The 144,179-nt window shown below is 42.5% G+C and overlaps 1 protein-coding gene across 1 annotated transcript; it reads right to left on the reverse strand.

The window, feature by feature from the left end:
* Positions 1–55,040: 55,040 nt before the first annotated feature.
* SYT4 (synaptotagmin 4) lies at positions 55,041–107,169 on the reverse strand. The gene is made up of 4 exons (XM_030191902.1): positions 107,136–107,169; positions 74,777–75,588; positions 71,954–72,074; positions 55,041–55,348 (listed from the first exon to the last, which is right to left on the reverse strand). Exons 1-4 carry the CDS (start codon positions 107,167–107,169, stop codon positions 55,041–55,043), a joined length of 1,275 nt encoding a protein of 424 aa, XP_030047762.1.
* Positions 107,170–144,179: the final 37,010 nt, after the last annotated feature.

Below are 144,179 nucleotides of genomic sequence, written 5' to 3' on the forward strand. Positions count from 1 at the left end.
GCCGGTCCATAGACACTGTGAGAAACTGGAAACCGGAAGACCAATGAAAGCAGAGTTATAAGTAGAACATTTGCCTTTAATCCTGCTTAAATTGTTTAAATTTTGTGACATTTATTCGGGGAATGTGAAAAGTGAAATGTAATACGCAGTACATTAATATCTTAAACAGCAAGTTGTATATATTATAAAAACTTGTAGAGTCATTAAGCAGACACTATAAAGGAGTGAATGGGTATGAAAGAGAGAAGAGAGAAGTGTGTATAATTAGATTTTAAAAATACACATGGAGCAGTTTTGAAGCACATGTGTTTATAAGATTTTTTGTATTTAAATAGTCTGGAGCAATTTTTGTGATTTAAAAAAACGAATGCTCCGGCAGTATTTTGGAGTCCCTACTTGTATAATATAAGCTTCCACTGTACACAGAATAAGCAAATGTTCTCCTTACCAGAGATTTGTTCCGTACCCTCGTCCACTGGCTCGGCCTCTCCCTCTGGATTACAGCAGTGGAATTTATGCGAGTTGCCAGGCCTCTTTGTTCAAAAAAGTTCCAACAGCTCAGAACACTGCGGCGAGACTCATCCTTAGAAAAAGACGCTTCGCTCACGCTGAACCCTTGTGTTTTAAACTCCATTGGCTGCCTGTACAAGAGTGCATTGCTTTTAAGCTCTGCTCCCTAACACATAAAATCATCTATGAGGCTGCCCCGGATTACATGCTCCCCTTGATCGACCTTCCGCCTAGAAATGCCAACCCTGCTGCTCGGTCCTATCTCCACCTCCACTTCCCGAATTGTAAGGGGTGTCAAGTACAAGAAGATCTTCGCCTCATCCTTCCGCTACTGGAGGTCCTAAACACTGGCTCGCTCTACCTTCCACCTTAAAGCTCAAGTGGACCTACTGTCTTCAAGATGTTGTTAAAGAACTATTTCTTTGCCAAGACTTACTCCCCAAATTACGCAGTTGATTGATTCACCCCCTTGTCCCTTACCCCGTCTAGCTCCCACTGTTAGATTTTTCTCCCCCTATTTGCTTCTTGTTTATTTTCCTAAGCTTTTAACCTTGTTACTTTTACTTAACTTCTGTAAGCCACATTGCGCCTGCATGAGTGGGAAAATGTGGGATATAAGCAACCCATAAATAAATAAATAAAATTAATCTATAATGCAGTGTTCATCTTATATGACAACCATCAAACGTAATAATTAAATGGCATTACCTCCATATAAAAGATCACAAGACTGGTTGTATAGAACTTATTTCCATGAGTCCTGATTCAATTTATTCTGGACATGCTAGATTTGAAATAAAATAATTTGCTTTCACTCCAAACTATAGCTACATGATGCAAGGTTCCACATTAGGAGTCACCGCCTAAGAAAAGGATCTAGGTGTCATCGCTGATGATACATTGAAACCCTCTGCACAGTATGCAATGGTGGGTAAGAAAGCAAATAGAATGTTAGGGATTATTAGGAAAGGAATGGAAACAAAAATGAGAATGTCAAAGTGCCTCTGTATTGCTCCATGTGCGACTTACACCTCAAATACTGTTGTACGATTCTGGTTACTGCATCTAAAAAAAAACATATAGTGGAATTAGAAAAGTATAGAGAAGGGCGACAAAAATGGTAAAGTGGATGGGATGACTTCCCTATGAGTAAAGGCCAAAGTGGCTTGAGCTCTTCAGCTTGAAGACGATACGATTGAGGGGAGATTTGATAGAGGCGTATAAAATACTGAGTGGAGTGGAATGGGTAGACCTGAATTGCTTGTTTACTCTTTCTAAAAATATTAGGACTAGGGGCACGCAATGTTGATTTCTTGTATGCCATGCATGTTGAAAGCTCAGTAGATTAGACATTTTATTTATTATTTTATTTTGATTTCTTTTGATATACCGCACATCGCCAAGTGGCATCATAGCAGTTTACAATAAAAGCTCAGAGGAGTAAAGGAATCAGAGAAATATGTGCAGAAGATTTAAAAAAGAGTAGCAGAGGGATCAGGGATCAGAGGGTAGTGGTCAGGGAAGAAATTAGAAATCAAGAAGGAAAACTTGATTAAAGAGCCAGGATTTGATGAGCTTCTTGAAGGTGGGGGTATAAGGATTCAGTTTTAATATGAGGTGGTAAGGAATTCCAAAGCGTTGGACCAATGTAGGAAAAAGCAGAGGCGCGCGTGCTTTCAGTATGTATAATAGAAGGTGGGGGAACATGAAGAATTGAGACAATCATATGTGTATCCGTACAGTACTACATAGGCCTACTCATTAGCAGTGATAAGTATTAATAGCCTTAGTAGTAGAATTTGTGTTTCATATGACAGAAATTGATGCAATGCAATGAAAGGGAAAGGAAAATGGGACTTGATATACCACTTTTCTGAGGTTTTTGCAACTACATTCAAAGCGGTTTACATATATTCAGGTACTTATTTTTGTACTAGGGGCAATGGAGGGTTAAGTGACTTGCCCAGAGTCACAAGGAGCTGCAGTGGGGCAAAACTCAGTTCCCAGGATCAAGTCCACTGCACTAACCCCTAGGTTACTCCTCCAACTCCATAAGGGTGCATAAGTATTTCAGGTCCTAGAAAGGGTTACACTTTTTAGTTAAAGCAGTACATGCTAATCTCCCCACACAGAGAAGAAGATGAAGAACACAGCTGTTGTAGATCTCTAATTAAGGGAATAGAAAGAAGTTGCTGAGTGTTTGGGAGACAAGACTGGGATAAATCTCTGCGGTTATAGCAACAGACCAATAAGAGGAAAGAAAACTGGCAGAGTGGTTTTAAAGATTTATTCAGGGAATTTAAAAAGCTACAAAAAGCAGAGCTCTTTAGACTCAAACACTAGTTTCCAAAAAGTGTTGTAATAATACTTAAGAAACTAATATTGGACTCAGCAAGCTTCAGGGAAATATTTCTGCATCTTAATTTAAGTGACTTGGAATATATTAAAATATGTTTAAAAGAGGAACAAAAACCAAATACAGTCGGCTGAGGTAAGGAGAAAACAGATGGGAGGAAATTGAGTACTGTAAAAGAGGAACTTGGTAAGAATCTCCCTCCACCCCACCCCACCCCACCGCACCGCACCGCACCGCACCACATTGTCACTACTGTAACTGGCATTGTGGTATTCTGACCTTTTTGATGTCATCATGAGATGACCTGAAAGGTGGCAAATTTTCTTTGTGTGTGGGGGGAGGGGGGAGGAGGATACAGTGGGAGCAATTGGGAGAGCAGGGGCTTTCATTGAGGTCTGCTAACATGTGCTACTGCATTAGACGTCATTAGTAATTTGGCCATCTTGCATAAAAATGAATGCTATAGGAAAATAATAGCATTAGCACACTGCATTTTGGGGCCCTTTTACAAAGAGAAATATCCAGAGTACCTGAATATGACTCAACTTGAGCTACTACTGAAAAAGGTGTGAGCAAAATCTAAATAAATAAATAAAGGTGTGTTAGGCTCGACATGCATGCAGCGCATGCCCAAATGAGACTACTGCCAGGCTACCATGCCCCCTGGTGGTAATTTCAGACTTGGCATACGCCCATATTGCCCGTCTGCTTTATTTATTTATTTCCTCCCACACATGTAATTTCCGGTGATAATCAGCAGTTGGCGTGCGCCGACCGGTCACCGCACCTGTAGTGCGTGAGCCCTTACTGCTAGATCAATGGGTGCGAAAATGGCTCAGGCCGGTTTTAGACACGTGCTGGATTCAGTTTTATCACAGGCTCTTTTCCCGTCCCATTAAAAAAAGCACTTTTCTGCAGATGGGGTAAAAACTGGCCCGGTGCACGCCTAATACATGCGCCTACATAGCCGCACTCCACTTTTTACCACGGCTTACTAAAAGGACCCCTTTGTTAGCTAGCTGGTTGTTCTTTTGGAGTCAGTCAATAATGGAGTTTTGGGATTGATTCTTAATAGTACAAATAGGAATGGATGTGTGTGTGTGGGGGGGGGGGGGATTTTATCAATGCATATTATTACATTGTGAGGTTTTATTGTATTTTGTTTTCCCCTAGAGAGAGTTGGGGTGCAGGCTGGGGGTTAAGGTCAATACTATGTTTATGAGCCCAATATTCAGTTTGAATATTCAATCCTGGGGAATGTGGGACACCCAGCATGGACGTGCAGCAAAATGAAAAATTGCTGCACGTCCATTTTGGGTCTGAGACCTTACCGCCAGCCATTGACCTAGCGGTAAAGACTCATTCGGTAACCAGGCAGTAATGACCTATGAGCGCGAAATGCCACTGGCGGGCATTCATTACTCGCACCCGAAAATAAAAAATATTTTCAGACACGCATATCGGGACGCAGCGCCAAAAATGAAATTACTGCAACAGCCACACAGCAGTCAGGTGGCAACTCCATTTTGGCGCGCAGGCGTGCATAGATGTCTACGCGGCTTAGTAAAAGGAAACCTTAGTTTCTCCACTTGGAGAAACTCAGATTATGGCTGAGTACTTCCATGACAAGGTTCACAAGATTACCTTGAGCGCTCAACCATCACTTCCACCTCTCTTCCCCAAGTCCATTCTGTCAACCCTCCTTCAACCCCTGCCTTCTTTTCTTCCCTTTCTGAAAATCACTGGAGGAAACTGCATATTTTCTTTCCTCCTCCAAACTGACTACCTGTTCCCATGATCTATTCCCACCATCTACTCAGCACTATCTCTCCTACTCTGTCATATCCACAATCTTTCATTTTCTACTGCAACTGTTCCTGATGCCTTCAAACATGCTGTAGTTACACAACACCTCAAAAAACCCCCTTCATTAGACCCTAGCTGCCCTTCCAACTATCACTCCATCTCTCTCCTCCCTTTCTTAAGGGAGCTACTAGAACGTGCTGTTCACCATCATTGTCTTGACTTTCTTTCATTTCAAGCTATTCTTGATCTAGTTCAGTTTGGCTTTTGCCCTTTACATTCAACAGAAACAAGTCTCCAATGACCTGTTTCTGACCAAAATCAAAGGTCTGTATTCTGTACACATCCTTGATCTATCTGCGGCTCCTAGCTGGCTAAACTGCTTGTTCAGGACTAACTGGTCATTTTCAGCGGCACAACAAATTAGTGCCACTGGAAATGTCTGCTTAGTACCTATCTCAAAACTGACTGTTTTGAGGGGGTTCTGGGGGGGGGGGTGGGGGGGGGGGGGGGGGGGGGGGGGGGGGGGGGGGGAGTCAGCACCTGGTAGGTTCAGAGCTGATATTCAGCACTAAGTAGTCAAGCTAACCATATAAACAGGACTGGAGTGGAGGACTGGCCTAGCGGTTAAAGCATTGTTTCTTAAAATCCAGAGGTGGCTGGTTCAAATCCTGCTTCTGCTCGTTGTGATCTTGGGCAAGTCACTCCATTGGCTCAGGTACAAATTTAGATTGTGAGCCCTCCTGGGACAGAGAAATATCCAGTGTACCTTGAGTTACTACTGAAAAAGGTGTGAGCAAAATATAAATAAATAATAAAAATCAGTCCTACCTTTATACAGTGTCCAATTAAGATCTGACTATTGTACTTATTGGCTATGCTTTAGCCGCCTTTGCAAACCCATAAATTGAGTGCCGAAGCCCAGACATGGTCCAGCAGTGGATTTCTGGGCATAATGCTAGTGGCAAAACGCTGAGCACCACCAGCTGAATATCAACCCCCATTATTTTCTTGAAAAAGATATTTCCCTGTACATATGTGTGTGGTCCCACAAGATTTTATATTACAGCATTAAAAAAAAATTATTTCTTTCTTTCTTTCTTTCTTAAGTAAAGGTATTAAAGTCTACAAAGAATCAGCCAGATGCTATTCAGCATTTTTGTAACCGCTGACCACCATGGACTGATTTAGACAGTGGCGTACCAAGGGGGGCGGGGGGGGGGGGCGGTCCGCCCCAGGTGCACGCCACTGGTGGGGGTGCCGCGCGCCTGTCGGCTCTCCCAGAGGGAGCATGAAAACGAAGAGCCGGCAGGCACGGCACCCCCCCCTCAGCGGCGTGCACCCGGAGGGGGTTCTTTCGCCGGGGGATCGGGGGTTCTTTCGCCGGGGGGGCATCGCGCTGTTCCGGGAGGCGCTGCACCCGGGGGCAAGGCGCATCAACGATCTGCCCCGGGTGTCAGCCCCCCTAGGAACGCCACTGGACTTAGACCTATATTCAATGCTGCTCCACATCTGGACATCAGCATTGAATATCTTGGTCCTTGGTGGACTTGAAGAAGTTATGTGGGTGCCAGCTGATATTCAATGCTGGTACCTTCAAACTGAATTGTGCAAAGATAGAACTGCACAAGGAGCTGTTTTATCTGCCCAGTCACCAGTATAGAATCTCACCAAAGCCTGCATATCTTCTGGGTCCCATAAAGAAGGTTTTATGACAGGAGACGGCATGATGTGGAAAAGTTGAATCCACCTCTCTGCACAGTTGCCAAATTGTGTGACCCCAAACATTCGCAGATACTATTGAAAACAATAGCAACCTTGTGAGGTTTATGACAGCCTATGTGTGGAATTTTTTTTATTTCACAACTTTTTTTATTTATTTGAAACCTGAGGTTTTTCTAAACCTCTGGGGGGGGGGGGGGAGGGGAGTCCCATAACTGGGCTCTGAGGTTCATGCAGAACTGGAACCTTTCTTAAAGCTGCCCCCTACAAAAATTGAGCCTCCTACAGCTCCAAAAACATGTTTGCCACTCTGGAGCGCTCATATCTGTGGACTGCAGCTCATACCCCAGAATTAAAAAAAAACAAACCCAAAACCTCAGGTTACGTGTGGGAAGCTTTAAAATTAAAACAAACAAACAAAAAACCACACTACCACAGGCAGTCATAAACCTCACAAGTTTGCTATTTCTTATATTTGTGACCTCAAATGTTTGAGGGGGGGGGGGGGTCACACAATGTGGCAGCAAGCTCTGCCCACTGACTTTAGCCCACAGAATGGGCCAGAAAGGCTAATGCCATCTCCTGTCATAAATCCTCCTTGGGTCCCATGGACTGCCCTGGCACTAAGCGTTCAGTACCATGGTTCAGCAGCTTGGTTAATGCCTAGTTAAATGCCACCAAATATCTCTTTCTGAGCTGTGATCAAGCGTATGCTTAAACCCCTTTGCATATCTACCCCCCTCCCCAAGGTTTGGGGAGTGGAGGACTAGCCTAGTGGTTGGTGCAGTGGGCTTTGATCCTGCCACCTGGGTTCAATTCCCACTGCAGCTCCTTGTGACCTTGGGCAAGTCACCTCATCCTCTAGTGCCCCAGGTAGAAAAAAAAACTTAAGATTATATGCCCCATTGGGACAGAGAAAGCACCTGCATATAATGTGTACAGCACTGCATACATCTAGTAGCACTATAGAAATGTTTAGTAGCAATTTTCTCCAGTGCATACACCCTTTACAACAATGTTTCCCAAGTCCAGCCCTGGAGTATCCACTTGCCAGTCAGGTTTTCAGAATATACTACTACTACTTATCATTTCTATAGCGCTACAAGGCATACGCAGCGCTGCACTCCATACACAAAAAAGACAGTCCCTGCTCAAAGAGCTTACAATCTAGATAAGAAAGGCAGACAGACCGAACAATTAAGGGTAAGGGAATAAAGAGGTGAGGATAAAAGGACAGGGCAAGTGAGCACTGGTTAGGAGTCAAAAGCAGTGGTAAAGAGGTGGGCTTTAAGTTTGGACTTGAAAATGGCCAAAGAGGGGGCTAGACGTACAGGCTCGGGAAGTTTATTCCAGGCGTGAGGTGCAGCAAGATAAAAGGAATGGAGTCTGGAATTAGCAGTAGAGGAGAAGGGAACAGATAAGAGAGATTTATCAACAGAACGGAGTACCCGAGAGGGGACGTAGGGAGAGACGAGTGGAGAGGTACTGGGGAGCGGCAGAGTGAATGCACGTATAGGTCAATAAGAGAAGTTTGAATTGAATGCAGAAACGGATAGGGAGCCAGTGAAGTGACTTAAGGAGAGGGCTAATGTGAGCATAGCGATTTTGGCGGAAAATGAGACCTGCAGCAGAATACTTATGTACTTGATTTGCTTAGACTGCCTCTATTATATGCAAATCTCTTCAATGCATGTTCATTGTGGATATCCTGAAAATCTGACTGGGAAGAGATACTCCAGGACCAGATCTGGGAAACACTGCTGTACAACACTGCATCATATTAGACCTTAAGACCTCATCCACAGCCAAGTGGAAGCATTAGTATGGGGTCATTTTAGTAACCTGAGGCAAAAAATGGCCTTAGTGAGCACTTAGACCATTAGGCCATTTTGTATTCTTTATATTAATGGTCATGCGGCCATTAAAAAATGTGAGCACATACTGCCACCCATTTTATAGGTGGTAAAGGCTCACGTATTTTAGCTGCAGTAACTGATTGGCGCAGGAATGCCCCCTCAAAAAAAAATTAAAATATATTTTAGCACACAGTTGGCGCACATGAATTTGGCAGTTAATGCTCGTCTTCGGAGCACAGCACAGGAGGCATGGGAATGTGTAGATGTCTTTGAGCGAGAGCAGACGAGGGGGTCATGATTCAGCTACAGATCGTTTGATTGGGAGACAAGATAAGCAGTCGGTAGCTTCATCATAGCAGCATATTGTAAAGCAGTAAACATTAATATATTTCCTGTGATCTCAACTGTTTTTGATACAGGAGTTTATCCATTCTTAACCCTCAGGACATTTCAAGTCCTTTTTTGATACTGTGGACATTTAACAGTGTGGAGTTTTTTTTAGGGGGCTAGATGATGCTGTGCCGGGCCCACGCCTTATAGTCCGATCATCTTGGGCTGGCTGGGTGACGCTACTGAATCCCCTTTTTTTCTCACCACTTCATATGTTGAATGATTTATATGTACTTGTGGGTGACAATTGATTCCTGTATCCTACACCACGCACAGATAGTGTGAAACTGTGATTTTGGAGTTTCAAACCAGTTAATGCAGGGTGCCTGAGCATGTTCTGCGGTATTCCATTGTAAGCTGTGTTAGGCATGCGTTAACACCTAATACAGCGTAATAAAAGGGCCCCTTATATGTTTCTGTTTTTCCTCTTCACTAGATTCTTTATTGATGAAGACTGATCTATCAATAGGAAAACAAAAATCTATGAGGAGCTGCTTATGCTTCGTTTAAGCTAATAAACTCAAAGCAATGTAGGTGTCTTTTTTTTAATGTGAAGCAGATGAACTGAAGTGGGAGGCAGTAACTCATACCAGGCATTTACAGCTGAAAAATAATAATGTTAGTTGTAATCAGAACAACAGGATTTCGAGACAGTTTCTACAATGTAAGGTGTGCAGGGGAGTGGTAAAATAAAGTGGAAAGATGTAGATCTTGATTAAACTACAGTACTGAGCACTTGGACTTTAGTAAGTAGACTAAATGGAGATATTGATCTGAACAGAGAACTGAGAATTAGGTTTAACATGCTTGTAATAGGTTTTGCTAAATTTACAAATGCCTTCATTTCTGACTCAGAGGCAAACCGTAGTGCATGCAGTTTAGCATCAGAGTAATATACAGTATATTGTGGTGTGCAGTCCAGGGGCTGCCAGTCATCCAGCAGGAAATGCAGGGGATGATTTAAGAGAATGGTAGAAGCAGTGCCGTAGCGAGGGCAGCTGACACCCGGGGCGAGGCGCCGCTGTGCACCCCCCCGGGTGCAGCATGGCACCCCCCCCCTTCGGCGCGCACCCTCCCCCCCTGGAGCACATTCTTACTTGAATTAGGAAGCGAGGGGCGGGAGAGAGGGCCGATCCGCCCCCGAGTGCACGTCGCTGGGAGCTGCGTCGGCTTCGCTGGTTTCCTGCTCTCTCTGCCCCGGAACATGAAGTAACCTGTTCAGGGACAGAGGGAGCAGGGAACCAGCGGAGCCGACACCCCCCCAGCGGCGTGCACCCGGGGCGGACTGCCCCACCGCCCTCCCTTTCCTACGCCTGATTGGTTTCTCATGAGAGAGAGCAGCCTTGCTTGCACGAAGGTACTGGATGTGGACTGTCTCTCTCCATTGAACGTGCCGTTCACAGCCGTTGCATTGATTTTCTCGCCTCTCATACCATCCTCGATCCGCTTCAATCTGGCTTTCGCCCACTTCACTCGACAGAAACGGCATTATCCAAAGTCTGTAATGACCTGTTCCTCGCCAAATCCAAAGGTCATTACTTCATCCTCATTCTCCTCGACCTATCCGCCGCTTTTGACACTGTCAATCACAATTTACTTCTTGACACACTGTCTTCTTTTGGGTTCCAGGGCTCTGTCCTCTCCTGGTTCTCTTCTTATCTCTCCCATCGTATCTTCAGAGTACACTCTCATGGTTCTTCCTCCACCCCTATCCCGCTCTCTGTTGGAGTCCCTCAGGGTTCTGTCCTTGGACCCCTTCTTTTCTCTATCTACACCTCTTCCCTAGGCTCCCTGATCTCGTCTCATGGCTTCCAGTATCATCTCTATGCTGACGACACCCAGCTTTATCTCTCCACACCTGACATCACTGCGGAAACCCAGGCCAAAGTATCGGCCTGCTTATCCGACATTGCTGCCTGGATGTCCAACCGCCACCTGAAACTGAACATGGCCAAGACCGAACTTCTTGTCTTCCCACCCAAACCCACTTCCCCTCTACCTCCACTCTCTATTTCGGTTGATAACACCCTCATCGTCCCCGTCTCATCTGCCCGCAACCTCGGTGTCATCTTTGACTCCTCCCTCTCCTTCTCTGCGCATATCCAGCAGATAGCCAAGACCTGTCACTTCTTCCTCTATAACATTAGCAAAATCCGCCCTTTTCTCTCTGAGCACACTACCCGAACTCTCATCCACTTTTTCATTACCTCTCGCCTTGACTACTGCAACCTACTCCTCACTGGTCTCCCACTTAGCCACCTATCCCCCCTTCAATCCGTTCAGAACTCTGCTGCACGTCTTATCTTCCGCCTGAACCAATACACTCATACCACCCCCTCCTCAAGTCACTTCATTGGCTTCCGATCAGGTACCGCATTCAATTCAAGCTTCTGCTACTAACCTACAAATGTACTCAATCTGCAGCCCCTCCTTACCTCTCAACCCTCATCTCCCCTTACGTTCCTACCCGTAACCTCTGCTCTCAAGACACTGTATAATACCCTTCTCCACCACCGCTAACTCCAGGCTCCGCCCTTTCTGCCTCGCCTCACCCCACACGTGGAACAAACTCCCTGAGCCCATATGCCAGGCCCCCTCCCTGCCCATCTTCAAATCTCTGCTTAAAACCCACCTCTTCAACGTCGCCTTCGGCAACTAACCTCTACACCTCTACCCAGGAAATCTAATCTGCTCAACTTGACATTTCGTTCTTTAGATTGTAATCTCCTTTGAGCAGGGACCGTCCTTCTTTGTTTATTTTGTACAGCGCTGCATAACCCTAGTAGCGCTCTAGAAATGTTAAGTAGTAGTAGTAGTAGTAAGTAGGAAGTACAATCACTTATATACGCTCATTATCATAACAGGTCATACATAGGCAATCTGACAACAATCCCATCTATTGGATATTCTAATATAATGGTTAGCGCTGATTGGTTATGGTAATGAGTTGGTTAGTATTTACTGGAAAAGCTTAATAATAGACTAGCTGTTCCTGGAAGACTAACAGCGGCATAATCAAAAGAGAAGGACGCCCATCTTCTGACTCAAATTCCCCTTTATATCACTTTTACAAGATTTGATTGCATATTCTGCAGAATTCCTAGGTTACAGACTGAGCCTAATTTCTAGAAGTACCTAGATTGTCTGTATTTACTCCTGCTATGAAATATGTTCAGAAACTTTTTTTTAGATTCACTTAGGAAAGGTATAGATCTGTCCTGTATATATTTACTCTTTGAGTAGATACTACAGGACATCTTTCGAAAATATGGTCAAGCAGACCATCGTATTTCAAACAGTGCATGTCAAGAATGTTTCAAGACATACAGAATTTTATTTAGAGCTAGTATCCACATCCAGAAATGTGTGGTTTGCCAAAAGGCTACCATTTCCTTGTGAGGTTCTAGAGGAACCAAGGATGAAAGAAGCGGATAGGGGGAAGAAGAGAGAATCGAGTTATGGAGAACTGAGAAAGATATGATGAAGGAGAGTAACTGAAACAATCAGTTTGGTTATAAGGTACGCAGATTAGGCCATAGAAAGAGGGAAAAGAAGCAGAAAAGGATAGCGGGAGGGAAGGGACAAAAAGATACAGGGGGGCAATAGCACAAGAACAAGGAACACAACACGGGGGAGGAGAGTTTGATTTCACACAAGGCCCTACGCATATTTTGAATTTGACCTTGGATTTACCACAATGGAGCAAGGTAAGAAATGTGACACAAAAAATACTATCTAACTTGTATAGTCAAAAATGTAAAAAAAAACATACCTTACTGAGGGGCCCTTTTATAAAAGGGTTGATTTGTGGCAACCTGGAGCTACCACTGGCCCAACACAGCCTCTGGCAGTAATTCTAGCTCAAGTGCGCACCATTCATCAGAAAATATATATATATTTTTTTTATTGTGGCACTAACCTGGCGGTAATTAGTCAGTGGTGCATACTGCCCAATTACCGCCAGGTTACTGTGGGAGGCCTTACCACCACCTCAATGGGTGGCAGTAAGTACTCCCCGCTGCATTACCGCACGGCCATTTTATTTTTAGGGGCATTTTACTCACTATGGTAAAAAGGGCCCTGGAGCATGGGAAAAATGGCCTGCACCACTACCCCAGGGCCCTTTTTACCACAGCTTGGTAAAAGGACCCCTGAATATTTCCTACAGTACATATAGCTAGAGCAAAAACATAATTGACAGTGGCCAAGTGAATGGGCCTTTCCTTTTTATTGACTCCTGAACTTGAAAAATACCTACAGTTAGGTTGAATATCTATTTTGGTCCCTTTACGTCTAGCCTCCCACCTGTGTACAAGTTAATATCAAATTAGCCAAATTGTGATATATGAGCTCAGCTTGCTGTAATGGATGCTGTAGATTATAGACTTGAACAGATGTTATGCCAAGCAGCAGCATTTTAAATATGAATCTTTCTAGCTTCAGATCCCAAAAGCCTTGTACATGACACACTATCAATGAGTGCAAATAGAAGCAAGTGAAGAGACATGCTGTAATCTCTAATATATGTCTCATATGACAAACTGTTCCTGTCAGGTCTGAAAAATGAAGGAGGTCCACAAAAGGAAATGAGTAAGAAAGGTTGTTGTGGAGTTTTATTCCAGTAAATTCACAAAATTCTGTCTTTCATACTTTCTTACAAGAGTATTTCTACCCTTTTCTCAAATATTTCTAAAGGTACATCAGTAGTGCCATACTGGGACAGACCGAAGATCCATCAAGGCAAGCATCCTGTTTCGAACATTGGCTAATCCAGGTCACAAGTACCTGCTTATCCTAGAAATAAGCAGTGAATTTTCCCAAGTCCATTTAATAATGGTTAACGTCTGTGGAAGGTTCTCAAATATGGTCTATTTATATGATAATGACTGATTTTATAGCATTGTAAATAAATTGGTAAAGGTTCTTATATTGGTCCCTTGCATTCATGGTTGAGTAACTTGCTACACGTTCTATGCAAAATCTTGTATTTTCTTACCAGGCAAGTGACCAAACATTCTCCTTAAAATTTTCAATCATCTCATCTCCAGACTAACTGATACCTTCCTCAGGGTCAGGATCTTCAAGGGGTTAGTTTTGTGATAGGAATGAACCTTTTTCCTTAGCAGAGTATATTGTATATGATCTCAATCTCTCAGATGTACTGTTAATACTCATCTCAGCACTGTCAGATGCAATTGGGTGAATATTCTAAAGTAGATATGCGGTTGATATTCAAAAGGGTTTAACTAGGCAGGGATGAGCTATTTGCAACATATGATGTATCAATGAAATATTGTAATGATATGAGTTTAATTGTCAGTGTAGAGGATTATTGATTGTGCTGGATCATATATATATATATATATATATATATATATATATATATATATATATATATATATATATATATATATATATATACAGCTTTAAAGACTTATTGAGACAGAAGCAGATTGACTAGCCTGGCTTTCATTTCCGCCCCCCCCCCCCTTCCTCCCTCTGGAACAAAATGCTATTCAAAAACAAATACAGGGACTGCTTCAAAAGGTTTTAAACTTCCTCTCCCCCTGCCACCTGAAGGACTGATAACCAAAGCTTGGCTGGGTGGGTACTTGAAGGCTCATCAAGACATCTCCGAAGAAGAAGAGATCAAAAACACCAAAAGACAGAAAGGCTGGAGAGGTGTGAATCCAGCTATTGAAGACAATAGGACTCAGAGGAAATCATAAGCAAGAGGCCATTTGCTTGCTAAACCATTTACTAGCTACCTCAGACAACAGACGCCAGCACATCTGCAGAATAAAGACTTGTAACATGTGATCATGTTACAACTACATTACCCAATGCACCTTAGAACAATAATGCTTTGCAATTTACCAAGGAGTCAGTGCATCTAGACCACAATCCTTTGCTGCACTTCTCTTCCATCACTGACTGCTGTGAGGATCTGCCTCTGTCACATGGCCCTTCACTCAGCTGGACCACAGCATGCTTTGTAACAAAAGGACTTGTAAGTTAACTTTGATTTAGACCTGTTACCTTGTGTTAAAGCACTAATTCTTCTGTTCTAAGATCCTTAAGACTACCTCTTGTTTGCAACATTGACTACATTAACCGTATTATAAATAAACCCCTTTTGAAGCTAAATATATGGTCTTTTCCTGTTCTTTGCACATGTTCTTAAACCTGGCAATGAAGGTTAATGTAATCCAATAAATATAACATTTAATTCCTTTGTATTCTTGCAATTGTAAATCGTATTATCTTATAGGTAATTGGTGGAGAATTAATCAAAATATATATAAACACAGCGCATGTTCTTAAAAACTAAAAATATTATCACATGCTCTGAGTAATTCCCCCTGTTCTTAAATATAATATTAGAACTGTAACATTTTTGGTAACATTTTAATGGATATTAAGAACTGTGAATATTTCTTGTAACAATATGAGCATAGTGACACTGGCGGAATATAAGTTGTGCAGCAGAAATTTGAACAGATTGAAGAGAAGAGAGATGGCTTAGTGGAAGACCTTTCAGAAGCAAGTTGCAGTAGTCTAAGTATGAGGTGATAAGAGGGTGGGTAAGGGTTTTGGTAGTGTACTCAGAAAGGAAGGGACAAATTTTGTTGATATTAAAGAGAAAGAAATAATGGTTTTAGCAGTCTCTTAGATATGTGCAGAGAAAGAGAGAGAGAGGAGTCAAGGAGTACCCCAAGGTTGCTAGCTGATGAGACAGGGAGGATGAGACTGTTATCCACAGAGATAGAGAATTGGGGAAGAGGAGAGGTGGGTTTAGGGGGAAAAAGAGGAAGCACAGTTTCAGATGGTGGTGAGACATCCAGACAGCAATGTCAGACAGGCAGGCTGAGACTTAGGCCTGGATTCCTGCTGAAATTTCTGGTATGGAGAGATAGATCTGGGAGTTACCACAGTGAAAACCATGGGGAGAGATCAGAGCACCAAGGGAATAAGCATAGATGGAGAAAAGAATAGGTCCCAAGACAGAGCCCTGGTACCCCAACTGATAGTGGGCTAGAAGTGGAGGAGGATACACCAGAACATATAGTAAAAGTGTGAGGGGGAGAGATAAGAAGAAAACCAATAAAGAACAGAGCTCCAAAATCCAAGTAAGTACAACATATCAAGGAGTAGGTGGTGATCAACAGGGTCAAAAGCTGTTTCTGGCATGTTAAATCACTTTGAATGTCAACCCAAACATTTTTTACTTTTAGAGAAATAGTAAAAAAAAAGCACTCACACCTCTCAGCCCCCAAGCAGAAATCTTTACTTTTGGAAGAAGACCCAGCAGAAGCATTGCTGGAAGGATTAACACGTTTTGGCCAACTAAAATGCTTTTGAGAGGTAAGAGACAAAGAGGCCAAGGTGCGAAAACTGAGAATTGTTTTTGTAGAAGGCCAGTACAGGTGAATGAACAGGCAAAAATCCATGGACATATTCATACATACTAAAATTTCATTGTTTTGTGTGTTTCTCTGATGTTTCTGTACTAACTTTGAGGCCATTTTACTAAACTATGTTACGAAAAGGACTTAGCATATCCTTTTTGTAGCACTAAGCCAGGGGCGTGCTGGTAAAATTTTAACAACGGGCTCTCTCTCCGGACATAGCCGGCCCTGAAATTTGGGGGGAGGGGGGAATACATGCCTCTCTCTCCCCTCCCTTGTGCGGGCACACTAGGCATATCAGCCAATAAATGGACTGCCACCATTCTCTGCTGCTTGTTTCTGGCTCTGAGCAGCATGATAGAACCTTCTTGCGCTTGCATGAAAAGTCCCAGCCTGATGCTCAGAGTCAGAAACAAGGAGCAGGGAGCAGCAGCAGTCTATATACTTGGTTGGTGGGGCCAGCATCACTGCCAGCAAAGTAAAAGAGAATTCAGGAGGGGGCCCAAGCCTACATTTTGGGCAGGCCCGTGCCAAGGGTCTATGCTGCCCCCCCGCAGATGAAATGTTGGCGCCCCCCCCGCAGAAGAACAGTTGGCGCGCGCCCCTCTCCCCCCCTTCCCCCCGTGAAGATGATCGCTGCGCGCCCTGGGGGCCTTTAAATCTTTTACTTGCAGTCGCAGCAGCGTCTGTGAAAATGAAGCGCTGCCGACATCTCCCTTCCCTTGCACTCGTTGGTTCCCTCAGTGTCCCGCCTTCTTCTGACGTCAGAAGAAGGCGGGACACTGAGGGAACCAAGAGCGCGAAGGGAAGGGAGACGTCGGCAGCGCTCCATTTTCACAGACGCTGCTGCGACTGCAAGTAAAAGATTTAAAGGCCTCGGCGTCGCGGGGCAAGGGTAAGCACTGCGGCGGCACCCTCCAGAGGTGGGTGCCCTCCTGCGGTGCTTACCCCGCTTACCGCATCGGCACGGGCCTGATTTTGGGAGTCAGTTGTTAGAATAGCCATGGGGAGGCCTACTTTAACAACCAGCTCCCAAAATTCTTAAAAACTTAGCAAACGGCTCTCGCGAGCCCGTGAGAGCCCGCTCCAGCACACCACTGCACTAAGCCCATTTCCTGTGCACTAAGCCCATTTCCAGCACATCCCTAAAAAAAAGGGCTTTTTTCTATTTTTATTTTGTAATGTTTAGGTTGTGTGCTAATGTCATTAGCACATGGCAACTGAAAATAATTAAAACAAGAGCACTTACCATCTTCTATTTAGGAGGCACCAAGTGCTCCTTTGTTAATCACATGTGAACCACTTACTGAGCAGTAATGTGAGCGTGCTAGCTAGAGAACCCTTTCATGCCCAATCCTTGCCCATTCTCCACCTATGACACACCCCCTCCAAAGAATAAATACAACAAAATAAATAGCACACAATTGGAATGTGCAAACAGGAAAACTACTGCAAAATGTTTTAGTGTGCCCTATGGCAAAGCTTTTTCGACATGCTAAGCCTGCGTAAGGCTGTAGCACCCAACGCGGGCTTACCACTTGCTAAAACGGAAGTACCTCTGGACTACCTCAGCAGCCCGGCGGTAGTTCCCACCACCAGCGTGTGCCATTTCCGGCTCTACAAAAATATTTGTTAATGGCAACATTAGCACATGAATAGTAACTAGGCACATATACAACTTAAATAGTGACGAGAGACATATTTTATTTATTTATTTATGTATTTATTTATTTATTTGTTACATTTGTATCCCACATTATCCCTCCTCTTTGCAGGCTCAATGTGCCTTACAATTCGTCATGGATACTGAAATAGAAGAGAGTATACATTTGGTTTTACAGAGTGTTTTGGGTTACATGAAGATGAAATACATGATAGTGTAAGAGCAAAAGGCATTATACGATAATGCTGGATGTATTAAGGGTTGTACAGTTACATGTACATGTTACATATACAACTTAAATAATGAAAAAATTAGTAAAAATCATAAAATTGGATTGATGAGGATTGCGGTACTGCCTCTAGAAGTATGCTTGGCTCATGAAAATCATTCAGCCAATATGGAGGCAGGCACGCTGATCTGACGGATCCTATTATAGCTCTCTGATCACTTGGACCTCTGTGAGTATATTGAGAACAAACATTAACACATGGCCATTAATTTGGAAAATTGGCTATTTTGTGTGGCTATGCTAAAAATGGCTTTAGTGTATGGGAAAGACTCGCGTAATGCGCTCTAAGGAGCCTATAGTCTGCTGTCTATGAAATGTATGCAAAATCATAAAGGGGTCCTTTTACTAAGGTGCGCTAATGCCCTCCTGCGGGAGGTTGTGGAGATGAAAACAGTAACAGAATTCAAACATGCGTGGGCTAAACATAAAGGAATCCTGTTCAGAAGGAATGGATCCTCAGATGCTTAGCCGAGATTGGGTGGCAGACCAGGTGGGGGGAGGCAGGGCTGGTGGTTGGGAGGCAGGGCTAGTGCTCAGCAAGACTTCTACGGTCTGCACCCTGAAAATGGCAGATACAAATCAGGGTAAGGTATACACAAAAAGTAGCACATATGAGTTTATCTTGTTGGGCAGACTGGATGGACCGTGCAGGTCTTTTTCTGCCATCATTTACTATGTTACTTACGTTACTAAGGTGCGCTAATGGATGTAGTATGCACTAACAAATTGGTGTGCACTAAGTATACAATGAACTGCGCAGCATTTAGCAAGCACTAAGGGGTCCGTTTACTAAGCTGCGGTAAAAGGGGGGCCTGGGCTACCATCAACGCATGTTTTTGAGGTGTGCTGAGGCCACCTTTTACCGCAGCAGGTAAAAAGTTGTCATTTTTTCTGGAAAAGAAATGGCCTTCGGTAAGCGAACCACTTGCAGCATGGCCATTTCAGGGAGGAGCACTTACTGCCACCCTTTGAGGGTGCGGTGCTGGCTGATTACCGCTGGGTAAGCACCGGCGGTAATGCCAGAAATAGTGCGCTCTGGGGGTGGGAACTAGCGCCAGGCTCCTGTGGTACCCCGGTGGTAGTTCTGGCAAGCCTGTTGCCGCTTGCCAACCCTTCAGTAAAGGGGCCCCTAAATTTGTTAGCACAGTTTAGAATATGGTAGATTTAAAACAAATAGGAGAAAGTTTTTCTTTACTCAACGTGTAGTTAGACTCTGGTACTCGCTGCCGGAGAATGTAGTGACAGCAGCTGGCATTACGGAATTTAAAGGGGGTTTGGACAGATTCCTGAGGGAATAGTCCATTGAACATTATTAATTGTTTTTTTGTTTTTTGGGGGGGGGAGGGGGGTTGCCGGGTTCTTGAAGCCTGGATTGGCCGCTGTCAGAGACAGGATGCTGGGCTTGATGGACCCTTGGTCTTTTCCCAGTATGGCGGTGCTTATGTACTTATGCTTATGTACTTACGTTTAGTAAAAGGACCCCAAAGTGAGTTGCTGAAATGCAAAATATATTCAAAGTGTTTATTGATTATGATTTCTGGAAAACTAGTACGTGAAAATGCTCTTTTATGCTAATTTTTACAACAATGAGGTGTAGTTATATTTTTAAGCCATCCCAGGAGCAAAGGTCTAGCAAATAGTTTGTTATCCAGCTCACGAGAAACAAACTTTTCCACAGGTCCTGCTAGCTTGTGAAAAATCTTGCAGAGTAATAATATCTACCTCTAGAACTGCTTTATTCAAACTAATTCCTGAACTATTTTAGGAAAACAAGCTTCATTTACTAAGATGTGTTAATGAATTAAAGTGCATTGATGCATATTAATGTGCATTCATTCTCAGGCATCAGGTAGCTAAATTGCGTTTTAACATAATTTTACAAACCAAACTAAGAAAAAAGAGCACAGATGACAAATTATGTGAAAACTGTTCTACACTGCCAGGATCCCTATGAGAAAAGAATTTGAATAATAAAACATCCCATCACAGGTTACATTTTCTGAAAAGAAAAAAAATAAGGGGCCTGATATTCAGCAGGTGATGATCTATAATTTGAATTATTCTTTCCAATGTGCATCATCTTGCGTTTGTCCACATTAAATGTCATCTGCCATTTGGATGCCCAGTCTTCCAATTTCCTAAGGTCTTCCTCAAATATTTCATAGTCCATACATGTTTTCACAACCTTGAATAGTTTTGTGTCATCTGCAAATTTAATCACCTAACTCGTTGGTCTGATTTCCATATCATTTATAAATATGTTAAATAGCACTGGTCCCTGCAGCACTCCACTGTTCACCCTCCTCCATTGAGAGAAATGACAATTTAACCCTATCCTGTTTTCTGTCCAATTACCAATTCCTTATCCACACCAGAACCTTGCTGCTATCCCATGATGCTTTAATTTTCTCAGGAGTCTCTCATTCCATTAGCAGTTGAAAAATCTGAAGGTCCTTGTATATTGTATAGCTGGGTCACCCATCCAGGACCCAGCCAGGCTTGACCCTGCTTAGCTGCCTCTTCCTCCACACGACTGTTGCCTTCATGCCACAGCAATCTGGCTCCGCTGAGCCTTGGCTCCAGGCCCTGTGAACTTCCAGGACTTCCTCCTCCCTCCGTTCCTTTCACAGAGGCACATTCAAAGCTCAATGTTTATAAGTAAGAGCTTTTATTTTCTTGCTTCAAATCAACAAAATACCCTTCACTCCAGGTTGTTTAGGCTAGCAGCCCAGAGCACAATTCAGGCTCAACACAGTCATTTTCAGGCTCAAAAACAGTCCATATAACTTCAAACTCAGGTTCAAAAACAGTCCATATAACTTCACTTTAGCTCAGATTACTTCACTTAGGGAACAGTACATTATCAGAGGGAAAAACCCAATAGCTTGGTAGGTTGCAGCCCAGACCTTTTTAGTATGCAACAGTCTACACAGTCTTTCTTGCACCTTCTTACAGCATGGTTACACAGCTTTATTCCCACCTGGTTCAGGCTGGGGTTTCAATTATGCCCAGCTCTCTTTCTCACCCACAGGCTGCACCTGTTTCCTCTTTAGTAGAGATTTCCCCCAGTGCCTCAACCTCTCTCCTCCGGTCTTCCACCAGTCTCTCCAAGGTACAGCTAGCCACCCTTTTACAGCAGCGTTTTGGGTTTGAGCCAGGGCTCCAATTTCCATCTGTTCCCCCCTAGCCCTTCAGTAATCTCCATTTTATCCTCCTCTCCAACTTCCCCTGCCCCCAATCTCTCCAGCCGGCCCTCATCACCTTCCTCAGAGACCATTTCCCAATCTTCTATCTTCTCCCCTAACTCTTGCACAGCCAGGTGGGGAAGAGAAGGATTCTGGGACTGGTAGTTCCTCCCCTTCTTCCTTAACCCAGCCAACCTCTCTGCCTCCGCTAGCCCAGCTTTCTGGATGTGGGTGTTGTGCACATGAAATCTGCCCTGTTGGGATTCCCCGGCTCCCTGTACCCCCTTTCTTCGTGCCTTCCTGGATCCCCTTTCACCTGCACTCTCACAATTGCCACTCATTCAGTTGTATGTAGTGAATTATTTATTACTATGAAGTGATGCTGTTGTTTATTGCTTTGGAATTTGTGAATGCCTAAGTTAAAATATCATTATTCCACTGAGCTGCATTTTGAGAAGACTGTCATATGAGATTTTCACAAGGTAAAAACACTTGTAGTGGCAGTTGATCCTTTGAGAAGGAAACTTTTGTTATTCTGTTTTCAGATCTGTATTGCAGACAAACTCCCTACAACAAAATTCCTGTAATTAAAAGGCTAATAATTCAGAACAGTGGGCTTAATTCTGTCATTTTCAAAAGGAATACAACATATTTTCTGATCTTTATTTACTGACTTTGCATTTCTCTACAGCCTCATAGAATTTACAAGTACTAAATCATTATTTAAAGCAATAAAATTTACCCTAAAATTCCCTCAAATATTTCATACTTAAAGGGACCCTTATACTAAAGTTTGGTAAGTTTTTTTTTCATTTATTTCTGGATTCTATAAAGGGCGCACAAATTTGGGGGCCCAAAATTGTGCACCATCCTGAGATCTGTGTGCAAATAAATTAATGATCCTTTAACAATCAATAAGTGGCTGTAAATTATTAATGTTAATTGGCTCTAATTTGGATTTGCTTCCAGATCTGACTTCATGGGATTCTATAAAGATCCACACCCAAATCCTCCCACATGCAATCCAAAAGGGGGTGTGGCTATGTCAGGGGAATGGGCAGGTCAGGGGCATTCTAAAGAATTAAAGAGGTACAGGGACAAAATAGACCCATAAGGAACAGCATGGGGAAGCTACCAGCATTCCAAGGAGTAAGGGCTCAAAGCAACTCTCTATGAGCTTGCACTGCAAATATGATTTATATACCTAATAGCTGTAGATGGGGCCAGCAGCAAGTAATGACCAATGAAGTCAAATGTCCCCTATCTGACCCTTGAGGCAGGTCATTACTAACTCAGGAGGCTGTGATCCAAGTTACCACCCATCTAGTGATCACCATTGCTCATAATACCCAACAATCACTCTTCCCAAAATACTCCTGGCTCGAGTAACTACCACAACCTTTCAGAACTGTGCCAATACCCCACCACCAAGAACAACAATGGGCGGGAAGGTGAGAGGCACTACTCATATGGTAATTACAGATGATTTCCCATCCTCACCTTCATTACTCCTTATAATACTCCCTCCTCTCTCCCATGATTCCCTAGGTTCAGACCGATCCCTATTCACATAAGTACATAAGTATTGCTATACTGGGTCAGACTGAAGTTTCATCAAATCCAGCATCCTGTTTCCAACAGAGACCAATCCAGGTTACAAGTACCTGGCAAGAACCCAAAACAGTACAATACATTGTATGCTGCTTATCCTAGAAATAAGCAGTGAATTTTCCCCCAAGTCCATTTTAATAATGGCTTATCGACTTTTCTTTTAAGAAGCTAGCCAAACCTTTTTTAAACCCCGCTAAGCTAACTGCTTTTACTTCATTCTCTTGCTACCATTTCTAATTCCACTATATCTTTTTTGAGATGCAGTGACCAGAATTGCACACAATATTTGAGCAGCGGTCGCACCATGAAGCAATACAAAGACATCATAGCGTCCTCATTAACATTTAAAACATAACAGCACAAACTTTCCATATCCTTAAAGTCTTCAAGCCCTTCCCTTACCTCTCTTTTTTTCCCTTCCCTTCCTTCCTTCCCAGTCCCCTCCCAGGCCCTTATTCTGATCCAGGTTATTTTCCCCTGCCTGGGACAAAGACCATCAAACTATCTACTTAAACATAAATACATAATAAAAATAACCCAAAAATAAAGAATAAATACTTTGAAGCAATTGTATTTTCTAAAGCTGAGATATAAGTGTACTATATCAAATCAAATCAAATCTTAAATCTATACAATAGTGCAGCACGTGTATTGACTAGGATTTGCTGCAATAAACACATTATCTCGTTTTCTTTTCTTCACCTTTACTCCCAGTAGCCTCAAACATTAAATTTAAACTTCTTATCCTGGTTCACAAAGTTTTGAATAATGAGGCTCCTGAGTATATGCCTACATCATTAAAACTTCCATTCCCATTCATATACTAAGATTTGAAGGTCAGTGTTGCTTAAATTTCCCATTCTTCCAACAACCTCTTGTACCTTCTCTGTAGCTGAACTCACATTATGGAACTCTTTGCTATTAGAATTGAGGCTAGTGATCACATCATGACATTCAAGCCTATTTATTTCTTCAGGCCTATCCATCTTTTTATGAACTGCATTATAGTTTACAGTTATAGTTTATTGTGACTTACTAAGCCGCTTCAGCTGCAAGGGCAGAGCAGAGTGGTGTACAAGCTGAAAACACTTATTAGAAAGGAAAATGAACTCCAATTGATAACAGGAAAGATATACATTCTCATAAAGCGGGAAAAGCACACAGGGTAAAATTAAAGTTAAAAAAAAACCTATACACTCTAGTACTTCCTGTCAACTTGTCTCCCCAAAGGCTTGCCTGAAAAGCCAGGCCTTCAAGTTCAAGTTAAGACTCTTGATAGGTCGCTGCAGAGGGAAAAAGGAAGTTTATTCCAAAAATGAGGGCTGAGGAAAAAGAAAGCACAATGTCTGGTTGTTTCTAGATGTACGAGCTTAGGGCCTGGTAGAACCAGGCAATAACCATTCAAGGACCGAAGAACCCTAGGAGGAGTGTAGGGAATAGTGAGATAAGAGAGGTAGTCAGGAATGCCCACTCTGAAAGTCTTGAAGGTTAATAGAGCAATTTTGTAGGTGATCTGGAATTTGACTGGTAGCCAGTGATGATGTTTCAATGAAGGGGTTGTGTGATCCTTGCAGTGAGTGTGACAAAGCAATCTTATGGCTGTGTTTTAAAGGGTTTTCAGGTTTTTTTTTTAAAGTGGAGCATGGAATACCTGCATAGATAATATTATAGTAGTCAAGACAGGATGTGGAAAATGAGAGAATGAGTGCGTGAAAGCTGGCATGGTCAAAACGATGTTGAATGGTCTTTAACTGACGAAAGGTAAAAAATGGAGAGTTTGGACAAATATGAGATGTGAGTTAGGAATGAAAGTGAGGATTTATCCCAAGATAACGAAATTGACGTTCCAAAGAGAATGACAGGGGATGATGTAGGGGATAAAGAACCAGAAAACCAGCAAGCGATAGTTTTATCAGTATTGGGCACAAGTTGATGCTCGAATAACCGTTTTGTGACTGCCTGAGAAGGGGCAATTGTTTTAACTGTTATCCATTTTATAGGTAAGGTAGGTGATATTTATTTTATAACTAATAGTGGTACTGTTTTTAAAGATTTGACTCTGGAGATTTGGATTTTATAAAGGCCACCCAAATTTGGGTGCAGATCCCAGATCTGTATGCAAACTAATTAGTTAATGAGCTGTGAACAATCAGTTATTGATGTTTATTGGCACTAATTTGGACAAGTTTCAGGTGTATTGATTGCCTTGATATACTGCCCAAAAAACATACAATCAGAGCGGTTCACAATATAAGTCTATAATTGTCAATAAGAAACAGAAGAATAGGAAAAAGGTAAATACAGAACAGAGAAAAAAAAAAGAAATACATAGAAAATCCTGAACAAAATGAGGAGAGGATGTCACCTGTTGGCAACAATGGAACCAGCAGTTAGCGAAGTATGGCTGGGGCCGAAGGCTGCAACAAACAGATAGCCTTAAGTTGAGCCTTAAAAATAGACAAGGAAGTTTCCAGCCAATGGGCTAAGGGGCAGCATTCCAAAGTAGCAGGCCTATTACACTAAATATTCGCTTACACACGGAGAAGAGACAAATACTACAGAGTGAAAGGACTTGGAGTAAACTATCCTGAGAGGAGCGAAATGCCCAAAGGGGCAGTAAGGTGTCAGGTATTGATTTAGGTAGGATGGTTGGCCTGAATGGTAGATCTTATGAAGTAAAAGGAGTAATTTGTAGGAGATTTGAAAGGAGACAGGTAACCAATGCTCTTCGTGAAGGAAAGGAGTAACATGATCATATCATGTAGCACCAAAGAGAAAGCATATGGCTGTATTCTGGTTTAGCTGTAATTGCTGGATGTTCTTCTGTGGTAGTCCTTGGAGCAGAATGTTTCAGTAGTTAAGCCCAGAAAGCACTAGAGATTGAAGAAGGACCCGGAGGGCCATTGTGGTAAATAATCGACAAACAGAGTAAAGAATCTTTAGCTCTAAAAATCAGTGGCAGATAACCTTAGAGTTATAGTGGTGGAAGGCCAAGCCAACATATAGAATGACACCTAAGATTCTAGCTGTCAAAACCATGGAGAGAGAATTGCCAGCTATGGTGATGGGACAGGCTAAAGAATAGGATCTGGAATGTGAAAACAGAAAACCTGTATTTTTCTCGTAATTAAGTGTGTTTGTGTGTATGAAGCCAGAGAGCTATCTGGTCCAGTTTGGCATTAAGAGGCCCTGTTACTAAGGCATGCCTGCAAAAAAGGCCTTTTTTACTTGGCCAAAAATGGACATGTGGCAAAATAAAAATCAGCGTGCGTCCATTTTGGGCCTGAGATCTTACCGCCACCCATTGACTTAGCGGTAAGGTCTCAAGCAATAACCGGGCAATAATCATCAGTGTGCATAAACTGCCAATTACTGCCCAGTTAGCGCCACCCGATAAAAAATAGAAATTACTTTCTGTCGCACGTTTTGGACGCACGTCAAAATTAGAATTACCACTTGGGGCATGCAGTAGCCGGGCGGTAGTTCTAATTTGACGCACATTGTATGCACACACAGTATTGATACAGGCAAGGATCTGGATATCATCCTCATAGGCAAAGACTTCCAGACTCAGGGTTTCTATAAAACTCAATAGAGAAACGAGAAATATTTTAAAGAGCACTGGAGCCAAAACTGTGGCACTATGTAGTGTGAGGTATAGTGTTGAGAACAGGAATCACACTGGTAGGCCTGGTTGGATCTATGATGCAAAAATGACTGGAACCGGTGTAAAGCATGGTCTCGAAGGCTTATGGCATGTAGACAGTCTATAAGAAGAGCATTGGTCAACTGTTTTGAAAACCATGGTGAGATTCAGGGAGGTCAAAAGCACATTTTTGTTTCTGTCATAGTGTTGGAGTATGCATGTTATCAAGCCCAGGAGAGCTGTGTCAGAAATTTGTGATTTCCTAACCCCAGTCCGATGAGGATGAAGAATAAAGCAAATCTCCAAAGTGTTGTTCAAGGTGAAGACGCACTACTTGTTCTGTTAGTTTCAACACAAAAGGGAGTTGATAAATGAGATGATAATTGGTAACTAAGGCAGGGCTTAAAGCCTTGTTCTTCTATTTAGGAATGATGTGAGCATGCCACTAGATCTCGGGAACAACATCTAAAGTGTAAAGAAGCTGTAACCATCAAAGGAAGAAAGGAGAAGAACGTTGGGCCAAACCGCTTTATAAATGTAGTAGCCACGGGATCATGAGGAGCAATGGTGAGATATACACTGGCTAAGATCTCAGTTAACTGAGAAAGAGACAGGGGTGGGAAAACAGAAAGGATGGAGTCAGTCAGTCAGGGTGGCAGCTATCAACAAAGATCAAAATTATAAAATCAAACCACCTGTTAATATAAACCTTGTAAAATATGGTAAAACTAGCCAAAATCAAAATAAAATGCAATGATCGATTAAAAAACATCTCAAATAATCACGCCTTGAATAAATTTTGTAAAGACTGTAGAGTTACTCTGAATTGAGCTTCAGAGTTAAGGTATATCATAAGGCTGGCCTGATATAAGAGAATGCTCTGTATTTGGTCACCACCATTCTTATTCTTTCTGAAATTTGCAGTAAAATCTGATGCGATGAGTACAGAGAGCACTGGGTTATATAATACTGTAACTCTGAAATGGGGAGTTAAGTGAGACAAGTATCTAGGAGTGTCCTAGTGGTTAGGGTGGTGGACTTTGGTCCTGGGGAACTGAGGAACTGAGTTCATTTCCCACTTCAGGCACAGGCAGCTCCTTGTGACTCTGGCCAAGTCACTTAACCCTCTGTTGCCCCATGTAAGCCGCATTGAGCCTGCCATGAGTGGGAAAGCGCAGGGTACAAATGTAACAAAAATAAAATAGATACTATTGGAGATTCTACATGGAATGTTGCTATTCCACTAGCAACATTCCATGTAGAAGGCTGCGCAGGCTTCTGTTTCTGTGAGTCTGACGTCCTGCACGTACGTCAGACTCACAGAAGCAGAAGCCTGCGCGGCCACATTGGTGATCTGCAAGGGCCGACTTCTACATGGAATGTTGCTAGTGGAATAGCAACATTCCATGTAGAATCTCAAATAGTAGCAACAGTGGAGGAGTGGCCTAGTGGTTAGGGTGGTGGACTTTGGTCCTGGGGAACTGAGGAACTAAGTTTGATTCCCACTTCAGGCACAGGCAGCTCCTTGTGACTCTGGGCAAGTCACTTAACCCTCCATTGCCCCATGTAAGGCACATTGAGCCTGCCATGAGTGGGAAAGTGCGGGGTACAAATGTAACAAAAATGAAAATAATGGAGAGGAAGGGATGGTAGATGGCATAGATGGGCAAACTGAATAGGTCGCATGATCTTTAACTGCTCGTCATTTTTCTCTGCTTCTGTGTTTCTATTAGGACTTTCCCCGAGAGCTAAGTCCATTTCGAATGTGACACTATTTAAGGAATGTTTCAATTATTTTCTTTTCAGGTCATCCGCTGTTGTTTGCATTAGAGAGCACGATCTGAAAAAAGTCAATACAGGAGCACATACTGGCTCTTACTTAGGAAGTGCTAAGTGCTCCCCTCATTAAATCTGCATTATCCAGTTAGTGTGCACTAACGTAAATGCACTAGCTGGATAATGCTTTCATGTCCATTCCCTGCTCATGACATGGCCCCTCCAGAAAAACTAGGAAAAAATGCACGATTAGTGCACACTGACAGGCAGATTACCTCAAAATGCTTTAATGGATGTTTTGTATTTTTTGGGGATCCTGCCAGGTATTTGTGACCTGGATTGGCCACTGTTGGAAACAGGATGCTGGGCTTGATGGACCTTTGCTCTGTCCCAGTATGGCAATACTTATGTACTTATGTGTTTTTGCAGTAATCCTTTTTTTCCTGCATTAATCCTATGTTAGAGAGTGTACTTAGAGTAACACCAAAATCTTCTTAGGTCAAAATTACGTAGAGTCTCATATAGCACAACATGGCTACTGTCACTTCACTCGTGTATGTTTTTTTAATCATAGACTCATCCCCCAACCTACCTATGCTGCAATCACTCATACGGTTACTTATTTAAGCATAACAACGCATAGGTAACATTGTGGTTGCGTGACACTTATCTTATCAGACTGGCATGCTCTACCATTAAAGTTAAAAGAGACAGCCGAACACAGTCTGTTCAAGAAATCTGTGTGATCGTTCTTACTCCACTCCTGTTTGATCCCCTGCATTCCCTCATTCCTCTCCCCTGTAGATCTGTGCCTAACTGTGCTGCGTGACTCATTTTCCGCCAGTCGCTATGCTCACGTTAGCCCTCTCCTCAAGTCACTTCACTGGCTCCCTATCCATTTCCGCATTCAATTGAAACTTCTCTTACTGACCTATAAGTGCATTCACTCTACCGCTCCCCACTACCTCTCCACCCTTGTCTCTCCCTACCAGTGGCGTAGCTATGTGGGGCCTGAGGGGGCCTGGGCCCCCGTAGATTTCAGTGGGGACCCCCCTCTCGGCGAACCCGCCCCCGCCGCCTACCTTCCGTTTTGCTGGCGGGGGGCCCCACTCCCCGCCAGCCGACGTCCTCTCCCGTAGAACGCAGCGGCACTGTCTGGCAGAGAAAAGTCTTCTTCCTTGCATGCTGATGTCCTGCAGGACGTCAACATGCAAGGAAGAAGACTTTTCTCTGCCAGACAGTGCCACTGCGTTCTACGGGAGAGAACGTTGGCTGGCGGGGAGTGGGGGCCCCCTCCAGCAAAACGGAAGGTAGGCGGCGGCGGGGGAGGGTTCGCGGCGGGAGGGGGTTCAGCAGAGACGGGGAGGTGGGGGGCAATGGCGGCAGGAGGGGGGCAGCAGCAGGGGGGGCTAAAATGTGCCCTCTCCCCTCGAGCTGTGGACCCCCTCCCACGCAAGTCTGGCTACGCCCCTGCTCCCTACGCCCCCCCCTCAGGTACTCCGTTCTGTGGATAAATCTCTCTTGTCCATCCCCTTCTCCTCTACTGCTAATTCCAGACTCCATTCCTTTTATCTCGCTGCACCTCACGCCTAGAATAGACTTCCCGAGCCTGTACATCTATCCCCATCCTTAGCCGTCTTCAAATCCAGGCTAAAAGCCCACCTCTTTAACGCTGCTTTTGACTCCCAACCACTACTCACTTGCCCTGTACCTTTTATTCCCACCTCTTTAATTCCCTTACCTCTTAGTTGTTCTGTGTGTGGGTCTGTATTTAGATTGTGAGCTCTTTGAGCAGGGACTGTCTTTTTTTGTGTATGGTGTACAGCGCTGCGTATGCCTTGTAGCGCTTTAGAAGTCATAAGTAGTAGTAGTAGTAGTAATTTAGAAGTGAGGATTTGCACCATAGTTTATTTTGTGCAAGTCCTCAAGTCTAAAGTTAGGCACCGATCTTGGCGCTAAGCTTATACTATAGACTGTGCCTAAATTTCATCACCCTTTATTGAATAGCATTTAGGAGCCTTTTACTAAGCCATGATAGGCTCTATTGCACATGCAGCCTGTGCCAAAATGAAACTATTGCCAGGCCAGCATGCCTTCCTGGCGGTAATTTCAGATTTGGATGTGCGTCCATAACGCCTGGATGAATTATTTATTTATTTCCTCCTATGGGCGCCAGGTAATTGGCACTTGGCGCACATCAACCAGTCACCATGCATGTAGCGTTTGAGCCTTTACTGCTAGATCAATGAGTGGCATTAAGGGCTCAGGCCGGTTTTGGGTATGCGCTGCTTTCATTTTTACCGCAGGCCCTTTTCTCATCCCATTAAAAAAAAACAAAAAATTTTTTTTTTTGTGGATGCAGTAAAAACTGGTCTGGCACGAGCCCCATACACACACCTAAACTACCGAAGGCCACATTTTACCGCAGCTTAGTAAAAGGACCCCTTAGGGCCCTGTTTACTAAGTCATGTTATAGGCACATTAGCATCTTTAATGCTCGTTAACCATGTACGTGCATTAACTGTGTACGCGCCTACAATATCCCTATAGGCACCTACATGGTTAGCGTGCGAACTAATTGTAGGTGCGTTAAAAACGCTAACACGCCTTAGTAAACAGGGCCCTTATTGTGTTTTATTTTTCCTGTGCAGATTTTTTTAGCTATATTTATAGAATCTGATTCTTGTCCATCGCATTCATCCATAAACACAAATGACACATGCCTTCAAATGCCTTATTTCCCATTAATTCTGGGACGAGACTTCTGGGCAGCCCAACAGGTCTAACTTGATCCACCTATTTTTCAGCCCTTTAAAAAGCAGTATGTTTTATTTTTTTTTCTGGGATATTTCCTGAAGAAACTACTGTTTCAATCAATGAGACTGAAGGGGGGCAGACTCAAGAAAAATATCAGGAAGTATTTTTTCACGGGAGGTGGTGGAAATGAAAACGGTAACGGAATTCAAACATGCGTGGGATAAGCATAAAGGAATCCTGTGCAGAAGGAATGGATCCTCAGGAGCTTAGTCGAGATCGGGAGGCGGGGATAGTGCTGGGCAGACTTATACGGTCTGTGCCAGAGCCGGGGGCGGGAGGCGGGGCTGGTGGTTGGGAGGCGGGGATATTGCTGGGCAGACTTATACGGTCTGTGCCAGAGCCAGTGGTTTGGAGGCGGGTCTGGTGGTTGGGAGGCGGGGATAGTGCTGGGCAGACTTATATGGTCTGTGCCCTGAAGAGCACAGGTACAAATCAAAGTAGGGTATACACAAAAAGTAGCACATATGAGTTATCTTGTTGGGCAGACTGGATGGACCGTGCAGGTCTTTTTCTGCCGTCATGTACTATGTTACTATGTTACTGTTCTCGGTTTCACCTAAATGCAGTTTTTTAAAATGGTTGTTACAATCAGTGAAAACTGATACTTGGGTGTGAGAAAATATTTGAAAGAAAAAAGGCAAACATCAGGAAGATGTGAACGATGTGGAGTAAAAAGAATACAGAGGAAAAATAGAACAAAATTATTTTATTGTAGGCCAATTATGTTTTTAATGATCCCTCTCAGCTGGAAGCTTTCCTTATGAATAAATAATCATTTAGGTCCTTCAATATTCATAAATTATTAACAGAAAATAGTTTCTGTGTTAGGGGGAGTTAGGATGACTCAACTATATTACCCTATAGAATTTATGTACTTCTCTCTTTTGTTTGCTTAGGGTTAGCTTCTGTAATGTGGTATATCAAATAAGTTGTTTTTCCTTACATTATGGTAATGATAGTGTATTTCAATTGTAATGTATTTTGATTCCTATTGTAATTTTTTTTTTCAAATTTCAATAAAAAATTATCTTATTATAGGAAACAAATTAATTCTAATGCTCAAGTTGTATTCAACAAAGAGCTGCTTAAAAAACAAAACAAAACAAACAAACAAAAAAAAAATATATATATATATATAACTGGTAGGGTTGGGCTATCATTTGCAATGACATAGGAATTGTCACTGCATACTATTTCCAAATGAAAACGAACAAAAACACATTTTGGGATCCTTTTACTAAGTTGTGGTAATCAGTAGTGCGTGCTTACTGTAGCTTAAAAGGGATTACCACAAGAAACGCCAAGGCATCCTTCAGTAAGTTCTGAATGTGCATGTACAAGCCATTCGCTTAAACATTTTTCTCTGAGGGGGCATGTCTGTGGGCAGAGAGTGGGCATGATAACGCAAATCAGTTAGAGCAACCACATTACCACACATTAAGGGGGTCCTTTTACCAAGCTGTGGTAAAAAGAACCTTGTGGTAGCAGAGGGGGACATTTTTTGCACAAGCCAGGACCCTTCTTACCAGAGCCAGTAAAAATCTGCCCCCCCCCCCCCAAAAAAATGGCCATGCGGTAAGATTGCTTTTAGTGCCTTAAATTGAGGACACTGTTACTAATTCCAGAGTTTCTGTTCTATGATGATTACCAATATTTCTCCAGAAGACTATATTTTTTATACTGTATGTCAATTGTTTAACTTTATTTAACAACAGTACAAACACAATACGTGCCTTAAAATCATTCAATCATCATCACAAGATAATCAGTGATGGGAGTTGAGATCTATCTCTGCAATCTCTTTAAAGACTAGGATTGCGTTATTATCAATTGCAAGTGGAATATTTTCATTACTGACTATACAAAGGCAAGAGCGCCATCGGGCGACAAAATACAAGGGAGTAAGGCATTACTCAAGCGCTGGGATATTTCGTTGAAAATTTTATCTTTCAATCTTTGCAAGAACTTTCACAGGTCATGGGAGTTTGTGAACCAGCAAACATTGATAGAAGTAATAATGAGCAGATGAAACTGTAGGATCATTTTGAATGAATTATTGTGTAGGAGTAATTGCATTCCTACGGGGAGCAGGACGTGATTTGACTGAGAATTGTATGGTACTGTGGGTAGAATGAGTGATAATGATTGAATGATTTTAAGGCACGATAGTGTATTTATACTGTTGTTAAATAAAGTTAAACAATTGCTATATAAAAATATAGTCTTCTGGAAAAATATTGGTAATCATCATAGAAGAGAAACTACTACTACTACTACTACTACTACTACTTAACATTTCTAGAGCGCTACTAGGGTTACACAGTGCTGTACAGTTTAACAAAGAAGGACAGTCCCTGCTCAAAGGATCTTACAATCTAAAGGACGAAATGTCAAGTTGGGGCAGTCAAGATTTCTTGAATAGAGGTATAGTGGTTAGGTGCCGAAGGCGACATTGAAGAGGTGGGCTTTGAGCAAGGAATGAGAAGAAACTCTGGAGTTAGTAAAAGTGTCCTCGATTTAAGGCACTAAAAGTAATCTTACCGCATGGCCATTTTTTTTTGGGGGGGGGGGGGCAGATTTTTACTGGCTGCGGTAAAAAGTGTCCTGGCTTGTGCAAAAAGTGTCCCCCTCTGCTACCACAGGGTTCTTTTTACCACAGCTTGGTAAAAGGACCCCCTTAATGTGTGGTAATGTGGTTGCTCTAACTGATTTGCGTTGTCATGCCCACTCTCTGCCCCCAGACATGCCCCCTCAGAGAATAATGTTTTAGCGAATGGTTTGTACATGCACATTCAGAACTTACTGAAGGATGCCTTGGCGTTTCTTGTGGTAAGCCCTTTTAAGCTACGGTAAGCACGCACTACTGATTACTGCAACTTAGTAAAAGGAGCCCAAAATGTGTTTTTGTTGTTCGTTTTCATTTGGAAATAGTTTGCAGCGACATAGGGTTTATCATTGACATTTCCTATGTCATTGCAAATGGTAGCCCAAGCCTATATATATATATATATATATATATCATTTGCAATGACATAGGAAATGCAGTACCTCTTTGTTGAATACAACTTGAGCATTAGAATTAATTTGTTTCCTATAATAAAATAATTTTTACCATGTGGCCATGCAGTGGGGAGCTCTTACCATTACCCATTGAGGTGGTAGTAAGAGCTCCCGCGGTAACCTGGTGGGAACCACGCTGCCTGATTATTGCCGGGTTAGCACAGTGGGGGTGATATTTTTTGTGAAATTTCCTTATAAATATTTAGCTAAATATCAGTCAGCTTGAAATATATTATTTGATCCAACACGTCTGACATCTACTATAATAAAACTCACCCTCAACGTTCTGAGGACACTGACGTCAGTGATGCCAAGCCCTGACTTCCTTCAAAAAGGTTCGAACGTTCGTGGTGGTGAAGCCACCAAAATCGCTCTGGGCCCCGCCCTCGAGGGTGGAGCAATGGCAGAACAACAAAGGGGTTGGCAGAGAGGGAGGCGGGGGGGGGGGGGAAATCGCTCCGGGCCCCGTCCTCGCGTCAAACGTCATGACGTTGGGGGCGGAGCAATGGCAGAACAAAGAAGGGTTTGACCAGCGAGGGAGGGGGGGGTGTTGGCGACGAAAACCTTGCTAGCGCCCGTTTCATTTGCTCAGAAACGGGCCTCTTTTACTAGTAAGTTCATAAGTATTGCCATACTGGGAAAGAGCAAAGGTCCATCAAGCCCAGCATCCAGTTTCCAACAGTGGCCAATCGAGGTCACAAATACCTGGCAAGATCCCAAAAAAGTTCAATACATTTTTTGCTTCTTATCCCAGAAACAAGCAGTGGATTTTCCCCAAGACATTTTAATAACGGTCTATGGACCTTTCCTTTAGGAATCCATCCAAACCCTTTTTAAACCCTGCCAATCAAACTGCCTTTACCATATTCTCTGGCAACAAATTCCGGAGTTTAATTACACGTTGAGTGAAGAAAACTTTTCTCTGATTCATTGTGGTAAAAAGGGCCCTGGCGCATGGGGAAAACAGCCCCTTCCACTACCACAGGGCTCTTTCCCCCCCCCCCCCCCCCCCGCAACTTACTAAAAGGACCCCACTATTACCAGTAACTGATAAAATGGCAAAATAGCCAAATGGAAACAAATAATACAATTTTTCCCCATTAACGATGCAGTGATGGATGAAAGCAGCAGTTTATTCTTGTCTTACATACATACATGGTACATGACATACAGAGCTGGCACAAAACTTAGAAAATCTCATACACCATGCTTCCGTCCAGAACACTTCTGTTTAGTTACAACATTGGAACGAGTCAGTTATTTAATACATTAGTCCTTAAACATGTTTACCTCCCATCCCAGACATTTTGTAAATTACTCATACTATTATTTTACGGTTTTGATACAGTACAGTACTTTCAACAGAGGAGGGAGGTATTTAAATGTGGGATGAATTGGATGATTTATAGAACAGTACAGTCGTCACATTAGGTCAGTATCACATTAAAAGGACACTGTCATTCATAATATGACCACAGATGAACACGACTTTTATGCTGTAAAGAGAGCTAATTTCTATATTAAAGGTTGCCATGGACAGGACCAATAAAGAGCAGATGACCACTTAACTGTAGGTCATACGGAACAGATGAACCAATTTACAGCTAAGGCTATAAAACATTTCGAATGTTTCACAAAAATAACTTTAAAAAAGGACATAGAAGGTTAGAATTATTTTTTTTTCCACTAGATAACATGCAGTTGCGAAAGCTCCCAATGCAAAGCAAGAGTTGAAATTTTCTCACCGCTAGCTTCAGCCTCTTGTACCTAAGCTGTAGGATTTTAGATCATACTTTCACTGGAGGCAATACAGCCATTGCCAATATGCTCATATAAAGCACTCCAGAAAATCAGGTTTACATTCCTGTACAGGTTCCATAAAATAGGGGGGCAGGGGAAGGGGAGGAGCAAACAGCAAACATGTTCCCTCATTGTTTTTTAAACAAGTACTTTCTCAGTGAAATATTAATTTAAAGTTGTGATTAAGACGTGTTAATTTGTCCACTAACATTTTATGCAATCCTCGGGGGGGGGGGTCTTTTACTAAGGTGTGCTAGCGTTTGTAGCTTGCCAGATGATTTTTAGCGTGAGCTAAAAGCACTAGTGCCTAAAATACCCCCCCCCCCCCAGTTACTAATAACTGGGGTTAACAGTAAAATAGCTAATCTTAACAGTAGCCCACATTCTTAGTGCCTAGTGATAAATTCTAGGGGGTTTCAGCCTAAGAAATTAAGTTTTATTGTATTTTCTGTAATGTCTACGAAAATGTTTTATTCATTTTTCCAAATCTTTTTATTACTGGAACAATATCATTAGTTAGTGTTCGCTCTATGGCCTAATAGTACATGCTGTTTGCAAATAATCCACGTTCGTTCAGAAGGGTGCGTGTTCATCAAGTAGGGTACTTTCTGTCATTTTCAGCAAAATATAATATGAAAACATGAGAAAGGTAGTTGACATTTTTCATATCATTCCCAACAAGTGTACATACCTAATAACTCTGCAACACCTTTTCACATGTTTAAGATAGATTTAGAAACTGACTTGCAAATTAAGGGGAGGCTTAGGGGCCCTTTTACAATGCAGAGGAAAAAAAGTGGCCTTAGCATGCTGTCACATGGGTCTTTCCTGTGGTAAAAGGGGGCCTGTGCTAGTGTAAGAGCGTGTTTTTGATGTGCGCTGAGGCCCCTGTTGTCTCAGCGGGTAAAAGTTTGTATCGCTTCTTTGAAAAGAAATGGCCATGCAGAAAGTGAACCACTTACCGTGTGGCCATCTCAGGGAGGGGAGCACTTACCGCCACCCATTGAGGTGGCGATAAGGGCTCCTGCACTAACCTAGTGGTAACTGGACAGCATGGGAACGCCCCCTGTGGTAGAAAATAGAAAATTATTTTCTACCGTGGGATTTGGCACGTGTGGTAGTGTGGATTTGCACATGCTACCCATGTATTAGCCTTCCTGTGCCTTAGAAAAAGAGTATATTACATAAGTAATGCCACACTGGGAAAAGACCAAGGGTCCATCAAGCCCAGCATCCTGTCCCCAACAGCGGCCAATCCAGGCCAAGGGCACCTGGCAAGCTTCCCAAACGTATAAACATTCTATACATGTTATTCCTGGAATTGTGGATTTTTCCCAAGTCCATTTAGTAGTGGTTTATGGACTTGTCCTTTAGGAAACCATCTAACCCCTTTTTAAACTCTGCCAAGCTAACCGCCTTCACCACATTCTCCGGCAACGAATTCCAGAGTTTAATTATGTGTTGGGTGAAGAAAAAATGTTTCTGATTTGTTTGAAATTTACTACACTGTAGTTTCATCACATGCCCCCTAGTCCTAGTATTTTTGGAAAGCGTGAACAGACTCTTCACATCCCCAATGAATAGACAGTAATGTCCTAGATTGACTGCTGATATCCGATATCCTTGTGGTCCCATCTGAAAGCCCCAGCAGTGATGCCAGATGCTGTTTGGGATAAAAATGCACAGCAATTTATAACAAGTTGCTCAAAGTATTCTCAAGCAGTAGGGTGAGAACATAATATTCTGAGCTCAAAATTCACTTTTGGCTGGAACTCTCAAGAGCACACCTTCCAACTGCCAAACTGCAATGATCCACCACCTCTATTAATACCAACCAGCACCCATCCCAACAAGCGGGCAGTCACAGCAAAAACAACAGTCACTGAAATGCCATCACAGAACTAGCCTCACCATTAGAAATAAGTCCGGATCATAGGCGCCCCGTATAAGAGGCTTGGGGAGGCTAAGCCTCCCCAGCCGAATCGTCGACTTCCACTTGTTGTGGAGCCCACCCTCCCGCCCCGCGCATTTTCATCTTTTATTTCCATGGCAGCGACGTCAATGAAGAAAAAGACTACAGGCTCGCCGCCAGCTTCTCCCTTCTCTCTGCTCTCGCGGAAACAGGAAATGCATCACGGGACACTGTGTGCAGAGAGAAGGGAGAAGCTGGCGGCGAGCCTGTAGTCTTTTTCTTCATTGACGTCGCTGCTCTCGCGGAAACAGGAAATGCATCACGGGACACTGTGTGCAGAGAGAAGGGAGAAGCTGGCGGCGAGCCTGTAGTCTTTTTCTTCATTGACGTCGCTGCCACGGAGCGTATGGAGGTAAGCTCCGCCCCCTTTAGCCTCCCCAAACAGTTGGGCTACCGACCGTCTATGGTCCGGATGCAGAGGAACAATCTAAAAACAGACTTAATGTCAGCTTTAGCCATCAAGGCACCCCTGAATGTGCGACATGAGGGGAAAAGCAGCCGCAGGGGCAGGGCAGGCAATGCGGCAGAGTGAAGAACAGCGTTGGAGGAAGGCCTCTTCTGCCTGCGGGGCTCGGGGATCCCTGCCAACCAAGGTATTTGGAGTTGCGGTGGAAGGGTGTGTGGTAGTAGCAATCCTGGAGGGGGTGGTAATGGCAATCCCCGGAGGGGGGGAGGAGAGCAGTGGTGGCCCTGTCCCGGGCCCGACTCAGTGGCCCTGCCCTGGGCCCGGCACAGTCTGTTGGTGGCCCTGCTCAAGTGTGCCACTGCTCTGGCTCTAATATGAAACCACAGCTGTCACTTCGCTGCAATGTGCTTCAAAGTTGCTGACACCACATCCTCACAGACCTCAGCAGCAACTTGGAGCTGTACAAATGATAAACACCCTCACCATCCAATCCGCTGACCACCTGCTCCAATTTCTAGCAATCAAAATTCTGACAAGGCCTGAGGAAAAACAGAAAAACTGTCTTTGCCACAGCAAATGCAATGGCCACTAATTCAAAACATCAGACACCAAGGAAGGATCCATATTAACGCGGTTCCAGCTTAATTCAAGGGCCTCATTATAATATCCTTAAGTTGCCTTCCATGACAAACATTCAACATCGAATGTTTACCATGGTACGGTGAACACCTTCAAAAGGCTCAGTCTTTAGCATATGTCTATTTTTACAGCATAAAAGTGAATGTCAAAGTGGGCCAGCAGAATTTCAATGTTACTTTCAGCTCTGCATTCTAAAATTTACATTTAATGGACTACAGATCACTTTTCTTCACTCAGATTGTGATAATAAATAGCTCTGAATGAAAACAATTGATAATTCTATTTACAATTTATTCATAACATTTCTCAGAAACCAAGACTAAGGGGCCCTTTTACTAAAGAGTTGGTGTGCGGCGATGGACTTGCCGTGTGACAATCCGGAACTATTGCCGGGCTACTGCAAGAGCCTGGCAGTATTTCCCACCCACAGCGCATGCCATTACTGGTGCTACAAAAACATTTTGTATTTTTGTACTGCCAGGTTAGCGAGGGAGCCCTTACCGTCAACAAAATAGGTGGCTCCCCCTGGGAATGGCCGCATGGCAAGTGGTTTATTTACCGTACAGCTATTTCTTTAAAAAGAACCACCAGCCTTTTACCCACTGCAGTAAAAAGGAGCCTTAGCGCATGTCAAAAAAATGCATTGATGCAATCTCAGGCCTCCTCTTAACGCAGTTTGTTAAAAGGGCCCCTAAATACTTTTTTCCAAACTGATCACATTGACAGAGGTCTAAGACACCATTTTTGCTTTCTCAGGTGAAGATATTCACACACACACACACACACACACAAACCTCTATAGAAGTCCTATCAACGAACAAACAAAAAAATTATTTTCAGCACTCATCATGTAACGTACATTTAGACTGACCTTGGCCATAAAAAGCATGTAGAAATTGTTTGGAAAATACATTTTCAAATAGTTTTAAAAACAGTATGATATCAAACATATTATTAAAAAATAAAAATCAAATAAAGCACTGACATAAAATCTGAAAGAGTCCAAAATGAAGCCTTTCAGTATTATTTATTTCTAACTTGCGAATGTCACGTTCCTATTTATCCCCTTCCAGCACTAAACATATCTTGTGAAAGTGCTTTGGTTTGCTTTCTCTTACATTAAGTTCAGCATTGCCGTAAATCTGACGCTCATAACCTATCTGATTGTGCAAGGGGAGTTTTGAGCTTTTAAGAGAAATTGATCCGATTGGCTGGCAAGATGCATACTTTTTCTAGTTCAGCAGAAACAAAAACCTAAATGGGCCAATCTGCAACATTAATATCAGCTAAAAACATAACAAAACTAACAAACAAAAGTAAAATGGGATTGCAATGTACCCAACAAATAAAAAAAAATAGGTGTGACTAATCGAGTGATAAAGTAAATTCTAACCCACAACATTTATACCATTCATTACAAAGTAATTGCAATGAATGTTGCTAAACCTATGTTTCACTTCATTCTTCACTTTGTACTTTCTCAATGGACCATGCATAATATTTTGCATCCACTGCAATTGGTTTGTAAAAGATGGAACAAAGGTGTTGTGATTTCTATTTACTTTATTGCTGAATTGGATACACTGCTTCCACTATGCCATTTTCTGTTTGTTGTACAAGATTTTATCTACCCGGCTCATGACAGGAGAGCTATTTATTCTAGCAGTCCTGTCCCGTAATCATTTTGCTTCGTGTCACACACAAACTCATTAATTACAGAGCCAAAGAAATCAAAGAATAGGAGCAAGTCCTGGCTTCAGATAATGAATGTTATCTCCCCTTTAACCAACAAAATCCCTGCTTTGTTATTTGGCATTTGGAGAGGCATGAAAAATATAAGCTAGAAAGTAATTAGAGGATGCGATGGGGCCCTTTTACGAAGCGTTGGTAAGCCCAATGCGGGCTCACCGCATGCTATTCTGGGACTACCGCCGACCCAATGTGACCACCGGCGGTAGTTCCGGGTCAAGCGTGCACCAATTCTGGGTAAAAAAAATGTAAAAACCCGGAAATGTTTAGCATGACGGTAACCCGGCAGCAATCTGGCATCGCCGCACGCTGTCCTGTTACCGCAGGGTTATCTCGGGAGCCCTTACCGCCACCTCAATGGGTGGCAGTAAATGCTCCCTGCCGCATGGCCATGCAGTAAGAGTTATCTTACCGTGTGGCCATTTTTTTGGGCAGGCTTTTTACACGCTGCCATAAAAAGGACCCTGGAGCACGGGAAAAAGACCCCTGCTGATACCCCAGGGCTCTTTTTCCTGTAGCTTGGTAAAAGGACCCCTATAAAAGACTATTTTATATAGAATGCCCAGGTCAAGATGTATTCAATTCCAGAAGTATTTTACAAAAGACTCTGACAAACGCAAGGCCTTTTGTGAAATATATATAAGTGCGTGAATGGACATGTACAGACATTTTTCAAATTTAGATGTGCACAAACAGAACAGTATCAAGTCAGCTTTTTCCATGTGTCTGAGCCGACACGTAAACATTGAAGTTCCAAAATAGCCATTTATATGTGTTAATTCTGACACTTAAATGTGTAGCTACTCCCATGTAAGTACATGTCGAAATGCTGCCAGTTAAGTATTGAGGATGCATTTTTGGGGGATGCAGAATGAACAATAATGGATTAAGGAGAAATATTCCCATTGGGGAAGATTCTATATATATGGTGCCTAAAAAATTAGCGCTGACTAAGCATGACGACTAAGCGTATTTCATAATCCATGCCTAGATTTAGGTGCCGATTATAGAATACACTTAGTTGTTATCTCAACTCCTAAATCTACATGCATCCATTTACACCAACGAAAACATGGCATAAATCCCAGAGCATAGATTTAGGCCTAATGAGTCATATTGTTTAACTAGGCATGAAAATTTTTTACTGTCCACAAAACACCCATTTCCACGCCCATAACCACATCCCTTTTTGCCTGCGTGCATTAGAATTATGGAGCACATCATTGCAGACTACGCTTGCGACATCTGCGCCTAAATTCTAATCAGTGCCAATTAGTGCCCATTACTGTTTGTTAAGTGCTATTATCAGCGCTCATTAGCTTGTTAAGCTTTTTAAATTAGGCGCATTGTTATAGAACCTAGGCCAATTTTGGTGCATATCTCTAGACACGCTATATAGAATCTGGGGTTGAATCCCTAATTTTGGTGCCCTTTTACCAAGCTGTGGCAAACGGGCCTTGTGCTAGTGGTAGCCATTGAGGTGGTGGTGGTAAGGGCTCCCACATTAACCAGGTGGTAACTGGGCAGTACTGCCTAATTACCGCTGGGTAACCCCGGAGGTAAAAATACGGAAGTAAATTCCTATAGCACCGGAAATGGCATGTGCTGGGGGCAGAATTACAACTGGGTTGCTGTGGTAGTTCTGGATTGGCATGTGGCAAGTCTTTTGCCTTACGCCAACCCTTTAGTAAAAGAGTCCCTTAAAGGCCTGGGCAAAATGAGCACATGCTAAAAATCTGTGCATGCCTCTAAGTTGGTGCAAAACTTGACAGTGAAAGTTTTTAACATAGATGTATATTCCCTATGTAGGATGGGGAATACACATGTAGATTTTGGGCCTGCCCAAGCCACACTTAAGCCATGTCTGTGCCATGCCCCTTGAAATCTTTGTGTACCGGTGAGCTCCAATCATTAAAAGCAGCCATCAGAAATCATCATTTACGCGTGCCTGAGATCTACACACCAATGCTGCTGTTTACACATGGAGGTGCTTTTAAAATACAGACCTATGAGGGAAGACATGACTACATTGATACTTCTTTATCGTCAAAGGACAAAAGAGGCATAACGTTTATATAGCAATTTATGTTGACTCACCTCATCTGTTGGATGGAGGTTGTGATAGGGAATGGTAACCTTCTATGTCTTTTTTAAAGCCTTTGTAATAACTGCAAAAATTGATTGCAGTAGAATGAACCCAGTCATCTCTTTTCCCTTATTACAGATCCAAGGGCACTTTTTTGAAATTCAGCTATAATGACCTCATCACAAAGTGTTAAATAGCAGTGGTATGTATTAAAATGTTATTTTTGGTACCAAGCAAATTTAAATAGGAGATGTTGAACAATTATACACAGTTATACACAATAGTATTGAGGCACTGTTTAAAATAATGAGATCTGATACGGGTACTGTAATTAGCACCAGCATCAACCATGCAACTTAGAACTCGGTGGAAATATAGTAGATGAGATAGGCCATATGCTTTTGTTTTGCTTTCTAGCGTCATGTTCTATGTAAACTGGTGCCCATAAGGACACATTTATATAATAACTCTCAACGACTGAAACAAGGTTTTTCAAAATTGAGGACATATTTAAATATATTGGGAGTCATTTTTGAAAGGCTTTTTCATATGTTTATGCTAGTAGGTGACAAAACGCGGATTATAAATTTGATCCATGCATACAAGTATGTACAATGACAGGAACAGATGTATTGAACGTAGTTTGGAGTACGTATGTTCAGAGCAGAGTTTGGTCAGAGCATGAGTGTAGTCACTATGGGCCAAAATCTATAAATGGTGCCGAAAAGGTTAGGCATAGTTTATAAAGTATGTTTAGTGGCCATTCTTGCAACTAAATTTCAGGCACACGCGTTTAGGCCAGCTAAAACCAGGCCTAAATACCTACACCTAACTTAGGCCCAGATCAGGTGTATTCTATAATAGTGTGCGCAGTTTTTTGAAGCTCCCACAACCCCCCCATTCCACTCCCATGGCCATTCCCCCTTTTCGGCTGCACGCATTAGAATTTACATGTACCATGTTATAGATTACGTCTAGAAAGTTGTGTGTGAAAATTCTAATTAAAGGCAATTAGTCATGTTAATTGGTTGCTAAGTACCAATTATCAACACTAATGGGCTTGTTAATCAATGAAGTTGTACATGCACAGCTTAAGGTGTCATTTATAGAATTTGGAGGTATTTATACACAAAGGAAGGAATTCAGTAAATAGTACTCCAAATTCTGCATCCCAAAAAATTGGCGCTAAGCGTGATTCTGTAAAGGGCACATATGCTTTATAGAATTGCGCTTAGCTGAGGATCCACACCTAACTCTTGGGGATGGGAGTTAAGCCTGCTCAATGCAGGTGTAAATGCCAGCATCTAACAGCTGAGATTGACCTAATCCTATAATCTGCACGCAACTTTTGGGAACGCCTCTGGCGTGCCCCTGTCCGTGCCCCCTTTCAGATACACACTATAGTAGCTGTGTGCCAATTAACTGCTATAATCGGTTGTTAGCACCCAATTATTGGTAGTTAAGGGCTCATTAATCAATTCAGTTGCACGCACATCTTGGGCACATGCCCCAAAATTCAGCACGCAGCTTTCGGTGCAATAAATAGAATCCGGGAGATTACTGATAAAAGATGCATGGTCATCAGTGTTGCACATGCCTACATTTACACCAGATCCTGAACTGGTGTACATGTATGTGTTTCATTACAGCTGCAATTTCCGTAGATTTTGTGGGGCAGTTTTATAAATACCCATAAAATGAGCTCAACAATAGGTGCCTACATAGATTCTCCACCTATGAAATTTGTTATAAAATCACTAATAGTGATCACATTTAGAAATTCAAGGGGGTCTTTTACTAAAGCTTAGCTTGAGTTATCTGCAGCAGGGCCCATTTTATTCTTAAGGGCCTTGCTGTAGATAAGCTTTAGTAAAAGACCCCCTCGGGGTATTAAGACATCCCTCAAGCACCATTTACTCTGTATATCATTATGCAGCCTTTATGAGCCTGTGTTGCTAATCTTTTAAGCAGCCATTCTGCATCATGACCTCCTGAGTGGAATGCATAACTCAAGGTGTACCTCTAAAGACTGTAATTAATTCATAATTTGTGACTTCTTGTAAAAGAGATCTTGATTTCTGGTGCTACTAGATATAGAGAAAAGAAATTCACGTTTCACCGATGGCTGTTTCAAGGTCAGTCTCCATATAGGTTCTCATTCGCTGCGGTGAAATGTGAATTCATGTCGGTTTTTGATGTGTCTCCTAGTATGATTTTATATATACTACAAAATGAAAAATTTAAGAAGAAATAAAGATAAGTACTTTTCTCGAACTATTAAGAAATGTGTAGTTGAGGGATTGACGAAGATTACATGCTCACCCTATATATATGCTTAGCTCAAATAATATAGCCTAATGGTTGAAGCACGTGTATCTGATAAATCTATCAATCCTTCTATAACTGGTTTATAAAGTGAACTTCTTGACTATATATAGGAGTTAGGCTTGATGCTACTGTGGTTACTTTTATGATGGCACTTACATACTTTATAACTAAGGGGCCCTTTAACTAAGCCACGTAAGTGTCTACACACACCCGACATGTACCAAAATGAGTTACCACCTGGCTACCATGTGGCTCTTCTGGTAATTTCATTTTTTGCGTGTATCCGATACGCGCATCTGAAAAATAATTTTAATTTTTCTGATGCGTGTATTGAGGGCACGCCAAGTGGCATTTGACGCACGTAGGTCATTACTGCCCAGTTACCGCGTGAGTCTTTACCGCTAGGTCAATGGCTGGTGGTAAGAACTCAGACTCAAAATGGACGCACAGCAATTTTCATTTTGCCGCACGTCCATTTTCAACGAAAATTTAAAAAGGTCTTTTTTACAGGTGCACTGAAAAATGATTCTGCGTGTGCACCCAAACACGCGTCCACACTACTGCAGGCCATTTTTCAGCACGCCTTTGTAAAAGGGCCCCTAGATCCCACGAATTCCTATTACGAAAGGGCTCTTTTAATTTTGTGTCATTGAAGATATGCTTATTAAGTTGGTAGTGTCAAGTTATAGAAAGTGCCCTAGTAGTGGAGGTGAAAGTGATCTAGTGGATAAAGCCATGGGCTGATACCTATGGAAGTTAGCATTCAATTCCAACTTCTACCACCAATGTTCTTCGTGACCTTGAGAAGATCATTATGATGCTCATTTTCAAAGCACATAGTACTAAGCACAAAGCACATAGTAATAGATGCAACTTTGTAAGTCTATGTGCTTTGAAAGTGAGCCTTTTTATCTCCAATTCTTTCTGGTAGTCACATAAAGGAAAATTCTATAACTGAGCTCCTGCATTTATGCACCACTTCCATGTGTAAATGTACATAATACTGTCACTTTTGTGGGTAAGAGCACACAATAAGTCACTTTTAAAGTTGCACTTGCGTCACATGTAAGTGGAGGGGAGGAGTAGTCTAGTGGCTAGTGTAGCAGCCTGAGAACCTGGAGAACTGCTCTGACGAGGGCTGTAGCATTCTCAGTTACAGGTTGAGTAATGTGGAATGCTCTGCCTGGCCATTTGTGCCTTTGTACTAATGTGGAACAATTTAGGACATTATTAAAAACTCAATTTTTTGTCCAAGCCTTTTTGTTCTTTGACGATGGCAGGTAGTAGCAGCCATTGTTTTTGAGAGACTTGTTGGGGGGGGGGGGGGGGGGGGGTAACAGTGCATTTGTTGTTTGTATGTTTGTGATTATTATTGTTATTATTATTATTATTATTATTATTATTATTATTATTATTATGTGAGTGTGTTCTTTTTTGTTAGCTGCATAGGTTTAAATGAGGTACACGTTTTTAAAATAAATAAATAAATAAATAAGGTTCAATTCCTACTGCAGCTTCTAGTGACTCTGGGCAAGTCAGTTAACCTTCCATTGCCCTAGGTACAAAATAAGTGCCTGTATATAATATGTAAGTCACTGATTTTGACCACAGAAAGGTGGTATATCAAGTCCCACCCCTTTTCCCTTTTTATTTAAATGCAAGGAGGGCAGTCACATGAGTGGAGCATGGGGCGTCATGGACAGGATTGACATGTATGCATATAACACCAGAATACTGTTAATTATATGGACTCTTTCAGCATTTCTATGATGACAGTTATGCCAAGTCTATGGCTGCTGTTCCTGTGAGTGCATAAATGTTAAGCTCACCAATGCTGGATTGTGCTAGAAATCTATGATGAAATCTGGGTGTCCAGATACCATTATAGAATAAGTTCTCACTGTGCATTATTGGGATATTTAAAAGAAGGTGTCCAGTTATAGAATTGCCCCATGGAATTCATTGCCAGAGAATGTAGTAAAAGCTGTTAGCTTAGCTGGGTATAAAAAAGGTTTGAATGGGTTCCTAAAGGAAAAGTCCATAGACCATTATTAAAATGGACTTGGGGAAAATCCACTGCTTATTTCTAGAATAAGCAGCATAAAATGTATTGTACTGTTTTGGGATCTTGCCAGGTACTTGTGACCTGGATTGGCCACTGTTAGAAACAGGATGCTGGGCTTGATGGACCTTCGGTCTGTCCCAGCATAGCAATACTTATGTAAGCTCTTTGAGGTTGGGGCATATTGTAATTGAATACTTATCACCACTGTAGAATGCTACATATATCCAATAGTGTCATAGAAATAATAAGCAGCAGCAGTATTATGAAGCCAATGGACTGCTTACACTGTGGGGTCCATTTACTAAAGGGTATTGAGCCCTTAACGCATGGTTACCACATGCTAACAAGCTACCACAGGACACATGAAAGCATTTTACAATATTTTGTCTGTTTGCACGCACTAACCTGCTTGTTACAGATTTTTTAGAGGGTGGAGAATGGGCATTCCCGTATTATCCACTAGCATATAATGATTAGCGCTTGCTAACTGGATAATGCAGAGTTAATGTGGGAGCACTTAGCACCTCCTAAATAGGAGGCGGTAACATTAATTTTCTTTCAGGTACCACGCACTAATGAGAAACGTTAGTGCATGATCTGCAATCAATACAAAAGAATAAGCCCTAAAAAATGCCACATTCAATCTGGGCGTAGCACGTGGGGAAGTCTTATGTTAACCAGCATTAAGCCCAAATTGTACCAATAGCTTAGTTAAACAACCCCTGTGTGTTGAAAAGGCAACAGAAATTCAAGAATGTAGTATTTGAGGGCTAAAATAGTAAACCTTTGAATGCCAAAATATCTGTAAATGATTTCTTAATCGTATATTCCTCCTTTCTATTGTAATGGTCATCACAATTAAAATCATAATATCTATTACAATTGCACAGTTAGCTCAGATCACACGTTCTGTTTTATAATTAAGTCCAAAGAATCAACAACTTGGAGCTTAATGGATCACTCTTGCAAAATGTGTTTACAATTCTTTAGCATATGCTTTGACATCATGATTGATTTAAAAAGTATTGAAGGACATATTTTGAATACCACATTAAATAGGAATCATGATAACTGTTTGATTAATACAACAATTTTATGCCTAATTCAGTATATGACAGAGACAGGTTGTTGAACATAGCATGCAAGCTCAGGATTTTGCAACCTTGAAATACAATGGAATACAGTATTGGTCAATGGAAAATAGAATACAATGGAGTCTGAAAACTGTATATGTATAGTATTTATATATACATCCTCCCTCTAATTCTATAAATACTGCTTTTAATTGCATGCGCAAATTTGCACGCGCGTCCAATTTGTGTGCACAATTTAATTGGATTAAGATCCAATCAGCGCCAATAACAATCCATTATCAGTGCTGCTTTGCATTAATTAAAAATTGTGCGCGTATATTTACATGCCAGGATCTATGTGCAAATATTATGGGGGCCTTTTACGTAGGCGTGCTGGCGTTTTTAGTGAATGTTAAAAATAGGCAGGCGCTAAATGCTAAAGATGTTAATGTATTCCTATGGGTGTCTTTAGCGTTTAGCATGCACCTATTTTTAATGCGTGCTAAAAACGCCAGCATGCCTAAGTAAAAGACCCCACTAAGTGTGGCTCCAAAAAGGGGCACAGCTATGGGAGGGACATGGGCAGATCAGGGACATTCCCACAATTTATTGTGCACTGTTATAGAATAAGGGGGGATCTGCACCTAACTTAGGCGAGGGGATTTACACCAAGGTTTCATTGGTGTAAATGGTCACGCTGAAATGTAGTTGCTGGTCCCGGCACTTAGCTCTATTCTATAAATGGCGCCTGACTTTGAGCACTGTTAATAAAATAGTTCTAAGCACTATGTTTTTTCTGCGCCGTTTCCTGCATTTATCCCTTATGTGTTAGATGTGGTTGAAGAAAAACGAAGAGTTTGTGATTATGGTTATTACAGTATAAAATCATTTTTTTAGTTTAGTTTAGAAAGAGTCTCTGAAGTAATTCTTTGTTATAGTACTTTTGGGCCTGGTATTCAATCACCGGCAGGCAGTGTCTTTGCTGTTCGCTGCTGGCGTGGCGTTAAATCCAGACATTCAATGCTGGGCCATTTCCGGTGACCAGCGTTGAATATCAGTTTTTTTGTAACTGCTAAAAAGTTAACCAGCTATTCCATTTTAAGGGCTAACCAGTTAACTCAGGGGTTCTTTCTCGAACTAAGCTTTAGTAAAAGACTCCCTCAATGGAGTTGCATGGAAATATTTTTTCACTCAACGAATAGTTACGCTCTGGAACTCTTTGCCTGAGGATGTGGTAACAGCGGTTAACATATATGGGTTTAAAAAAGGTTTGGACAAGTTCCTGGAGGAAAAGTCCAAAGTCTGCTATTGAGATAGAGATGGGGAAGCCATTGATTGCCCTGGGACTTTTACTACTACTTGGGTTTCAGCTAGGTACTTGTGGCCTGGATTGGTCACTTGGAAATAGGATACTGGGCTAGGTGGACCATTGGTCTGACCCAGTATGTCTATTCTTATGTTCTTAACTTTTTAGTGGGTAAATATTGGACAGCTATTTACGTGGTCCTATTTGGCCACTAAACTCAACCAGTTAGGCACTGAATATTGGCACCTAGCTGGATAAGTCGTGCTAATTTGAATGTCAAGTGATGCAATATTACCTCTCCTCTCTCATCTCTCCCTACATTCCTCCCCGTAATCTCCGCTCACTGGACAAATCTCTCTTGTCGTCCCCATTCTTCTCCACTGCTAATTCCAGTCTTCGTTCCTTTTCCCTTGCAGAACCTTATGCCTGGAATGGACTTCCTGAGCCTGTTTGCCTAGCTCCATCTCTACCTGTTTTCAAATCTATGCTGAAAACCCACCTTTTCACCACTGCTTTTGGCTCCTAACCACTACTCAATTCCCCTATCCTTGTTCCTTCTCACCCAGTACTTTCCTCGCCCTTAATTGTCTTGTCTGTCTGTATTTTTAGATTGTAAGCTCTATCGAGCAGGGACTGTCTCGCTGTTTCAGGTATTCAGCTCTGCATGTGTCTGGTAGCGCTATACAAATGTTAATAATAATAATAATAATAATATGTTAAGACCTGTGTTTCTCCAATGCTAGCTAATTTGCAAGGAAGGTTTTTGTGAATTGTATACTTCACTTTTTTAAATGAATGGTTTGACCACAATAAACCACCACTTCTTTGTTTCATACTGCAATTGATCAGAGGAAAGGAGGAGGTAGGTACAGGAACGATGCTTGGTGCCACCTACCTTGCTTGAAGGATATATATCTCTTAGCACTTATTTGATTTTTTTTGTATCACCTTAAACATTTTAATATGCATAAAACTAATTTTACACAAATTAACCTATGAATTAACTTGTGTAGTGTCCATTTTGCATGGACTAAATAGTTCTGTGTTATAATTTGTTTTTGTTGACATGAATGTGTGCAACAAACTGAGAAAAAGTTCAAAAATCAGGAAAAAAAAGGGTCATAATTGTTTTCCCCCTTGGCACATCAAAATATTTGGCTTTTCCTTTCCAAATATTGATCATAAGGGTACATGAAAGAAGTGAGATGACATTATTTCCCAGAACCACCAGCATAAAAAATAATGACACCAGCAAAGTCAAGTTCAGAGCCAGGCAGTTAAGCGGGTCATTCTATAAAGTTCTGCACCAATTTTTGTGCCCTATTGGTGCATTCAGGGGCCCATTTTACGAAGCGGCGGTAAGCCCAATACAGGCTTATCGCTTGCTAAAAGGGAAGTACTATTGGGCTAATGCAGCAGCCCGGCCGTAGCTCTCTCCTATTTCAATTTTTGTAGCACAGGTGTGTACCCGGCGGAAATCAGGCAGTACCGCATGCTGCCCAGAAACCGCTGGGTTACCACGGGAGCCCTTACTGCCACGTCAATGGATAGCAGTAAGTGTTCCTCTCCAAAATGGCCACGTGGTAAGTGCTTCATTTGCTGCATAGCCATTTCTTGAAAAGAACACCTGCCTTTTACCCGATGTGGTAAAAGGGGGCCTCGGCGTGCATCATAAACATGCGCCAATGCCAGCGTAGGCTCATAAAAGGACTTAATATCAAGATGCCATTGTACGATTCTAGTGCAAGCCACCATTGGTTGCCATAAATGCAATACACCATCAATTATACCTTCCATTGACACCAAGGGCATACGTAACTTACAGGATTCTATAAGGTAAGTGCATCAATTGACTGCCCATGCTCCACCCATTGGCAAGCCCCCTAGCACTTTCATGCCAAACCAGTTACATATGATATGCCTTTATAGAATGGCACTTAGCACACATATGCTCTTGCCAATTTTTTCTTGACAATGACATGCATAAATTGCGACAATTTATAGAATTGCCTCCATGTTAAAAAAGGTCAGGTATTTTCTTGAGCACTTCACACTTACATTAATGTCATGAAAAAGTCTGAGCTACCGGTTCAACCTGCAGTTGGCATAATATTGACTTTTTCGGTGGTGGTGGTGGTGGTGGTGGTTGGGAGGGAGGGGTTGTTACTGTTTTGCAATTTTTTTCATCCTTGTTATAGTATAATGCCAGTGTGGGCAAAGTATCTCACATACCCCCCGGATTCTATATAGTGCGCCTAGCATTTCATGTCAAAATCCAAGCATATTCTGCAACAATGTGTGTAACTTAATTGGCTTAACAAGCCAAACAGCATTGTTAACAGCACTTATGAAGCAATAATTAGAATTTAAGCGCATAATTTGCTAAGTGTATTCTGTAACACACTGTGACTAAATACTAATGTGTTGCAGGCAGAAGGGGCATGGTTTTAGGCAGGGAAATGGGCATTTCATGGCTGTTCCAAAATTTATGAACGTAGTTATAGAATATGACCCAATGCATCTAAATCTACATGCTGGGATTTACGCCACATTTTCGTTGGTTTAACTGGAGGCTCGTAGTTTTAGGTACTAGGATATCAATTAAGCATATTCAATATATCATGCCTTAATATAGGCACCCCTTATAGAAAATGCTTAGGCGCAAATGTTTTCTATGTGGAGTTTCTAGGTGCCATATATAGAATCTGGCCCATAGAAATTCTCTTAGTATTTTGAATCCCTTATACTTTTTTTTTTCTTAATTCTTTTCTTGAAAGCAAAATTATTATACAGATTTTGTGGACCTACACGTTCATGTTCGGCTGGAATATTATATCCTATTAAAAGGCACAAGGCAGGTTGGCCTGCTCAGTCCCTCTCTTGACACCATTGATATAAATCAGTTTATATTCTCCAAAGTTCAATAATAAAGACTTTTATTCTTAGGAGTTTATGAACTGTAAAATTAGGTGTATATTTTCCAGCTAATTAGGGGTTCTTTGATAATATATAAAGTCAGTTTTTAGTAAGTGTTTCCACACTGCAGGAACTATTTTTGGCTCCCTATTCCAGCAGAATCATTTATGTCACTTAGGAGTTGTCAAAACAGAAAAGGCACACATTCTGAGCGAAGGATACAAGGTAAACCAGGAGAGAGGTGAGAGAGAGAGCAAGGGAAAGTGATGCTTTTCCAGTGTTTATCCAATAAACACCTTTTTATCTATTTTTGCATCAGGAATGCTCCTCACTGTTCAATTTGCTAAAAGATAAAATTGGGTGAACTATTTATAATTTTCATTACATAAATACTCTACTTTGTTGTTTTCCTTTGCCCAAATTATCAAGTTCAAATAATTGCAATCCATTGTCAGTGGGCAAATGTATTTTTGAGGTTATCAAAAGGAAGGCAAAACAACCTATGGACCGATTCCCGGCACAGGCAGCTCCTTGTGACTCTGGGCAAGTCACTTAACCCTCCATTGCCCACCGCATTGAGCCTGCCATGAGTGGGAAAGCGCGGGGTACAAATGTAACAAAAAAAAAAAACCTATACAATGATTGACAAATATGTTCTTCAGATAAAAATGAGAGCAAATTAGAGGGTCCTTTTACTAAGACGCGCTGAAAAATGGCCTGCGGTAGTGTAGGCATGGGTTTTGGGCACGCCCAGATCCATTTTTCAGCCCACCTGTAAACAATGCCTTTTTAAAATTTTGAAATTTAAAGAAGTCTTTATTAAACAGTTAGAGACAATGGAAGTGCAGAAAAATAAAAATTGGCGTACATCCATTTTGGGTCTGAGACCTTACTGCCAGCCATTGACTTAGCGATACGGTCTCTCACGTTAACCATGCAGTAATCGCCTACACGCATCAAGTCAGAGTTACTGCCAGATTTTCACCATGCAACAGAACATAAAATATATTTTCTGGCACGCATAGTGGACATGTGTAGAAAATGAAATTACCGCACAGACTAAGCGGTAGTCGGGCAGTAACTCCAAATTGACGTGCATTAGGCATGCGTAGGCGCCTAGACGGCTTAGTAAAAGGGCCTCTCAGCATCTTAATAGACAGTTTGTTGGCATGTCCACCTTACAAGCTTCTCCCTGTCCACCAATACTAGAAGGAGCTCTGAATTGCCTCAAATCCATTTGACATAAAATTTCTGTTACAGCACGTGAATTTGATGTGTTTGTGTTGTAAAGTTTTGCCTGACATCTTGAAGCCAATGTTGTCTTAATATCGACATCTATTGATACTAGAATAATTGTGAACTTAGTGGATCTGATTTTGAAGACCTTCTATGTAAGACAGCTTTAACTGTATCCAGAAGTGTATGATCTCTTGAATTAAATCTTTCAGGAGAATAGGTTTTGTGTGAGATAGTTTATCAATTATAAATGACAGAACTTTAGCCTCAGAAAAATAATGAAGCTGCAGGTTCTTTAACCTCATGGGATAATTGTTTACTTGCCTGTATTCAAGCCCTTTGATCAATAATACGTTTTTTTTTTAATGTTTGCACATTGTTACCCTTTCACATTTTTGTAAAATTCCTATTTCAAACATAGGACATTATTAGAGCAGTTCACACGAAGAACAACTAGATGCATGAGACATATAAAGCAAGTTATAATAAATTTTGCAAAAGTGTCTTTGGGTTGGTCAATGTACAACACATTTTTTTTTTCTTAGCTTAAGAAAACTGGTTGAATTTTCATAAGAGAAGGTTTCTGTCACACCATGCGGTCCGTTTTCTTTTCTAGTAAGAGTCAATGGAGGGTAATTTTCAAAAGTATTTCAGCACACCAAGCAGTGTTTTAAACACAGAAACTCTTCTAAAAGTATCCCCTCATATGCATATAAATTTAATTTATGCATGTACAGCCTGTACATGCATAAATCTACATGGACTGACCAAAGGTATTCCTGGAGTTGAAATTGGGGAGAGGTTAGCATTTAAACACATGTGTTAGGAAATATGTGTACATGTGCATGAATTAACATGGGAAATTTGTGCATGCCGAAGACCAAGGATAAATGTAAGGGCAACAATTCCCTGGGGTAATTCTCAAAACACAAATATGCAAATATTTTTGTTTTGAAAAGTCACCAATCTGTGCACAGGGCGTACTTATACATTTTAGATGTATGCATAGTTATAAAATTACCCGTTCAACTGTTAGACTTACTTTTGTTATACTATCAATTTATCATGTCCAATGTTTTTTTTCTCATAAAATATTTTGTACTCATATTTAAGCTGTTACTCTTACACAATGTCATGACTACGTAACAGAAAATGAGTCTTATCTGAGAATTCTGTCATTTCTGTTGGCAGGTTTTGTTTTTGATTGTTCAATGTCTACAGCTGCCTTCTTTTGTGATAATTCAATCCATTCTGCACTAAAAGGATGTCTTGTTACAAGCCTTTAATTACACGTTGCAAAAAAAAAAAAAAAGAAAATTGCTCCTTGCCTATGGAAACATTTGTTCAGTTCCAGACTCTTTTTCTAGGACGCTAACCATCACACAGCATGTGCCACTTGGCAATTTGTCTTCTAGGATGTTCACAAATTTCCTTCCAGTGCTCTCCGCCTGTTCCTTCCGCTGAAGCTCCCAGGACTAACCGACCAACGACCTCATTCCTGGACCCCCTGTCCGAATCCAAAACCAAAAACTCAACGCTGATGTCTTCTAGACCCTCACAGGGAATGTCAAAGACAAACAATTCGTTAAACACGGCATTAGGTGTGCATTTCTTGACGTGGGTCTTCTTCTTCGAGATTCTCTTCTTAGCATGGTAAAGGTTCACCTTGACATAAGGATCTGCAACGAAAAACACCATCCTCTTTTAACAATCATCACCAATCATATTGCAAAAACCAGATAAAATGGAACTATAAACTGCTTTGCTCTATTGCTGCTGCAGCTCTTGAGAAAAAATATTCTATGAAATCCTTTTCTATGGTATTTTACTTGCGTGAAATCTTTTTTTTTTTTAAGTTTGAGACAAAGAAGTTTTCTGTTGCAATGATGAATCACTGAACACACAGGTTATTTGCAATGGGTATATTACTATTGAAGTGTTTGTTAGGTGATAAGTCACTGTACTGGAATGAAAAGCTTCGGATCATTCTTCAAGACATGATAGTTTACAACAATAAAACAGTCATTGTAATGGTGTAAGTTCAGAAAAGAATTACCATGAGCTTCATAAGCTATTTTCACCCTTCTATTCCATGAAATATGAAAGATTGATTTTTCACCAGAACACAGGGCAAATGCAGCTGGTTATCAATATGCTGGTTAGCCTATAAATCCCATATTCACTTAGGATGAAAGGAGACATCAATCCTTTGAGAGCAACATTCTTCATGTAATGGACCATATTTAAGGAATGGGGACAAAATAAATCTTACAGTATTTTTTGTATAGCTTTAAACTTTCATAGTGTTTTGTTTAGCATTTTAGTTGTCCCAGATTTTATAGTCTAGAAATGTGCCATTTCTAAGATGCACAAACCAAACATACTCAATATTTTTGTACAGTTTAAATATATGAGCCTATGCCATATCAATGATAAAGAAGATTCATGCTATGTGTTATGAAGTGTTACATAGCCATGATTCTGGCATATTATGCTGGGACAGGCACTGGGATAAGAATTAAACCTGTGATCAGGGGCCAAAAAAGTTATGCTGTACTTAGGATAATTCTGTGGTCAGAATATTAGGTTCTTTACTTTAATTAAATTTCAACTGACAAATATCACAAGGAGAGAAACGTGATTCACACATGTACTTTATCATTAGTGTTTATTCTGTTCAGTTCATCAATCACCAAATTCCACATATTCACAGTGAGCCAAACTCCTCTTAAGCAATGCTGCAAACTGAAATTGAGTCAATGGGTACCCATCAACATGCACGAGCCAATATAGGCCACCCGCAAGCCGTAACTGCATAGGGTATGCTACCAGCATGGTCATCATATGCAACCTTATCCAGACACCCTTTCCCAACGCCCTGTGTTCCAGAAATACCTCTTCAAACAATAAAATAGTAGCTCCCACCCCCCTCTTTGAGGATGCAACTCCTTAACCCTAACACCATTAAAAAATGGCCACCATACATGCAGCTCAGAACAAAACAACTTCAAAGTATGCAGTGCATATTTTCTAGCGAAAAAGGTGCCAGTACTCAAATGCCAGGCCACCCTTCAGGGGGTGGGGTGATCACTAAGGGACCCACCCCACAATAGCCAGGCCCCCTGCAACCAGTCACAGAATCTATGACAAGGCAGAATTGGTGTGTAGGGCCTGAGCTCTTTCATTAAAACTTGGGGACCATGGGTCAATTTTAGCAGACAATGGAAAAGGTGCCGGTACTCGGTACCCCCAAGTACCTTCTCAAAAAAAGCCCTGAAAGTATGAGAAACAAGCAGTTTGGAATGAACTGAAGAGCACAATCAAACCATCATGTAAAATTGGCAATTTCATCAACCATATTCCAGTAGATTCAGTGCCACAACCATTACCATAACCATAACCATTACCATGAATTAACTTTCTCACTTAAGGGGCCCTTTTACTAAGCCGCCTAAGCGTCTACGCGCACCCAATATGCTCCAAAATGGAGTTACCACACAGCTACCATGTGGCTCTTGCAGTAATTTCATTTTTGGTGCGCAGCCGAAAAATAAATTTTATTTTCTGACGCATTTATCGGACACACGCCAAGTGGCCTTTGGCTCACGTAGGGCATTACTGCCCAGTTACCGCGCAAGACTTTACCGCTAGGTCAATGGCTGGCAGTAAGGTCTCAGACCCAAAATGGACGCGCGGCAATTTTCATTTTGCTGCGCATCCATTTTTGGCTATGAGATATAAAACTCAAAATTTTTTTTTTTGTTAAGATTTCCAGCTGTAAGAAATTCAAATCAATTAGACAATGCTCCTCCGGAACAACATGGTGCAGGTAGCGCTGAAAACTGCTTCGGTACTGACCATCAGCACCCAAAACGAGTGGAGCAGCGACCAGGCAATGAGATGCCAATGAAATTTGTAGCAATTAGATGGGGCAGAGGGAACAAAGGGTGCTGGTGAAATATCCATCTTTAACTGGTGAGAAAAGTGTGCCACGAGGAAAACCTTGAATGAATACAGATGACTTCTGGCAGGAAGTGATGGGAATAGTCTTAATAGACCATGCTGATATCATAAGGAAGGAAAGAAGGTGAAACCCACTCTTGCTATCTGTCTACACCGGCCCTCGAGACAACTGTAGTAGTGATTAGGGCACTCTCTGGGATTTAACGATGAACAGCTGGTTGAGAACCAGAAGCCAATGAACAGTAGCAGTAAAATCCGGCTGCTTACATCATGTGGGATCGGCAAGGTACGAGGAAGCGAGGCTCCATCTTTGAGACGGTGCGCCAAAACATTGGCTCCCGATTAAGGTCAGACTATTTTTCAAATCCAGCACAATCATCTTCAAAAGACTGTTTGCCATGTCACCGGATTACATGCTAGACATGATCAAACTATCACCAAGAAATGTAAATCTAGGAATCAGAGGTTACCTACTACTTCACTTGCTCAACTGCAAAAATGTACTATACAAGTTCACCTACACAGTGGGATTTAGCTACCTGGGCTCAAAATGGTGGAACTCAATTCCTCTAGTCATAAGAAACATCACAAACTACCTCCAGTTCAGAAAAGACCTAAAGACCTACCTCTTCAGGAAATTCTATTAGTAAAATATACACTAAGCATTCTGGAACAACAATACTCAACTCTTACTGTAATGCATCTTTTTATTTAAGAAATGAACTAAGACATATCTTCTAAAGAAACCCAATGACTATTCCATACGCAATAATAGTTATCTTGCCAACCACTGTAAAACACAGCATCATAAAACCTTGTAAATGTAATTGAATCAATGTAATCTCTAATAAATGTAGGCCACATTGAACCAAAACTCATTTTTGGATAATTATGGGTTAGAAGTATGAATGAATGAATGAACAACTTTTTTCATCCTGTTACATGAACCAAGGTGTCTCCCAAGGTTCATCAATGTCTCCAATCCTTTTTAATGCATTCCTGAGCCCGCTGGGGCAAGTACTAAAATTCTTGGAGATCCTATACTAAATCCATGCAGATGACATTCTTCTTATTGTCCCAAAGAGAAACTCACTGCTGGACACACACACACACGCAGGTCAAAATCACAAACACAAAATATTAACCCAGATAAAACAAACATTCTTTGGCGGTGAGAGAGCAGGCTTATTGACTACTAACACCACAATTTCAGCGATTTCCATCAATCTTGCCAAAGGTTACTAATCAATGGATAGCTATATAAGGCACATTGCAACAAAAGATACTTTGGTTGCTAAGAGTCTTCTGAAACCTAAGAAAAGTAATCCCCTGACTAGTCTATTGCAATTTTGCACTATTTGGATTGCTGAACAAACATATAAACCAACTACAGGGTCCACAAAATATAAGAATAGCCATACTGGGACAGACCAATGGTCCACCTAGCTCAGTGTCCTGCTTCCAGCAGTGGCCAATCCAGGATACAAGTACCTGGTAGAATCCCAAAGAGTAAATGTGCATTGTGATTTGGGGGAGTAAGGGGAGGTGATCCCTGTGTCCCTCAAGTGGTCATCTGGTCATTTGAGGCACCTCTTGTGTGGAGTAGAGGAGTAGCCTAGTGGTTAGTGCAGCAGACTTTGATCCTGGGGTAGTGGATCAATTCCCACTACAGATATTTGTTATAAAAACAGGTCCAGCTCAAAACGTTTAAGTTTTATTATTGGACGTCTTTGTTTTGTTCCATTATCGCTGAAAGACGTCCATGACTTAGGAACGCCTAAGTCCCGTCTTGAACACACCCCTGGCACACCCCCTTGAGATTTGGACATCCTTTTGATGGACTGCAGTTGGAGATGTCCAAAATTGGGTTTCGATTATACCGATTTGGACGTCCCTGTAGATGGACGTCCATGTTCTGATTTATGTCAAAAAATGGATGCCCATTTCTTTCGAAAATAAGCCTGATAGTCTGTCTAATGGACAGGCCAACAGTGCTTATTACATAACAAGATATAAGTATTGATGAGTAAAAATGCCAAGGTGTCTGTGTATGGTCATTATAAAATATGGAACACATATATACTTAGAAGGTCTGTCCAAAATATATCGATGTGCAGCAAGAACAGCAAAGACGACTCAGAAATGAGTGGACAATGTTCCAATGTATAAAAGAGTTGAGTTTCAACCACTTTTAATAAACTTTTTATCAACTCTTTAATACATTGGAACATTGTCCACTCATTTCTGAGTCGTCTTCGCTGTTGTTGCTGCACATTGTGTGTTCTGTGGAGATTTGTTTCTTCTGCACATACGTACATCAAAATACATCCATACCATGCCTCCTTTCCCTACAGACAGAATCTACATGTTGCCATATATACATATAATTAGCTTCTTTTCTAAAATCACAATATACACGTATACGCTGTTTCACAAGTGTCAGTCTGCTTTTCAGATATGTGGATAGTGCCTAAAGTTTCTAAAATGACCTCCTTAACATGTTCAATAAACTGTTCTATGGTTAAAAAACAGCAGAGTTCTAAAAGTTATCCTGGAGAACAATGTGATTTTCTAGCACTATTACTACTATTTCTACTACTACTAGTAGTACTAATACTACTTATTAGTATTATTATTTCTAAAGCAGTACCAGGCATGTACAGCACTGACACATATGTATAATTTCTTTGCAGGTTTTCAGACATTTTATTAAATTAACTCAAGTGTTATTAAGCTGTGCACTATGGGGTCCATTTACCAAGCTGCAGTGAAAGGGGCCCTGCACTAGCGGCAGTGTGTGTTTTTGCCATGCGCCAAGGCCCCATTTACCAAAGAGAGTAAAAAGGCTGAAAAGAAATGGCTGTACGGTAAGTTTGTACTTGCTGAGCGTTCATTTCGGGGAGGGGGGGAGCACTTCCCCCCCCCCCCCCGCCCACTGAGGTGGCGGTAAGGAGTCCCGCTCTAACCCAGCAGTAAAAATAAGGGAAATAAATTTTCTGTGGTACACCACCCAAACTCTCATCCACTCTCTCGTTACCTCTCGCCTTGACTACTGCAACCTACTCCTCACTGGTCTCCCACTTAGCCACCTATCCCCCCTTCAGTCCATTCAGAACTCTGCTGCACGTCTTATCTTCCGCCTGAACCGATCCACTCATATCACCCCTCTCCTCAAGTCACTTCATTGGCTTCCGATCAGGTACCGCATTCAATTCAAGCTTCTGCTACTAACCTACAAATGTACTCGATCTGCAGCCCCTCCCTACCTCTCAACCCTCATCTCCCCTTACGTTCCTACCCGTAACCTCCGCTCTCAAGACAAATCCCTCCTCTCAGTACCCTTCTCCACCACCGCCAACTCCAGGCTCCGCCCTTTCTGCCTCGCCTCACCCCACGCGTGGAACAAACTCCCCAAGCCCATACGCCATGCCCCCTCCCTGCCCATCTTCAAATCTCTGCTCAAAGCCCACCTCTTCAATATCGCCTTTGGCACCTAACCTCTACACCTCTACCCAGGAAATCTAGACTGCCCCAACTTGACATTTCGTTCTTTAGATTGTAAGCTCCTTTGAGCAGGGTCCGTCCTTCTTGTTTATTTTGTACAGCGCTGCGTAACCCTAGTAGCGCTCTAGAAATGTTAAGTAGTAGTAGTAGGTAAGGAGTCCCGCTCTAACCCAGCAGTAAAAATAAGGGAAATACATTTTCTGTGGTACTAGAAATGGCATGTGGTGGGAGCAGAATTCCCGCTGGGCTGCTGTGGCAGGCCGGTGGTCGTTCCGCATTGGCACCCGGCGAGCCTATTGCCTTGTGCCAACCCTTTAGTAAAAGGGCCCCTACATTAAGTTCCAGAACCATTTCTACAGTTGAGTTTGTACACAAACCATTTAGGAAATGCCCTAATGAAATTAATGAAGTGAAGAGATAGGCACTGAAATTACACGATCAAAACTTTCTGTCTTTTTCAATGTATTATTAGCTATTAAACTGTTGTATTCCACCGTGAATCATTCAGGATGTGTTTTGACAGTTACTGTTAACCTCCAGTCTTTGTGCCTGCCAAAACACCCTCTCATTTATTATCTTTTGTGCAGTAGATACACAATTTATATAATAGATTAGGGCCCTATTGCGATATAGAAACCAGCACTTGCATATGTATAAAGCATACATGTGTAAAACCTGATTTTAAGAAGCTGTTTTTTACATGGGTAAAGCTGAAGTTTGTGTATGTTGGATGGGGATGTTGTATAGGTATATTGTCATTGGAGGCTAAGGATTCATGTCTCCAGGTTTCGTTTGTCCGTGGTCAAACATCCCACTCTCTTCTATACTAGGGAGAGACCACAACATACACATATGGGACCGAATTCTGTAAATAGTGCCAAACATCAGCAGCAAAGAATAACATGATAAGCACTATTCTATAAATCATGCTGAAAGTTAAGCACCATTATAGAATACTCTTAGCACCTAAAGATGTGAGGATTTACACCAAGTAAACCCTGGTGTAAATCCTTGTGTCTAAATTAGGTGCGGATCCCTCTTCCTATATAATAATTCTCACCTCCAACGTTCTAATGGGCCTGCCTGTGTCCGTGGCTCCTTCGGAGTTACTGAGCTAAGCTCCGAAGCCAGGCTGACGTCACCAGAAAGGAGACACCAGACTGGCTGTGACATAAGGAAGCGGAGCCCCCTCACATCGCGTATCACCAACCCCCCCCACCCCCTCGGCGCACCAACACCCCATCCTCGGCGTACCAACACCCCCCCCCTCCCTCCCTCCCTTCCAGTTCAAGGCCCCATCACGCCCCTCCCTCCGATTTCAACACCCCCCCTCCGCGTTACTGAGCCCTGGACCCCCCTGCCGTGACCCTCTCGATCCCCCATTCCCGCCAAAAACCTTCCCCCACCGCCGTCGTGTACCTGTGCTGACGGGGGACCCCAACCCCTGACAGCCGAAGTCCTCTTCTCGGCTGCCGCGGTGTTGCTTCCTGAATGATCTGATCAAGTTTCTGTGTGTGCGTCAGACCTAGAACTTTGTCCCTGTTGATACCTACACATGTATTCCTGCTTGTATTTTAGAACAGCCTCTACGTTGGGCAGATCCTGTTTATAATACTACTGAAATTATACACATACTTACCTATATAGGTCAATTCTGGTTTCTACATTCTTTCTAAATTTGCCTCCATATGCATTGTGTATTTCTATTATTTACAGCATTCATTGTCTACAGAATATTTACAGCAAATATAACAAATTCTACACACTTCTGAAGAAAACTAGACATTTGATTAACACCTCAAAACCATACAAAATACTCCATTGATTGACAAGGATTACCACATTAATATATGCTGCTGGGCATTAAAAAACATTATTTACCATAGGTCTCATTATATAAATGGGACTTATTTACTAATAGCATTAGAACTCGCTAATGCCATAGTGCACATTAGTAAACTCTGACCACTATAGACCAGGGGCGTAGCCACGGGTGGGCCTGGGTGGGCCCAGGCCCACCCACTTTCCCTCCAGGCCCGCCCAGGCGCCCATTCACATCCTTCGCTCGCTGCTTCTCCCCAGGCTCCGCTTCGCTGCATCGCTCAGCACTCTTCTTCTTGCCTGTCGTGCGGTGCTGCAATTCATGCAGGCGGCTGTGCTCTCCCCTGCCGCGTCTATCCGGTCCTAACAGGAAGTGCATCAGAGGACCGGATGGACGCGGTGGGGGGGAGCGCGGCTGCCTGTGTGAATGCCTGCGCAGTGTGCAGCGTGCAGCGTGGCGGGCGAGAGGAAGAGTGCAGGGAGCGACGATCATGCGGCGAAGCGGAGCCTGGGGAGAGGTGCGCATAGCTACATTTGGTGCGCTCACTCTGCCAAGGTACCGGGCAGGCAGCAGAGCAGAGGGAGAAATCTTGTTTAGTGGGAGGAGAGGGAGAAATGCTGCCTGGAGGGAGAGGGGGATAGGGACAAGAGATATGGGGTGGATGGAGAAGGAGAAATGTTGCATGGAGGGGGAGGGAGAACACAGGGAGAAATGTTGGACACAGGTGAAGAGGAGGGAGAGATGGTGCATGAGGGTGGAGGGAAGGAAGAGAGAGAGAGACAAAGGGGTAGAGGGGGCAAGAAAGGGAGAAATCTTGTATATGGGGCTGGAGGGGAGGGAGAGATGGTGCACGGAGAAGAGAGGGAGAAATGTTGGGCATGACAGTGGATGGGAAGAAGGGAGAGACGCTGTATGGGTGGAGGAGAAAGACATATTGGACCTGGGGCACAAGGGAGGGGGAGACAGAGATGGTGGACAGTGGGAGAGAGACAGAAATGTTGGACATGGTGAAGGAAGGAAGAGAATGCTGCATGGGAAGGAGGGGGAAGACAGCTATTGGATCTGGGGTACAAGGGAGGGGGAAAGAAGGATGTGGACAATGGGAGAGAGGGGGAGATGTAGGACATGGGGTTGGATGAGAGGCAGGGGAGATTCATAGGAGAGGGGAGAGAGGGAGATATTGGATCCAGGAGCAAATGAGAATGATGGAGAGATGCCAGACAATGGGAGGAAAGAGAGAGGGAGAAATGCTGGACCATGGGGAGGAGAGAAGGGACAGGGGTGGAGAGAAGAGAAGGGATAGGGAGCTAGAAGGGTGGATGGAGGAAGATGCTGGGAATGGTGGAACCATGTGGGAGATGCTGGAGGGGGGCAGAGGAAGAGGGTGGCAAGGAAATGGATGAGAGGATAGTGATTACAGAAGATAGAAATATAGTAATGGGGAGGAGATTAAAGATGAAAGGGAATGGCTGGAGAAGGAGTGAGTTGGGTAATGGGAGAGCTAGTGGGTGAGAGAAGAAGATGACGATCTGATAGGCAGCTGTAAAGTAAAAAGAAGGAGAAAGGCGAGAAAGAGAGTAAAATTTGAGTTGACAGAGAGGCAGAAAATAAAAAAAAAAGAGGAAGCAACTAAAAAGGAATGATCAGTATGTCAGAGGTAGATGTAGTGAGGGAATAGACAGTAGAGAGGAGAAAAGACAAATGCACAGCAGTCACTTGAAGGAGAATTAGTAGACGCCAGGAAATTAGAAGCAACATAATGGAAAAATAAAATGTCCAGACATCAAAGGTAGAAAAAAGCATTTTATTTTGAATGTTTAAATGGAATATATTAGCTTTGTGAAAAGTGCATAGCAAATGTCTTTGCATTGTGTTCAGAAATGCATTTTTGTTTTTATTTCTTCAGGGTTGTAGTACATGTTAAATTTAACTTCTTGGGGTTCTCAATTCAATTTTTGTGTAAATATTTTTATTTCTAACTTGTGATCCCTTGTTCTGTTTTTGGTGAGGGTCTGTCAGTGTGATAGTAATGGCAGGTACAGAAATCGGAAGGGAGGCAGGGAAGAGAGGGGATTGGAGAGAGTGCCCTCCTTTATTTTCCTACCTGGGCCAGAGCATGTCTAACACTGGCCCTTACCCTTGCTTTATAGCTGATGGGGCTCCCCAAGCATCCATCCTCCAAAGGCAGTCAGAGCTCCCTTCTACCAAGCTCTGCAGTTGGCTGCTGCCCTCGCCCCCCCCCCTAGGTTGCCGCCGCCACTCCCCCCTCCACCTCCTAGGTCGCCGCAGCCACTGCTCTTCCTCCACCCCCCCTGAGATCACCGCTTCCACTCCCCCCTCCGTCTGCCACCGGGCCGGGCTCCCTGCATTGAAATCGCAGTCTCACCTCCGTGAAAGCAGTGCTGCAGGCAGCAGAACGCCTCCCTTCGGCCCTCCTTCCCTCCTTGTGTCCCGCCCTCGCGGAAGTTACATCAGACAAGGGCGGGACACAGGGAGGGAAGGAGGCCCGAAGGGAGGCGTTCTGCTGCCTGCAGCGCTGCTTTCACGGAGGTGAGACTGCGATTTCAATGCAGGGGGCAGACGGTCAACGACGGAGGGCGGGTGGGACTGCGGTGCCAGGCCCCCCTTGGAGGCCCGGACCTGGGGAATTTTGTCCCCCCTGCCAGGTTCTGTCACTGAATATCTGTGGGTAATTGCAACTGCACTGGCTGCTGGAGCTTCTGTGGGTCCTGGCTGAGATTCAGCCAGGACTCACATAATACAGTTATGCAGGCCCCTATTAAATATCGACTGGGACTCATATAAGTATGTCTAGGTGCCTTTGCCTCTCTGATCCCCTCTGGTCCAGATCCCCCTCCTTCCCCTGAGCATGACGCATCAGGGTTGCAGCCCCACCAACCCCCACCCCTTTAGGGCCCCCTGAGATTGTCACTAGGGGTTGCAGCAGCCATTTTGAGGCCAGATCCACAACAGGCAAGAGTGAGTAGGCATTGATCTTGCCCACATGACCACCCCTAGACCACCAGGGAACCTCCAGATAGGCCCAGGGGGCCTTTGAGGGTGGAGGCGAATGGAAGTCTTGGTCCTTGATGCATCAGCTTCGGGAGAAGGGAGATCAGGATTGGAGAAAAACAGATGCCTGGAAGATGCTAACCACAAGTTAACTAGGCACCAGCTAATATTCAAACCGGTGCCTGGTTAGCTTCAAAAAAGCTGTCCTACCTTTAGCAGCTTACTTAACCAGTTAGCTCTGCCCAAGTTCAGCCAATGGATCACCTGGCACTAATTGGACAGTGTAGGGGCGGTCTGTGGTGATATTCTGTGACACTGTCTCGTTAAGTGCCACCGAACAAGAGGACTTAGGCAGCCATAAGTGAATCAAGCAGGCAGGAGCCTCCCCTGCCCAGTCAATTTGCTTTGACTTTCGGGCAGAATGTGTCTAAAAAGTGTACATATAAATTATAGCAATCCCTATGAGGAAAGGTTGAAGTGGCTAGGGCTGTTCACCTTGGAGAAAAGATAGCTGAGGGGAGATATGATAGAGGTCTATAGACCTGGCATGGAAAAGGTAAACGTGAATCATTTGTTTACTCTTTCCAAAAATACTAGGCCCAGTCTCTCGGTGGCCCTGGTGCCCGGAAGTGGTCCGGCACTAAATATCCAGGGCTAATATTGTCTATAGTGGTCAGAGTTGCGATGATGCTGCAAAGTAGTACTTTTAAAATGAATCAGAGAAACATTTTCTTCACTCAACGTGTAATTAAACTCTGGAATTCATTGCCAGAGAATGTGGTAAAGGCGGTTAGTTTAGCGGGGTTTATAAAAGGTCTGGACAGCTTCATAAAGGAAAAGTCCATAAACCATTATTAAAATGACTTGGGGAGAATCCACTGCTTATTTCTGGGATAAGCAGCATAAAATGTATTGAACGTTTTGGGGATCTTGCCAGGAACTTGTGACCTGGATTGGCCATTGCTGGAAACAGGATGCTGGGCATGATGGACCTTCGGTCTGTCCCAGTGTGGCAATATTATGTACTTAAATGCCCAATTTACTGATCATTTTGTCTACTGTACATGCAATACAAAGAAAAGCCTTATTAAATCAGCCTAGTGTGTGGTGTTAGCCAAAACAGGATGCTAGAAATTGTTAGGAAAGGGATGCAAAATAAGACCAAGAATATTATAATGCCTCTGTATCACTCCATGGTGCAACATAACCTTGAGTATTGCATTCATTTCTGGTCACCATATCTCAAATATAGCAGAAATAGAAAAGGTTCAAAGAAGAGCAATCAAAATGACAAAGGGAATGGAACTCCTCTCATATGAGGAAAGGCTAAAGAAGTTAGTGCTCTTCAGCTTGATTGAGGTCTACAAAATCCTAAGTGGAGTAGAATGGGTAAAAGTGAATTGATTTTTCACTCTTTCAAAAAGTACAAAGACCAGAGGAGACATTCGGTGAAATTACATGGAAATACTTTTAAAACAAATGGGAAGAAATATTTTTTTCACTCAATAAATAGTTAAGCTCTCGAACTCATTGCCAGAGGATGTGGTAACAGTGGTTAGCACATCTGGGTTTAAAAAAGGGGATTGGACAATTTCCTGGAGGCAAAGTCCATTGTCTGTTATTAGTGGACATGGGGAATCACTGCTTGCACTGGGATTACAGTTTTGAATGTTGCTACTAATCGGGTTAATGCAAAGTACTTGTGGCCTGGATTGGCCACTGTTGGAAGCAGCATACTGTACTAAATGGACCATTGGCCTGACCCAGTATGGCTATTCTTATCTTCTTTGGACCTGAATATGCATGATACAATTATAACCCTCAAAAGAACGCAGTGTAGGTTGCAAATGCAAAATGTAGTTGATGTCTTTAATATCCATATTGAAATAACTGAAATCATTGAAAATTTTACTCTGAAAGTTATTCTGTCATCAAACACCTTATTATCAAGCATTAGAATACATTTAAGTATATCATGTAATGTTTTCTAGTGTTGCACTTTGATCCAGAGCAGTGTCTGTTAACAAGCACAGCTTTTTTTGAAGGGGTATGTTGATCACCCCAGATTTTTAGTTTTACCCCTGACGCAGCCTGAGGGCGAAACGTGGCCACGTCGGGTACTGCTTTTATCTTGGTTTGAATAAATTATTTCTTTGTTTTTATATATGTGTATCGGTCTACTTTTTATAACAGACTAGTGTTTTAATATTTACATTAGTATAATAAGGGATGGACAATCATTTCCTTTCATTACTTAAGGTAGTTTTCACCAGAGTAAATTGACTAAAGCGTGGAACAAATTATTAAAGAATCAAGTTGAAAAAAAAAAAATGAAAACACATTTATTGTACAAAATGTTATTTAAAGATGTGTCTGCATGCATAGGATATAGATATAGTCCAGACTGTAATAACTTTTGATTAATATGATTTGAGGCCTTTTGGGGTGAGAGGATAAAACAGACATAATGGAGTTAATTCTATAACTTGGTGCTTTGATTTATGTGCTACAATGGGGCACAATTAGTGCCAATTTTATAACGGCACTTATGGACATCAAGTTTTACAGACAACCTACTCAAACCCACATTAGGGAGCAAAATTTAGGTGTGACACCTTGTACCATGTCAATGGCAAGTGTAAATGGTTGCACCTAAGTATGGCAAGTGATGTGAGTAACTGATAATAATCTATAAGATATGTCCATTACTTGACACCAAACTGCCCATGTTCCTCCCATGTTTACGCTCACTTTGGAATTACACGCTATCCAGCTTATTTTCAAAGGAGAAGGGCGGCCATTTTCCGACACAAATCAGGAGATGGGTGCCCTTCTCCTAATGGCGGCCAAATCGGCATAATCGAAAGCCGATTTTGGCTGGCCTCAACTGCTTTCCATCACAGGGCCAGCCAAAGTTCAAGGGGGCATGTCGGCAGTGTACCGAAGGTGGGGCGGGGGCGTGGTTAAGAGATGGCCGTCCTCGGCTGATAATGGAAAAAAGAAGGGCGGCCCTGATGAGCATTTGGCCGACTTTACTTGGTCCCTTTTTGTTCACGACCAAGCCTTGAAAAGATAACCACCGGAGGGAATCGGGGATCACCTTCCCTTACTCCCCCAGGGGTCACCAACCCCCTCCCACCGAAAAAAAAATTAAAAACATTTTTTTCCAGTCTCTATGCCAGCCTGAAATGTCATACCCAGCTCCATCACAGCACTATGCAGGTCCCTGGAGCAGTTTTTAGTGGGTACTGCAGTGCAGTTCAGGCAGGCGGCCCCAGGCCCATCCCCCCCCCAAACACCTGTTACACTTGTGGTGGTAAATGGGAGCCATACAAAACCCACTGTACCCACATGTAGGTGCCCCCATTTACCTTTTAAGGGCTATGGTACTGTTGTACAGTTGTGGGGAGTGGGGGTTGGGGGGGTTGAGGGGCTCAGCACCCAAGGTAAGGGAGCTATGCACCTGGGAGCAATTTGTGAAGTCCACTGCAGTGCCCCCTATTGTGCCTGGTTGGTGTCCTGGCATGTCAGGGGGGATCAGTGCACTAGGAATGCTGGCTCCTCCCACGACCAAATGGCTTCGATGTGGTTATTTTTGAGATGGCCGGCCTCGGTTTCCATTATTGGCGAAAACCGAGGCTGGCCACGTCTAAGTCCGGCGATCTCAACATTTCGGCCTACCTAAATGTTGAGATTTGGCCAGCCCCGACCGTATTATCGAAACGAAAGAAGGATGCCCATCTTGTTCGATAATATAGTTGGCTCCGCCCCTTCCCGGGGCCGTCCCCGGAGATGGGCGCCCTTAGAAATGGGCGCCCCCGTTCGATTACGCCCCTCTATGGTACTAGATACTGCTTTAAGGGTCCTTTTACTAAGCTACGGTAAAAAGGGCCTTGTGCTAATGGCAAAGACCATTTTTGCCGCATGCTGAGGCCCTTTTTAACACAGTGGGTAAAAAGGCTGAAAAAAAGGGCCATGCAGTAATATTTCACTTATGCCACCATTGAAATGGTGGTAAGGGCTCCCGCCAGTGGTGTGCTGGAGCAGGCTCTCACAGGCTCTCGAGAGCCGTTTGTTAAGTTTTTAAGAATTTTGGGAGCCGGTTCTCCATGGCTACTTTAACAAATGGATCCCAAAATGTGGGCTTGGGCCCCTCCTGAATTCTCTTTTACTTTGCTGGCGAGAGAGAGCCCCCTGTTAACAATTTACCAGCACACCCCTGGCTCCCGCTTTAACCTGTCAGTAACCGGGTAGTATGCGGTGCTGCCCAATTGCTGCCCTATTTTCCCTAACATGGAAATGGTGTATTGGGTTTACTGCCACTTTGTAAAAGGGCCCCTTAGAGAACAGTGCCTAGTGTACTTATACATGAAAACATAAATTAAAGGCACCTTTGTCAAGCATATGTGATGCATAGTTGTAGGCGTGAGTTTATAGAATTGCCCCCAAAGGCAATTAAAACAATAATGAACACATTTCTATCAACTTATCTTTAACCTAATTTTTACTCTTCTGTACACACATTTTTGATCTTCACAATCCTGATTATGCTACTCAGATGCAGTCTTATGATATTACATATTGAGAATGTTCTAGAGTTACAGTTATTTTCTCTGTTGAGATCCACAAACAGACCAGTTCATTCTACTATCAGCCTTCTGTGTAACTAGATCTGAGCATAATGTAAGATGGTCTTCCTTTTCCTATCAACTATCAATAGAGTTAGACATGCAACCCTTCTCTTTCTCCTTTATGCATTTGACCCAGAACTATATTGTACATAGTGAATCATTATTTCAGTTTATATTAATATCCCTGTCTTTTCACAAGGATTTCATTAATATTACTCTGCAAAATCTGAGGATCACTATCGGGCTCATTTTTGAAAGAGAAGGACGTCCATCTTTTGACATAAAACGGAAGATGGATATCCTTCTTACAGAGATGTCCAAATCGGTATAATTGAAACCTGATTTTGGACGTCTCCAACTGCATTCCGTTGCAAGGACGTCCAAATTTCAAGGGGGCATGTCGGAGGTGTAGCGAAGGCGGGACTTAGGCGTGCCTAACACTTGGACGTCTTTCACCCATAACCGAAAAAAGCAAGGACGTCCCTGACAAACACTTGGACGTTTTCACCCGGACATGTTTTTTTACAAATAAGGCACAAAAAGGTGCCCAAAATGACCAAATGACCACCAGAGGGAATCAGGGATGACCTCCCGTTACTCCCCCAGTGGTCACTAACTCCCTCCCACTGTCAAAAAACATCTTTAAAAATATTTCGTGCCAGCCTCAGATATCATACTCAGGTCCATGACAGTGCACGCAGGTCCCAGGAGCAGTTTTAGTGGGTACTGCAATGCACTTCAGACAGGCGGACCCAGGCCAATACCCCCCTACCTAAAACAGTGAGCTCTCCAAAACCCACCACAAACCCACTGTACCCATATATAGGTGCTCCCCTTCACCCGTAAGGACTATGGTAGTGGTGAACAGTTGTGGGTAGTGGGTTTTGGGGGGCTCAGCACACAAGGTAAGGGAGCTATGTTCATGGGACCATTTTATGAAGTCCACTGCAGTGCCCCCTAGGGTGCCTGGTTGGTGTCCTGGCATGGCAGGGGGACCAGTGCACTACAAATCCAAGGACGTCCAAATCTAGGGACGTCCAAATTTAAGAATTTGGTTGTGTATGACGGTATTTTCGAAACAAAAGATGGACGTCCATCTTTTTTCAAAAATATGGTTTTCCCCGCCCTTGGATTTTGATGTTTTGCAAAGACATCCAAATCGCAACATGGACGTTTCTTTCGAAAATGCCCCTCCACATCTTTCAGTTTTCCTCCATTGACAAGAATTCTCTTTTCACTCCAATATTTCAAAATTGTTTTGGGCATCAGACTGACTGATGCATAAAGTTTCATTTCTTCACCAAAGAATAAAAGATCTATAGATAAGAAGGTCATTTCAAAAAGTACACTACCTGATAAGCTTGATATATCAGCTTTGGGTAAATGTCGAGCTTTTAACACAACCACGGTTAAGGTATTTGTTGTAGACTGGTAGCAAAGGGAAATCAGTAATTCTCCACGTCCAGATGACTTCTAAGGGGATGAACAGAGAGTTGCCATGAGCCCAAATGTTATTTTTTCTGGTCTGGAGCCTGAAAGTCATTTCATTAAAACAACATCCCTTTTGGCCCTTACCAAGTGCTTATAACTTGCAACTAGAGCTGTACCAAATAGCATATTTTACTATTCGGCTAAATACAAATAATGAAAAATATTATCCAGCCAAATATGAATCCCGAATACGAATAATGGGCATTGAGCTTTAACATAAAAAAGTAATAAAAGAAGCAACATGAAATTAGAGATAAAGGAGGAGATTATATATATGGTGCCTAAAAAATCAACGCTGAAATCTGTGCCAACTAAGAGTATTCTATAATTGGCACCTAGATGTAGGCATCGATTACAGAATATGGTTAGTTGATATCCCAGTGCCAATATCTGCGTGCATCCTTTTACACCAATGAAAACGTAAATCTCAGCGTGTAGATTTAGGCGCACTGGCCTATTTTCTATAACTAGGCGCCTACATTTTGGAACACCCATGAAATGCTCATTTCCCCACCTATAACCACACCCCTCTTTGTCTCCACACGTTAGAAGTTTGGCGCACATCATTACTGAATACGCTTAGCGAGTTGTGTGCCTAAATTCTAATCAGTGCCAATTAGTGCTCATTATTGCTTAAGTGCTGTTATCAGCACTCATTATCTTGTTAAGCCAATTAAGTTACTTATGGTGTTATAGAATCCACACTGATTTTGGCGCCTAATTCTAAGCACACTATATAGAATCCCGGGAAAAGGGTTTATATCAGTAGGATGTAGCACAGCAGAGCCCCGGATTATTCATATTCAAATTTAAATCACTTTTCAGCCAAATACGAATAATGCATTTGTGGCACTATTTGGGGGTCGAATTGAATCAAATATGAATTTTAGGTACAGCCCAACTTGCAACTAAGTGACAAGAAATCAGTCACTGAGGATTTTTGGAGTCAAATGCAGCAGTTCCTCTGCTATTCTGAAAAATGATAAAAGTCAACACAGTGTGGTTAATAAAGAAGCTGCAGAGTTTTTCAGAACTGAAAGAAATCAACTCCACATAATCAATTCATCACAAATAAAAGCTGTAACATATAGAGCACTACAGTATTTCTGAAACAACTCTTTCCAAGCCCAGGGCATAAATTAAATATGTAAATTATATTTGCTCCAGGCAATTAGATTTGGCTTTTCAAAGGATTCACTGCACATCTGCCAAAATATAATAACTCAGTTATGCCATATGTGATAGCAAAGATTCCATTATGTATGAATTATAATCTTCTTGATTCTCTAGGCTTTTTTTCTCCATGGAGATAAAATGGAAGAACAGCCTTATTTAAATCGCGTTAAATCGCGACAGGATTGTGAAAAATTACAAGAGGACCTTACGAGACTGGGAGACTGGGCAGCTAAATGGCAGATGACGTTTAATGTGAGCAAGTGCAAGGTGATGCATGTGGGAAAAAAGAACCCGAATTATAGCTACGTCATGCAAGGTTCCACGTTAGGTGTTACGGACCAAGAAAGGGATCTGGGTGTCATCGTCGATAACACGCTGAAACCTTCTGCTCAGTGTGCTGCTGCGGCTCGGAAAGCGAATAGAATGTTGGGTATTATTAGGAAAGGTATGGAAAACAGGTGTGAGGATGTTATAATGCCGTTGTATCGCTCCATGGTGCGACCGCACCTTGAGTATTGTATTCAATTCTGGTCGCCGCATCTCAAGAAAGATATAGTAGAATTGGAAAAGGTGCAGCGAAGGGCGACTAAAATGATAGCGGGGATGGGACGACTTCCCTATGAAGAAAGACTAAGGAGGCTAGGGCTATACAGCTTGGAGAAGAGACGACTGAGGGGAGACATGATAGAGGTATATAAAATAATGAGTGGAGTGGAACAGGTGGATGTGAAGCGTCTGTTCACGCTTTCCAAAAATACTAGGACTAGGGGGCATGCGATGAAACTACAGTGTAGTAAATTTAAAACAAATCAGAGAAAATTTTTCTTCACCCAACGTGTAATTAAACTCTGGAATTTGTTGCCAGAGAAAGTGGTGAAGGCAGTTAGCTTAGCCGAGTTTAAAAAGGGGTTGGACGGTTTCTTTAAGGACAAGTCCATAAACCGCTACTAAACGGACTTGGAAAAATCCAAAATTCCAGGAATAACATGTATAGAATGTCTGTACGTTTGGGAAGCTTGCCAGGTGCCCTTGGCCTGGATTGGCTGCTGTCGTGGACAGGATGCTGGGCTCGATGGACCCTTGGTCTTTTCCCAGTATGGCATTACTTATGTACTTATATATTTATTTATCCCATCCTCCCAACAGAATGGGCTACAGAATTATATACATAATATAATAAAACAGTACAATATATAACAAAATAAAATAAAATTACTGAAGCATATGCTAGGGGTAAAGAATTCCTTGGGTGAATATTATCTGATTTTTGATACTTCCTGGGTTGATTTATATTCACTGACTATGTGACTACACTGAACATAATGATATAAAATAATACTTTATAAGTGTGCATTGCTCACATTAATATTAATATCCATGTCAAATGGAAGAGTTGTACCTTATCTTATTATTTTCCTGAAATCATACAATATTATATTTATTTTATGTTATTAGACTCAAGATAGTCAGTAGTTGAACACATTTTCAGAAAACCCAAGTCGTATTACCTTCACAGTTCTTTTGGTGATTTCTCGGTTCATAAGGACTTTTCCATCCGACAGCTCAATTCCCAACAGAGGGATATGGACTTCTCCAATGACATCGTCTCTTGAAAACCTGTCAAAACTCAAGATCATGAAGTGAAGTACCAGGTCCTGCACTTGATTGTAAGGAATTCCATAAAATGTAAAGGTCTCGTCAAAAGCTGGGTCTAAGGTCTTTCTCAGCACTCTGGTTTTGACTTTGTGCTTCTTTTCTGGTAAAATTGTCATTTTAATATAAGGATCAGAGGTCATAGACTGCTCATCCATAGCTGGCAAACCTCTCGCCTCTTTGATGTTCACTACAAAAGCTTTCTTCTCAAAGTTGTATTCTAATGAGAAGAAGAGAGTGCCTAGCTTATCGGGTTTATCTACAGAAGATGATGACGTGCTAGATGTTATGCTCTCCAATGATACACAGTCACTCTCCTTTTCAGGGAAATGCTTTTGAGAAAAGTTTTCTGGTTCCAAAGAATTCTGAACCTTGAGATCTGTTTTGGGGAAGTTCCCATTTAGATCTCTTTTCTCTAGATCAAGATGAAGAGAGTTTTTTGGTATCGCAGATTTTGATTTCTGCTGTTTTTCATCTGTTCCAAATTTCTTCTTGCTGTTTAGGTTCTCAGGATAAATGTCAACTCCTTTCAGCACATGTACAAACTTGTAGGGAGGGGTCTTGTTGGATTTTGTAGATTTGCGCTGGCAGCAGATCCAAGCAAACAAGGAAACAGTGAACACAAGGCCAAATGCACTGAAGATCCCGACAATGGTGGGAATTTCTTCTGTAAGAAAATAAATATGAATAAAGTGTTAAAATAATATAAACTTTAATAAGAAGCAAGATTTCTCTATTAAAAATGGGTACAAACTCTACAAAACAAGCAACATATGGACTCTATAAGCTGCATATACATTTTACACCATCTGCTAGTCACAGAGATGTGTTGCAGATTCCTTTTGCAGTAAAAGAATACCAATAGGATAGGAAATGGGTTGCAGAATATGGGAGAGCTGGGAGTTATGCGGGTGCTGGCAATATTAAGTGTCACTGCCCATAGCTAGATGAGCAAGTAGGGCTTCATAAAAAGCAGTCCTAACTTTGCATGGTTAGCTATGCAGGTGCCATACTATCGGCCTATATAACTTCTGGGCACTAGCCTGCAGAGTACAGTGTCCTCCCCTCCCTCCCACACGACTCTGCAAGTTTGGATCGCCCCTCCCACCCTCGACGCAATCACTGACTCTTCTGACAGAGTATCCAAATTCCCCTCCCTGGCACAGTTTCAATCTCCTCACACCAGCACAGTCTTCAGTCTCCCTCTGCCCAGCACAGGCTTTGATCCCCCTCCACTTGGTAAGTTTCTCATTATCTCTCCTCCTCAGTGTCTGATCCCCTTCTCCAGCTCAATGTTAGACCCCCTTCCCTGACTGAATCACATATCTCCATCTCCCATTGAGAGCAGCACCCCAGGCCTATCTTAGTCCCTGGTGGTCCAGTGGGACAATGGGGACAGGAGCAAACGGCACTCACTACTGCCCCTAGTGGCTTCTTTGTAAAAATGGCCACTGTGACCTCTAGCAGTAGTCTCAGAGATTGTGCCGGGGTGGGGGGAGGAGGAATCATGTGCTGCAGGGGGCTGGGAGAGGAATCTGTGCTGGTGTTATGGGGATCTGTTATTGTGTTGGGGGTAGGAAGGGGATGTGCAGACTTTGTTTATGTGGGCCCTGGCTGATATTCAACTGACTTGCACAAATGATAGTATTGTATAGGTTGAGTTGCATCGCTTGGTGGCAAAGCCATAGCCCACCATACTCTGCCCACATGTATACTCCCCTTGCAGATATATGCTAAGCAACTTTGAGGTGTTTGTTATAGAACTGCCAATTATTAGCATCTCCGACATGATATTAGTCTATAACATAAGCATGAACTTGGCACCTAACGTTATGCCAAAAAATTCCACACAAGCTCCAAATAATTGAATCAGAAAATTGGTCACAGCAGCACTGATTTTTGGTATACAGTGGCTATGACACAGGATTATTACCCCTAATGCTACTCCTGATGCAGCTTCGGTGAACTGGGGAATCCCTGTTGGGTACATGGGATTTATGGACACGCTGGTTTTACTTCTAACTGAAGAATAAGAAGACGGAGAGATGAGTATTATGTCATCAACATGTTATGATTCAACTTGAACAGGGATTGATAATTTCTATTTCCTGTGACTATACACTTGCGTTTGTGACTCTGTTGGACACTTTGAGAAGACATTTTGAGCACTTTGTGTAGTGGAGGTTTTTTTTTTAAACCTGTGGTGGTGAGCTGTGCCCATGCCTTAAAACTGTAGTTGGCTGGGTGGTTCAACTGAGGTTTGTTCTCCACTCTTTTTGTTTGTGCTTGAATGCTGTTTTGTCCTAGATTTCCTACGCATGTGTGATTGTAAGAACTTGTTTTGACCTAACATTATGCACCAGTTAAAGAACTGTCATTCTATCTATCTATCTATCTATCTATCTATCTATCTATCTATCTATCTATCTATCTATCTATCTATCTATCTATCTATCTATCTATCTATCCATCCATCCTTGGGACACACCCAGCCAGGCAAGTTTTCAGGATACCTGCAATGGATTTGCATGAGACAGAATGACATACTATGGAGGTAGTGCATGCAAATTAATCTTATGCATAATTCATTGTGGATATCCTGAAAACATAGCTGGCTAGGTATGTGTCAAGGACTGGATTGAGAACCCCTAAAATAGATAGATAGATAGATAGATAGATAGATAGATAGATAGATAGATAGATAGATAGATAGATAGATAGATAGATTTTATTCAAGTCAAATTCCTAAACTGAATATATTGGCACAGCTTTATTCACATCAGTTATCCATTTATACCTTGATTTGATAAGGACAAAAGGGATCCTATTTAATGAAATCAACAAGATACCTATGTGCCTTTATAAGATAGGCTTCCAGATCCTGCTCCAAAACACAAAACAAGTTTTTTGGAACAATTATATATTTGTTCCAAAAAACTTGCAGAAGTGTGTGCATACTCTACATTCTACAACAGTGAGCCTAGACTTATGAGCTAGGAAGCACTTATTTTATATCCATGGGGCTCATTTTCAAAAGAGAAAAATCATCCAAAAAGTAGCATAAATCTGCATTTGGATGTTTTTCTCACAAAAATGCCCAAATTCGCATTTTCAAAACCAAGTTTTAGATGTTTTTCTATGAAGTCCATCAGAAGTGTGTTCAAATCACAAGGGGCGTGTCAGGAGCATGTTAAGGGCAGGATAGGGGTGTTCCGAACACTTGGACATTTTTCTGCCATATAACGGAACAAAACAAAAGTGTCCAGAGCTATAAGTTAGAGGTTTTGGTCTAAACCTGTTTTATTAATGAATAAGTGACAAAAAGTGCCCTAAATGACCAGATAACCACCGCAGCAATAAAGAAATGACACCCCCTTACTCCTTCAGTGGTCACTGACCCCCCCCCACCCCATCCTGCAAAAAATGTAAATGAAACAGAATATACCGGACTCTGTGACAGCTTCAGGTGTTATGGCCAGTCTTCTTAGAGCAGCAAGTAAGTTCCTAGAATAGCCTAGTGGTCAATACAGTGCACTGTAGAGAAGGTGACCCAGGCCCATAATCCAATCTAACTATTACACTTGTGGTGGAAAGTGCCAGTCCTCCACCCCCCCCCCCCTCAAAAGAACCTACTGTACCCACATACAGGTGACATCTGCTTCCATAAGGGCTATTGTAGTGCTGTATACTTGGGTACAATAGGTTTTTGGTGGGTATTGAAGGGCTCACCATTCAATATAAGGGGGTAACAGTGAGATGTGTACCTGGGACCTTTTATGTGAAGTCCACTGCAGTGAACCCTAGGGTGCCCCACTGCCGTGTGCAGCCAGTCTACTAGGAAAGCTGGCTCCTCCTATATCCCAATGGCTTGATTTTGTGCGTTTTTCACTTGGACATTTTTGTTTTGAAAATAGTCCTAAACGGGGACGTAGCCACGGGCGGGCCTGGACGGACCCAGGCCCAGCCACTTTCCCTCCAGGCCCGCCCAGCCAACATCCTGCTGCTGTCGCTGCCTTTTCTCCCATGGCTCTGCTGGGTCCAGAATGCAGCGTTCAGCAGTGTTGTCTGCCTGCCTTTTAAAATAATTTGTCTCCCCAGGCTCCGCTGCATTTACTTCTTCGCCCGTCGCAAAGCGCTGCCGTTCGTACAGGCAGCTCCGCTCCCCTTTGCCGCATCCATCCAGCCTTCTCTGATCCACTTCCTGTAGTGGATACGTAGGGCCAGATGGATGCGGCAAAGGGGAGTGGAGCTGCCTGTGCGAATGGCAGCGCTTTGCGACGGGCAAAGAAGTAAATGCAGCGGAGCCTGGGGAGACAAATTATTTTAAAAGGCAAGCAGGCAACGCTGCTGAACGCTGCTTCCCGCCACGCTGGTGACTGGTGCAGGGATGAGACTTTTCAAGCCTTGGGGGCCTCTAGAAGATTCTTCGCTGGCAGGGCCCGGAGATCCCCGCCAGCCCAGGTATTTATCTTTATGGGAGGGGGATGGACAGAGAGGAAATATGTGGGTCATGCCCACCCAGGCCCATCCAAAAATTGAGGTCTGGCTACGCTACTGGTCCTAAAAGAGAGATGCACTCAGCACAACAACATCTAGGAAATGGACATTTTCAAAGAAAAAAAGATGTTTTTCTGGTTTTAAAATGGCCATTTTCACCACTCAATTTTTGGATGTTTTTAGCATAACGTTTAAAGACAGATTTAGATATCATATCAAAAATTCCCTTCCACATAACTTTGTAAGTCTGAGTGCTTTGAAAATACGCCTCCACATGTCTTTCTGGCCTACTAGCTTACATGGCCAAAATGCACCAATATTTAAGGTAGGCCACTTACATGGGGCATAGAGGTGGTGTAAATGTTGACACCTAGAATGCAAAAGAATACACATAAATTAAATTGTATTATATATGCACATAAATGCTAGATCCACCCACGTTCTATCAAACTATGCCCATATGAGTGCCTACTTACAAAGTATGCACTATCACACCTTGGTGGGAATTTATGGAATAATGCATAGCTGGACATTGCTCTTTTCTATAAATATATGTCCACTTACACGCTGTGGCGTAGCAAGGGCGGGGAGGTGGGGGTGGTTCGCCCCGGGTGCACGCTGCTGGAGGGTGCAGAGAGCAGCCGCGTGCCTGTCGGCTCCGCTGGTTCCCTGCTCCCTCTGCCCCAGAACAGGTTACTTCCTGTTCCGGTGCAGAGGGAGCAGGAAGCCAGCGGAGCCGACAGGTGCGCGGCTACTCTCTGCACCCTTCAGCAGCCAAGAATGCACCCAGGGGGCTTGATGCACCGGGGAGGGGGGGTGTCATTGTGCCAGGAAGGGGGTGCACAGCGGCGATCCGCCCCGGGTGGCAGCCGACCTAGGATCGCCACTGCTTACACGTGTAAATGCCCAGATTACTGAGATAAAGAGGCTCATTTTCAAAGCACATAGACTTAGAAAGCTAGATATGTTACTATGGAACTTTGTAAGTCTATGTACATTGAAAATGAGCACCTATTAATGTTTGTACATGTTCTTGCCACCTAAAACTAGGCAACTTTTTATTGAATTATTCCATTGATGTATGTGCACTTGTATTTATAAAATATGCATCGCCATCACAACATTGTCTCTGGCTGTAAAATCGCTATCCTGGCTTCTCAACAATGTCAGCAAATGACACCAAAATCAGTTTTGGGCACTTTTGGCAGGCACTTCAGCAGAAAAGTGGCCATGTCAGATCATCACTACCTTGATACAGTCAAGTTTGAATTCATATCTGGATTGGAGTAAAATTCTACTTGTGGAACTTTTGTAGTCTTGTCTCCCTCTCTTTCTTGTTCTGTTAACTGCAGAGAACTTTCCGCTTTGTTTGTGTGTTACAGGCTTTACACTCAGAAAAAGCCTTATAAAAATATCTACTTAAAGTTATTCTTGCTATTTTTGGAGGAGCAATGAATGTTCAAATCTTAATTGATTTGTAAAGATTTTATTAGTTGTTTTTATATTGCTAGTTTTTAAAGTGTTTGTATGTTTTATTTTATTGTATTATGAACTGAAATAGTTGTCTTCTTTTATGTTGTAAGTGAATGTGAATAATATTATCTATGTCAGATTGTAAGCTACTCAGAGTGGTTGATGATGTGGGCTATACATTTTTTAACTAACTAACTAACTAACTAACTAACTAACTAACTATTTCTTAATATCAATTCTACTTGTATAATCTCTCTGGCCCCAATTTGGTCCACCCCAAATTCCACCACATTTAAACCATACTACCTTTGTCCATATAGCAACCTGTATGCCAAACTATCCATATAGATTCCTGGGAATATTTTTTTAAACTTCATTTATTTTTTTGTCTATTAGATTGTAAGCTCTTTGAGCAGGGACTGTCTTTCTTCTATGTTTGTGCAGCGCTGCGTATGCCTTGTAGCGCTATAGAAATGCTAAATAGTAGTAGTAGTAGTAGTAAACCACCTATCCACCCAACATTCAATGCTGACTGTTTCAGTATTTTTGAACATCATCTCTAGAAATAGACTAAAGGCCCTGTTTACAAAGCCACACTAGCAACTGCCGATGCAGTACTGCCGCAATGCAGCGCAGCAGCCACTAGTGTGGCTTTGAAAACAGGGGAGTAAATTCTATAGATAGTGCCTAAAAAATCAGCACTGAAAAAAGTGCAAAGCGCTATTATATCAATGGCCCAGAAAGTTAGGTGCCGTTAATAGAATAGAACTTAGGGTCCTTTTACTAAGTCGCGTAAGGCTGTACGTGTGCCCAACGTGCGCCAAAATGGAGTTACCGCCCGGCTACCGCGTGGCTCTTGCGGTAATTTCATTTTTGGCACATGTCTGATACGCGCGGCCAAAAAATAATTTTTATTTTCGTACACGCATATTGGATGCGCGCCAAGTGACATTTGATGCACGTATGTCATTACCGCCTGGTTACCTCATGAGACTTTACCGCTAGGTCAATAGCTGCCGGTAAGGTCTCAGACCTAAAATGAATGCACAGCAATTTTCATTTTACTGCATGTCCATTTTTTAGCAAAAATAAAAAAGGTCTTTTTTGCAGGTATGCTGAAAAATTTATTTTATTGCATTGCATTTGTATCCCACATTCCCCCACCTATTTGCAGGCTCAATGTGGCATACATAGATTTGGTAACATAGTCATAACTGGATATCTGATACAGTTAGTAGTGTGTAGCGATTAAGGAAGGGGAGAGGGAAGAAGGGAGAGAGTTGTTAGGGTAGTTATAGATGGTGTGTGTTCATAATTGAGTGGGCTTAGTGAGGTTATAGGTTTTCATTGTAGGCCTTGTTGAAGAAGAATGTTTTCAGAGATTTTCGAAACATAGTTGTTTCTTTGATTGCTTTCAGTTCTGTAGGTAGTGCATTCCATATCTGCGTGCTCTTATAGGAGAAGGTAGTGGCGTGCATCAGCTTGTATTTAAGTCCTTTGCAGCTGGGGTAGTGCAGGTTGAGAAATTTGCGGGATGATTCTGCGCGTGCCCAAAACACACGCCTACACTACCGTAGGCCATTTTTCAGCACACTTTAGTAAAAGGACCCCTTAGTGATGGGAACCAGAACTGCGTTTAGGTACAGCTATTTACACCAATGAAACCCTGGTGTAAATTCAGTGTGGATCCCCTGAATTCTATAACAATGCACGTATATTAAATGAACGCTTTGATCCATGACCTTCCTATAGCCGCATCCATTTTTTGGACCCACGAGTAAAATTTACACACAGATCCCGTGCCTAAATTTATATGCATAAATTTTAATTAAAGTCAATCAGCACCAATAATTGATTGTTAAAATTCCAGTTATCAGAGCTAATTGGCTTGTTATTTAATTACCATTGTGCGCGCAAATTGGGCAAGTGCCCAAATTTGAACACACAATTTAAAGCGCCGTTTATAGAAATTGATGGTATTTCTCCTTGCTCTGAGTAGCTCTTATGACTCTTATATGAGAAAAATATAAGGCTTTATTATTTTATTTTTTTCTTATGAAAAATCATGGAAGTTGATCTGTTTAACACAATTTTCATTAGAGTATATATGCAAATCGCTTTGAATGTAGTTGCAAAATACCACAGAAAGGCGGTATATCAAGTCCCAGTTCCCTTTCCCTATTTGAGATTCTACATGGAATGTTGAAACTATTTGTAGATTCTAGATGGAATAGATGGAATGTTGCTACCATTGGAGATTCTAGATGGAATGTTAATGTTGCTATTCCACTAGCAGCATTCCATGTAGAAGCCTGCCCTTGCAGATCAGGCTTCTGTTTCTGTGAGTCTGATGTCCTGCCACATTGCTGATCTGCAAGGGCAAGCTTCTACATGGAATGTTGCTAGTGGAGGAGTAGCCTAGTGGTTAGTGCAGTGGACTTTGATCCTGGGGAACTGAGTTCAATTCCCACTGCAGCTCCTTGTGATTGTGGGCAAGTCACTTAACCCTCCATTGCCCCAGGTACAAAATAAATGCCTGTATATATGTAAACCACTTTGAATGCAGTTGTAAAATACCACAGAAAGGCAGTATATCAAGTCCCATTTCCCTTCCCCTATATTCTCCCATCTGACTTCACTCTTATTCACACATTATTTTTACTATTACTTTCCAAATATACACTGTGTGGTGCAACCCTGGTCATATAAACTCATGTTCACTGCCTTCATACATGCACATAAAACTTATATCACCAAGCTAGAAAAATTCACAAAGAACATAGGGATAAATTCTGTAAAAGTCACCGAAAAATCAGCACCGATAAAAATTAGCTTTAAGCTTCATTCTATAAACAGCAATCATTTGGTGTCAGGATCCACACTCAATTTTGGGTATGAGGATTTACACCAACTGAAACCTGGTGTAAATTCTCATGCCTAAGGGGTCCTTTTACTAAGGTGCGCTGAAAAATGGCCTGCGGTAGTGTAGGCGTGGGTTTTGGGCGCGCGCAGAATCATGTTTCATCGCACCAGTAAAAAAGGTCTTTTTAAACTTTTTGCCAAAAATGGACATGCCACACATCCATTTTGGGTCTGAGTCCTTATCGCCAGCCATTGACCTAGCAGTAAAGTCTCACATGGTAATCGGGCGGTAATGACCTACATGCACCAAATGCCACTTGGCACGCGTTTGATAGGCACGGCAGAAAATAAAAATTATTTTTCAGCTGCACGTATCACACGCGCGCCAAAATGAAATTACTGCAAGTGCGATGTGGTAGCCATATGGTAACGCCATTTTGCTGCATGTAGACGCTTACGCGGCTTAGTAAAAGTGCCCCTAAATTAGGTGTGGATCTCCTTTATTCATTATAACATTGCATGCAAATTCAAGGAACGCCCCTGATCCATCCCTGCCCCTCCCATAGCTGTGTATCCTTTCCAGATTCATGTGTGAAATTTATGCATAGATCCCATTGCCTAAAGATTTTATTTATTTATTTGTTGCATTTGTATCCCACATTTTCCCACCTATTTGTAGGCTCAATGTGGCTTACATTGTGCCGGAGTGGCGATCGCCGTTTCCGGGTTGAGAAATACAAAGTGATATTGCATTAGAGTTCATGAATGATAAGGTAAATTACAAAGCAGCTTTGCATTAAAGATCATAAATGATAGAGTGGTTATAGAGTAAGTTAGACGATCAAATATAAAGTTCATATCCTGCATGAGAAGTAGAGTGGTGGTGAGTAATGCGTAGCGTTCAATGAAGTAGTCAAGTGTAGAGAGTTCCGTTTTGTCTGGTTTTGGTGGAGTTTCGTTTTTTAGTATTTAGGATGGATCATTGTGGTATGCTTATTTGAACAGGTTGGTTTTCAGTAGTTTTCAGAAGATTGCAAGATCATGCTCAGCCAGTCATGTATTCAGGAAATCCATATGCATGAGATAGTTGCATACCAAGTAGGGAGTGCATGCAAATTCATCTCATGCTTAGGATATCCTGAAAACCTGACAGACTGGGTGTGCCCTAAGAACTGGGTTGAGAAGCACTGCTTTAAAGTGCAAACTGTGGCATTTCAATTTATACCCAGATGTTTAGCCCTGGGCTATACCCAGATACCTGCACTGAAATGTCTGAATACAAAGCAGCTACCTATATTCTGAACTAACACCTGGACAACTATTTGGACAAGGAGGTCCAAAGCAGGGCTTTTGGGCACTGCCATTTGAGCTCTATAGTTAGGGCCAGGGCCGCCGAGAGACTGGGCCGGGCCCGAGGCAAGGCCGCCCCCGCCACCTCCCCTAGGTCGTCATTGTCGCTGCCTCCCTCCATCCACCACTGGGCCGGGCCCCCCTGAATTCAAATCATAGCACCTCACCTCGACCTCGCTCCGTGTCAAAGAAGTGCAGCAACGGCAGTCTGCAGATCGCCTCCCTTCGGGCCTTCCCTCCCTGTGTCCCGGCCTCATGCCAGTTACATCAGACGAGGGCGGGACACAGGGAGGGGAGGTCTGAAGGGAGGCGACCTGAAGACTGCCGCTGCTGCGCTTCTTTCACACGGAGCGAGGTCGAGGTGAGGCACTATGATTTGAATTCAGGGGGGCCCGGCCTGGTGGTGGACGGAGGGGGCGGGTGGAGGGGACTACGGCGTCGGGCCCCCCTTGGAAGCCCAGGGAATTTTGTCCCTCCTGCCCCCCTATCTCAGCGGCCCTGGTTAGGGCACTGGATTTCTTTTGGGTTTTGGGATGCTGGACTTTTTGTTGCCCAAATGGCAGCATCAAACGTTCCTCTTTCTACTTCTCCCCTGCACTAGCTTCTGGTACTCAATGGCAGAGGCTGCTCGCTGCTTTGGCCAGAGGTCCTCTGAACAGAAGGGCAATGCGGGCTTCCCCAGGCAGAGAAAGTGAACAGCTACAGGCCCTGTTTTCTGTCAACCAGTACTGGAAGTTAGTGCAGGGAAGAAGTAGAAAGAGGAATTTTTGATGCTGCCATTTGAGCATTCAAAAGTCTGGCACCCAAACGGCAGTGCCAAAAGTTGCAGGGGCCCAAATCCTGGAGCCCAAATCATGGTGCCAAAACAACAGCACTCAAAACTCAGGTACCCAGGTAGATCAGCTATTTTGCTGTCCTCCCTTGTCTGAATAGTTATTGGAAGTCCTCTGCAGAATGTTGGTAGTACCCAAATAAATTTAATCTCCATCTTGGCTGTACTCTTGGATCTTACTGGCAATATCCAGATAGTTCCGAGGCAGTCAGTAAAACTTTTCAGTGGTATTATCTAGATAAAATCACTGAAAATCAGTGCCAGACTCTAGTGACATGCATTTCTGGGTAAGTACTGCTTCTACCTGGATAATTTCCATTGAATATCAGGCCTTAATCCCCGCCCCCGGATCCTATGTAGCGCGACTTAAGTTGTGCTTGCAAATCTGGATTTGCGTGTGCAACTAAATTAGTTAACAAGCCAATAGTGCTGGGCAGACTTATACGGTCTGTGCCCTGAAGAGGACAGGTACAAATCAAAGTAGGGTATACACAAAAAGTAGCACATATGAGTTTATCTTGTTGGGCAGAGTGGATGGACCGTGCAGGTCTTTTTCTGCCATCATCTACTATGTTACTAGGTTACTACGTAGCACTGATAATTGCTAATTAACAAGCAATTATTGATACTATTGACTTTAATTAGATTTTACATGCACAACCCTTTAAGAGTATTCTGTAACATGATGCACATGAGTCACATAGAGGGGCATAATCGAATGGGGATGGCCATCTCTAAGGACGCACATCTCTGAGGACGTCCCCGTGAATGGGAGGGGCATATCATATTATTGAAACAAGATGGGTGTCCATCTTTCATTTCGATAATATGGTCGGAGACTCCAAAATCTCAACATTTAGGTCATCCTAAGAGATGGTCGACCTAAATGTTGAGATGGTCAACCTTAGAGATGGGCGACCTCAGTTTTCGCCGATAATGGAAACCGAGGACGCCCATCTCAAAAACGGTCAAACCCAAGGCATTTGGTCGTGGGAGGAGCCAGCATTCGTAGTGCACTGGTCCCCCTCACATGCCAGGACACCAACTGGGCACCCTAGGTGCATAGCTCCCTTACCTTCGGTGCTGAGCCCCCCCAAAACCCACTCCCTACAACTGTACACCACTACCATAGCCCTTAGGGATGAAGGGGGGCACCTACATGTGGGTACAGTGGGTTTCGGGTGGGTTTTGGAGGGCTCACATTTACCACCACAAGTGTAACAGGTGAGGGGGGATGGGCCTGGGCCCACCTGCCTGAAGTGCACTGCACCCACTAAAAATTGCTCCAGGGACCTGCATACTGCTGTGATGGAGCTGGGTATGACATCTGAGGCTGCCATAGAGCTGGGTATGACATTTGAGGCTGGCATAGAGGCTGGAAAAAGATGTTTTTTTTAATTTTTTTCAGGGTGTGAGGGGATTGGTGACCACTGGGGGAGTAAAGGGAGGTCAACCCCCATTATCTCCGGTGGTCATCTGGTCAGTTCGGGCACCTTTTCGAGGCTTGGTCGTGAAAAAAAAAAGGGACCAAGTAAAGACGGGCAAATGCTCGTCAGGGACACCCTTCTTTTTTCCATTATCGGCCGAGGACACCCATCTCTTAATCATGCCCCAGTCCCCCCTTCGGTATGGTGCAAACACGCCCCGGTGAACTGTGATCATCCCCGCGACGGAAAGCAGTTGAGGGCGCCCAAAATCGGCTTTCAATTATGCCGATTTGGGTGACCCTGAGAGAAGGATGCCCATCTCCCGATTTGTGTCGGAAGATGGGTGTCCTTCTTTCAAAAATGCCCCTGATAGTATAAAATGGGGCGTGGCCATGGGCATAGAATGGACTGGTCATGGGCATTTCTAAAATCTCTGCACGTTGTTATAGAATACACCTAGACTGCGCTAAATTTAGGCATCAGCATTTACAACAAATTTTACTTGGTGTAATTGCCTGTGACTAAATTTAGTCACAGGAAAAGGCGCTCAGCATATTCTATAAACTGCAAGGAAATTTAGGCGTACATTTTATAGAATACACCTAGACATATTTTTTTCAATACTGATTTTTTTGATCGTGATAAATAAAATCTAGCCCTATATATACAAATCACAACTCTGCCCATTTTCCATCCAGTCTCTGCCCCTGAACATGCATAGATGTAGGTCACAGAAAGTTTATAATAATTTTATAAAAGCCCTTTATTGTAAGTAAAAACAAATATCCTTTATAACCTTATCCCTTTTTTGAAAACAAATAAATGATAAGGGGGTCAATATTCAAAGTGATTTAACCAGCCAGAAATGGCTCCTGGCCCTGTTAAATCGCTTGTGCAGGATTATCCATTGCTATTCAGTGGCACTTAGGCGGGACTACCGCTAGCCCAGTGTGGCCACCAGTGGTAGTCCCGCCCTGAGCGTGCGCTATTTCTGGGGGAAAAAGAAAACCTCTGAAAATAGCTTGCTCGGCGATAACCCTGCAGTAATCGGGTATTGCCACGCGCTGCACTGTTACCGCCAGGCTAGCGCAGAAGCCCTCATGGCCACCTCAATGGGTAGCGGTAAGGGCTCCCTGCCACACAGCCATGCAGTAAGAGTTCTTTCAATGTGTGGCCATTTTGGAGGGGGGGGGGGGGCTTTTACTGGCTGCGTAAAAAAGGGCCCTGGCCTGCGGAAAGAACAGCCTCTGCCGCTAGCGCAGGACCCTTTTTTTCCCGCAGCTTAGTAAAAGGACCCCTTAACCAGTTAGTGCTTCTGAATATCATCACACACCACTAAACTGAAAGCCAGTTGTTTTGTGGGAGTTGGCACTTAACCACCTAAATTAAGCAGCCATTTTTTTTTTTTTTTTTACAATTTTGGATTTTGCTCACACCTATTTCAGTAGTAGCTCAAAGTGAGTTACATTCAGATACACTGGGTACATCCCTTGAGAGCTCACAAATCTAAGGGGCCCTTTTCCTAAGCCACGTAGGCGCCTACGTGCGTCAAATTGGAGTTACCACCCTGTTACCGTAAGGACCTTGCGGTAATTTCAGTTTTGGTGCGCGTTCGCTACACATGTCTGAAAAGTATTTTTTAATTTTCTGGCGCACAGCAGCTACGCGTGTCAAGAATGGTTTGCAGTAAGGTCTCAGACCCAAAATGGACATGCGGCATTTTTTTGTAGGTACCCTAAAAAATAGTTCTGCACACGCCCACAGGCCATTTTTCAGCGCACCTTAGTAAAAGGACCCCTCAGTTTGTACCTGAGTCAATGGAGGGTTAAGTGACTTGACCAAGACCACAAGGAGCAGCAGTGGGATTTGAATCAGCCACCTCTAACTGTCAACACTGGTGCTCTAACCACTAGTCCACTTCTCCATTGTATAAGAAGTCCTAACGTGTATAAAATGGCCCGGTATTGAATATCTGGGAAATAATGCTGCCAGTGGATAAAAAATCACTTATTGCTGCTAGGTGAATATCTACCCCATTTTTTTCTTTTAAATAAAATACACGTTTAAAAATGTTTCCCCCCCTGCCCCTTACAGATAGGCAGTGATGAAGGTGCTGGGCTTCTAAGCCTGTGAGTGAGGGAGAGTCCTCCTCCCACTTCCAAGTGAATGTGTACACCTCTGGGTGATGATAAGGGAAGATTATGTGCATAGCAGGGTGGTACTAAAAGAGAAAGAAAAGGAGACGCTTCACAGAGAAATCAGAAAAGCATGACAGAACAGACAACGTTTTACTGCACTTCCAGTGGAGACTATCTATTTCCTTTCAGAGCAAGCCCAAGGGATGCTGAAATGGTTTGGAAGAATGTTGGTTCTGTAGGGTGGCAGCCCTTTGAAGAAGCTCTAGCTTGATCTGCAGAAGCAAATTAAAAGAAAATAAGTCTGAAGAAACTCAGAAGGATATTGCAGTTGTGCCAAGCAAAACACGCAAAGAAAACAAGGAAGATTATATAGAAAAAATATAATAAGGTATTTCTATAACAGAGCAACTATATATAAGGCACCCAAAGGGTGCCTGATAAGTACTTATTCTATAAAGAAAAGTAGGCACTTATTTTCATAGGAACATAAGAATAGCCATACTGGGTCAGACCAAGGGTCCATCGAGCACAGTATCTTGCTTCCAACAGTGGCCAATCCAGGTCACAAGTACCTGGCAAAAACCCAATTAGTAGCAACATTCCATGCTACCAATTCTGGGGCAAGCAGAGGCTCTCCCCATATCCATCTCAGGAACAGACTATGGCAGCGTTTCCCAAACTGTGCACCGCAGCAACCTCTCTGGGGTGCCGCAGCAAATCCCGACCTCCCTCCCGCCTGAACCGCTACTGCAAACAGCAGCGCAGCAGCAGAAAAACAACATCAAAAAAAGCAAGCGCAGGACTGCAGCAGCCTTCAAGCATGTGCTGTCAGTTCTGACAGTCCTCTGCCACTGGAAGTTGACGTCAGCGGGAGCAGAGGAACCAGTAGAGCCGACAGCACATGCCTGAAGGCTGCTGCAGCCCTGCACTTTTTTTTTTTTTGGGTGCGGCCAATGGGGCCAGAGAGTAGACGGCATTTGGGACTCAGAGGCGACTGCTAAGAGGGTTGGATGAAAACAGGAGATGGGATGAAGTAAAAACCTCAAACCTTGAGCATTTCTAAAATGGGAAATATACATTTATTTTTTAGGCCTGCCATAGTCTCACCCAAAAGATGCATAGACTACACCTTCTTGCTATATATATATATATATATATATATATATATGTTTTAAAGTCATAGTTATCAATGTGTGCTGTCATTATGTCATGTTATTATATCACTAACTCTTATTTTAGCACAGGTTCCATTGTATGCAATGAGACCTAGTTACTACTAACCTGGGTTAACAGTATAATAACATATATTAATGGTAGCCTACATTGATAATGTCCCCCCTTAGGGTTATAGATATATATATCCTGGCTTTGTTATAACACTTATGGACATTTATGGAACATAAGCATCTAAATGCTGGCTTTTACAAATCTAAAACCCAAATAGCACTTCTAAAGTGAGCACTTCAATGTTTAATGTCTAATTAATTTAATTACTCAAGCAAGGTAAACAAATAGCACAGGCAAACATGAAATAGTGCACACCATTTTTGCGTTAGGATGTGCTATGTTGTGGTAGCATTAGCTATTTTGATAGCATGTACCCTGTCATGTTAGCTAAAATGAAACAAAAATAACTTAAAAAAACAAAACAAAAAGAAAAAAAAGAAAAAATCAACTTCCATATCCCTAATGGAAAGTACTCACAAACTTGACACAAGTTCAGGAAATGTTAAAATTGCCCCATAATGTAAGCAAGAGAAATAACGATTGTAAGGGAGTACAAAACATCCTTTCATTGCATGAACTATAGTGCCACACCCAAAGCAAAAAAAGGAAGGAAGGAAACATGACACAAAATTCATACTCATAAACAATGGAGAAAAAGGAGAGAGCAAGCACTGTGTGCTACTTTAGGATGTCAGTAAACAACAAACACAACATGAAAGATACGTGCACACACAAATCCCAGAATCCATGAAGAACAATGACAGATATGAAGAAGGATATAGTTATGGATTGGTTTACATCCACAGACTGAAGGAGCAGCCTATTGGCTAGGGCAGTGGGCTTTTATCCTGGGGAACTGGGTTCAATTCCCCGTACAGCTCCTTGTGACTATGGGCAAGTCATTTAGGGGCCCTTTTACTAAGCCACGTAAGCGTTTACACGTGCAAAAATGGAGTTACCGCCCGACTACCGCATGGCTCTTGCGGTAATTTCATTTTTGGCGTGCATCTGAAAAATATTTTTTATTTTTGGGCATGCATAACGGACGTGCGCCAAGTGACATTGGACGTGCGTAGGTCATTACCGCCCGGATTCTTTACCACTAGGTCAATGGCTGGTAGTAGGGTCTGAGACCCAAAATGGACGTGCGGCGATTTGCGGGAAAAAAAGGCCTTTTTTTATAGGTGTGCTAAAAAATGGATCGGCGCTTGCCTAAAACCCACACCTACACTACCATAAGCCATTTTTCAGCGTGCCGTTGTAAAAGGACCCCTTAACCCTCCACTGCCCCAGGTACAAAATAAGTACCTGTACATAATATTTAAACTGCTCTCTCTCCAATTCTGTCACTGGTAACCAGAAAGCAGGGTGCCTGTCTCTAATCTCTAGATCAGGATCAAGCACCATATAGGCCTGGGTAAGTCTGAAAAGTATCCAGAGACACCCATTAGTAATCTGAATGCAAAGAATGGCACTTTAGCTAGAGAAAATATACAAGGGACGCATCAATGTGTATATGCCCTATCCTTCTTAAACAACAAACACACATAAAAACCAGCCAGTGGTGTTCCTGGCCTGGATGGCACCCGTGGCGGAGCGCCGATGCGCCCCCCCCCTGGGTGCAGCGCTCCTCCCCCTAAATGACACCTTCACCCCCCCTCCGGCGAAATGACACCCCCCCCCGGGTGCATGTTGCTGGGGGGGGGGTTGCTGCGGCACGCGCCTGCTCCGAGTTCACTAAGCTTCGCTTCGCTGCAGCTCCCTCTGCCCCGGAACAGGAAGTAACCTGTTCCGGGGCAGAGGGAGCTGCAGCGAACGAGCGACAAAGTTTAGCGAACTCAGAGCAGGCGCGCGTCGCGGCACCCCCCAGCGGTGTGCACCCGGGGCGGACCGCCCCCCTGCCCCCCCCCTTGGTACGCCACTGAAACCAGCATATGCCAGACTGAAATGGGGACTTACAGTATGATGTATAATCCTCTTCATCCCATTATTGGTGCAGGAAAGTGTCAGCAGAAAACTGGGGTTGGCAGTCAAGGTGCTGCCTCTGGCTGCCACCTTACTATTATAATTAATAAACAAGGACACCCAATGTCTGCATTTTTATACTATATCCGGCGTTACCATTAAGTAGCACATTAGCAGTATTTTTCATGTCCCAGGTATTGTTTATCCTGTCTAGACACATCTGAGAGACACTGCAGGCTATTTAGTCATTTTAAATAGTAGGTTGTAGAAAAGAACTAAAAAGGGCGAGTGGCCACAGTCACATATGAGTCTCTAGTTCTGTTCATTCGTTTCTACATCTGATATTCAGATTTGTCTGGTTAACATTAGGAATCAACCATATAAATTAGTTATTGAATGGATAGCTTTTGTATCAACAACTTGATGTCCAACAGGAGTCAGAGGCATGCCATAAGCAGATAGCACCAATGTTCAACAGTAACAGTTGACCGGTTGAGTCAGACCATATAAACAGCAAATCTAAGTTAACCAGGTAAGATAGCCAGTTGACTTTAACTGATCATATTTAGCAGTTCCAGCTGTTTAGTGTGAAGGGCAGGGTGTTACATAACCCAAACTAAACTAACCTAAATGTGTCTGAACATCCAGCACCCTTTAACTGAATAAAATGTTACTGAATAACAGGGGCGTAGCCAGACTTCGGCGGGAGGGGAGGGTTCAGAGCCCAAGGTGAGGGGGCATATTTTGCCACTTTTGCCCCCCCCCCCCCCCTGGTGCCACCGCCCCTCCCCCATCCCTTTTGACCCACTCCCCCCGCCGCCGTCAATTTTCCCCCGACACCGCCAGGTACCTTTGCTGGCGGGGGGTCCCCAACCCCCGCCAGCCGAAGTCCATTCAGCGCCAGTTTCCAATTCCAGCGCGTTTGCTGATCTGGATTCTGTTTCTGTGAGTCCTGACATCCTGCACGTTCCTACGTGAGGGACGTCAGGACTCACGTTAGAAACAGAATCCATAAGTACATAAGTAATGCCATACTGGGAAAAGACCAAAGGTCCATCAAGCCCAGCATCCTGTCCCCGACAGCGGCCAATCCAGGTCAAGGGCACCTGGCAATCCAGATCAGCAATGTGCCAGAGACCTGCGCTAAAGAGGACTTTGACTGGCAGGGGTTAGGGATCCCCGCCAGCAAAGGTACATGACGGCGGCGGCGGGGGAGGGTTGGTGACGTCGGGTCGAATGTGGCGGAGGAGGGTCGGTGGCGGGGGAGGCGAAAGCAGGGGGGGCCAGGGCTAAATCTGTGGGGATCCATGCCCCCGTGGCTCCACCTAGCTACGCCCCTGCTGAATAATGGACTCAGTTCGGCTGCCTCCTTCAGTGGAGACATGCATCCTGTTGAGACTATTGATAGTAAAAAAGCGTTCAGGACTTTATAGTCTAAAAGACACCAAAATATCTAAGATCTCTGTTGTAGAAAATGGAGGCGTACTTTCAAGAGTGGGATGGATAAAGACAGAATACCTTCTATGTTGACATTAATCTTGAGTCTACAAGATAACTGATGTAATAATGGAGCTCTGGTGGGTGGATAGATGTTCTAGTTTTGCTAGCCTGGGTTGTGAAATTATGAAGTTATAACAGGAATGCAGACTGAGGACTTTCTTGTCTCTAAGGAAAAGATTCGCATGGTTGAGAGCTGTGAAGCTTCTTCCCCGTTGATGATCTTTCTTATAGAGAAGACATCTGAGGTTGAAGGACATCAGAATATATATTATGTAGATTATAACATAGCATTTTTCATTTGATCACATGAACAAATGTCATGTTAGCAGTCCTTCATATTCTGAAGCTTTCAAAACCATAGTTTATTTTCACTTGTTTAGGAATTGCTGTAGTATTCTTCCCTTTCCATTGTTTCTTTTGAAACAGGGATGAATACTTATAAAATTGTATAAAATTGAAACGCTTTGGAGATAGAAATGATGCTAGGTGGTTTTGACTTCTTGTCCTTCTTTCCTATTGTGACTTACAAGCCAAATGTGCTCATTATCATTTCTCTGCCTTTTCCGGCAAGGGACTAATGTCAGTGACTTTGCAGTTCTATTAATGAGCCTCATGCACTGGGAAATGAGATAGCTTGTGCAATCCACATCTTGGAACTGGGCAGGCCCAAACGTCTTCATTATATACTCATTTAAACCCCACCTATTTTTTATACAACTTCTTATAAAGCCTTTGTTGCAGCTTTGAATCACAATTAACTATCAATAGCCTGTCAAGTAACTATTCAACGTAACTTCCTTCTTTCCATAAAGCAGAAAATGGGTGAATTCATTTCTCTGTCTTTAATGTTTATTTCTTAATTAATGTTTTAAGCGGGAGATTGAGGGGGTGTCTTTTACTAAGGCATGCTTGCGTTTTTAGTGCGTGCTAAGAATAGGCACGCGCTACATGCTAGAGACCCCCATAGGAATACACTGGCATCTCTAGTTTTTAGAGCGTGTCTATTTTTAGTGTGCGCTAAAAATGCCAGTGTACCTTAGTAAAAGACCCCCCTATGTAAATAAAAGGAAGCCGATGATTTATTATGGGTGTCTTTTACTAAGGCACACTGGCGTTTTTAGCGTGCGCTAAAAATAGGTGCGCACTAAACGCTAGAGATGGCCATAGGAATACATTTATCCAAAAAGCCAGAGAATCATAGAACGGAGTAAAAAAATATAGATAGAAAAGTAAATCAACTCGACACTCCCAATATTAATACAAAATGTTTTTTAAAGGAATTAAATTTTTTTGAAGATGGAGAGTTCTTAGAGTGTAAACTCACCCAAACGAGACTGCACCAAAGTGTCTTATATCTCTGAGGGTGGACAAGCTTCTCGATCACAGAACTTCTCCGTAATTATTTTTTGTATAAGTCAACCACTTACTTGTGCTACTATCATCAAAAAGTGAAAAAACCAAAATATTAAGGATCTAAAAATTGTCCAAGAGTGTCAGAGTTAATTAATTCTATCTACAACTCCATTCAACCTCACGCATACACATCAACAATATAGAGCCTCTTTTAAGCCTTTCATAATAGCAATAGGACACTTATTGTTCCGTAGCCAGTGAGTCCCCGCTTGGATCTTTAACAAATCACTCCAACAAGATCTTCAAAGTTGTACTCCAGCGGGGCAAATATCACAGGAATACATTAGCATCTATAGCGTTTAGCGAGTGCCTATTTTTATCGCGCACTAAAAACGCCAGCGTGCCTTAGTAAAAGACACCCTATGCTACTTGTGCAGCTGAATGAGTTTCAAGTTGAGAATGTGCTCCCATGATAAATAGCCAAGGTATTTCATATGCTCTTTACTAGTAATGCTTACAGGAATGCGAATAGAAATCTGTGAAGTGTAAACCTCTGTCTGCTGGAATCGCTGTATTTCTAGCTAATTAATGTAGGTTGTTTACTTGTTTTCATGACAGCATAACTGCTGGATTTAACCATTTTTGTGTCCATATAGCATGTGCTTCATATATGATTATAAACTACTCTATAAAATTAAATATATTTTGCACAATTCCTAGGACAAATCTACAAAATGAAAGAATTTAAGTTCCATGGGATGAAATATCTTCATTTTTGCTGTGAAATCTGTATGAATATGTATTCTATCTTTCAAAGGACACGGTAACATGTTTTTAAAAAGTTAACAGAATTATATAGATTTACGTAGGAAGATGATAGACACTGCTAATATATCCATCTTCCAAAACATATGGGGTCAATATTCAGCTGTCGGTGATGAGTGTTTTGCTCACTGAAGATGGCATTGTTCCCAAGACCTATGCGGGATTTGGTTTTGAATATCTAGTTATTTTTAAGCAAGCTAACACATAGGGGTCCTTTTACTAAGATGCGCTGGAAAATGGCCTGCGGTAGTGTAGGCACGGGTTTTGGGCGCACGCAGATCCATTTTTCAGCACGCCTGTAAAAAATGCCTTAAAAAATTTTTTTTTATGAAAATGGATGTGCGGCAAAATCAAAATTGGTGTGCATCCATTTTGGGTCCCAGACCTTATCGCCAGCCACTGACTTAGCGGTAAGGTTTCACACGTTAACTGGGCGTTAAGGACCTACACATGAAGAATGCCACTTGACGTGCACAACTGACGCATGTAGCGGGCACATGCCAAAAATGAAATTACCACAAGGGCTACCTGGTAGCTGGATGGTAACTCAAAAATGGCACACATTGGTCATACATAAGTGCCTACACAGCTTACTAAAAGGGCCCCTAAGCCTCTTAAGTCGATATTCATCTCTTAAGCGGCCATGGGTTACCATGTAAAAATAGGACAGACTTTTTTGCAGTCCCGGTTATACAGTAAACATGGCTGCTTTTAAGGGCTGAATATCAGCACTTAATTGGCCAAGTGCTGATTCCACCCCCAGAACACTCCCAACATATCCGGCTTTCTGTTCAATGCTAACCGCAATATTCAGCGGCAGTTAGTGGTCTTTTACAAAGGCGCACTAGTGTTTTTAGCGTGCACTACTAGAGACGCCCATATAGTTGAAGGATATTTCTAGCATTTAGTGCATGCCAGGGGCGTAGCCAGACTTTGGCGGGAGGGGGGTCCAGAGCCCAGGTGAGGGGGCACATTTTAGCCACCCTGGTGCAGCCGACCCTCCCCCCCCCCCCGCCGCCACCACCAACTTTACCACCACCAACTTTGCCGATGACCCTCTCGACCCCCCTCCCGCCGCCAACCCTCTCCCGCCACCTACCTTTGCTGGCGAGGGACCCCAATCCCCGCCAGCTGAGGTCCTCTTGCTTCCCGCGCAAGGCTTCGTTCTGTTTCTGACATCCTGCATGTTGTACGTGCAGGACGTCAGACTCACTGAAACAGAATGAAGCCTTGTGCGGGAAGCAAGGGGACCTTGGCTGGCGGGGGTTGGGGTCCCCTGCCAGCAAAGGTAGCCCACGGCGATGACGGAGTAGGGTTGGCGGCGGGAGGGGGATTGAGATGGTCATCGGCAGGGGGGTTAAGGACCAAATCTATGGGGGCCCAGGCCCCTGTGGCCCCATGTAGCTATGCCCCTGGGTGCACGCTAATCATTAGCTTGCAGTAAATACGCTACTGTACCTTTGTAAAAGACCCCCTTAGTTGGTTAAGTGCCACTGAATATTAGTGGGTAGCCCTGACCAAGGGCCCTGTTTACCAAACAGTGTTATAGGCGCGTAAACATTTTTAACGTGCGTTAACCATGTATGTGCCTACAATATCCCTATAGGTGCCTACATGATTAGCTCACGCCCTAAGTGTAGGCATGCTAAAAACACTAATGTACCTTAGTAAACCTGGCCGCAAGTGATTTAAGTGGTCAGCAGTCGGCTAAATCACTTTGAATATTGGGTCCTATATGTTTTAATCATTTCTTCTAGACTTTAATGTTATTCTTCATCCATTTTCTGATCCCTCACCCAGAATGCAATAACACTTCTTTCCCTAACCTTTTGCCACACCCAAAATATGATGGCATTATAATAAAATTCAAATTTTCTATCTTAGAACAAAAGTCTTATTTTATAAAACAGTCTAATCACATATAGCAACTCATTCGCTAGCTTACCATTAGTGCTTACGAGCAGGAAATAGAGATCAACTGGTTATGAAAGGCTGAGATGGAATGTAATATAATTTAAAAGCTTTTCTCATGGTGTTACATCCAGAAGTTCCAAACCTGTGCTATTTTATCCAAATTTCTGTATGAATTTTTTTGTGAGAACAAACTTTACATTGCCAGATTAGCAATATAAAGTATTTCAGAATGATAGCAGCAAGGAATGCATGGGTGATAGCATTAATATGAGATTAGCAGATCAACAATATGAAGTGTAATTATGAGAATTAATTATCTGAATTTTGGTACATGATTTTGAGCATGAGAACTCCTCTAATTAGCAAGTGGTACACCATGAACAAACTTATGAAGATCAAAAATAACAAGCAGATACTATAAAATCAAAAGAAAGCATATAAAGGGTTAGGCCTGTTTACTCACAAATCGGGCATTCGGCACACACTTATCTCAAGCCTTAAAAAAATTCTACTTTTTTTTTTTTTTAGTACCCTGTGCTTTCCCACTCATAGCAGGCTCAATGTGGCTTAGGTACTTATTTGTACCTGGGGCAATGGAGGGTTAAGTGATTTGCCCAGAATCACAAGAAGCTGTCTGTGCTTGCAGTGGGAAGTGAACCTAGTTCCCCAAGACCAAAGTCCAACACTCTAACCACTAGGCCACTCCTCCACTATACACTGGAGTCTGTTTCAATAGAATTGGAATTGTATTAAGGCCACAGCCAGAAACATAAACACAATGTTTATTTAAACAATGTAACAAACTTTGAACATCTCTGCTATCAAATTCCTGCCTAGGCTACACAGCCTTCATTACCTGCAATCTCATATAGTCTCACAGGTGTTGCTGTCTAAGCACCCTGTCTGTGTTTTGTGCTGTCACTCTGAGGACATGTTGTCTCTTCGGCATATCCAGTTTAAGGATGTGTCTACACAGATTTTTACTACATCTGATGTCACAGGCCTCCCGACTGTCCAACAGTGGCGTAGCCAGAAGGCAATTTTTGGATGGGTGGGCACTAGAGTTGCCAACTTTTTGAAAGAGTCCCCTTGCATGCCCAGCACCTCTCCCCCTTCCCTCCTCCTCTACATATTTAGCACCTCTCACCCTTCCCTCCTCCTACATATCTAGCACCTCCCCCTTCCCTTGCAGTTCCACATCTCTATCCCTTCCCTCCAGCACCTCCATACATGCCCAATGCCTCTCTTCCTTCCCTCCAACCTCCCGCCTGCATGCATGCATGTCCAGCGCCTCTTCCCTTCCATCCAACCCCTGCATGAGCAGCGCCCCACTCCCCTCCCACAGTTCCGGCATCGCCACCTCCGCATCTTCCTTACTCTCCACCCATTCCCGCCACAGCACTTGCACTTCATGCTGTCATCATCACCCAGCAGAAACTCCACACAGGCCTGCGTGCTGTGTCGGAGCCTTCTTTCTCCCACGTCCTGCCCAGCCTGTGTAAACAGGAAGTTGCATCAGTGGGTGAGTCATGGTAAAGGGAAGGCCCTGACGCATCATGTGGACCTCCTGCCCAGCGGCATGATAGCTTTAAAGTGCAAGCGCTGCCATGGCATGGGAGAAAGACATGGAAGTGCTGAAACTGTGGGAGGGGTGAGAAGCACTAGACATGCGAGGGTAGAGGGAAGAAAGAGAGGGGATGTTGAATTTTCATTGGCTGGGGTGTGACGCTTCTGGGTGGGCCTGTCCCACCTGTAGCTACACCGCTGCTGTCCAAGCCAGGAGACACAACAGTCCCAGTATTCTTTTCTCTCAGTTATCCGCTAACTTGTGGCCATACCTTTTCTTTCAATTTCAAGTTAACCATCATATTTTAACACTTCACTTTCAACTATTAACTGTCAAGGTGCTATGTATCCAGCCCTGACTGACATTACATACCTCCACAGGCCACGGCAGCGACACCTCGCTTGCCGGGTGCTCCCCCCAAACATTCCTAGCTGCGGCTTCTACTCAAAGTTATTGCTTCTATGTAGTCTTGGAAATCTGCATTCAGAATGTCTAGACCAATGTCAGATAGGTGAACTCCATCTGGCCTGTATAGCCCATCACAGGACTCTGTTGTGTTGGTTCTTAGTGTCTAATTCAATGCCCAAGAATGTCAGTATGCTACATGGTCCTATTGTCTTGTCGGTCGCAAATGGAATACCAAATGCACTCACTACCCATTTCAAATCCTGTAACATAGACTTGCAATCATGTGTGTTCTTGCCTATGAACAGAAAGTCATCCAAGTAGTGAACCAGTCCCCGGCTGTTGCCACTTGCACAACCACCCAGTGCACGAAGGAACTAAACTGCTCAAAATATGCACCTGATATGGCACAACCCATGGGAATGCACTTGTTGAAATAGTATTGTTATTTGAACGTGACACCTAACAGACAAAATGATTCAGGGTGGAATGGCAGGAGGCGGAATGCGGACTCAATATTCGCTTTTGCGAGCTTTGCCTGTACTCCATGCTTCCTTATTATCATGATGGCCTCATCAAAGGATGCATATTGTACTGAACATAGCTGCAGGTCAACGAAATCATTAACTGATCTTCCTAAGGGGTACGATAAATTATAAATGAGGCAAAATTTACCAGGTTCTTTTTTGGGTATTATACCAATTGGGGATATAATCATGTTCTCAAGTGGAGGATTTTGAAAAGGGCCTGCTATCCTACCCAGAGCTATTTCCTTGCCTATTTTTTCTCGAGTCACTTCACAGTGTATTCGTATAGAGGTTGAATTGTTAGTTTGATCTGATGAATTGTGCTGTGGCCTTATGTATGGAATGCGGTAGCCTGTAGCGAAACCTGCCCTAATTGCTTCTGCCCCTGCCTTATCTGGGTATATATTAAGCCATGGATACATGATTTCCAGCTTGGTTGGCGAAGGTGCTAGTACCTTCAGGATTGCGTCCTGCTTAGAATGGAGGTGGTCGCCTATCTTTTGCGGCCCTACATTGAGTAACTGGATGGCCAGCTCCACAGTTGGAGCATAAATGTGTCTGAATTTACATGGGTACTATGTGCACTGGCTGGTATTATATTGTCTGCAAGCTCTTTTCCCTGCTTGCCTACCATACTGTTTGAATCCCCCTGGCATCAATAGATTAAATGGTCTGTCTGTCTGAGATTATCTATAAGTTGATATTTCTGTGTGAAAAGGGCTTTATCTGGCTGAAATGGTCTGTGTAATGATATTTCATTGAGCTACAGGCCATGAAATGGATGGATCATCTGCCAAACTCATCTTGAATTTTATATCATAGTTTAGCCATGCCCAACCCCTGTAGCGCTTATGGGCTCTAATTATGGTGTACATATATCTAATGAGGTATGGGCTCATTTCTGGTTCTTTCTTGACTATCACTGTCATAAATACATGAAATGTGGCTATCCAGTTGTTGATGGACTTAAAAACTCTTGGTCTCCTCTTCTTTCAAATGGTAAAAGTATCCTGTCCCTCGTGTCCTTAGTGTCATTGTCCTGCTCCCGTAGGAGCAAGGAGAAGATGTCAATAAATTCTTTTCTCCAAATTTTTTTCTTTCATACTTTTGGCCACACCCCATGACAATGTGGTAACCCTGCATAATCAGGGATTTTTTTGAGGGTGTACTTGGGGGTACTGAGTACCGGCACCTTTTCCATTGTCAGCTAAAATTGACCTATAGAACCCATGTTTTAATGATAGAGCTCAGGTTCTACACACCAATTCTGTTTTGTCATAGATTATGTGACTGGTTGCAGGGGGCCTGGCAATTATGGGGTGGATCCCTCCAGTGATCACCCCACTCCTGAAGGGTGGCCTAGCATTTGAGTACCGGCACCTTGTTTGCTAGAAAAAACACACTGCGCATAATACATAGTGTCTAGAATTAGAGGTGGCTTTGCTACTTATTGATATTGTCTGTGATGGGCCTGCTGTATCTAAATTATGTGCAGTGCCGTAGCGAGGGCAGCTGACACCCGGGGCGGGTCGCCGCTGCGCACCCCCCCCCCGGGTGCAGCACGGCGCACCCTCCCCCCTCTGGAGCGCACCCCCCGGAGCGCGTACTTACATCGGAAAGTGGCGAGGGACGGGCAGGAGGGCCGATCCGCCCCGACTGCACGTTGCTGGGAGCTGTGTCGGCTCCGCTGGTTCCTTGCTTTCTCTGGCCCGGAACAGGAAGTAACCTGTTCCAGGGCAGAGGGAGCAGGGAACCAGCGGAGCCGACACCCCCCCCCCCCAGCGGCGTGCACCTGGAGCGGACTGCCCCACTGCCCCCCCTTCCTATGCCACTGATTATGTGATAACCCGGCTATTTTATCTACTTGTTGTAGTTCTGTGCCAGCTAAGTTCTGTCCTGCAGAATTATGTGTTTCTGCTGCCATTTCGTATGTTTGAATCGCATTCCCTATCACATTTGCTAAAGACATGCTAGTTGTACTGTGAGGCATCTGCGAAGGTGTTTCTGTGATAACAGAGGTAGCAGGTGACTTACCCCCCCCCCCCCCAGTTGCCCACCCATGGGTCATATTGCTTCAGATGATTGTACCTGTGGTGCATGGACCGGGGCCATTGGGATGTTTGTCACTGTGCTACTTCTCATCAACTGCAGCTGCTGCGTAACCATGTTGTTCTATCTGTTTCCGGAGTTCTGTCATAAGAGCGTCTATGTCCTACTTTGCCTGACTCTGCATTCCTTCCTTAGTTTGCCTATTCTTTGTGCTCCGCCTAGGTGTGTCGACTCTGCCACTCTCTTCTGCTTTATGCGTTGAGGCCCATTGTGAAGATTTGGCTGCTGCTTTTTTATGCGTTTTTATGATTATGCTGTGGCGGCATAATCAGGCTGGAAAGACTAAGATATGTATATAGTTAAACAAAGTGAGGAGTAAGAATAAGGTAAGTAAGTTATCTTTTGACGGGGAAGACCAGACAAAGCATGTATTTCCTGAAGTGGTTTATACCCTGTTGACTTGTGGTATGACACGGTTCATTATTAGTATGCTGTATTAATCACCCTCTAGAGTTTCAATTGTAATTGTACCAAATATCTAACTTTATTATACTATAATTTAAATACAATACATGCCTTAACCCCATTCATTCACCATCATTCATACTCCCTACTTAATTATATATCACTTCACTTCATTTTACTTATCACAACTTGTGCTTCATGGGACCATTATTGTAGAATTTCAATAATTTCAATTCTCATTTCAATAGTCAACATAAAGTGATTTCACCCATTGTTCGAAACAGCACATGAATATACTGTCCCTTCTGTGCTATTCAAACACTTCAGTGATCTCTTGCTGGCGTATATTCATATCTCCGGTGACCATTCGTCACTATAAAACCGACGATGAAAATACTTCACTTTCGACTGGTGATCACACAATTCTCGTCCTCACGAAAGCCACAAGAATAAATATCCACTCCCGAAGGAAGAAATTTTATTCTGTCATCTCAACAATCCTCTTTCGCATGTTGTTTCAAAAATCTTGAATAGCTTTACTTGCTCCCCCAAGTGCCCCCTTACTAAGGGTATTATTAGTCATTATTAGTGTGACATATTATATGACATATTATTTATTTATTTATTTATTTATTACATTTGTATCCCACATTTTCCCACTGATCGCAGGCTCAAAGTGGCTTACAAACTACTACTACCCCCTGTTCCTTGAGTGTAATAAATCACTGCTCTAGTTAGATAAGTTTTTAGTAATGAAATAGACTGGTACTGATTTTTTTTTTTTAGTATATATAATGCCTTTATATCTGTGCCTGCCTAGGAGCACCTGTTAACACCTTATGCAATGCTGCCCTCTGCTGTGCATTGTTAGCCCGCTGCCCACAATATAAAGAAATTAAACCTATTTGTGACCAAAAAAACAAAACAAAACATAGTGAGGGAAACTTTAAGGCTATTGAAATTTGTTGAGATTATTGTGCAGTCTAGATTCTTATGCATTACTATGTGTCTGTGCTTGCATGCGCACTCCCGTTAGACCTTATGGACTGCTGCCCTCTGTAGGTCTTTGTTAGCTATGTACCCAAGGTGTACAGAAATCAAAGTTGTTTATGGCAGCACTATCGTGAGGGAAACATATAATTGTACTTTAAAACTGTGCAGACTGTCTTTTTCGGTGGTAAAATGGCTGCCTGCTCCTGTATGCTATGCAGCTGTAAAATGGCTGCTCCTGTGCCCTTGTGGCTCCCGAATCGTGAAAGTCACCCCCTTTCCTCCAACAGGCTGCGACCACGTGCATTGTTAAGACCCTGGGCTGACCCGTATGTACCGTGTCTTTTGAGACGAGCGCACCACAAACCCCCGAATTATAGCCCAGTGCCTCGCTAACAATCTCTCCTCTTTCTCTCTCTCCTCATTACTGGGAAATAGAGATCAAAGACGGCATCAAGAATGATCCCTGTCTCCCTCCCTTGTCCATGCTTCATGCTCCGCTTGCCTGGCAAAAATCTTCTCGACACTGTCAACTTTACACCCTGCTCCCCTGCCGTGCACCTAAGACCCCCCCCCCCCCCCCCAAAAAAAAGCTAAGATTATCTGCGTTGGAGCCACCTGCAATATTTACCTGCCTGGCTGTTTAATAACATATAAAGGAAATGAGCTGCTCACATGTGCATTTGCTAGTGCAGAAGCCAGCCTGCTCAGTCTTTAATATTACCTTCCTGCTGACCTGCAAGTCCCCGGCTGCTGCCTTTGTTATATATTTAAATATTTTTAATGCGGTGCCTCTCTCTTCCTTTCTCGGATTTAGCCCGGCACTGCTTTTTGTCCTGATTGTTGAACAGAAGGTTTGCAAAAGGTCGGGGCTTTCCATGTATGCTGTTACTAATCCGCTGCAGTCTACCGTTTTTCAGCAGAAGATACAGGGAGGGAATGGCTCACTGTGATTCACAGTGCAGCTTCAACATCCAGCAGACCGTCTCCCCTTTTTTTTTTTTTTTATTCTGTTCCTCCTGAGCCAAATGAGTCCAGCTTCTGCCGGGACACTAACTGCCTCTGCTGATGGACATGCAGGTATCCCTAAGGGCGGTGGACCTTGGTCCTGAGGAACTGAGTTCGAATCCCGACACGGGCAGCTCCTTGTGACTCTGGGCAAGTCGCTTAACCCTCCATTGCCTGCCGCATTGAGCCTGCCATGAGTGGGGAAAAGTGCGGGGTACAAATGTAACAAAAAAAAGTAAGCGTTTTCTTTTCAACTAGAAGCGCTGCCCTGCCTTGCCCTTCCCTTCCCATTCTAATTTTTCCTACTTCCTCTGTTTCCTAAACTTTGTCTTCCCCCCTCCCCTTGCCCCTCCTTTCTTCATTTCGGCTTGCCTTTTCTTTTAACCCTTTCCTCTTCTTCTCCTTGTCCTCCCTTTCCTTAAACCTTCGTTGGCCTTCAGCCCGTTTGTGGCCGGCCCCCACCCATAGTGGTTGCCTAGCTCTTTCCTTCCATTTCACTGTCTCTTCCCTAATTTTTTTTTTTCACAATAAAGCTAATGGCCATTACTAAATGGATGCAAGCAAAGTACATTCATTAAAAATGATGCATACACAAGAAGGCTTTGAAATTAAATTAGAGGTGAATATTAAAACCAAATGGAGTAGATAGAAAGTATTCAGTTTTCACAAACTACTGAAATACCGAGTGTGTACTTTTACAACATACGTGTGAGTTATTCTGCATTATTTTATCTTGGAAAAAGTATCTATCTGTTCTAATATCAGCAATGGAAATGATGCAAACTTTGTGAAAGCCAGTAAATAGAGCTCTTCCTGACAGCTTGTCATATATAAAGTCATGCAGCCAACAATGAAGTAGTGCTACAGTCATAATACCTATCAATATTATTCTAAATGATGAATAACATTGTGACTAAGACTAATGCATCACAGATGAAATTAGCACCAAACCAAACACTGTTCTTTCATATTGTCATAATTTTCCAATTTACTGCGAAAGATCAGAAAACCCGATTTTGGTATATATTCAAGATTGTACTGTACATGAGCGTTGACATAAAGCAATAATTCAGAAAAGAGTTACTAAATTAATCTTGCAACTGTCATTATTAAAGGCCATATGTTTGATATTCAGATGTTTCAAAATGATTACATTTCTGAAAGTCAAATATACAAGAATGAATCGTTTTTCTACTGCACTTTGCAAAAAGTTCTTTCTGGGTCTCATTGTTACAAGGGTTGGGTTCAATTTTAATACTAAATTATATTATCAGAAAAATGTTCTTGTGTTCCTTTTGAATATTCACTAGAATATACAGATAACTGCCTCAAAGAGGGTGGTGGCTCAGCAGAATAGCGTTTTTAAATTAAATTACTATCCTTACTAAGATTGATTTTGAATTACTTATTCGGGAGGAGCACTGATGCATCCTATCAAAATGCAAATATATTTCCAAGAAAATAATTCCAAATTTTAAAAACTGAACTCTGAAACGTGTACGCTGGAGAAACAAAATTGTTTTAGTTCTTAAAATACAATACAAAATATTCATGAAATAATACTTTTAATGCTCGACATGTCAAATAGTACACACGTTTATATGGAAAGATGAGATCACTTTGAAAGACGCCCCTCAAAGATTTCCAGTTTCAAGTAGCCTTACTAGGAAAATACTAGATCTTGCAACATGCTCTCATAATATGCTGGAAAATCAGAGCCACTTATTAGATGGCAAAGATGTCAGCTTAATATCATGTTTTCTTGATGCTTGTTTGGAAATGGAGTCTTTTTTTGTTTTGCTTTGTTTTATTTTTTAAATAAACGTAACGAAGGACTTACCAAATTCGTCTCGACTGGCTGCTATGGGAGCCATTGTGTGTCTTATGAGCTGTCCAGGGTGCTGAAAACAGATGGCTGGGTATTGAAAACAGCAGTGTTTTTCCTTTTCCAGAGAGCAAACGCCTTGTTTTTCACGTCAGGAGACAGTAAGTATGAAAATGCCTTGCTGGCTGGCGTAGATCTAGTTCAGTGCTTCCAGTAAGCCCCCGTCCTGTTTAGGTTGTTCTGAGCATCTGAGCGCTGTGGCTCTAGACGTGGTTGAAACTGAAATTGACGCAACACTGACGCTACAGAGCTGGAATCAGCACCTTCCCTCCTCCCGGGATTCAACACAGTCTCATCAATTATTTTAACTGCTGTGTTGCAGGAGGTTAGCTCACATTTGTGCTTCGACACAGACGTTGATTGGAGACCACAATCCTACAGTTTTAAAAGGGGAAATTAGAGACAAATAGAAGTAAGCATAAAGATGCAATATGAGGCTAGTATCTTCTAAAGTCAACAATGGAGATTGAAAGCACTCTCTTCTAAATAGATGGTGCTTAGCTTTTGTACTAGCTTTTCAGTTTTTAAGAGAGGCAATAGAATTGCAACATCCTATTACAGTTGTACAATTTTTCTTTATTATTTTGGGGTTGAATTATACACTAATAAAGTCATAGTCACATAGACATATTTGCAAAGACAGGAACATGGTACGCTTTGAGGAGATTTTCTACAAGTAAGGCTGTTGCTGAAAATTAAAGTTGAACTTCCTCGAAAGTCCATAATGTAAAGTTTAAAATCTTACTATAATAAAAGATTAATATTTTTGTCTAAAAGTTGGGTTAGCAGCACATGTCAATCTACCCTAAAAAAAAAAAACACACAAAGAAACGGACGAAAGGACAGTTTTAATAGTGAAAGTTCCCCTAGGGTGCCACATCTTGACTTTAATACACTTTCCCATAACTCATAATCAAGTCTGTTGCCTAAAATTCAGACTGTTCAAATATTTGGGCTGATTAAACTTAGTACAGATTTAGACTGTGATCACTGATTTTTAACCCTGGTAAAGCTGCTCAGTGGAAATGATTGGCGTTCTAACTCGTGCAGGTTGTTAAAGAAATGAAATACGTGGTACCAAAGCCTAATTATTTAATACAGCCTTTTTGTGTGTTCTGGCTTTTATCAAGAGTATATTTTTCAAATTGGAAAGTAGTCTATATGCCAACAGATTCTATCTCTGCTCTCATTTTAAGTATCGGGAAGAATTTCTACTGATGCACAAGCCAGACCACCCAGCTCATCAAACTGCCAATCAATGTCTTTAAAGGCTTCCCTTTTCTTTCTGGCTGTATTTTTAACATCTCGCACGGCTGTATTTCATTTTTTTTGACTGATTTATTAAAGGAGGCGTTACGACACTGTTGCTGTTTGTTACCCTGTGCATTTTTTTATGGGCACACTGACAAAATTTATATTTATTTATTTCCAGGCGATATGAAAACACACAGCTTCAAAGGTCAAATCAGGGGTGGGTAACTCCCATAAGTGCTGCTCCTGTGTGTGTAACTGGCTAAATGCACCTCAAACCTTTTCTCTCGTTGGGCTGATAATGTTCTCTTAGATAACAAAGCAAGAAACATCTGAAACGTCTTCAATTTGAGGATTATTTTAGAAAGGCATTTTCCCTGGATAACGCTGTGACAAGAAAAATACTTTTTATAAAAGTTCCCTCCTGAAATGTGTGAGTAAACATGCACATACAGATTGTATGGCTATGTTTAACTAGTTTGAGTGGAAACAATCCTAGGGCGGGTGAGGGGAAGTGAGCATTCAAACAAGTAATTTATTGCATATATGTGTAAATTAGAACAGGAAATGTTTATGAGCCAACAAGCAGATGTGAATGCATTTGAATAAATATACTGGGACAATTTTCAAAGCTGAAATATCATTATTTTTCTTTCGTTTTAAAAACTTGGACTGAGAACATTTGTGTACTATTTATGGGTCCACAAATTAAATTACCCCCATATCAGTAATTAGTGGACACAGGACACCAGAAATGTGGAAGTATATGGCCAAGACCTACCAATGAAATAAAGGTCATTTTTATTTTTTTGTTACATTTGTACCTGGTGCTTTTCCACTCATGGCAGGCTCAATGTGGCTTACATGGGGCAATGGAGGGTTAAGTGACTTACCCAGAATCACAAGGAGCTGCCTGTGCTTGAAGAGGGAATTGAACTCAGTTCTTCAGGACCAAAGTCCACCACCCTAACCACTAGGCCACTCATCATTACTGATTTTACAAACACAGTTAGCTGTCTTTTTTATGATGCAACCAGCCCTTCAAGTGTACAGCGCTGCATACATCTAGTAGCGCTATAGAAATGATAAGTAGTAGTAGTAGTACCTTCAGAAGATCTAGCTTTTTTGCCTAGTGTATGGAACTAATACATTCATTCTGAGTGGGAGCTAGCGGCCTCTAATGGTAGAATGTAAGTACTGTGGCTTGGGATAACTGCTATCTGACTTCACTGATGAAAACCTCAAAACTGTCTGAGAGAAATACTGGCCGAATCCCAGGACCGGCGCAACATGGTATTGTGCTGCACGCAGAGTCTAGCTTCTTAGGATTTCATGTTAATTTTTGAATAATTTGAACAGGGCCTATCTCTGTTCTGTATGTATGACTGCAAGACCATGTGTCTGAATAGGGATCAGTGTATTAGGGTCTGAGATTTTGATAACATATTGTTTCAGATTTGGCAAGACTGTTCTCCTACTTCCTGGTTTGTATGCTAATTTGGTTTGTGTAATTTTGGGTATACTGGAGCTATAAGAGCTTACTAAAAAATTTGCACACAGATCTTTATGGAATAGCACCTAACAAGACGTGTGCACAAACCCTAATTATTGTTAATTAACTGTAATAATTGTTAGTGCCAAATTATCACTAGTTGATGGCTCATTACTCTATTTATTTATCACATTTGTACCCACATTTTCCCACCTATTTGCAGGCTCAATGTGGCATACATAGTACTGTAAAGGCTGTCGCCAGTCAGGTAGATATACAAATACAAAATAGTGTAGTGGTCGAATGAGGATTCAAGCACAAAGGGGTTAAAGGTAGGGAGGGTATAAGTATCCAATACGGTCTTTGGTTTAGCTGTGTTGCAGGATGTAGGCACTTATGTTGGATCCGTGGGGTACGCCCTTCCGAATAAGTTGGTTTTTAGTGATTTCCTGAAGTTGAGATGATTGTGGATTGTTTTCACAGCTTTCGGCAGCGCATTCCATAGTTGTGTACTTATATAGGAGAAGGTGGATGCATGGGTTGATTTGTATTTGAGACCATTGCAGTTTGGGATGATTTGGTTCTATTTCTGGATGGTAGATTTATTAGGTTTATCATGTATCCTGAATGCACAACTTGGGCACCTTCCCAAATTTGGGTGCACAATTTTGGGTGACATATATAGAATCTGGAGGATAGTGCACTTTGATAACAGTCAGAAAGTTTTTATTTCATTTTCTCTGCTTTTTTTTTGTTGTTGTTTCAAAATTATAGTGTACACTATGGCCAAGATTCTCTAAATAGTGCCTAAAAAATGACGTGAAAAAACCCCACTCAGTGCTATTCTATAAACCGTGCTTAAAGTTAGACGACTACATTTAGGCACAATCATTTATACCGATGGAAATGTGGTGCAAATGCGTGTGCCTAAATTAGGTGTGGATCCCATCATAATCTACAATTATAAATGTAAATGAAAGGAATGCCCCTGATCCACCCACAACCTTCCCATTTCAGTGCCCCCTTTTTTTTGACTCACGTGCAAAATTTAGAAATGGATCTCACACCTAAATTTACTTGCGCACTCCACTCTTCTTAACATCCTAATTCCTACCACAGGGAGTGGCATGGCATAAACACAGTTTTCCTTGTCTTCAGTCCTGCTGTGGGAGCAGATAAGAGGATTAAATCCCTGATTAGATTAATTTACAATTCTGAAGAAAGTAATAGCGAGCCTCATGGTGTCTGAGCTCTGGTGTTGTGTTACTGATGGGCAGATGATCAAAAGCACTGTTCCAAACAGCGCTCTAGAATAGCGCTGGAACAGCACAGGGTACTATTAGACCTATGATCAGAGATAATGCATGCAAATTTAAGCAGAGCAATTACCTCTGATTATGGGGTAGAAGTGCGGGAGAATTGTGCCTGAGCATGCGCTCAGCACAATCCTCCCACACTTGTTTGACAGGTCTGGGCTGGAGACCAATGAAAAGAGAAAGACGGCCATCTTTAAATTGGAAGATGGACGTCCCCAACTGCCCTGTTGCAGGGATGGCCAAATTTCAAGGGGGTGTCGGAGGTATAGTGACGGGGCAGTTGAGGACGTCCAAAATTTGGACGTTTCTGTGACGGGACAGTAGAGGATGTCCAAATTTTGGACGTTTCTGCAATGGGCAGGTAAGGACATCCAAAATTGGATGGTTCTATGAGAAAGACGTCTTTCTCATAGAAACATCCAATTTTGGATGTCCTTAACTGCCCATTGCCGAAACGTCCAAAATTTGGACGTCCTCAACTGCCCTCGCTGGCAGGTTTGCCGTAGGGGGGAGTGGGGGCCTGCCAGCATGCAAATGCATGCTGGACAGGGCTCACCATTCCTCCCCAATGATCTGCAAACCCTAACGCCAGCTCGGAGCTGGTGTAGGGTTTGTTGCGGCCAGCGACCCAGTCTTTGGCACGCTGGACACTGATCATTTGGATGAATACGTTAAGCTCTGATTAGCATGCATTTGCATGCTACTTGCGCTAAGAGCCATCTTTAGCATGCATTTGCATGCTACTTGCGCTAAGAGCTCTCAAGCGAGTTGTTTCATGCGCTCGAGGGCTCTGATCATGGGGCGGTAGCAAACGCCGGCACTAGTATGGCGCTAAAATCCTCTAGCACCGGCATTTGCTTTTGATCATCTGCCTTTTAGTGGTGATTGGGATCCTCAGAATCCTGAAGAGGTGACAGCTGTTATCTTTCTGCCTTAAAATGTTCCTGAACCACAGGGATTGTGGCCAGGGTGCCTTGATGAAATTCATAAGTATACCTCAGTTTCCCCCTCTACTTTGTGTGTTTAGAAGAGATACAGAAGAGTCTCCACCCTCATAAATCCAAACAGATTAGAATGCAGACTTCAATATCACTCCTTGTATCTAACAGCATTCTGGTCTAGTGACACAACAAAAAGCATTAAAGTTAAGAGCCCAGTATCTAGCCAATAATCATGTCATCCTCAGAATGGATAACATGGTGGTAGCTGATGTCATAAACAGCTATCCTCCAGAACTGCGTATGTCTGGTAGCACTATAGAAATGATTATTATTAGTAGTAGTAATAGTAGCAGCAGTAAGGGCTAACCTAGAGGTAATGGGCAGCGCATGCAAATGTGGCCACATGGCCAATACAGCTAGGAATGCTCCTCGCAGTTGAAAATAGAACATTATTTTCTACTACAGGAAACAGTGTCCACCAAAATCAGAACTACTGCCAGGCTCCTGGGTGTACCCGGCAGTAGTAGCACTACTGTACCTTCATAAAAGGGCCCTTAACTTTGTCAAGATGGAGGAATACCTAAAGGAAGAATTAGTTGAATGGCAACAACTGAAGGAAGTAGAAAATGAAATGGCATAGTGGAAAAGAGATATTTTAAAGGTGACAAACCTTTATGTTAGAGAAGCACATAAAAGTAAGGAAAATGAAGCTGCTTTAGCTCACAAATGTAGTAGCTGAAGAGGAAAAAAAAGTTATCCTTAATAAATTGTGAGACACTGCACAAAGAGGAAGACAGGCAAAAATACCTGGAAAAGCTGTTAGAAAAGCAAAGATGCAAATGAAAAAAAAAAAAAAGAAAGCCAATATGGTAAATCTGGGGGACAAAACATTTTTTAGATATTAAGCAGTAATCTGAAGCCAGAAGAAGTGCCAAAAAGGCATTGAGAAGCTCAAGGGTTAAGGGGAAGAATATGGAGACGCTGATAAAAATAAAGCTGAACTGCTGAACAATTACTTCTGTTTCCACGGAAAAAAGGGCCAGGGGTAGGGCCACAGAAAACAAATGCTAATGGGAATGGATGTGTGGTAGACCAGGACTGATTCTCAGAAGACTGTGTTCTTGATGAGCTAGCTAAACTAAAAATAGACACGGTGATGGGGCCCGATGGGATACATCCGTGGGTACTCAAGGAACTCAGAGAGGTTCTGGTGGCTACATTGTCTGATCTTTTCAATGCTTCTTCACGGTTTGGAGTGGTCCCAGAGAACTGTTCCCTCTGCATATGAGCAGAAGGTAAGGAGGAGGTTGGGAGTAACAGGCATTTTAGTCTGACCTCAGTGATGAGTAAACTAATGGAAACACTCCTACAGCATAGGATAGTGAAATTTCTAGACTCAAATGGACTGCAGGATCTGAAACAACATCATTTTACTAGAGGCAGGCCTTGTTAGACAAACCTGATTGATTTCTTTGACTGGGTGATGAAACAATTGGATAGAGGAGAGGTTCTAGATGTGGTGTACTTGGATTTGAGCAGAGCCTTTGACAAGGTTTTTGCATGATACCCTAACAGCAACTAAGATAGCCCTTAATAACTTGCTACATGAAAGAACTGTGAAAACACTTATCTATTGCAAGTACAAATTTAATAAACATGGAGAAAGGGCAGGAGGGCTGTTGGTGCGTATAGTTAAAGGGATCAGGAGGTCTTATTTCATACCAGCACTACGTAATCAATCGGATCTATCTCCACTAAATTGGATGAAATAGCAGAAATCTTTCGACAACACTTTGCCACTTTATATGCAACAGAGACTTCAGGCAAAGAGGTAGAAGCTAGCATGCACAAATATCTTCAGACTTCAGGTATGACCAACCTCCCGACAGAGGCGATAGACTCTCTTAATCAACCAGTGAAGGCAAAAGAATTGCAATGCCCTATAAAAACATTAAAACTTTTTTCCACTCCCAGTCCTGATGGGTTCACTAGCGAGTTTTACAAAACATTACAGAGTCAGATTATGGGTCCATTATTAGATTTTTATAATATGGTGGTTGAAGATGGGAGATTTCCCCTGCATACTAACGCTGCCCTTGTAAGTCTTATACTTAAGCCCGGACGAGAACAGCCTCAACCCAGCTCCTACTGCCCAATATCCCTGATAAATGTAGATATCAAATTATTGTCAAGAATCCTGGCAGACCATCTGGCCCTGCTGTTACCTCAACTAATAGCTGATGACCAGGTTGGTTTTGTATGGGGACGGCAGTCGGTAATCAACGTTTGTAAACGAGTGGTAGCTATGTTGCATGGTTGGTGGCAGGGGCCCCTTATATGATGGTGAACCTTGATGCGGAAAGACCAGTTAATCGAGTACTGTGGCCTTTTGTTTGCTACATTACGTTGGGTAGGATTACAGGGCTGGTTCCTTCAGGCAGTCCTGACTTTATACTCTTCGCCTCGGGCAGCATTATTAGTGAATGGAGTTAGAACGGGGGAGTTCCCTATAGGGCAGGGAACGTGTCAAGGATGTCCACTATCCCCGCTGTTATTTCTCCTCTCTTTAGAACCACCTTTATGCACAATGAGATACAATGCCCTCCCGCGGGAGGTGGTGGAGATGAAAACGGTAACGGAGTTCAAACATGCGTGGGATATGCATAGAGGAATCCTGTGCAGAAGGAATGGATCCTCAGAAGCTTAGCTGAAATTGGGTGGCGGAGCAGTTGGGGGGAAGAGGGGGTGGTGGTTGGGAGGCGAGGATAGGGGAGGGCAGACTTATACGGTCTGTACCAGAGCCGGTGATGGGAGGCGGGACTGGTGGTTGGGAGGCGGGAAATACTGCTGGGCAGACTTATATGGTCTGTGCCCTGAAAAGGACAGGTACAAATTCAAGGTAAGGTATACACATATGAGTTTGTCTTGGGCAGACTGGATGGACCATGCAGGTCTTTTTCTGCCGTCATCTACTATGTTACTATGTAACATACGTTAAAGATATTAGCCTATGCGGATGATCTCCTTCTAACATTGTATGACCCCCAACACTCTCTCCCGCACCTTTAGAGATTATAGCAGGCTATGGGGCAATCTCAGAGTTCCAACTGAACTTGACCAAATCGCTGGCCCTCCCCTTAATCCCAGATGTTCAACAGAAATGGAGGGGGCAACTCCCTTTACAGTGGGCTCCACGGCAAATTAAATATTTAGGGGTTATTATTCCAAATGATTTGTCTAAATTATATGATCAGAATATACTCCCCTTGCTGACAGATACAAAACACATGTTACACCTCTGAGGAGCGTACCCTCTTTCTTTGATGGGACGAATTTCATTGTTTAATATGATGGTGGCTCCCCGCTGGCTTTATATGTTTCAAATGTTACCTTTATTTTTGAAGCGGCGGGAAGAGCGGATATTGAACAAGGCAATTCAAAGCTTTCACTGGAAGGGAAAGCCTCCCAGACTTCCCATATCAATATTACAGAAGCCTAAAGAGCATGAAGGTTTGGGACTTTTGAATATGAGATATTTAAGTATAGCATGTTCCATGAGACACATATGGGACTAGCTGACAGGAATGTGCACCTTTTTGGCTACTCCCATAGAATCTTCGCTCTCTCCTGCAATACATCTTAGCTGGCTTTTGCATACAATTCCAGGAAAGACAGATCCTGTGCTGTCTCATAACCCACTTTTTCTTTCAGCAAGGATGACATGGAGGTGGCTGTGCAGGTGCCACAGCTTTTCAGCAGCAACCACACCCTACTTAGCACTTTTTCAAAATCCTGACTTCCTAGCGGGCATGACTTCTTCAGTATTCACTCACTGGAGGAGATTGGGACTATTCTATTGAGTCAACTCCTTAATGAAGAAGGGAGGGGGATAGCAACCACTACGGCAGGGGTAGGCAACTCCGGTCCTCGAGAGCCGCAGGCAGGTCAGGTTTTCAGGATATCCACAATGAATACGCAGGAGATAGATTTGCATACCATGGAGGCAGTGTATGCAAATCAAGTTCATGCATATTCATTGTGGATATCCTGAAAACCTGACCTGCCTGCGGCTCTCGAGGACCAGAGTTGCCTACCCCTACACTAGGGGATTGAGAAGGTGTCATGCTTTAATCCCTCCAATGGTCAGTTGCTTATTCAGAGCACCTTTTTGTACCCTGAATGTGACTGAACAGGTCTAACTTAGGATGTCCTTCTTTTTAGATTTAAACATTTCTTCCTATTCAGTAATTGCTGTTGGGCCCTCTATAGTCCCTCACAAAACATCCCCTCAACATGCTTCTCTTGCTATTTGTATGTACTGACAGTGGCGTTCCTAGGGGGGCTGACACCCGGGGCGGATTGCCGATGTGTCCCGCCCCTGGGTGCAGCGCCTCCCCCCCACTGGTGCAGCGTGACCCCCCCCCACCCCGGTGAAGGAGCCCCCCCCCCGGGTGCACGCCGCTGGGGGGGTGCCGCGCGCCGGTCAGCTTTGTTCGTTTCCATGCTCCCTCTGCCCCGGAACAGGTTACTTCCTGTTCCTGGGTAGAAGGAGCATGGAAACGAACGAAGCTGACCAGCGCGCGGCATCCCCCCCAGCGGCGTGCACCCGGGGCAGACCGCCCCCACTCCCCCCCCCCCCCCTTGGTACGCCTGAAATGTTAGATGCTCCTTTTCTGCATTTGCAAAATCGGGATTTGGACATTTCAAACACATGGATGTCCAGTTGGGCATCTTGAGATGTCCACATGCTTAAAAAAATAAGTTCCATAGTGCTTGCTAAACTGATTTAGTGCATGTTAACCTTTGAATCAGCATGCATTCCTTAAAAATTTTTAATACTCATTACATTTTTATTGAAATGAAAATGTGAAATTACTGAAAAAATGTCCTAACTTTTGGAAAATAGGCCAAATGAATTGAAAATGAAATACAAATGTTGCCCTGTGCACATCCTTAATTTACGTGGTACATTGCAAACTGAAAATAACATCTTATTTCTAATGGCAGACAGGGATTAATAAGAATGAAAGCACTATAACAGTTTAGATATACTTATAAAGAAAGAAAATAATGTTCCTCATATCAAGTTGAAAAATCAATAACTGAGAAAAAGAAGAAAGGAATTAGGCATATGAAATGACAAAGTTTATATGCTGCTTATATTTCACTATTTGGGCTCAGTTATGGATAATGCCTTATGAGATAATAAAAGGGGTAAAATAATTCAGTATGGTATAATATGCAATATCATAATGTATGTGCACCTGAACATGCGTGTGTGTTAGAGATGCAACACTATATGTCCAGAAATAGCTACAAATGAACGAGTGCATGATTCCTTTGCAACATAAGAAAAATAAATTCAAGACCCCTGTGACAGAACAGTGTGTTTTAACCTGTAAAATTGCCTTAATTAACTCTTGAAGTACATTTCTCTAGTTTGGCCAGCAGGTGTTGCATTTTTTTATGTTAAAGCTGTTATAGAAAAGTGCATACCCTGTTTTAGGGGATCTTTTACTAAAGCTTAGCTTGAGTTATCTGCAGCAGGGCCCATAGGAATAAAATGGGCCCTCGAGCTAATCTTTAGTAAAAGACCCCCTTAGTTTTTTTTTTTTGTACCCCGCACTTTCCCACTCATGGCAGGCTCAATGTGGCAGAAGTAAATTTACAGTACTGTGAGTAGTATACTTTTAAAACTTGTTGACTGGGCTCTGATTGGCCTGGAGTTTGAAAGTACCCTGCAGTTGTTGTTGACTGTTGCTTCAATCTTAGCCTGGGATAAAAGAGAGACAGATCTCTTTGTTGAGACGCTGTGAATTATGTGTCCTGATCTTCCCAGGTACTGTTTAGACAGTATGCAAATGTTTAGTTAGTGTTATAATTGATCCATATTTCAGTTTCCTGTTATTGTTTGCTAGTTGCACTTTGTTTGTTCCACTGTTCAATTTTAAGACAATAAACAATATTTAGTTTATTGCATCTCTGTCTGGACTGATAAAGAATCCTGGTGGTTTTTGTGTTGGGTCTGTGAGTGCTTTCTGGGAATTGTGGGACTACTGGGAGTATGGCCCCAGTAACCTAGAAATTAATAGGGATAATTTGAAGCAGGAGACTCACTCTGAGGCGGTTGTGACCCAGTCAGTGGGAGAAAGGTGCTAGTGTAGAGCACAAGCAGCAGGTGCAGGCGGACCTGAGCTGTGCTGGTGATAGACTCTCTAAGTGGATGTGGGGTAACCCTGGGAGGGTGGCTACGCATTTCATGACAACCCCTGATTCTCAAAAACATTTATCCGGCCAAGAATAGCACCTGTGATATTCAGAGGGGGATAACCAGCTATCTTCTGCTGAATATTTCTGGTTAGTGGCTAGCAGATAGCTGATTATATCACCTGATATAACTAGATATCCATCAATTTTTAAAGCTAGTTTAGTGGCCATATTTGGCCACATGAAAATGTGAAATATGTTTGGCTGATTTAAAGATAACCAGCTAACACTGAATATCAGTTTAGCTGGTTATCTTTAAACTGTGCAAAAATAAACCAGATATTCATTGCCAGTCACCGGAAACAGCCTGGCATTGAATATCTAGGCTTAGTGCCGACCACAGGAGTTAGCTGGTCCAATTCCTGCAGTGTAAATATCGGTCCCCAAGGCCATTTTTACGAATAAGACAGTGCTTTACCAACTGGAATGGTCTTTTCCAAAGGCAAGGTATGGAGATAATGACCTTCCAATCTGTGTGGACTGTCTCAAAACTAACTCCCCTAATGTAACAATTAAGCAGATCTATACTACATTACCTTAGTAGAAGCTGTAAAGGTATCTTAGCAGAGCAAGTGAATACAGCTCATTAGAAAGCTGTTTATGATTTTGCCTTGGTATGTTGTTCTTTGAAAACACTTGTGTCGGAACATGTTTCCAGTACCATCTCTATGCCGATGACACCCAGCTTTACCTCTCCACTCCCGACATCACAGTTGAAACCCAGGCCAAAGTTTCAGCCTGCCTTTCCGACATCGCTGCCTGGATGTCCAACCGGCATCTGAAACTGAACATGGCAAAGACTGAGCTCCTTATCTTTCCACCCAAACCCTCTTCTCCTCTTCCCCCACTTTCCGTCTCTGTTGACAACACCCTCATCCTCCCCGTCTCTTCAGCACGCAATCTCGGAGTCATCTTCGATTCCACCCTCTCCTTCTCTGCCCATATCCAACAGACAGCTAAGACCTGTCACTTCTTCCTCTATAATATTAGCAAAATTCGCCCTTTCCTCTCTGAACAGACCACCCGCACCCTCGTCCACTCGCTCGTTACCTCTCGTCTTGACTATTGCAACCTTCTCCTCGCTGGCCTCCCGCTTAGCCACCTATCCCCCCTTCAATCTGTCCAAAATTCCGCCGCACGTCTTATCTACCGCGTGAACCGATACTCTCATATCACCCCCCCTCCTCAAGTCGCTTCACTGGCTCCCAATCCACTACCGTATACAGTTCAAGCTTCTTCTATTGACCTTCAAGTGCACTCAATCTGCTGCCCCCCATTACCTCTCTACCCTCCTCTCCCCGTATGTTCCCACCCGTAACCTCTGCTCTCAGGACAAATCACTCCTATCTGTACCCTTCTCCACCACCGCTAACTCCAGACTCCGCCCCTTCTGCCTCGCAGCACCTTATGCCTGGAACAGACTTCCTGAGCCCATACGCCATGCGCCCTCCCTGCCCATCTTCAAGTCCTTACTCAAGACCCATCTCTTCTCCCTTGCTTTTGGCGCCTAACCACCTTCCCCATTCCTGTTACCTACATTGACTACGTAGTCTGTTACCGTTAGATTGTAAGCTCTCTTGAGCAGGGACTGTCCCTCCCCGTGTTTAAACTTGTACAGCGCTGCGTAACCCTGGCAGCGCTATAGAAATGCTAAGTAGTAGTAGTAGTAACATTGCTTTGTTCATTCTCCTTAGATAAGAAGGATGAGAACTTTAGAATCATAACTGTACAACTGCAACAGAAGCATACTATAGAGGCTTTTTTTTAGGAAATCAGCTTAAACTTAATGGGACTTTGTTTCTGACATTCAACAGCTTTTCTGATTCGCTGCAGTCTGAGCGAGGCTGACAGAAATGGGTAGTACCTGACATTTTCCAGACAGCCTGAAACACATGTCTGTATTTATTCTAAATCAAGAGGGAGATACTAGGCCTCTTTCTAATATGCAGTGAACTACGTTCCTTTATTGTCTAAAATGAAAATTGGTCCTTCCAGTTGCAGGGCATCTTTTTATGGCTTCTGCATACCCTTTGGTATTTATTGAATATAGATGAAATCCAGTATCTAAATATGTCATCATAATCAATCTTGAGTGTGCTGTTTAGCCAAACAGATAAAAGAGACTCTGATGATTCTAAAATATTTAATTTAAGGATCTCTACCTCTGTGCTTGTGAATTAGAGACCTGTGTTTAATTATTGATAGCAATTAGTCTACAGAAGCACGGAAACACCATCTGGTGGAAGAATAGTTCTTTCTCCCAGAGCTCAGCCACGAGCCTTCTCCGGAGTCTACATAACATTTCACTGACTTAGTCTTTAACCTGTAAGATTGACTTCTTATTGTTTAATGTTTTAGAGGCCTATTTACTAATGAATATTAGTACATTAATGTGTGTTAAATGAGCATGTTAATATTCAATGAATGCTAAATATCTGCATTAATGTGCAACACGTATTACTATATTAATGCACACGCATTGCCATTACTGTTGACACAACTATTAACATATGCATAAGATCTAATAATAACTTGCTAACTAGATTATTCATTGCAAGAAGAAAGTACAACCAGCACATCTGCTCAATCATAGGCCCCGCACCATGCTACTGAGTCCACTTGAAGATGAAGCGATAAGAAGATACCAGAGAAGTTCTATAAACTCAAAAACTAGTCCATAAATTGAATTTAGCATGAAAAGTACAGCAATCAAACACACATATGCCCCAGCATGATATAAAACAGTCTAACTCCACAAATTAGTAGTATGGACCATCAGAAACTTACTTTCAACTTTAATGGTGTATATCTTTCACACCAAAAATGTGTATCACCACACATCCTCATCGGCCCAATTTACTATCTCTAGACGTGCAGCATCATTACAGGACAGACTTTCAAATGCCCAGTTGGGTATATATGCTAATATCCATCTACTTGTTTCCATGATGTTACTGGTTTCTATTATTCAGTCTCACTGTATTTTCGTACGTAAGCCACATTGAACCTGAATTTGATAATGAGGAATATAAATGTCGAAAAAATAAAATCCTTTATCCTCCACCTATTCAGCTGGATGGTGATGGCACAAGGAAAGCATATTTGGTCCAGTGAAGGCTAGCTAAAAATGACCTGTTCCTTAGTTGGGCTCTGGTATTACCATAGTGAAAAATGTGACCATACATAGTAACATAGTAGATGACGGCAGAAAAAGACCTGCACGGTCCATCCAGTCTGCCCAACAGGATAAACTCATATGTGCTACTTTTTGTGTATACCCTACCTTGATTTGTACCTGTCCTTTTCAGGGCACAGACCGTGTAAGTCTGCCCAGCACTATCCCCACCTCCCAACCACCAGTCCCGCCTCCCACCACCGGCTCTGGCACAGACCGCATAAGTCTGCCCAGCACTATCCCCGCCTCCCAACCACCAGCCCCGCCTCCCACCACCGGCTCTGGCACAGACCGTATAAGTCTGCCCAGCACCATCCCCGCCTCCCGCCACCGGCTCTGCCACCCATGTCTTTGTGGTTATGTTCCACTAATAAGTTAAACAATTAACTGGCTTTCTTGAAAGGATTATATAAACGTTGGATGCATGACTAGGAACACAAACATACACTTATTTATTCAATTTCATAATTCCTCATGTACAGCCACAAAACAACCTTTTAGAGTGGATAGTGTTCACAATGAGCTCCTTTTATTATCGACCAGAGAGAAGAGTTTTCAGTTTTGGCACAGTATAAGTCATCACAAGAGCAAAATATAAGAAAATCAATGGTCTGCATTCGGGGCTTATAACCTATTTATGTTTAAATAGATCAGAGATGTGCATGAAACAAAATATTTATTTTTATTATTTTGATTTATAAAACTACTTGTCCCTGAAACATGCTCAATACAGAATAAAATATTTGTGGATCTAACTGTAAACTTCTACAAAACAGATGAGGTGAAGATGTGATTCCATGTGCCCCAATGAAAGAAGAGTTTAATTTTACTTCCATTTAATTATAATACATTTCAACCTTTTATCACCAGATTTCCCAAGGCAGATTGCAACAACAGTTAAGATGAACCTATCAGGAGAGGATTCAAGATGGTGCTGTAGAGGCAGGACGTACCTGCTGTTCCTCCAATGCTCCTCTCTTCACTGCTTTGGAACATTCTCCTGTCCATTGGTGTTATGGGCAAGAGGAGGATAAAAGTTCAGGAGCTTCCCTTGGCCCTGTTGGCTTCCCCAGCTTTTAGGCATATGACGTTTGAAGCATATGGAGTGCCAGCGGGACCCATGTTGACATATCCCCCTTCTGTGGGAGCCAACGCGGCGGGTTCGGCGTTCAGCATAGACAGGGTTTCTATGAGCCCCGTTGTGGGAGTGCCCCCCGCCCCCCACAGCCAGAAGAGAGAGTTACTGTGGGTGATCCTGCATCCGGCACCCATGTGGCTGAAAGACCAGTAATGCAGCAACAAGTGGAATGAAACCTGAATTGGAGGAACTTTTTCCAAGTATAGCACAGATATTTCCTTCACAAGTTGTGAGTACTCTGTACCAGGTTAAAGATTCCACTGCTCCTGTTTGTACTTCATGGATTTTTTCCAAACCAGTCATTGTGACTTTAGAATCACACACGGAAGTTAACACATGATATGTATTCCTCCTTGCAATCTATGGCTTTTAAAAATGTAGGAGATATTAAATTATTATCTGAAGCAGTCCTGCTCCAGGCACAAGTCTCCGCTCTGGTGATCGATTTGGCCGGCGCCAAGCGTATTTCGAAAATACACTTGGCTCCACCCCTCCACGGAGCCAGCCCTGAAAATGGCTGCCCATTGATTTGGCCAGTGCCGTTCGATTATGCCCCTCATAATGTCACAATTTAAACTATGTGAAGTATGGTGTTTGTTACATGACAACGAACGTGATTATACATTCTACTCCCTACCACACAATTCCTATTCCAATTCCTATTCTCGTATTGACTACTTCTTAATCTCTGAGGCCTTATTAAATAATGTATCTGATACCAACATTGATACTGTACACCTACGTATCTGATCATGCACACATCTCTTTACAACTTACTGATCTATCATCTAAAGCAAGGGCAAAAACATGGCACTTCAATGCTAGTTTATCAGCCTACCCTGAATTTATAGAAGAAATTAATAGTGACATCATAGAATACTTTAAATTTAATACATTAGATGAAACTAATTGGACAACTAGATGGGACGCTTTCAAAGCTTTCATACGTGGATCAATTATTAGCTTTTCTGCCAAACAAAAAAAGAAACAAATGTGAAATAAATGATCTGGAAAATTCTATATCATGTTTAGAAAAGATCCATCAGAAAACACCTTCTGATTTGAGCACTTCGGAAAATAGTAAAAGTTAAAAAAATAAGATATAAATACAACTTATTATTAGCCAACAATGCTAGTAAAGAGATATCCATGAAATCAGCCCAATACTACGCCAACAACAATAAAACCGGACGACTGCTAGCCAACTATCTAAAATCCAGAGTTGAAAAATTGATATCTCTGTCATTAAAGATGACAATAATACAATAATTACAGACCAACAAAATATATTAAAGGCCTTCCAGCATTTTTATTCGTCTTTATATAAATCAGAATCCAACTTATGTGACCATGAGCTAGCTTTTCTAAAGGATCTTGAACATCATACTCTCAATGAAACTGATAATTTGGAATTAATGGCTCCCATAACTGAACAAGATGTATTATCTGCCATAAGGTCTATGGCAAAAAAAGGCCCCTGGACCGGACAGTCTTACATTAGAATTCTACTTAGCTTTTCAGGCAACACTTGCTCCCATCCTAAGCTCATTCTATAACCATTTAGTTACATCTCATGAGGTTAATTGCAGTTTTACTGAAGCTAGTATTATAGTCCTCCCGAAACCTGGTAAAGACCCCCAATACACACAGAACTATCGCCCTCTATCACTTATCAATATTGATGCTAAGATATATGCTAAGATCCCAGCAGAAAGATTGCAAGTTGTTTTACCTAAAATTATCAACACTAATCAAATGGGATTTATGCATGGAAACTCCTATGATAACACCAGAATGTTTTCTAATGTAATTTTACAAGCACAGTCTTCAGCTACTCCTTATGTCGCCATTGGACTAGATGCCAAAAGGCTTTTGACAGGGTGGAATGGCCTTATATGTTCCAAGTACTCAAATGGTTTGGCTTTGCATCTGATGCTATCAAAATGATCCAAGTTTTGTACACTCACCCCTCTAGTAAATTATTTATAAATGATCTCTTCTCTTCCTCCTTCTACCCAACTAGAGGGACTAGGCAAGGATACCCACTTTCCCCACTTTTATTCAACATTGCCCTTGAACCCAGTGGTGTGCTGGAGCCGGCTTGCTCCGGCTCACAAGAGCTGCTTGTTAAATTTTGACAGCTCTTGCGAGCTGGTTGTTCTTGGGGGCGAGCCGGCTCCATTACGAAAGGTAAGCATGGCAGGAGGGCACCATCACAGGCCATGCTTATCTCCCCTCCCGCTCCCAAACATGTCCAGCGATTGTCCTTCGCCCCCACCCTCCCCTCCCGCTCCCATCCATCTTTTTGTATTACCTCCGTCGAAGCGCCACGTTATTTAAAGCCCTGCTGCCCATCTCCAGCCTTCCCTGCTTGCTTCTGATGAGTTTGTGCCCTTAGTCCCACCTTCTGACGTCATTCTGATGTCATTTCCTTTTTCTGCGAAGGCGGGACTGAGGGAACGAACATCATCGCAAAGCAAGCAGGGGAAGGCTGGAGGCGGGCAGCAGGGCTTTAAATAAGGCGGCGCTTCGACAGAGGTAATACAAAAAGATGGATGGGAGCGGGAGGGGAGGGTGGGGGTGACGGAGAATGGCTGGACATGGATGGGAGCGGGAGGGCAGGGGAGGGAGGAGAATCGCTGGGTATGGATGGGTAGAGGGGGGCAGGGAAGAGAATTGTTGGGCATGGATGGGTAGAGGGGGGCAGGGAAGAGAATTGCTGGGCATGGATGGATAGAGGGGGACAGGGGGGAGAAGTGAATTGCTGGGTATGGATGGATAGAGAGGGGCAGGGGAGAGAGGAGAGTTTCAGGACATGGATGGAGGGGAGGGCAAGAGAAATTCTGGACATGGATGGAGGGGAGGGAAGGGAGAGAAAAGAAATGCTGGACATGGAGGGAAGATAGAGGAAGGAGATTAGATGAGGGAAAAGGAAGTGAGGAGAGAAACTGCACATGGATGGAGAAAATAGGCAGAAGCTGGATCCACTGTACAGTCAAGTCTGCGGAGGACCAGAAATGAAGAAGAAAGGAGGAAAGAAAGAAAGAAATGGAAAGGAAGCCCTGGAAACGGAGTCAAGGGAACAGATAGAGAGCAGCAGAATCAGATACTGGGCCAGCATGATCAAAGAAACAAAGTCACCAGACAACAAAGGTAGAAAAAATAATTTTATTTTCATTATAGTGTTTGGAATATGTCCACTTTGAGAATCAGGTGCTGAACGTTAAAAGTTTATATTTATTTACTTATTTATGGCATTTTATCCCATATTAAACATGAATTAGATTGGAACCTGGGATCATTTATTTTTTTTTCCTGGAGAGAGTAATGCATTGCCCCCCCCCCCCCCCCCCGGCTATAGCCAGCTCTGCAATTTTTTTTGGGGGGGCGTAGAGGTGGGGGGGCGCCTAGGTGGACAGGGGGGGGGGGCGCTAAGGTGGACCGGGGAGAAAGCCTGTTGTTAAAAATTTACCAGCACACCACTGCTTGAACCTTTATTAATAACAATATTGCGATCAGATCAAATTAAAGGTGTAGAATTGGGAAATATTTTGGCTGTTATCAGCTTATGCTGACGACGTTCTACTGTACACAACACCATCATTCATACCACATATTTTGGAAGTAATTAATAACTACTCTAAGGTCTCTGGTTACAAATTAAATCCCACAAAAACAGAAATGATGCCATTAAACACAGCCAGCCTCCAATATAACTTTACCCAATCCCCTTTTAAATGGGCTTCTACAGGTCTAAAATATTTTGGTGTTCTCTTTTGTATCACTTTGTCAGAATCTGTTAACCAAAATTCTGCCTATTTACTGAAATGTATTACTGAACTGACTTCTAGATGGTCTCCACTTAAATTATCTTGGTGGGACTGACTGAACACCATAAAAATGATTACGCCAAAAGTGAATTATATCCTCAGCATGCTTCCATTCCTACTTGAACCTAGTACATATAAAAGGATGGAACAATTATTGTCTAAATTTCTATGGACTAATAAACCTCCACGCATTGCACTAAAGAGACTAAAATGTTCCAAACAGCATGCTGGTGTTAATTTTCCAAGTTTCCTCGAGTACCATACGGCTTTTATACTAAGACAAAGTTGTAAATGGATAACTTAATCTGAAATTACCACAGAGCCATTATAGATACAATGGGAGTCATAGAAATACAAATCAACACCTTTGCATTTATTACCTTGGTCATACCTCCCTAAAACAGTCAATAATTCAATAATAGCTGCTACACAAACATCTTTCAAATCGGTGGACTCTTATGTTCAACACTCTTTTTTTATTCAACTACAAATTTACATATATGGAATAACCCAAAATTCAAGATTAATGATAAATGTGTTTCATGGACTAAATGGATAGAAGCTGGCATCTGGTACGTACGACAGAGCTTATTGATCAACATAAGTGGATCCTGTTTACAACTCTGCAATCAACTTATAAATTACACAACCATTGTTACTTTCAATGCTTACAATTAAAACACTGCATCTCCACAAGCACTGATATTGACATATTAACAGATGATACACCAAACTGTTGGGACTTATGTCATCAGTTCTCCAATGGCAGGAAAATTGCTGCTAAGTGGTATAAAATTCTACAGGACTGGTCATTTCATGCACCATTCGCTTTGGAAAGCATATGGAATAAAGAACTTAATACTTCATTAACATCGGATCAACGGGAAAAGGTTTGGTCCTCATTATACAAGTCCTCTAAATCAGCAGCATATATGCAGTCTTCCTTCTTTGTGTTACATAGAGCTTTATGGACTCTGAATAAACTAAAATATCAAAAAGTTCATCAAATTACTGTTGGTCTTGTAACTGCAACATAGGTACATTGGATCACCTTATATTCTATTGTCCATTATTCGAAGAATATTGGACTCAAATTTGGAGAACTGTAACAAAGATCTTGGACATAATCGACACCTTATCATATAACATTATCATCACGGGTGAGATTGGCCTATCTACTCATGTGAAATTACATACTGCTAAGTTATTACGCATATTAATACATATAGCAATCAAGATGATATGCCATTGTTGGAAAGATTTCACCAAGTTATCATACGATATGTGGTGGAATAATGTTTGTGTAACTACCAAATATGAATATGCAGTTGCTGATAGATGCGGATCCTCACTATCCTTGAAGAAAGTATGGGCTCCAATACAAACTTATATCTCTAAAAATTAACAGCACTTTATTATTGCATACTCAAGCTATCTACTTATGTATACCTTCCCTTAATTGGTCACGAATAAGATTGATGGTGAATAACAATATTACTATCTCTTATTTTTGATGTATCATATTTGCTTAATTTTGAGCTAAATGCTATATTTTTATTTTGTTTATCTGAGTACATGTTAATGACCTGTTATATTTGTCATAATTGGCTATTTATAAATTTTCATTTTGTTATAAAAACCAATAAAGCTTATTGAAATTTAAAAAAATAAATATTAGCCTCGCAGCTGAATTCTGAACTAACTGAATATAGAAAGTTGTTTAGAAGAGAGACTCAAGTATAATGAATTACCATAGTCCAAAAGCAGTAAGATAGTTAACTCTACAATAATCCTAAAACGTTCATCTAAAAAATAGGATCTTAACAACTGTAGTTGTTTTAGCTTAAAATAAGCTTTTCTAATTAAACTATTAATTTGAGACTCCACAGACAAGGACAAATACAATATAGTTTCCAATACTTTAGAAGTTTTTTCTACTTTACATTGAAATCCAGTGTTGTCCATAATCGTCTGAGGAATTTTAATTAGATCCCTAGCAAACCACAGAATATTAGTATTGTCAGCATTAAACGCCCTGTTTACTAAGGTGTGCTAGCGTTTTTAGCCCACACTAAAAATTAGCATATGGGTGTCTCTAGAGTTAGCGCATGCTAAAAACACTAGTGCGCCTACAGCACATTTAGTAAATAGAGCCCTGAGTTTCAATTTGAATCTGACCAATGTTTTATCCTATTTATACAGCTACGAATTTTAAGAGAAACCAAATCAATAGCTTGACTTACAGGAAACAAAAAGGAAATATCATCTGCGTAAGATAGTACCTGCTCACCAGGTGCTAATGAAAGTTGACCAACAGAATTCATGTATAGATTGTACAAGAGTGGAGAGATGGGGGAACCTTGGGGAACTCAACAAGGAGAAACACAAGAAGATGAATAGATGCTATCCTTTAAAACTAAATATAGTCTGTTCTGAAAGTGAGATTCAAACCAGTTGAAAACAAAACACCACATAAACCTAATTCCAATACCACAGATAATAAAATATAGAGGGGCATAATCGAGAGGGACATCCTCGTTTCGATTTGGACGTCCATCTTTTGTTTCGATAATACGGTTAGGGACGTCCAAATCCTTAAATTTGGTCGCCCCTACATTTGGTCATCCCTAGACTTGGTTGTTTCTGATTTTCGGCAATAATTTTCCGATCTGAGGAAGAAGGGCAACCTTCGAAAGCTAATCAAGAAATGTATTAAGTTATGTCCAATAAAAAAGGTATCATCTTATTTTCTTTTCCATGTTTTATTTTGTTTGATTTCTATTGATAACCTTAAGAGTGGACTAACACGGCTACCACACTCCTCTACTTGGCAATAATGGAAACCAAGGATGTCCATCTCAGAAATGATCAAATGCAAGCCATTTAGTTGTGGGAGGAGCCAGCATTTCTAGTGCACTGGTCCCCCTGACATGCCAGGACACCAACCGGGCACCCTAGGGGGCACTGCAGTGGACTTCATAAATTGCTCCCAGGTACATAGCTCCCTTATTGTGTGTGCTGCAGTAAGTTCAATTTTGCAAGACTTTTTAAAAATATTTTTCTATTCTACCATTTTTATGGCATTGTTTTTCTATTATTATATATTCATTATACACCACATAGATCTTTGTTATGCAGCATATCAAATTTAATAAATCTATCTCTCGTTTGTTAGTAGTCTAAACATTTATATTTGTGGGCCTTCCCCAATTCATACTTCAGGGATATCCACAAAAATAACTTTGTTCAGAATTTCAGCTTTCTAGCCCTGTTGCAGGTCACACGTTCTTCCTGTTCACCTTATAATTCCGACTCTGACTTTTACTGAAAAAAAGAAGGAAAAATAAGGAAATGTTTGTCACTTTGTTTTCCTACCTTACCTATTTTATCTGCATTTACAGTTTTTTTCTCTCTTTCCTGAGTAGGTCCCTTGTTCCCTTCAGCCTTTCTAAATATAATTCCTCTTTCTGAGATCCATTGTACATTTTGTCCTTATCTTTCTGTCACTATTTTTCAAATCTTTATTGATCCTATTTTTCTCTTACTTCTATTGTTTAATTTTAGTTCTTGAATTTAGTCTTGTTGCTATGGTAAGATATATGCAGCAAGACAAACTGTTCAGCTTTCAAGAGAAGCCATATAAAACTATCCTATATAATAATTCTCACCACCAACATTCTAAAGTGGGACTGCCTGTGTCCGTGGCTTCTGGAGTTGCTGAGCTAGGCTCCGTAGCCAGGATGACGTCACTGACAGCTGATCCCAGGCAGGCTCCGCGTGTTTCCCTACTTCTCCCCCTGCCTGGGATTCAGCTGTCAGTGCACCACTCCTTGCCACTTCGGAGCAAGTGGCAGGGAGCGGCGCATCAAAAAACTACAAGTACAGCACCATAGAACCCCCCTCCCCTCGGCGCATTACTCAAGCTCTAACTCGGCACATCAAACACCCCTTCCCCCCCTCGGCACATCAAACACCTCCCTCACCCCACCTGAAGCACATCAACACCCCCCCCCCCCCGGCGCATCAACCCCCTCGCCACCCGCAGCTGCCACTGGTAACGCTGTCTGGCCACTGCTGCTTCTCCTGTTGAGCATTAGCAGCCGCTACAAAAAGAAAAAAAAACAAATGTTTTTAAACCCAGCCCAAATCATTTGCAAATGCCCGAGTCTTAAAACGCAGTCTCTGCAGCCGCTCCTTCTCTCGCCTCCACGTCACTGCCCCTGGAGTAAGACCCCGGAGGAGCACAGCGACATGACAAGCGAGAGGAGAAGCAGCTGCAGAGACTGCGTTTTAAGACTTGGGCATTTGCGAATGATTTGGGCTGGGTTTAAAAACATTTATTGCTTTTTTTCTTTTTGTAGCGGCCGCTGCTGCTCAACAGGAGAAGAAGCAGCGGCCGGATAGCGTTACCACTGGCAGCTGCGGGTGGTGAGGGGGTTTGATGCGCCGGGGGTAGGGGAGGGTCGCTGGACATGGGTAGCTGGAGGGGGAGGGGAGGGTCGCTGGACATGGGTGGCTGCAGGGGGGGCAGGGGGAGAGGAGGGTCGCTGGACATGGATGGCTGGAGGGGGGCAGGGGAGAGGGAGGTGGGGAGGGGGTCCTGAGACCAGAGAGGTGGGGGTGGGGAGGGGGCCCTGCGAGAGGGGAGGTGGGGGCTCACACCTACTCACTCACTCACTGTCTCTCACATACACTCTCTCTGACACACTCCCTGTCTATCACACTCTATCTCTCTGTCACACACACATAGTCTCACACACACAGACACTGTCTCTCACACACTCTCACACAAACACACACACACACACACACACACACACACGCTGTCTCTGTCTCTCTCTCTCTCTCATTCTCTCTCTGACACACACATTCCATCTCTCACACACACTCTCAAACATACACATTCCGAGGAAAACCTTCCTAGCGCCCATTTCATTTGTGTCAGAAACGGGCCTTTTTACTAGTTAATAAATATTTCTATCTTTCTCTCTCTCTCTCTATCTATCTATATATCTATGTAACTACCTTTAACTTCCCTTTAGAATGGGAATGGTATGACTGATTGAATTGCTTAAGGCAGCCGTGACTAAACTAGGACCCATGAGTTAAAAAATGGCCAGCAGATGCCTTCAATTTGTCTCTACTGTCAACTCTATTGTACCTTTTGTACCAGCATGCCATGCCTGCCAGTGGTCCTAGGAGTCAGAAGATTAGAGGCACAACAGCAATGGCAGTCCTTATAAGGCTGGAATGGTCCTACAGTGCCAGTAAAACTCTTTACAAGAGAAAAAGTGCTAATAAAACATTGCCACTGTTTCTTATTGGGATGCAGCTCTGCTTGGTCTTGAGCTCCACTTTAAAGTTCCCTTGGCTCTAATGTTCTCTGCATGCTACCAAGCAATACTGAAGAGATGGGAAGGTAAAGAACAAAAGGAGAACATGAGATATTGAGGAAAGGAGAAACAGGAGAGCAATGTGAAAGCTAGAGGAAAAGAGGACAAGGTGAGAGACTGAAGGAGAAATGGAAGGAAGGAGGAGTGAGAGAAAGTAAAGTAGGAGACTGATGGAGTCGGTAAAGGTAAGTTAAGGGTATCTGAGAAAGCAGGAGACAGGACAGACAGGAGGTAAGATGAGATTTCTAATGGTCTCCTGATTCACCCTCCCAAGTCAATAGTGAAAACAAATCAACATATTTTTCCAGCAATATTTTCCGTCTCAATTTCTGAAGCACTTGACAATCCAGTGGTGCAATAGAACAAAGGCTATGCCCCCTACTTGACACACGTTCCTCCCTCTTTTCTGAAGACTCAATCAGAGTTGAAACTACAGGAACTGTAACTGGTCTGTCCTCCTCTTCTCTGAAGAAGAAGAGGAATCCTCCGAATCAGAAGACTCCAAACTTATAAAGGTCTAGCCCCTATCTGACGTGCTTTTTTCTCACTATCCAAGTGCTTTACAATTCACCTCAGATTCCCATAACTTTTTCTGTAAATGAGGATTTGAGGCCCGCTCCTGACCACATAGATTGTCACAGTTCCCCCTGTTTTCCCTTCCTTTCCTCTTCCACTTACTTCTTGAACCCTCCCTTCCCATTCCCTCTGATTTTCCCTTTCTCTTTCTTCTGTTTGTCTTTGCTTTGTTGTGATTCTCCTGGCCTGACTGGTTTTACCCTCTTTCCTATTGAATTTTGTAGTTCTTTTCTACTCTGTTTTACCTGTTTGTTTGTTTTTATTGATTGTAAACCACCCAGTTCTGCGAGTGTGGTATTTCAAGTTTTAATAAACTATAAACTCCTGCATGTAATCCTACTCTAACCCCCCCCCCCTCCCAGCAACTATCTCCTCACTCCTACCATTGTGGTTCCTGGGCAGCTCAGCCATTTTATGGCACCTTGATATAAATATCGGGCTTACCAGCCAAATATTAGCAGGATTCATGCTACCGATCCCAGGGACAAGGTGTGGCTTTCCATAGGTCTTTCTCAATTGCAGACTATGGACTTTTCCTCCAGGAACTTATCCAAACTTTTTTTTTTAACCCAGATACACTAACCACTGATATCACATCCTCTGTCAATGAGTTCCAGAGCTTAACTATTCATTATGTGAAAAAATATTTCCTCCTGTTCATTTTAAAAGTAGTACCATGTAACTTCCTTGAGTATCTCCTAGTCTTTGAACTTTTTCAAAGAGTAAAAAATTGATTTATGTTTATCCATTCTACACCACTAAGTATTTTGTAGGCCTCTATCATATCCCCCCCTCAGCTGTATGTCTTCCAAACCAGAGTCCCAACCTCTTAAGCCTTAAACTACATGTCACAAAGTTCACCTGGTGTGAGATCCTACTCAGAAGTTAGCACTGCCTGTCATAATCTGTGGCTTTATTAGAACTGTAAGTTAGAGTATGTGAAGCTCCTTTAGAATAATTTTCAACCACTTGCAGTCCACATCCTAGGGCCATTTTAAAATGATGAATACCTTTTATATAATAAATAAGGAGAACCATTTTCAGAACCAGTTAGCCAAGTAAATTGCAGTTTACTTCGCTATAATGATTTGTTTGAACCTTCCTACTTTTAAAGTGCTCATTGAGTACATGAGGACTGCAAAAGGGTTTTTAGTATTTTTTTTAATGAATCCACATATATTTGTGGTCATCAGATAAGCACTTACCTTGGGTTCTTTTAGTTCTGGGTGGAATATCCTGTTAAATGTATTTTGTATTCTCTTAGTCATCCTCACAAATAGAATTTAATTAATAGCACATTTGTATTCTGCTTAACAAAAAAATAATTGGCTCAAGGCAGATTACAGTTAAGGTGACCTTCTACTAAAGTGTGTTAGGCCCTTACCCTAGGAGTCTATAGAAGTTGCCCAAAGTTGGGTGCAGATTCCAGATGCGCGTACAAACTAATTAATTAATTAATTATGTACTAACAACTATTGGGGTTAATTGGAGTTGATTTGCACTTAATTGGTAGCAATATAGATTTGCAGGTGCATCTGCCCTAGTTGGGAGTCTTTAACATCTGCACATACATTTCATAGCATGCAACTGAAAAGGAGGTGTGGCTATGGGACAGTTATAGGAAAGTCAAGAGTGTTCCCAGAAATTAGTTGTGATGTTAATAGAATACTTGGATTTGCACACCCGACTTCCATCAATTTGGCGCGAGGATTTACATCAGGTTTCAGTGGATGTAAGTCCTCCTGCCCAAAGCTGGACATGGGAATCCATGCTAAGCACTATTCTATAAAAGGTGTTCTGCATGGCCACTTTTAACACAGGCCAGAATGTCATATATTATTTATTTATTTATTTGTTTGTGTTTATTAACCAGTGTCCATTGCAGGGGCATAGCCAGACTTCAGCGGGAGGGGGGTCAGAGCCCGAGGTGAGGGGTAGATTTTAGCCCCCCCCCGGCGCTGCTGACCCCCCCCCCCCGCCATTGCCGACCCCCCTGCCGCCGCCGCCACCACCAACTTTGACCTCCCCCTGCTGACGACCCTCTCGACCCCCCTCCCGCCACCAACCCTCCCCCACCATCGCCGTTGCCTACCTTTGCTGTAGGGGGACCCCAACCTCCGCCAGCCAAGGTCCTCTTCTTCCTTCATTCTGTTTCTGAGTCTGACGTCCTACAGATATCACAGCATCCAATTCAATTGCCCCACGATCACATGTTCCTCCTATCCTACCTCCACAATACCAAGGGCCTCTCCAACATCACCTCTATTCAAGAACCCTGAGTGTCCTGGAGAACACTGATCAATGAGTGCTCACAAGAAATCAAAACCTGATGTATCTCTTTCTCTCTTGCACAAATTGGACAAGCTAGGGTGACACCACTCACAGGGCAACCTAATCATAGATAAACAATAATGGCAACAATCTCTGTTCTGTGACAATGGGACCAAGCATCTAACATTTACTTCTCCGTTTCCTACCTATGGCCCAGCAGCAAGCTGTGATACTTTCTTCAGGACCTCCTACTGATGAAAGTACAGGCCTGACCCTTGCCTTTCAGCAAGAAGAAACCAGCAGATCAGTTGGGGCCTGAAACAGCCCTCTCTCTCAGCATCCCTACACTGATCCACTTCCCCCTTCACACCTCCCTCCCAACCATCTCTTTCAGTTCCTATCAGCTCTTCCTTCATCTCTGCCATCCAAGAACCCTTCCCTGGCCATTTCCACATGCAATACCAGAAAGAGGAAAATGAGGATCAAGAGGTGGTCATGGTGTCTGACACTAAGGCGGTCCCAAACATCCTGTTTCCACATCAGCTGCTTCTCAGACAGCCACTGCAACATCCTCTGTGGAATCTGGGGTCGGGGGGTAGCCCTATCTGCCATCCCCTGTGCAGCAGGATAAGAGGCACTAGCTGCTATAATGCAATGGAAGGGCCAGCAGTTGAATGTTCCTGACCGGAGTCCAAGAAGCATTAAAGAGTGCATGGAGAGGAAGGAGCACATTCAAGGGTGAATGTTAAAGACACTTGTTCACATGTTATTCACCCTTTAAAAAGCTGATATTCTCTAGATGTTATCTCCTAGTGCTCCTTCCCCTGCCACCTCCTGAAACCTGTCTTCTTTCTCTCCCTGGGATTTCATCCCTTCCCTTTTATCCTGCTACCCACCCCCCTCCCAACAAAGATATTCATATTGTTTATAAATAAAACTTTTATGTTTTAAAATCTCAGTTATCAAGTGTATTTACTGCTAGTACATGGTTTTCCACCCTCTCTGTCATGTCCACATATACTCACACTGTAGACAGCCCTCACTCTATAAAACAACTGATGGAGAAAGACCAAGGGACATAAGGAGGCTCATTTTCAAAGCACTTAGCCTCCCAAAGTTCCATAGAAACCTATGGAACTTAGCCTCCCAAAGTGCTTTGAAAATATGCCTCAAGGTAACCCAAGCCAGCTATAGTCCAGCCTTTTCCATTGTTGTCATGTAGAGCTTACAGGTAAGCCTCACCTCTGCCTTGGTGTACATGAACGTAGGCTAGGTAGAGTGAGAAGAGACAAACCTCTGTTCTCTCCCTGAAGCAAGTAGTGCATAGCAAACATTCATTCCATGACTCACAAACAGATAGATTCTGTGGTTCTTATTCCCATCAACAGACATAGTGGGAGGTAACTTAAAGTGATGGGTGGGACTGCAATATATCAAGACAGCTTGATACATGCATCCGTCAGCAGAGTGAACGGAATAAAATGTGACTGGAGGTTCTGAAGCAGCAGAGGCAAAACGGGGGCCAACGTTGTCCACGGTCATAGCACGGTGAAAGACGGAAGGACAACACACGTCTTTAAGCTAAGTACATTTACATAAAGCTAATGTAAATTCGAGAAGGAAGAGTTGAGTAGAAGAATCTAAACAAGTCATACAGACTAAATCTAAACAAGTCAGACAGACTAGGAGGTTTTTAGCCGATGATGAAGAAGCCTAGCCCTCCTTTTGCAAGTGAACAGAAAAAGTGCTTTTCGAGGCGTTTTCCTCCTTAGAATTAATTGTCTTTTGCTTACCTAAATTGGTTTTCTAGAGTTATATGAAGTAGGATTGATTAGTGAAGAGACCTGAGCCCCTTTTAGAAGTTTAGTTGATCTGTTGATAGAACACATGTCCAAGTAGTTAATGGCAAAGAATGCATGCATTTATAGAAGGGTGTGCACATACTCAATTCACACGAACTGCAACATGTCACAAGGCAGAAGAATTAGCTTAAGGAATGCAAATTCCTTATCTGCCAGTTTTGTACCTGAGTGGTCCCCTGCCCTCTTCAGTCTATCTTGCCCCATCCCTGAGCCTGGCCCAATGGTCTGATGCAACAATGCCTGGTCTTCCCTGACTTTCTTGGAGAGGCCAGGCAGGCCTCTGAGTGGGTCAAGGTAGACCAGTCTCTCCAGGTCAGCCCTTGATCTCACAGTAGGGTCTGCACCTTGCTCCCCAAAAATGTGTTATTGGTAGTGGAAAATGATAGGGAATGGCAGGGGCAGCACACCCAGGTACAAACACTCATGGCATGGGGAATATTGAGGTTATGGGGCACATCAAATACCTTGGTACCCTTACACACATGGCAGAGGGAAGTTTGATATTGGGAGCATAATGAGCACATTGGTTCTGAGACACATGGATGGGAGGCACATGTAATAAAATATGGTCACTTATGCACAAAAAATGTATCTGGATGATCTAATTTAATCATGTACTTATAGACTGTTTTCTCCCTCAAAGGGTCCAGAGTAGTTTACAATAAAATACTGAATATGAGAATAAGAAAAATATAAAACTGACCCTAATTCAAAATCTGGAAAGAGAAGTTTTAAGAGTTCTGTGAAAAGCATAATAAGATGTCTTTTTCAAAAGTTTCTTGCGGCTAAAGAGGAAATGAAAGCCACTGCATAGACTCATATTGCACATTGTTGACACAGGCTGGGGAGAGCTTTACAGGTATATGATAGTCTTGGGATTCATTTTTGTAAGTTTTTCCTGTTAATTTTTAATTTCTAATTCTTGGATCATATTTGCATTTATTGTGGGTGAAAGAATACTATTTGTCTCCTTTTTGGTTAACAATTTATATCTACATTAAGTGTTATGTATATTTCTTAATTTCTGTTTTATCTAATATACTGGGATTTATTAAAAAAATCAATAAAGTTAAAAAAAGATTTCTGCTTCTTCACTGATAAAGGAAGCTCATTCCAGATCACAACAGCTGTATAAGAAAAAGATGATACCAATATCTTTTTTGCTGAATAGTCTTAAATAATTCTGGCTGAAAGAAATACAACTGAGTCAAACTTTCTGGAGCCAAATCATGTAAAAGTTTAAACACAAAGCAAGATAATTTAAATAAGACTCATACTTTAATAGGAAGCCAGTGAACAGAAACTAGCAATGGAAAAACATTTTCTTTTCAAAAATCAATTTAACAGCCGTATTCTGTAAAAGTTGTAATATTTTCATGAAATCCCAGAATATAAGGAATTAGAATAGTCCAATTGAGATGTGATTAAAGCCTGGACCAACACTGTAAATTGGCTTTCATAGAAATAAGGACAAATAGTCTTCAGTTAGCTTAATTAAAAAAAACTCATATAAATTATTACTTTGGGCTTCACAAGTCAGAACTGAAGATATGAAACCCAAAACTTTAGATGAACTTACAATATTCAGGACTTCATTATCATTCAAATAAATAGTGGTTGGAGCTTTCTCCAATCCATTCCCCATCTATAACATTTTTGTTTTAGCTGAATTTAACTTGAGTTGATTTTGATTAGACCAGGATTCAATCTTGTTAATGCAGGATAAAGCTTTCGATTGTAATAAGGTCATGTCTATATGTATGGTCATAATGATAGAATATCATCAGCATATGAATATAGGTAATCTCCCTCTTCCAACAACACTGAAGATATTAAAAACATGAAGATATTAAATACATGAAGATACTAAACAAAGTGGGGGACAAGGGAGAGCTCTGGGTACTCCACATAGAGGGGCATTTTCAAAAGAAACGTCTAAGTTGGAATTTGGACATCTTTGTAGAACGTCCAAATTCAGAGGCGGGGAAAAGGTCATTTTTGAAAAAAGATGGACGTCCATCTTTGTGTTCGAAATACCTTGGACATCCTTGGATTTGGGCGTCTTTGATGTTCAGCCATTTTCAAAACCAAAGACGTCCAAGTCTAAAACATCCAAATTCAAGCCATTTGGACATGAGAGGAGCCAGCATTTTTAGTACACTGGTCCCCCTAACATGCCAGGACAGCAATCGGGCACTGCAGTGGACTTCATAAACTGCTCCCAGATAAACAGCTCCCTTACCCTGTCTGTTGAGCCCCCCAAAACCCACTACTCCCAACTGTACACCACTACCATAGCCCTTAGGGGTGAAGGGGGGCACCTATATGTGGGTACAGAGGGTTTCTGGTGGTTTTTGGAGGGCTCCACAAATGTAACAGGTAGGGGGGTGTGGGCCTGGGTCCACCTGTCTGAAATGCACTGCACCTACTACTAAACTACTCCAGGGACCCGCATGCACTGTCATTGGCCTGAGTATGACATCTGAGGCTGGCAAGTAATATTTTTAATCATGTTTTTTGAGGGTGGGAGGGGGGTAGTGACCACTGGGGGAGTAATAGGTCATCCCCAATTCCCTTCAGTGGTCATCTTGTCATTTGGGGCACCCTTTTTGTGCCTTATTAGTAATAAAAACAGGTCTGGGTGAAAGCGTCCAAGTTTTAGTTCTGGACGTCTTTGCTTTGTTCCATTATGGCTCAAAGATGTCCAAGTCTTAGGAACGTCCAAGTCCCACCTCGACTAAGCCTCCGATATGCCTCCTTGACATTTGGACGTCCTTGCGACGGACTTCCGAGAAAGACATCCAAAATGCGGTTTTGATTATACCGATTTGGACGTCTCTTTGAGATGGACGTCCAAGTGCCGATTTATGTCACTTTTTGGACGTCCATCTCTTTCAAAAATGAGCCTGATAGTGGACACCAAAAATGAGAAAACATACTTTCTCTTTTCACTGTATAAGAATGTTTAACCAAAACCTTTCTAAACCACTGTAAGACTATTCCTTCCATTCCAAAGTTTCTTAGTCTAAGGAAAAGTTCATGGTCCCACCATATCAAATACAGCAGACAAGTCAAACTGCAATAACATCTTATGTATGTCTGAGTTCATTTTTACAGCCAGAGCATACTGGTGATCCTGGGGGGGTGCCAGGTCCTGAGGTTTAAAAACCTCCCCCTCCTTATCACTGTCTGCCCTTGGCAGCCTTAGTTTCTCTGGGTCAGGCATTTTCTTATTGAGGACTAGGTAGTGGTGCATGCTGCAGGCAATGAGTATTTTAAATGCTTTGCCAAGGATGTAGAGTAGCTCAACCTCTGACCTTTCCAGGAACCTGAAGCAAGATTTGAACATGCCAATATCCTTTCATAGCCTTGATCTTCTTGTGTGCCTCATTATAGATCTCTTCAGCTGCACCTCTCTCTCCCCCCCCCCCCCCCCCCAATGGTCCATCTAGTCTAGTATCCTGTTTTCCATTTAGTGAGAGAACCCTGTGGAGAGAACATATGTACGTAGTCTATGACAGCAGAAAAAGATCTGTGTGGTCCATCCAGTCTGCTCAACATGATAAATTCATTACATATGGTATGTGAGATTTCATATGTATACCTGTCTTGATCTGACCTTGCCATTTTCAGGGCACATATCGTAGAAGTCTGCCCAGCACTGTTCTTGTACTAAAATTTCTGAAGTTAATGTTGAAGCCCCTTAACAGTTACACTCTAGCCCATCCATATCTATTCAGCTATGATCAGGGCACAGACTATAGAAGTCTGCCCTGCACTGGCTTTGCTTCCGAGTTACTGGTGTTGCCGCTCAATCTCTATTAAGATTCCATAGATGCATTCCTTCTAAGCAAGATTCCTTTGCGCATATCCCATGCATTTTTTGCGTTCCATTACCATTTTCAACTCCACTACCTCCCATGGGAGTGCATTCCAAGCATCTACCGCCCTTTCCGTGAAAAAATACTTTCTGACATTATTCTTTAGTCTGCCCACCTTCAACCTCAATTCATGTCTTCTACTTCTACCACCTTCTCGCCTCTGGAAGAGGTTTGTTTGCAGATTAATTCCTTTCAAATATTTGAACATCTGTATCATGTCAGTCCGTTTCTCCTTTCCTCCAGGGTATACATGCTCAGGTTGGCAATTCCCTCCTCGTACGGTTTGCAACACAAATCTCATACCACTTGTGTAGTTCTCCTTTTCACCGCCTCAAGTCTTTTTACATCCTTGACAAGATATGGCCTCCAAGTGGGGCCTCACCAATGACTTGTAGAGGGGCATCAACACTTCCTTTCTTCTGCTGGTTATACCCCTCATGATGCAGCCTAGCATCCTTCTGACTATGACTGCCACCTTGTCACATTGTTTCTTCACCTTCAGATCCTCGGACACCATCACCCCAAGGTCTCTCTCCTGAGTAAAGCTTACTAATCTCTCTTCTCTTATCCAGTAACTCTCTTTTGGGTTTCTGTACCCCAAGTACATTACTCTGCACTTCTTGGCATTAAATGTTAACTAAGAAGTTAGAGAAACCCCTATACAACAATATATCATGTGAATATATTCCCACCAATAATTTTTTTCTCTTTTTTTAAAATGCAATGTGCTCAGTGCTCAGTGTATTACAACTGACCATGGTCAATGTTTTAGCAATAGCACTGTTCCAACATCACTGCACAGGAGTCCTCCTGCCTACCATTTATAATGATTATTCAACAGTTTGTTCAAATGCAGTGAAAATAGATATAAAGGCCACTTATCTTGGTAGGTCCCAACAATTACACTCCTGTGTTGGAATTAGCACATCTGATTTTCAAGATGACTGCTCGGTCACTGTAATACCAAAACTCTTCGTGAAACCATTTCCCCTGTGCGTTAAAATTGAAGCTTCATGAATCAATGTACTATCATAGTTTCTTATCCACTGCTCACCTTCCTTTCCTCCGGTGGGATTCTGTTTACCACCACTATCTGCCACCTGTCGGTCAACCAGTTTCTTATCCAGTTCACCATTTTGGGTTCTAAGTTCAACCCTCTTGGTTTATTTACAAGTCTTCTGTGAGGGACTGTATCAAAGGCTTTACTGAAATCCAAGTAGATTACACCTAACGCACGTCCTTAATCCAGTTCTTTGTCACCCAGTCAAAGAAGTCAATAAGCTTCATTTGGCAGGATTTTCCTTTGGTAAAGCCATGTTCCCTTGGATCCTGTAATCTGTTGGCTTCTAGATAGTTAACTATTCTTTCTTTCAGGAGCGCCTCCATTATTTTTCCAACTACTGACGTGAGACTTACCGGCCTGTAATTTCCCACTTCTTCCCTGCCTCTGCTTTTGTGAAGGGGGACCACATCTGCTCATCTCAATCCCATGGAACCTTTCCCATCTCTAAAAATCTATTAAATAAATCTGTAAGAGGTCCCGCCAGGATTTCTCTGAGCTCCTTCAGTATCCTGGGATGTATCCCATCTGGCCCCATAGCTTTGTCCACCTTCAGATTTTCAAGCCGTTTATAAATGTTTCTTCCGTAAATGGTACACTATCCACTCCATTCCCAGATATTCCCTTGGCAGCCAACTGCGGTCCTTCTCCAGGATTTTGTTCCATGAACACCGAAGAGAAGTAATTGTTTAGCATGTCCGTTTTACCCTCATCACTCTCCACATAGCCATTCTCATTATCTTGCAATTCCATTCTATCTTTTCTCCTTTCTCCAATATATCTGAAAAAGGTCTTGTCACCTCTCATTACCTCTTTAGCCATTTTTTCTTCTACCCGTGCTTTCGCTAACCATATTTCCCTCTTCGCTTCTTTGAGTTTAATCTGATAATCTTTTCCGTGATCCTCTCATTGCGTTCTTATGTGTTTCTTGCTCTTATTTTTTCAGCTACTTGCTTGAAGAACCATATAGGCTTTCTGTTTCTCTTGTTTTTGTTTACTTTCCTCACGTAAAAATCAGTTACCATATTTATAGCAGCCTTCAGTTTGGACCACTGATTTTCTACTTCACCTATGTTTTCCCATGCCATCAGCTCCTTCTTCAGGTACTCTCTCATTTTACCAAAAAACAGTTTATCTGAAATCCAGTACTTTGAGTTTTCTGTGTCTGCACTCCGCCTCTGATCTTACATCAAACCATATCATGTGATGATCACTATTACATAGGTGGGCGCCCACCAAGATTTGGAAATACTTCATTCATGAGCACTAGATCCAGCGTCAACCCTTCTCTCGTGGGTTCCATCACCATTTGTCCGAGTAAAGCACTTTGACAGATGCAGGTTAGTGATTGCAAGAGTGTTAGTGGGAGTTGTATGCTCATCTAGAAGTCATTCCCCTTGATCTGGCTACTCTCAAAGCACTCATATAAGCCCAATTGTGACAAAACATAGGCATCATGAAGCAGCTTGTGTAGCAAACACATGCATTTGCGATAGTATTGGAGGCTTTGCGGATCATCTGCACGTGAAGTGAATGGAAGGACTGTAGGTTGTGATATATAGCCTCTTTGCTTGCTGGTGGTCATATTGCTATATGTGTGCAAACAATGTCCATAAGAACAATAGCTGCAGGGTTTATATGAAAGCATTGGGTTTATGTGCATGGAAGTTGTGCGCTATGATAAAGAGCCTAGGGAAAACAAATCACGTAAGAGGACATGGCTTTTAGTGCACATGTTGCCAAGCAATGCTGCTGAGAAGAGTGCTTATAGTTTTATTGTATTGTATGCTGTAATTTTTGCTTGATTTTTCTTCTGCTGTAAATACTTCAGCTGTAAACTGCTTTGGTGCTGGTGGATGGAAGGTGATATACAAAGTGTAATAAACTATGGTTTGCTTATGAAACTCCCTCAGAAGAGAGGTTTTCAGTGAGACAGAACTTGTGCTGTGGGGGTGGGGTGACAGTTGAACATGGCTCACTGGCAGGCAGTAAAACATTATATTTGATTCTAATCTTTCTTTGTGGAGCTGAAGGGGGAAAGGAAGAGTCATAGACATATGTAAATTACTGAACTTAACTGTGTGAAAAGGGATCACTAGTTGTGATCAAATTGTACAAAAAAAATATTATAAATACTAAAAGTAACAACGGCGCAGATAAATGCCTCGTCCTGACACTAGGCGGGGACATGTGAGGTGTTCTAAGGTGATCTATTGTTCAGGGATGGGTGTGGGAGGTGAAATAAGAATGAGGAGAAGGGTATGGGGTTGGATAGGATAGGATTTAGATTGTAAGCTCTTTTGAGCAGGGTCTGTCTCTTTGTATCAGGTGTTCAGTGCTGTGTGTGTCTGGTAGCGCTATACAAATGCTAATAATAATAATAATGATAGAGTAGAAGGTTTTGCTGAAAGGCTGCACTTACAGGGTTTAGCCTACAGAGGGCTGGGATTCTGAAGGAGCTAAAGAGTGGGAAAATCTCTGTACCTCGCTCTCTCTCTATATATATACTAGCCGTTGAGCCCGTGAAAACGGGCTACTTTTGAAAT

Source organism: Microcaecilia unicolor, chromosome 2, assembly GCF_901765095.1.
Source record: "Microcaecilia unicolor chromosome 2, aMicUni1.1, whole genome shotgun sequence".
Lineage (NCBI taxonomy): Eukaryota > Metazoa > Chordata > Amphibia > Gymnophiona > Siphonopidae > Microcaecilia > Microcaecilia unicolor.

Bases quoted from the DNA above. Each gene is read 5' to 3' on its own strand.
- SYT4 (XM_030191902.1), bottom strand. From the start codon at position 107,169: ATGGCTCCCATAGCAGCCAGTCGAGACGAATTTG. The intron at 75,589-107,135 runs GTAAGTCCTTCG...ATTTTCTTACAG, and splicing joins AGCCAGTCGAGACGAATTTG to AAGAAATTCCCACCATTGTC. The intron at 72,075-74,776 runs GTAATACGACTT...TCATCCCCTTAG, and splicing joins TCACCAAAAGAACTGTGAAG to AAGTCATCTGGACGTGGAGA.